General features: G+C 45.3%; 5 protein-coding genes and 1 long non-coding RNA gene across 11 annotated transcripts in view; 4 read left to right on the forward strand and 2 right to left on the reverse strand.

The window, feature by feature from the left end:
* LOC309362939 (aquaporin-6-like) overlaps window positions 1-8,233 on the forward strand; it is a 9,505-nt gene extending 1,272 nt beyond the window's left edge. The window contains exons 2-5 of one of the 2 annotated variants that reach the window (XM_081898982.1): window positions 2,055-2,490; window positions 3,256-3,414; window positions 5,754-5,834; window positions 6,371-8,233. In XM_081898982.1, the coding sequence (XP_081755108.1) occupies window positions 2,131-2,490; window positions 3,256-3,414; window positions 5,754-5,834; window positions 6,371-6,571 (801 nt within the window). In that variant the 5' untranslated portion in view covers window positions 2,055-2,130 and the 3' untranslated portion in view covers window positions 6,572-8,233. Of the gene's footprint in view, window positions 1-1,950; window positions 2,491-3,255; window positions 3,415-5,753; window positions 5,835-6,370 lie in introns of those variants that run through there. The other variant, XM_081898981.1, reaches the window with a different exon arrangement.
* Window positions 8,234-16,115: 7,882 nt separating this feature from the next.
* On the reverse strand, window positions 16,116-29,159 carry LOC309362935 (aquaporin-5-like). The gene is made up of 4 exons (XM_081898977.1): window positions 28,400-29,159; window positions 23,969-24,133; window positions 20,362-20,442; window positions 16,116-16,619 (listed from the first exon to the last, which is right to left on the reverse strand). Exons 1-4 carry the CDS (start codon window positions 28,760-28,762, stop codon window positions 16,422-16,424), a joined length of 807 nt encoding a protein of 268 aa, XP_081755103.1. The 5' UTR covers window positions 28,763-29,159; the 3' UTR covers window positions 16,116-16,421.
* Window positions 29,160-58,471: 29,312 nt separating this feature from the next.
* On the forward strand, window positions 58,472-67,282 carry LOC309362932 (aquaporin-2-like). Its single transcript, XM_081898973.1, has 4 exons — window positions 58,472-58,928; window positions 63,885-64,046; window positions 66,015-66,095; window positions 66,245-67,282. Exons 1-4 carry the CDS (start codon window positions 58,566-58,568, stop codon window positions 66,476-66,478), a joined length of 840 nt encoding a protein of 279 aa, XP_081755099.1. The 5' UTR covers window positions 58,472-58,565; the 3' UTR covers window positions 66,479-67,282.
* A 3,160-nt stretch (window positions 67,283-70,442) lies between these two features.
* On the forward strand, window positions 70,443-78,994 carry LOC309362942 (uncharacterized protein). Its single transcript, XM_081898985.1, has 5 exons — window positions 70,443-70,602; window positions 74,011-74,116; window positions 75,001-75,107; window positions 77,407-77,579; window positions 78,576-78,994. Exons 1-5 carry the CDS (start codon window positions 70,494-70,496, stop codon window positions 78,852-78,854), a joined length of 774 nt encoding a protein of 257 aa, XP_081755111.1. The 5' UTR covers window positions 70,443-70,493; the 3' UTR covers window positions 78,855-78,994.
* Window positions 78,995-83,351: 4,357 nt separating this feature from the next.
* RACGAP1 (Rac GTPase activating protein 1) overlaps window positions 83,352-142,807 on the reverse strand; it is a 59,897-nt gene continuing 441 nt past the window's right edge. For 2 of the 5 annotated variants that reach the window (XM_081898666.1, XM_081898669.1), the window contains exons 2-17: window positions 102,892-102,991; window positions 101,564-101,766; window positions 98,763-98,893; window positions 95,715-95,784; window positions 95,379-95,432; window positions 94,427-94,504; window positions 93,124-93,241; window positions 92,296-92,423; window positions 91,268-91,432; window positions 89,839-89,934; window positions 89,424-89,622; window positions 87,758-87,863; window positions 87,488-87,620; window positions 87,224-87,359; window positions 85,866-85,974; window positions 83,352-85,034 (exon numbers count right to left, since the gene is read on the reverse strand). In XM_081898666.1, coding sequence (XP_081754792.1) covers window positions 84,959-85,034; window positions 85,866-85,974; window positions 87,224-87,359; window positions 87,488-87,620; window positions 87,758-87,863; window positions 89,424-89,622; window positions 89,839-89,934; window positions 91,268-91,432; window positions 92,296-92,423; window positions 93,124-93,241; window positions 94,427-94,504; window positions 95,379-95,432; window positions 95,715-95,784; window positions 98,763-98,893; window positions 101,564-101,766; window positions 102,892-102,991 — 1,902 coding nt within the window. In that variant the 3' untranslated portion in view covers window positions 83,352-84,958. Of the gene's footprint in view, window positions 85,035-85,865; window positions 85,975-87,223; window positions 87,360-87,487; window positions 87,621-87,757; window positions 87,864-89,423; window positions 89,623-89,838; window positions 89,935-91,267; window positions 91,433-92,295; window positions 92,424-93,123; window positions 93,242-94,426; window positions 94,505-95,378; window positions 95,433-95,714; window positions 95,785-98,762; window positions 98,894-101,563; window positions 101,767-102,891; window positions 102,992-110,351; window positions 110,509-111,542; window positions 111,564-113,703; window positions 113,859-142,807 lie in introns of those variants that run through there. The other 3 variants (XM_081898667.1, XM_081898670.1, XM_081898668.1) reach the window with 3 other exon arrangements.
* Window positions 114,066-124,250, forward strand: LOC309363044. Its single transcript, XR_014165189.1, has 3 exons — window positions 114,066-114,160; window positions 115,579-115,741; window positions 123,609-124,250. It is a non-coding gene; the product is annotated as an uncharacterized lncRNA (long non-coding RNA).

Below are 142,807 nucleotides of genomic sequence, written 5' to 3' on the forward strand. Positions count from 1 at the left end.
AAATAACAAACTAAATATTGATGTATGTAATTTTTATTTCTTAATTATATTTAGTGGTAGTATGGTTGTATTGTTTTTTGTAACATAAAATCATTTAATAAAAATTATTTTTTAAAAAATAATATACCGTATTTTTCGCTCTATAGGATGCACTTTTTTCCCTCCAAAAATTGAGGGGAAATGTGTGTGCATCCTATGGAGCGAATGCAGGCTCCTTGGCTTCAGCGATAGCAATGGAAAGCCTCCAAAATGCAGAGAGAGCGCTCCCGCCGCGCTCCGGAGGCTTCGCGTTGCTTTCGCTGAAGCCTGGAGGGCGAGAAGGGACCCCTCTCGCTCTCCAGGCTTCAGGGATAGCCGCCTGAAGCCTGCGGAGAGCAGCATGAGTTCCTGCTGCAGTCCGCAGTCTTCAGGTTCCTTTCGCTGAAGCCAGGAGAACAAGACTCTCCCGGCTTCAGCAGAGAGGGAGAGTTGTGCAGCGCCCCTTCAGCCAAGCGGGAGGAGAAATGGAAGGGGCTCCGTTTCTCCTGTCGCTTCGCTGACGGGGCACTGAGCAGAGAGGGGGAGAATTTTTTTTCTTGTTCTCCCCCTCTAAAACCTGTCCTATGGTCGGGTGCATCCTATAGAGCGAAAAATACGCTCTGTGTGTGTGTGTGTGTGTGTGTGTGTGTGTGTGTGTGTATAGTACCGGTCTGACCTGCTCTTCAGACAGTGTCCAGGGACACAAGATGGCCTCTTCGGCTGACCTGAGTAGACAGGCAGACTCATCTGTGAAAGAGGTAGCAGCCACGGGTGTCTATTTTTTTGCCACAGGGCAGGGCAGGGAGACTGCCTCTCTCCCCTCTCGCACTGTGCTAATCTCTAGCAAGGGCAGGTTGCCTTGCCAGTAGCAGGTACATACTTTGCAGCTGTAAAACCTCTTCTTTATGACGCAGCCCACCAGCCATTCAATGACATGACTGTAATGGCTCTTTTATCAAAACTGGAGATGTGTGTGACCTTCAATTTTTCTTTCTATTTTTAAAAAAACCCTCTTTCGAAGAGGCGCTATCTGTTGTGCTGTCTTCAGTATCGCCAAGCATTTATTTCTGGTGCGTTGAAAGCTCCAGGGATGGGGCCACGGAGTGTGTCTGTTGGGAAATGAATCAAGAAGCAGAGGATTCTTCACAATGGCGGCTATTTTGACAAGTGTGAGAGAGACAATGTTTGCTTCGTGATTGCTCTGTGCAGCTCTTAATGTTTTCATGGTTTTATATTCCTGTATACTAGCACAGTGATATTTTATGAGACAGCAGCATATAAATCGTTTTATAATTATAAGAAAAACATATATGCTGAGGTGAGATTTGGAGACTTCCTGGTTCTCATCAACATTCTCTCTCTCTCTCTCTCTCTCTCTCTCTCTCTCTCTCTCTCTCTCTCTCTCTCTCTCACACACACACACACACACACAAAATGATGCTCACACACAGACCTTTCTGTTTAGGCGAGTCTCTCAGCAATCTCCCCTGCTGTTCCCTCTCCAGGAAAAGCTTTCTTTTCTTTATTCCGCAAAAATTATATCTGCAATAAAACCTCCCTGTGGTTTACAAGGAGAATGAATCATTTAAATTATCAATAAGCGGCAGCTGAAGACAGGGTGTTTAAAACATTAGAAGCGGAACTGAAATCGATAGTCAGCTGAAACGAAATTAAAACCCATGTGAACTTTTTAGCACGTCTGGATTGGCTTTTGCCTGAACGGAAGGATTTTAAGGAGGTGCCGAGTTCAGAAGGTGCCTACTGGCTGTCAATAGGCAGGGAGTTTCCAAGTAGGCACTGCCAGCCTAAAAGTTTGATTCCTTACGAGTACAGAATAATTATTATATGTGTTGTGTTGCTTCTCCCCATGTTTCCAAAGGAGGCGTCAGCAGCCCACAAATTTCCCATCATCTCCATCCCTTCAGGAATGTGGGCGGTGCCATACAGAGAGGTGGGAAAATAAAGGCTGCTGTGATATAAACCTGAAGTTTCCTGGTCCAGCCCAGTATGTTGCAAAGACTCGCTTGTTTTCTTAGTGCTTGAGCATCAGGAAAGGAATCAAGAGGCAAGGCAGAATCCCCACACAGAGCTGTCTTCCAACCTCTTTTCAGGATGTGGAGGGAACTGCAGATGGTGGCTTTTTACCGGGCTGTCTTTGCAGAAATCCTGGCCACAGCCATCTTTGTCTTCTTCGGCCTGGGCTCGGAGTTGAATTGGCCAGAGAAGCCCTCTGTCCTCCAGACTGCCATCACCTTCAACTTGGCCGCAGCTACCGCCGTCCAGATCGCCTGGCATGCCAGCGGATCCCACCTCAACCCAGCAGTGACTTTGGCCTTCTTGCTTGGGTCTCGCATATCGTTGGCGAGGGCAGCCTGCTATATACTTGCCCAGATGGTCGGAGGCATTGTCGGAGCAGCTGTCCTTTACGAGGTGACTCCTGAGGACATCCGAGGAAGTTTAGGCACCAGTATGGTACGTCTGTCTCCGTTTCTGTCTTCTGAATGTTTGCCGTCATCGGGAAAGGCGAGGATGAGGCAAGGCCTGTCTAAAACAGCCAGTCTGTACCTGGGGTGTTTCTGTTACTTTAAAAAAAAAATAAAAAAATTTCATTAGAAGAATGTCATTCATAAAAAGAGAAGAAAGGTAAGAAAAGGAAGGAAGGAAAAGAAAGAAAGAATATAGTTACACCACCATACCTTAATATACAGATGTGTGTATTTATGGTCCAGCTCTCACTTCCATACATCACTACTGGGAAAACTATAGCTTTAACTATATGGATCTTTGTCAGCAAGGTGATGTCTCTGCTTTTTAAGATGCTGTCTAGGTTTGTCATTGCTTTTCTCCCAAGAAGCAGGCGTCTTTTAATTTCGTGGCTGCTGTCACCATCTGCAGTGATCATGGAGCCCAAGAAAGTAAAATCTCTCACTGCCTCCATTTCTTCCCCTTCTATTTGCCAGGAGGTGATGGGACCAGTGGCCGTGATCTTTGTTTTTTTGATGTTGAGCTTCAAACCATATTTTGCACTCTCCTCTTTCACCCTGATTAAACCCTCATTAAAAGGTTCTTTAATTCCTCCTCACTTTCTGCCATCCTCCTCACTTTCTGCATATCTGAGGTTGTTGATATTTCTTCTGGCAATCTTAATTCCATAAATCTAAGAGATTGGCAGCTTTGGTGATGGTATACCGTGGTCCCACGAAAGCTCTTTCACTATTTCCTCTTCCTCCTCCCCAGGTGAGGGTCAACGTCTCATCCGGACAAGCTGTGTCCATCGAGCTCATTTTGACATTGCAGCTGGTTCTAAGCTATCTTGTGTCCACCGATAGCAGCCGAAACAAAGGTTCTCCAGCTATCATGATCGGTGTCTCCGTTGCCCTGGGACACTTGATTGGGGTAAGTGGAGGACCTGGGGCAGTTTAAAAACTACGGGGGATCTGATGAGCAAAGGAAGAAGTAGCTCTTGCTGATGACAAACTAATTTGCAGAATGCTGGAAGGAGATGCTCAAATTACACAGAGTACTACTGCCCAATGCAAAATAAAAATCAGAAGGGAAAGTTATGTTTAACTAGGTGCTCATTAAAGAGCTGAATGCTCTTTAGAAGCAAGGTGTTAGGTAAAGGTAAAGGGACCCCTGACCATTAGGTCCAGTTGTGGCCGACTCTGGGGTTGCGGCGCTCATCTCGCTTTATTGGCCGAGGGAGCTGGCGTACGGCTTCCGGGTCATGTGGCCAGCAGGACTAAGCCACTTCTGGCGAACCAGAGCAGTGCATGGAAACGCCGTTTACCTTCCCGCTGGAGCGGTACCTATTTATCTACTTACACTCTGATGTGCTTTCGAACTGCTAGGTTGGCAGGAGCAGGGACCGAGCAACGGGAGCTCACCCCGTCGCGGGGATTCGAACCGCCAACCTTCTGATCGGCAAGTCCTAGGTTCTGTGGTTTAACCCACAGCACCACCCAAGTTTAAATAGGAAATGTGTTAATTTTCTGACAAACCGCCCAGGTTTACTGGAGGGATTGGTTTATAAATTGCACACAGAGGCACTGGTAAATGGCAATTTTGTTTTGTTGTTTTGTTTTATTGGGGGAATAGTGGCAGCAGGCAGGCCCAAGGCATCTTCATACCCACCCCATGGCGCCCCTGAGTGGCAGTAAGAATGAGCCCCAAAATCCTATGATCATTAGTATTATGGGCCTTCCCGACTGAGAACTTATAGACATAATCTAGATATGGGTTAACTCTCTAATGGGTGAGATCCCGGAGAGCCCCTTACCCAAAGAGTGCAGAGAACACCACAGATTGCAGCGTGTGGTTCTTCCAGACATGTGCAGAACTAATGTGAGCCCATTGATTACAAGAGCAGGGAAGCACAGCAGCAATTCTGCCAGTAGCCTAACCTACTCCATTCTCAGAAGTCAGTCACGAGGTGGGGAACCTACAGAGGGGTCTTCTGATCAGGGCCGGATTTAGTTTTGATGAGGCCCTAAGCTACTGAAGGTAATTGGGCCCTTTATATGTCCAGCTGTCCTTCGTCAACAACAAATTGTCACTGGTTTTTGTGTTGAATATATGCTATATGGTAATTTATGGACCTAACAGGTATCTAAAGCCGTTTGCACAGGTTGCCATGCAACCAGTCCATGCAGAATGTAGGCACCCTGTACAGTGGTACCTCTGGTTGCAAACGGGATCCGTTCCGGAGGCCCGTTCGCAACCTGAAAAGAACGCAACCCGCGTCTGTGCACGTGTGGGTTGCGATTCACTGCTTCTGCGCATGGACGTGACATCATTTTGCGCATCTGCGCATGCGCGAGCGGCGAAACCCAGAAGTAACCCTTTCTGGTACTTCCGGGTCACCACGGGACGCAACCTGAAAACGCGTAAACCAGTGATATTTTATGGAGCAGGCTAGCAAGCGGAGCCCATTACTTACATCACAGGACCCTACACAACACAAAACACTGTTACTGCTTGTAGGTTTTATTTTATTTGTTTTTTATCTTATATTTTGGAAATGTACATCCAGGGTTTTTTCCCTTTACATTTTTGGGGGGCCCCAAGAAAGTGGGGCCCTAAGCTACAGCTTGTTTAGCTTGGACGTAAATCCGGCACTGCTTTTGATGACTCCAGTCCTAATGAGTAAGGGCTCATCCGGACTTCCTATTCTCCCACATTCCTAGGCACAGGTCCAAGCTTTAAAGTGTTGTGTCCAGCGTTTTCCCTGTGAACACCCACTCTTTATCTCTAAATTGGAACAAATGGTAATCCACGGGGAACCTGAACTGCTGTTTGCTCCGATTTAGCATTAAAGAATGGATTTTCATGGGGGAAAGCGCCACCGCACAAAAAGAAGCACACACCTGTGCCTAGAAAGCATAGGGCAAAACGTAATTGTGGATGAGCCCTGACTGTAGGTGACTTGTAGAAATCTGGATCCGGGGACCTGCTATAGCAGGGATGGGGAACCTATAAGACTCCAGCTCCCATCAGCCTCAGCCAGCATGGCCAGTGGTAAGGAGTGATGGGCACTGCAGTTCACCAATATCTGGAGGGCTGCAGGATCTCCATCCCTGAGCTCTTGGCATGTTTGTTTTCTCCAAAATTATTGCAGCTCTGATGTGGTGCATCTGATGCCCTTCACTTTATGGAGATTCAGAGAAGGGGGGGGGAGGATGAACCCAGAAAAATATGCTTGTCCAGACACATCTCTTCCCATTTCTCCTTCCTAGCATTACTACACCACCTGTTCCATGAATCCAGCCAAATCCTTTGGCCGTTCAGTTGTAGTCGGGAATTTTACAAAGCAATGGGTAAGTCACCTCCTTTCTGACCCTTTTGCCCCTGTTACCTTGAAGCCAGAAGGGAGCGGGGATTGTGTCCATGGGGTGGAGATTCAGCCACCACCTGGGATGGCCCAAGGCCTAAAAGAGGCCCCGATTCTCCTCACAGAACCTATATTGGAGAGCCCATATGACAGAATAATCTGGCCACAATAAGGAAATTTTATCCATGGTATGATTATTGTCCACCTAGTCATTTGACACTTCGGCACCCTATTTGCAAAATTTAACGATTCCAAAATACAGAGGTGCTTTCATTTTCGCAAGATTGAATATACAGTACTGCCTTTGGGTGTACTTGAGGGTCGATTTCAAAAAATTCTGCTGCAAAAACGGTTAAATGGGGTGAATGTGGCCTACTTTCCTTGGATCAGGGCCCCTTCCTTTCATTCGGATGCAATTCTTTTCTACCCCTATGAAATGGGAACAAGTGGTGCTTTGGATAAATGAACTGCAGCTTCCTCTAGCCTCCCCTCAGCACAAACTGTTTCTTCTCTATCCTGCAGATATTCTGGGTGGGGCCACTGGTTGGTGCAATCCTGGCCTTTGTGCTTTATTCCTTTGTCCTTCACCACGACCCAAAGACCTTTGCGGAACGACTGGCTATTCTCAGGGGCAGCTACGACGCAGAACCTTCAGAGAAGGAGAAAGACCAGCCGACAGACTCTGTATCTCTGCCCATGCCCAGCCTTGTACATAGACTCTAGACTCCTAGGAGCATGCCATGGAAGAACGTCGACGGCTCCTCCTGTTTATAGGAAGGACTAAGTGAGAAACCACTCTTCTCTCTCTGGCCACGAGAGGGCTCCAAGTGCCTTTTCTCTCAAATCTGAAGTCAGATTGCATATGCACGGTGCCAAATTTGCAACGACTCTTTTTAGCAAGAGGAATACCAGACAATAGGAATGGATCTGTGGTGTTGTATGGCCAGCAGGAGGCACTGCGTTAACATGTGTATGCAATGCAGTGGAAGGGCAGAGAGGGAGCCAGTTCAGAGGAGCATCACTTGTGGCACCCAGTGACTGTGAATGCTGCCAGCTAAGGTAGCAATGATGGTGCTCTCGAGGTTTGAGTCTGCCGTCATCTGTGCAAAACCAACTAGACCAGGCTTCCTCAACCTCGGCCCTCCAGATGTTTTTGGCCTTCAACTCCCATGATCCCTAGCTAGCAGGACCAGTGGTCAGGGATGATGGGAATTGTCGTCTCAAAACATCTGGAGGGCCGAGGTTGGAGAAGCCTGTACTAGATTGTGAGCAGTAGGGTCTCGACTCGCAGACTTTTCAAGTGTCCCAGGGACAGTCCCAGATTTACAGAAGCTATCCTGGTTTCTGATTTGATCCCAGAATGTCCCACTTTCCCTTAGGACAACCCTATTTGCATTGGAGACACGTTGGAGGGGATGCGACTTCTGATGGGGCCTCAGTTGACGAGGGTGGCGCTGTAGTCTAAACCTCTGAGCCTCTTGGGCTTGCCAATCAGGAGGTCGGCGGTTCGAATCCCTGTGAAGGGGTGAGCTCCCGTTGCTCTGTCCCAGCTCCTGCCAACCTAGCAGTTTGAAAGCACGCCAGTGCAAGTAGATAAATAGGTACCACTGTGGCGGGAAGGTAAACAACGTTTCCATGCGCTCTGGCTTCCGTCACGGTGATCCGTTGTGCCAGAAGCAGTTTAGCCATGCTAGCCACATGACCCAGAAAACTGTCTGTGGACAAACACCAGCTCCCTCGGCCTGAAAACGAGATGAGCACCGCAACCCCATAGTCGCCTTTGACTGGACTTAACCGTCCAGGGGTCCTTTACCTTTATCTTTTACCTCTACCCATGCAGTCACCCACCATATAAAGCAGCACAGGTTGTACACGGTGCAAACTCATACATTCTACTGAGCGCACCAGTCTCTTTCCTTAGCTTACTGTCAAAGAAGCATCAGGGATGCTCTTAGCTATGGACGTTTATTTCCATCATTGGTAGTCCTTCGCACCTGCTGTGCTCTTCATGACTCCATGTATGCATTGCTATTCATGCTCAGCAGAGATCCATTTAAATTAATGGCCATGATTAACTAAGGTTTACTAATTTCAGTGGGCCCACCCTGGGAAAAACTTAGCTGGGTACAACACTACATTTCCAAAGTACTTCCAGAAGGAGCATATCTTTATGGGATGCCATGACCTTATCACAGCAGCAAATGGAGTGATTTTTCTAGTCATAAGACCTTTACTGCTGGCACGGCAGAAGGACAACGATTGAAGGAGGTTCTGCTGTATACTTTGCTGTGCATAATATAAGCCAGTGAAGCCGAATATTCAGGGAAAAGAAGGGGGGAATTAAAGCACCGTGGGTTAAACCACAGAGCCTAGGACAGAAGGTCAGCGGTTGAGGTCCCGTTGCCCGGTCCCTGCTCCTGCCAACCTAGCAATTCGAAAGCACTTCAAAGTGCAAGTAGATAAATAGGTACCACTCTGGTGAGAAGGTAAACAATGTTTCTGTGTGCTGCTCTGGTTCACCAGAAATGGCTTAGTCATGCTGGCCACATGACCCAGAAGCTGTACGCCGGCTCCCTTGGCCAATAAAGCGAGATGAGCGCTGCAACCCCAGAGTTGGTCACGACTGGACCTAATGGTCAGGGGTTCCTTTACCTTTTATCACACAAAGAGACTTAATATGAAATAAAAAACCCCAGTCTAAATTAGCTAGTTGCATGTCATAAGCAAAGGCAGTGAAGTATAGGTGGGTGCCCACGAGGCAAGACACAGTGATAACAGCAAGAACCTTTGTTTAACTAACAGAACTGGGCAACAGGGGCAAAGCAACCGCTAATATACATTTCTGAAGGCCTGGGCCACTCCGACTCCCAATGTGATTCGCTACCTAAACTTCCAAGCTGCGAATCATAACTCAAGAGTTTAAGGGCCAATAGCAGAGGCCCAAATCCTGAATTGTTCTGTAATTGGATATCATGTATCGAATCAGAACACAGGGGTCAGAATCCTTAGTCCAGACTCAAGCTCAGGCAAACACAGACCACTGAATACATAACAGGTGGGTTTCAGAGCACGAACAGAGTTTCTCACAGAAAATATGGTCTGACTGAGTACCTTTTCAGAATCTTGGTTAGTTGATTTCAAGAGACCGAGTGAAGCCTCTCATTTTTATGGGAAATCTGAGAAGTAATACAAAAAGGGTCCTTTACAGAGGTAGACTATTGTTTTGTTGGTGAGTTATTCTCAGTCTCTGATGGTCTCTGTGGCCAATCAGCACTTTATTTAGAAGTTAGATCAACCACCTTATAAACCCTGCACTAGCCAGTTCTGGGCTAGCCAGTTCTGACTAGAATCAATGTAAAAAAAGGGGGGGTAGATTAACTTGAGGGTGTTTGCTGGGGAATAAAAACAAAACAAAACAGGATGTCTGTCTGCTACAGACTTCCAGAGAACTGGCCGGATTGGAGATCTTTTAGGGGACACTGCTGATCTTTATAGGAATATAGGATTTGTCATTCTGCCTTCCACCCAGTGAGAAAATAAAAGTGATGTAATTAGTGCTGTATTTGTCCATTGTCCCTCCAGAATAATAATAATACAGTAATAATAATTTATTTTTTATACTCCGCCCATCTGGCTGAGTTTCCCCAGCCACTCTGGGCGGCTTCCAATCAAGTCTTAAAAACAATACAGCATTAAATATTAAAAACTTCCCTGAACAGGGCTGCCTTCAGATGTCTTTTAAAAAGAAGATAGCTGCTTATTTTCTTCACATCTGAAGGGAGGGCGTTCCATAGGGCGGGCGCCACTACCGAGAAGACCCTCTGTCTAGTTCCCTGTAACCTCACTTCTTGCAATGAGGGAACCGCCAGAAGGCCCTCGGAGCTGGACCTCAATGTCCGGGCTGAACGATGAGGGTGGAGACGCGACTTCAGGTATACAGGACCGAGGCCGTTTAGGGCTTTAAAGGTCAGCACCAACACTTTGAATTGTGCTCGGAAACGTACTGGGAGCCAATGCAGATCTCTCAGGGCCGGTGTTATGTGGTCCCGACGGCCACTCCCAGTCACCAGTCTAGCTGCCGCATTCTGGATTAATTGCAGTTTCCAGGTCACCTTCAAAGGTAGCCCCACGTAGAGCGCATTGCAGTAGTCCAAGCGGGAGATAACTATAGCATGCACCACTCTGGCAAAACAGTCCGCAGGCAGGTGATCCAGACTCTGCTGATAGAGACCTCAAAGGTTGGGGATGATGTTTCCCTCCAAACACAGCACATAGAAATGCAAGTTCCTTCCCCACCTCTGTGCACCCAGATATCCCTGCAAGATGCTGGCAAACCCTCCATGTTATGATGGCCACCTTATTTCCATCTGTTTGCTTACAGCCATTTCCTGATACACATAATGGAGCAGGCAAAGCTTTTAATGGCACAGTGATAAGTGCTGGAAGAGGCACTTCACTGTCTTAATTTCTGTGTGTCAGGAAACTGCTAAAAACGCAGGAGTCGTGCCTGTGTTGTTAAGCTTGCGGCATTCGTCTCCTGCCAATCGCGGTGATGGGTGTTTTGCTAGAACGCAGGACTTTAAGACATTTAGAAGATGGGATCTCAAGACAATGTTGCTGTTTACATAACAGCAAGACTCACAGCCATTGGGCATTTCAACTCCTGTTGCATTTCCCCAGAATATTTGGTCTTGGCTGGGCTGGGTTTTGCCTGAGGGTAGATATATTCCTTCTAAAATGAGCAAATGCTTTGCTTTGGAATCAAAATGGCCAAGGGCTGGAGAAACCCCCATATAAGGAAATATACGAACTTTTGACGCTTTTCAGTTGAGGGACATGGTAGAGGTGTTTAAAATTATGCAAGGTGTGGGGGAAATGGAGAAATTTTGCCTCTCGTAATGCTAGAATCAACCCAGTCAGATGGGCGGGGTATAAATAATAAAATTATTATTATTATTATTATTATTATTATTATTATTATTATTATTAAGTTCCACATGGACAGTGATACTGGAGACAATGCAGCCATCATGACTACTAGGGTTAACTTCCATGAACTGGTCTTATTCTCTTTGAAAAACATCCAAGTTGGTATGATAATAGATTTGGGTGGCACGCATATTTATGGTATAATAAGACAAATGTTCATAAAGGATTTGGAAGCCATATATTTCGAAGATCTCTAATAGAAATCTGGGATAGGTATAAAAACCTATTGGAACGAAAAACACCACATTGGTTATCTCCGTTAGAAGTGATGAGTGTGAAAAAGGTCAATATGAGTGGGAAATGGATAACATATGGGAAGTTAATACAAAGGGAAGGAAGTAAATGGAAAATGAAACCATATGAAGAAATTAAAGAATATGTAAATGATTGGTTACATTACCGCCAGGTCAATGAAATGTTTAAACAGGACTCTAAAGAAAAGGGATTTGATGAAAGTGGATCAAAGTTTGAATTAGAGATATTAAGTAATGATTCTAAAATTTTGTCTAAAATGTATAAATTGCTGCTTGAATGGCATTTGAAGGACGAGGAGGTTAAGTTGGTTATGATTCATTGGGCCAAGGATTTTGGGTATAATATTCAGCTGAATGATTGGGTAAGGCTATGGAAAGAAGGCTTAAAATTTACGACATGCAATGCCCTAAAAGAAAATGTGATGAAAATGATATACAGATGGTATATTACACCTGTTAAATTAGCGAAAATGTATAAAGTTAATAATAAATGTTGGAAATGTAAAGAAAAAGAGGGAACATTTTATCATGTGTGGTGGGAATGTAAGAAGGTTAAAAGCTTCTGGGAGATGATATATTATGAGATAAAAAAATGTTGAAATATACATTTATAAAGAAACCAGAAGCATTTTTACTGGGCATTGTGGGGAGTGATATAAACAGAAAGGAATGTATGCTTTTTTTATATGCAACAACAGCAGCAGGAATATTATTGGCCCAAAAATGGAAGCAAGAAGAATTACCGACGATCAAAGAATGGAGGATGAAGTTAATGGACTATGCAGAATTAGATAAATTAACAGGAAGGACTCGAAACCGGCGGGATCAGAAATTCATGGAACACTGGAGTAAATTTACGGACTATTTGAAAAGTATTTGTGAAGATCAGATGACATTTGTAGGTTTGTAAGAAGTTATGTGAGGAGTATTATTGGAATTATTACAAAAATGGATAAAGGGGAGTATGATTTGTTAATAGATTTAAAGGTATTATAAAATTGAGAAATGCAGAAGAAGTGATTACAACGGTGGATTTTCAGAGCTGCTGATGGAAGTCTAAAAATATTGTATAAGTGATAAAATTGTGTGGTACATTTTATAATTTATATGTTAAAATCAATAAAAATTATATTTTAAAAAAAGAAAAACATCCAAGTTGGTTCTCTTCACGGCATCTTGCAGCAGTAAATTCAGCTATACAGCTGCAAAAGTAACGTGTTTAGTGTGTTTTAAGTGCATTATACAAATGTGACACTAGATGGCAGAATTATGGCAAATTCAATATATTTTTTAAAACTTTTTTTTAAAAGCATTTTCACACTTTTTTATATGCGTCTGGATTCCACCTTAGTTTAACTGGGCAATGTTATTTTGTTTATTATAAAGGGGCTTCATAGCAACTGTATAATAATTTTATTATTTGTATCCCCAGCTGCCCTGCTCCAAGTTCTTTTCACCACCAGGATATAACAGAGAAAATATGGTTAGAAAAGGATACTGGCTCCTTTACCAAAAAGAGAAATCATTCATCTTGATATGATTCAGAGCAGTTTGGAAGAATAAAGACAGCCCTTCCTAAAATCCATATCCAATTGAGGTCAATAAGGGGAAGTATGTTCGCTTTTGAGGCCGACCGAATGACAGCCTTCATTTCGCGATCCACTTACAATCTCTCGCCCCCCACTTTGTAGATTTCTCTTTTCTTACAGTGCCAGAGTCTTGATGAGACAGCTTTTGCATGGAATTGAAATTTCATTTGCCCTATTGACAGCAGGAACGGTCCGGGGGCACGAGGACATTCCGATTGCCGACAATTTATCTCTGGCTGCAAATTCACCCGCTGTCTTCTCAGCTTAGTTCATGTTACAAAAATGACAGCCCATTTCTTTGGAATGATTAAGAAAATGGACTTTTTTGTCAAGTGGCTTGCACCTCTGCCCTCCCTCCAGCGGCACGTTCCTACAAATTCCTTATGCTGTGCCATTCCAATGAAAAATTATTTTTGCTGTTAGTCCAGTTGGTCCGTTTTCGCAAAAATATGTTTCTTCTGTGTACTGGCTGTAACCATTCCCAGTCCATGCCTTTGTTTTGTTTCGGGTGCTGCTCAAAAGCCAGATACCCTGGGCGGGGTGGCAGTGTGGTGTAGTGGTTAAGAGCGGTGTACTCGTAATCTGGTGAACCGGGTTCGCGTCTCCGCTCCTCCACATGCAGCTGCTGGGTGACCTTGGGCCAGTCACACTTCTCTGAAGTCTCTCAGCCCCACTCACCTCACAGAGTGTTTGTTGTGGGGGAGGAAGGGAAAGGAGAATGTGAGCCGCTTTCAGACTCCTTCGGGTTGTGATAAAGCGGGATATCAAATCCAAACTCTTCTTCTTCACACAGTCTCTAGAAGCCAACTGAAGTCCTCGCAGATTCTTGCTGCCCCTCCAGGCCTGCTTTTCCCAATGTGGTACCCTTCAGATATCTTTTTTGTAAAAAAAGACTACAACTCCCATCATCCCTGGCATTCTGCCGCCTTGGCTAATGGGAGTTGTAGTCCAAAACATCGGTGGGGGGGCACCAGGCTGGGGAAGGCTGCTCCAAGGTGCTGGAGAGACTGAGGTTGAGTAAGTGGAAGGCCCCTTCCTCTGCATGAGGAAACAGGGCTTGAAGGCAATTCTCTGCTGGCTCGACTGCGTAGAATTGTGGCGTTGAAAGGGACCACAAGGGTCATCTAGTCCAGTGTTCTTCAACCTTGGCTTCCTAGAAGCAGTTGGACTACAACTCCCATCATCCCCAGCCATCTTAGCCAATGGCTTACAGGTGATGGGAGTTGTAGTCCAGAATCATCTGGGAGCCTAAGGTTGAAAAATGCTGATCTAGTCCAACCCCCTGCAATGCAGTAATCTTTTGCTCAAGGTGGGACTCAAACCCACGACCCTGAGATTACGAATCTCATGCTCTACCAGGTCTGATTTGCATTAGGGCTGGGTTTAGGTCTGATGAGGCCCTAAGCTACTGAAGGTAATGGGGCCCTTTATATGTCCAGCTGTCCTTTGTCGACAACCAATTGTCGCTGTTTTTTGTGTTGAATATATGCTACATGGTAATTTATGGACATAAGCCATAATGGGATCAAAATAAATAAATTATGTATTCCATGAAATCAATTGGTAGGCATAAGACTCAGACCCTTAGTCTATGCTGCCTGGTCATCAGTCTACAAGCACTCTTTAATATTAGATAACAGGTACAACAGCTTGACCTACATTCAACCGTGCTGCACTGCAGTCTGCAGCTGTGTGCTACATGATGCCATGCAACCGGTCCATGCAGAATGTAGGCACCCTACACAGTGGTACCTCGGGTTACATACGCTTCAGGTTACATACGCTTCAGGTTACAGACTCCGCTAACCCAGAAATAGTGCTTCAAGTTAAGAACTTTGCTTCAGGATGAGAACAGAAATCGTGCTCTGGCGGTGTGGCGGCAGCGGGAGGCCCCATTAGCTAAAGTGGTGCTTCAGGTTAAGAACAGTTTCAGGTTAAGTATGGACCTCCGGAACGAATTAAGTACTTAACCCAAGGTACCACTGTGTATAGAAATGAGCAAACCAGTGATATTTTAGGGAGCAGGCTAGCACTACTTACAGTACATCATAGGAGCTGAAACAACACAAAACACTGTTGCTGTATGTAGATTTTATTTTATTTGTTTTTTATCTTATATTTTGGAAATGTACATCCAGTGTTTTTTTCTTTTAATCCCCCCCCCCCCCCGAGAGTGGAGCCCTAAGCTATAGCTTGTTTCGCTTATACGTAAATCCAGCACTGCCCGGGCTTGTAGTGTCGTGGCCAGTTTGATGCTGCTGCTTTTTCTCCATTTATTATTACTGCTTTATTGTTATTACTGCTATTTAACATTTAGTTTAGCCCTAGCAGTGTGCTAGGCACTGAACAGAAGTAACAGAGTCTCTGCCTCCAAAGCGCTTACAATCTACATTCACTGAAGAACAGAGCCAGGAAGGAGAGACCTGGGAATGTCAAAAGACTAGATGCATCAGTTGAAGTTGGAGGGTGCAGTCGAGCTGTGATTTCTCATGCTCCAGGCACATGGAAGGCTATTAAACAAAGGCACCCGCTCAGTAAACAAAGGGATGCCAATGCAACACCCTAGAGCAGGGGTAGGCAACCTAAGGCCCGTGGGCCGGATGCGGCCCAATTGCCTTCTCAATCCGGCCCACGGACGTTCCGGGAATCAGCATGTTTTTACATGAGTAGAATGTGTCCTTTTCTTTAAAATGCATCTCTGGGTAATTTGTGAGGCATAGGAATTCATTCATTATTATTTTTTTCAAAATATAGTCCAGTCCCCCACATGGTCTGAGGGAAGGTAGACCGGCCCATGGCTGAAAAAGGTTGTTGATCCCTGCCCTAGGGAGATGGTAGGGAAAATCTGGAATGAGGGCGGGGGTAGGAGCTGATCTGCAGGTCTGTAAGGGATGGTGTGAGTAAAGTGATACCTTGGGTTACAGACGCTTCAGGTTACAGACTCCGCTAACACAGAAATATTACCGTGAGTTAAGAACTTTGCTTCAGGATGAGAACAGAAATCGTGCTCCGGCAGCACGGCAGCAGCAGGAGGCCCCATTAGCTAAAGTGGTGCTTCAGGTTAAGAACAGTTTCAGGTTAAGAACGGACCTCCGGAACGAATTAAGTACATAACCTAAGGTACCACTGTACTGTTTTTGTTTGGTCCTTTATCAGCCTGGAGGAGTGGTGCAGAGTAGCCCCTTCTTAACCTACTCCCTTCCACCTTAAAACTATTTAGTTTAGAGAAAAGATAAGTAAGGGGAGAAATGATGGGCGTTCATACCATTATTCGTGGTATGAAGAAAGTGGGTGGAGGAATGTTTTTCTCCCTCTCTAGTAACACTAGAATTCATGGGCATCCAGGGAAGCTGAGCATTGGGAGGTTCGGGCCAGACAAAAGTGCTTCTTTGCGCAGCGCAAAGTTACTTCCTTTCCAGATCTTGGAAAGTTAATAGTCCCTCTCTATTCTGCCTTGGTCAGACCACACCTGTGTCCAGTTCTGGGCGCCACAATTTAAGAAGCATATTGACAAGTTGGAACGTGTGCAGAAGGCGGCGACCAAGATGATCAAGGGTCTGGAAAGCAAGCCTGATGAGGAACGGTTGAAGGAGCTGGGTTCATTTAGCCAGGATGAAAGGAGATTGGAGAGTTACAAGAAAGGAGATTCTGACTAAACAGGAAGAACTTTCTGACAGTAAGCGCTGTTTGACAGTGGGTTTGGGCTGGATAACCGTCAGAGTCCCTTCCAGCTCGACCGTTCTATGATTCAATGATCCTGTGATCCACCAGTTCCGTTGAGTACTTCTGATCATTCTTCTCCACCCAGTCATCTTCAGGTTGGTAGGTCCCTTTCAGAACATCAAGCCTCTCGGATAGGCTTCTTGTGTCAGGAGCGAGGATGATGTTGTAGATCAGAGAGGCCACAATGCCGCCCGCCAGAGGTCCCACCCAAAAGATCTGAAGAAGTGCAAACAAAACATAGGTTTTTGGTGAGTCACTCCTCAATGGAATCATTCCCAATTGGAGCAGCTACAGAGCTGTTTTCCCCCTTCTCGGCCAGTAGGGGTGCTATTGAGGTATACCACACCATCATATGTTTGGAAAGAACCTTGACAAGACAGAAGTACTGTTTTGGGGGGACAGGGGGAGGGCAGGTGTGGAGGACTCCCTGGTCCTGAATGGGGTAACTGTGCCCCTGAAGGACCAGGTGCACAGCCTGGGAGTCATTTTGGACTCACAGCTGTCCATGGAGGTGCAGGTCAATTCTGTGTCCAGGGCAGCTGTCTACCAGCTCCACCTGGTATGCAGGCTGAGACCCTACCTGCCCACGGACTGTCTCGCCAGAGTAGTGCATGCTCTGGTTATCTCTCGCTTGGACTACTGCAATGCGCTCTATGTGGGGGTATCTTTGAAGGTGACCCAGAAACTACAACTACAACTATAACACCAGTCTTGAAAGACCTACATTGGCTTCTGCCCAGACGCTGAGGGCCAGCGCCGAGGGCCTTCTGGCGGTTCCCTCATTGCGAGAAGCAAAGCTACAGGGAACCAGGCAGAGGGCCTTCTCGGTAGTGGCGCCCGCCCTGTGGAACGCCCTTCCAGCAGATGTCAAAGCGATAAACAACTACCTGACATTCAGAAGACATCTTAAGGCAGCCCTGTTCAGGGAAGTTTTTAATGTGTGACATTTTAGTGTATTTTTGGTCTCTGTGGAAGCCGCCCAGAGTGGCTGGGGAAACCCAGCCAGATGGGCGGGGTACAAATAATAAATTATTATTATTATTATTATTATTATTATTATTATTATTATTATTATTATTATTTCCATCCTCTGCTCAGAATGCATAATGGGATGATGGGGCCAAGATATGCCAACCATGTTCTGCTGCCAAGTGCAGTCTTGCTAAAGGCCATCCCATTGGGACATAGCAGTTGGCCATAGCAGAGTCAAATGGCTTTGGGACTATCTCGAGGTGCTCAAAGGAAATGGTTCTGGATCCATGCACAGTGTAGCTATACTCTGAAATTCTCTTATGTTTTGTGCTCATCATTCCTGTTACTTATGGCCAACGTCAGCTCCTGACATCACACATCAACATTATCAACTGGAGCTGCTGCCAGAGATTATAGACAATTGACCAATTGGGGTGTGTGGCTTGCCTCATTTAAGGCGAGTGCGGCCCCGGGATCTCCCTCTTTTGGCCGCTCAGCTGCTGAGGTTTCCCACCCGCCCACTCTTTAAGATTCCCCTTCTGACCTTGCTATGGACTTTGGTTGGTCGCCGTTAAGGGGCCTGGTAGGAATTTTTTCCACTTGGCAAATTGGCACTGGCCATTTGGTTTTTCGCCTACCTCGTAGCAAATCGTCACAACTCTTTTGGTTTTGGTGGTTAGTCATTGGTAGGGGTATTGTTATGTAGATGTGGGGGGGAGGAGCGCCATCACCTCCCCCAAATATTGAAGGGTAGTCCGGTAAAGGATTCCGGGGGGCGTGGCCGACGCCTATGGAGACCAGAGCCTAAAGCGCGCCCCTGAGCGGTGACCCGGGGGAGTTCCTAGTTGATGTGCATCAGCAGGGCTCCCCTTGCTGGTGTTAACCCTTCCCGGTCTTCCCCCTGCTGGTGTTAACCCTTCCCAGTCGGATAGGACCAATGCCTAAGCCAATACCGCTCTTTACCTGTAACCAATAAAGTTGTGGCCAATCTTAGCTCATTAACCTAAAATAGTGGTGTCACGTGTCTTTATTTCTATTGGGGGGAGGCGGGAACTCGCTACACAATGAAATTCTTGGGGCACAACAGTACTATTTGTTCCAATTCTGTATAATCACAGGAGACTCTCAAAACAACTCTGAGCCTAACACCCTTTTGTGAAAAAGCATAGTGGAAGAAAAATCCTAGACGCGCACCATAATTTAAAGCATGTTACTTCCTCCAAGGAATCATGGGAAATGCAGTTTGTTAAGGGTACTGCAACGTGCGGCTCTGTTAGAGGTAAACTACAATTCCTAGAATTCTGGCAACTGTTGTTTACCCATTAAGGAACTCCAGTGACCCAAGATTCTTCTGTTCCTTATTCTGGGCTGAAAGAAAGGTGAGCCATGTCGAGTCCCTGATCTTGCTAGAGTTGGCTGACTTCCTTTCACATTACTCCAGCATCTAATTTATCACTTGAGCATGTAAGCAAATTAAAGGCTGAAGCAAACGGAGGAATGATTATCTCAGGATAACAGATTGTCTAAACAGGGGCCCTAAGATAAGACCCATAGCTCATCTATCAATTTCCACACCCGTATTTCATAAACAACTGATTTTAATTAAGACAGAGCCCGACAACGAATTGAGTCTTGTTTGTATACATCTAATTAATGCACCGGCCATTCATCCATGTGCCAGGGCCTGGAAGACAGAATCTTGCCCTTTCTATGCCCGTTTTCTAACACCCTCGAAATCTGCTGCTAATCGAGGATGAGGGTGGTAGAAAATCAGACCCTCCAAGTGCCCCTATTTTCCAGGGACAGTTGTGGATTTACAGAAGTTGTCCTGGTTTCTGATTTGATCCCGGAATGTCCCTCTTTTCCTCAGGATGTCCCTATTTTCATCAGAGAAATGTTGAAGGGTATGGTAGGATGTTCCTATTTTCTTTGGAGAAATGTTGGATGATATGGCATACCCCCCCCCCCCAATGTTTCTCTGATGAAAATAGAGACGTAGTCAATCACCACCATCATCATTTATATTCTGGCCATCTGTGACTGGGTTGTCTCAGCCACTCTGGGCAGTTTCCAACATATATTAAGGTAAAGGTAAAGGTACCCCTGACCATTAGGTCCAGCTGCAGACAACTCGGGGTTGCAGCGCTCATCTCGCTTTATTGGCCGAGGGAGCTGGCGTTTGTGGCTTCTGGGTCATGTGGCCAGCATGACTGAGCCTCATCTGGTGAACCAGAGCAGCACATGGAAACACCGTTTACCTTCCTGCCGGAGCGTTACCTATTTATCTACTTGCATTTTGACGTGCTTTCGAACTGCTAGGTTGGCAGGAGCAGGGACCGAGCAATGGGAGCTCACCCCGTCGCAGGGATTCGAATCGCCGACCTTCCGATCAGCAAGCCCTAGGCTCAGTGCTTTAGACCACAGTGCCACCCGCGTCCCTCCAACATATATTAAAACATAATAAAGTATTAAGCATTTTTTTATAATCTCCTAAAAAAGACCGCCTTCAGATGTCTTCTAAAGGTTGTATAGTTACTTATCTCCTTAGCTCAGGGCTTTCATGACTCCATACCCTCCAATATTTCTTCAATGAAAATAGGGACATCCTAAGAAAAATTGTGAAATAGGGACTCTTGGAGGGTTATGTGACCCCCGAGCCAAAGAGATAAGTAACTTTAGAAGACATCTGAAGGCAGCCCTGTGTTGGGAAGTTTTTTGGGGTTTTGTTTTAGTGTTTAATGTTTTGTTATGTTTTTATATATGTTGGAAGCCACCCAGAGTGACTGGGACAACCTAGTCAGATGTGCAGGGTATAAATAATAAAATTATTATGTTTATGGAATAGGACGTCCTTTATTTTCATCAGAGAAACATCAGAAAATGTGGGGGAAGGTGGGAATGTCTACTTGTGTCCTTCATCTCCTAGCAATATCAGGGCCCATCACAAGCCGGAAGTCTCAGGTGGTAGCTGGATGGAAGCACTTACCCAGTGATCTTGGAAGTTTGCCATTATGACAGCGGGGCCAAAAGACCGTGCAGGATTCATCGAGCAGCCCGTGAAATAGATCTGGAAGGTAATAATGGTGGGGAAATGTCATTGCTTGATGATGGGTAGAGCAAAAGGTCCTAACAGCTTTCCATATTTTATTGCAATGTTTTTGGAAGTAATGCGCCCTGGGGTCTAGCGGTGAAGGTAGTAGCAATCTGGTGGCCATTGGGACTGGCAGGGAAAACAGCAGGGAGGTCAACTGTAGGTGGCGCCAGAGAGCCAATGACAGGCAGAGCCAACTGATGCTGGCTTTCCTCCCATCCTTCTTCCTGCTGAGTTCTATGATGGCAGCACAAAGGAGAACGAATATGACAGCTAGCGCCACCCCTAGCCCTAGATGACACTTGGAAAACAGGCAGATGGGGGGCTGGTTAGGGGCAGACAGAGGTTGGTGGGGCAATGCCCCATTCACCCCAACAGACCAGCTTCCACTGGGTGAAGGGCAGGTACAAAAATCAAATAGCAACAACAGAAATTGTCGTTATGGGCACCCACAGAGTCAATGGAGTGCGCCTCCAGAGGTGAATTCAAACCGCTGCAATATTATCACTGACATGACCTCCCTGGGGCACAAGCCTGGGCAGTGGGTATGGAGGTCCTGGGCTGCCCAGACAATAATACTGCTTTCTCGGCCTCGCAGATGTGATACAAAGGAAAGCAGAGCAATACGTTTGACCCCAGCTTGGAGGCAGGAGTTGAAGAGACGTGCAAGATGCCATCCAACCGTCTTAGGGACTCCACTCCAGATGTGTGTTGAGTTTACCCCTTAGCCTTTTCTTCTCCTGAAGATATCCCTCAAGGCAGTGGAGGTTTGGGACCAGAGTTTTGCTTCTCCTAGATGGGCTACCTTCCCAGGTTGACTGGCCCCATCTTCTCCTCACTTCCCTTTACAGCATGTGCAGAAACAGCCTCCTTGACCGTTTCACTGGCAAAATGCTGGATAGCTTTTATACGAAGGAACCAGGCCACTGGTTCTACTCACATGGTTCCTCCATACACTTATTACTGGCTAATAGGAGCAGCAGGGACCTGTTAGGATATACCGTATTTTTTGCTCTATAAGACTCACTTTTCCCCTCCTAAAAAGTAAGGGGAAATGTCTTATGGAGCGAATGCAGGCTGCACAGCTATCCCAGAAGCCAGAACAGCAAGAGGGATTGCTGCTTTCACTGCGCAGCGATCCCTCTTGCTGTTCTGGCTTCTGAGATTCAGAATATATTTTTTTCTTGTTTTCCTCCTCCAAAAACTAGGTGTGTCTTGTGGTCTGGTGCGTCTTATAGAGCGAACAATATGGTAGTTCCATTCCACCTTAAAAGGAGCACGCGTGACTGGTGTGCCACATGCCTGATTACTTCCAGCACTTGCTGGGAACTTCCGTTTGTATATAGCTTTTGTGTTACTGCTGTTTTGCTGGAGACGAAGGGAAGCAGACATGTTTTCCTCTGTTCCTGAACTATGCTGAATAAAATGCTGTACATTATGCTTACACATTTCTCTGTCCGCCTCTTCAGCTGTGAGAAGATTTACACACTCTGCTGATAGAGCGGGCACGGGTCTCTAAACGTATCTGAGGCTTGTGTCGTTGATTTATGCTGTTCCAAGGGAGACCGACTGTCGGTCAGAGGCTGGAGCCAGCTGGGTTCCTGCCTGATGCCTGCCTGATACCCCCGTCTTCTCGGCAGTTTCCCAACACTGCCTTCCACCACCCCCACCCCAATTGCCATAGCACCCCCTGCTGGAATGCAATGGTAAATACAGTGGTGCCTCGCAAGACGAAAAGAATCCGTTCCGCGATTCTCTTCGTCTAGCGGTTTTTTCGTCTTGCGAAGCAAGCCCATTGACAGCTTAGCGGATTAGCGCTACAGCGGTCTAGCGGCTTCTAGCAATCAGCTGTTAAGCGGCTTATCAGCGTGTCAGCTGTTAAGCGGCTTAGCGGCTTAGGAAAAGAGGGGGGAGCGGAAAAAACCCGCGGGGACTCGCAAGATGTTTTCGTCTTGCGAAGCAACCCCATAGGGAAATTCATTTTGCGAAGCGCCTCCAAAACGGAAAACCCTTTCCTCTAGCGGGTTTTCCGTCTTGCAAGGCGTTCGTCTTGCGGGGCACCACTGTAATAATAATAAATAAATAATAATTGTCAGGGTTTCAGGGAGAGAAGAGCAGATGGGGGAGGAGACAGAGAGCGAGGGGGAAGAATCCCAGAGAGATGAGGAGGAGGATGACGATGACCAAAGGTCGTCCATGAGTCTGTCCAGTGAGTCAGAGGACTCCCAGAAGGGAGCCCCCCTGATCAGACCAAAGGGAGGCCAAGGGGGAAGCAGTGAGGAGCAGGGGAGCGAAGGGAGAAGCCCCAGTAGGAGTTGGACACAGGAGTCGGCTTCTCAGCCGGAACGGAGTGAAGGGGGTGGAGTTACCAGTGTGTCAGAGGGAGCAGAGCGAGAAGGAGACAGGGGGAGGAGATCGGAGCAGGACGCTCAGCCGGAGGGGGTGGAGAGTAGCACCGGGAGCAGTGTAGCGGTCGAGAGAAAGGTCAGAAGCAACGTACGCGCGCCAAGTTCAAATGTAGAGGCGCGCGGAAGTGAGGAGAGCCCTGGGGAGGAGCCCGGCCCCAAAGCGAGAAGGAGGGGGGCAGAGGCATCAGAGGATTCAGCCTCGGGCGAGTCCCGGCGAGGGGGAACCCAGGGGGGCAGAAAGACCCTGCGGAAAAGGAAGGAGAGGAAGAGGTGGTCCAGCACAAGCCTCTTAAATTGGTGCCGAGGCGGTACAGATTCAGAGGGTACTTCAGCGGTCTAACGTTACAGACGTAGAGTCACAAAGATGGAGTGCAAACGCAACCATGATCTTCAATAAAGACTTTCTGTAAATAAACCGGATTGGAGTTGGGTCTCTTGTGAGCTGGGACCAGACGGGTGGCTCTGACAATAATAATAAATTTTTATTTATATCCCGCCCTCCCCAGCCGAAGCCGGGCTCAGGGCGGCTAACAATAAAATAATACAACATTCTAAAATCATTTCATTATAAAAATTAATTAAAATCAAATTGATGGCAACCATTGGGCTAGAGTTCTGTAAAGATTGCCAAAGGAGGGAGTCAGGCTATGCCCTGGCCAAAGGCTTGGTGGAACAGCTCTGTCTTGCAGGCCCTGCGGAAAGATGTCAAGTCCCTCAGGGCCCTAGTCTCTTGTGGCAGAGCTTTCCACCAGATTGGAGCAACAGCCGAAAAAGCCCTGGCTCTGGTTGAGGCCAGCCTAACCTCTCTGTGGCCTTGGAACTCCAAGATGTTTTTGTTTGAAGATTGTAAGTTCCTCCGTGGGACATACCAGGAGAGGCAGTCCCGTAGGTATGAGGGTCCTAGGCCGTATAGGGCTTTAAAGGTTAAAACCAGCACCTTAAACCTGATCCTGTACTCCACCGGGAGCCAGTGCAGCTGGTATAGCACTGGGTGAATGTGATCTTGCAGAGAAGTAAGGAGAACTGTGGAGCCATCTCATCTGAGGAACACACCCTGCACCATTGCTCTGCCCGGCTGAGATAACAACACTCACCCCTAGGAAATGGCCGACCGTGACTGACAGTCCGATAGATAACGCCGGGGAGCCCACAGCATCAGTTCTGCGACTGTCCGTCGAGGCGAAGACACAGAGGACCAGTAGGAAGGTCAAAATCAGCTCTACTGCCACTGCCTGTCCAGCTCCTGTGTTGTTGTGCAGCTGCAAAGATTAGGGAAGTTGTGAAGGAGGCGGCGGCACGGAAAGAGGCAGCCTTTGAGCCTTGGCAAAGGCGGAGAGAGACAGCAGACACAATTACCATCCCTCTCCCCCCAGCGGCAGCATTTAGTGAACAAAAGTTAGGTGGCCCCCATGGGGTTGATTTCCAGGAACAGCTGACAATTCCAAGGGTTGGTCGGCCCATAAAACACCGACTTGCCGGCTTAGCATGGAGGGGCTGCCCTGCTGAATGACGCAGCTAATTATGTGCCCATCCGTCTGATCGTCTCGGAAGCCCTTCCAGGCCCAAATGTGTGTTTTTCCAGCAGGATCAGCACCAAAGGAGAAATCGAGAGTCTAGTAATTAAGTCGTGCTGGTGTTCGCTGGAGCCCTGCCAGCAACTAACTTCTAAAGGAAAGAGGAGTATCTGGATATAACAAGTCGGCTTGGAAGCTTCTACACTTGCTAACCTGCCGGCCAGCTTCATCATCGCAGAAGCACCCAGTGCTGGTTCTCTAGAGCATGGGATGGAGAACCCTCTATGCTCCTCTCAGGGGTTGCTGGACTACAGACCCCCATCACTCTCCTGACCGTTGGCCGTGTCAGCTAGTGCTGTTGGGAACTGGAATGCGCCAACATCAGGAGAACAGCAGGTTGCTCCCATCCCTGCTCTAGGGTGGCTGGATTCAATGGAGGACAAAGACCCCCCTGTCCCGGTTGCACAGAATTTTGGCAAGTGCTGCTTTTTCTCACTCCTCTTTGGCAAGATGCGTTGGCCCTGTTCTTTAAAGGAAAACCTGTAACTGACCTCTTTGGGCACTTTAGAGATAAAAAAGGGTGGTTTCTGGTGGTTTCGTTATGTCTCAATAATAATAATTTTATTATTTATACCCTGCCCATCAGGCTGGGTTTCCCCTGCCATTCTGGGCAGCTTCCAGCACTTATAATAAAACATGAAAAATGTCCCGATACAAGGTTGCCTTCTAAAAATCAGATAGTTGTTTATTTCCTTGACATCTGATACAAGGTTGCCTTCAGGTGGCTTCTGAAAACGAGATACAGTCATACCTCGGGTTATAGAATCTTCAGGTTGCGTTTTTTTGGGTTACAGATGCACCGAAACCCGAAAGTACCGGAACGGGTTACTTCTGGGTTTGGGCGGTCGCACATGCACAGAAGTGCTAAATCACGCTTTGCGCATGAGTAGAAGCGCCAAATTGCAACCCTCGCATGCGCAGACGTGGTGTTGCGGGTTGTGAACACTGCAGGTTGCGAACGTGCCTCCCGCACAGATCACGTTTGCAACCCAAGCTGTCGTTGTTGATTTCCTTGACATCCACAGGACAGGTGCCACCACCGAGAAGGCCCTCTGCCTGGTTCCCTGTAACCTCGCTTCTCACAGTGAGGGAACCGCCAGAAGGCCTTCGGAGCTGGACCTCAGTGTCCGGGCTGAACGATGGTGGGGTGTGGAGACAACCCTTTAGCATCTTTAAGGTGATTTGCCCTTTGCTTTAAACTGTATGCATTGCAACAACCCTATAAGTATACTGTTTTCCCTTTGCTGTGTTCTTTTGAAAAATACACCACTAATGCACTATTATTGCACTGAGAATATGCTGCAGAAGATGTCCACAATAAAACACATCAGTCTGGAGAAGCCCCTAGTCACCTCTGTGATGTTCCATTCTGATTCTGGATTTATGGCTGCAGTAGCGAGGGAAGATCCCTTCCCACTTTGTCAAACAAGGGAATGCAGTCCCTTGGGATGGTGATATTGTACCTACCTAAACATCCAAAGAGAATTGTACAGTGGTACCTCGGGTTACAGACACTTCAGGTTACAGACTCCGCTAACCCAGAAATAGTACCTTGGGTTTAGAATTTGGCTTCAGGATGAGAACAGAAATCGTGCGGTGGCGGCAGTGGGAGGCCCCATTAGCCAAAGTGAGACCTCAGGTTAAGAACAGTTTCAGGTTAAGAATGGACCTCCAGAACGAATTATCTTAACCCGAGGTACCACTGTAGTTGGAATCAAGACCATGCCGGTGTGACAAAGTTTTCATAGCACTCTGCTGGAGAGCCTGTAAATGATCTAGATTCGCCAGGCCACTGAAATAACTAGAAGCAACTTGCACTGCTCTGATTGTAGCTGAGGACAAGCACAATCCCTTGGCTGAACTCCACATCCCTTTGTATAGCTGCCAAAAACCTTCTGCAATCGAAGCTCAGGCTTTTTTGGCAGCGCCCCAGCTATCTCCTCTCCAGCCTAACCCTATTGGCTTTAGGCAAGAGGGTTGTTCACACGTTACGATGGGCACAGGTTCATCGTACTCTACACCTGCACAAGTGCTTGTCTAAAACAATGTACACTTGTGCATTTGTGCATTTGTGCAGTCCAGCTATTGTGTACACAGACTGCACACAGACTGCACACTTGTTCAATGTAAGGTGTAGACACCCCGAAGACCTGGCAATACAGTCGTACCTTGGATGTCAAATGCCTTGGCTCCTGAACATATTGGCTCCCGAGCGATTGAAACCCGGAAGTGAGTGCTCTGGTTTTCTAACATTTTTTGGAACCTGAACGTCCGACACGGGTTTTCCACGGCTTCTGATTGGCTGCAGGAGCTTCCTGCAGCCAAGCGGAAGTCGTGTTTTGGTTTCTGAATGTTTTGGAAGTTGAACAGACTTCCGGAACAGATTCCGTTTGACTTCCAAGGTACGACTGTATATGTTTTGTTGTTGTTGTAGTTGTTGTTGTGTGTAAAGAAAGCAGGAAGAAAACAAAGCACATAAAACACAACATAATATATTAAGTACAATATTAACTGTATAATTAAAAACAATGTAATTTTTTAATAAAAAAGTGGGAAATATAGAATAATTATATTAAAATGGTAGAAAACAACATAAAGTATTAATAATTTTTAAATTAAGACAGGATCCTGTGCCAACAAGCTTTTGCTGCTGCACAAAATCCTCTAATTGCTGATAATAACTGGCAGTGAGCCACCACTGGGAAGGACCATAGAGGTAATCTCCAACACTCATTATGAACCCTGATGGATTTTGAAGTCTCCACACTCACAGGACTATAAATTGGCTATAATGCCAATGGGTTTGTAGAACGGCACTTGGCCATGGTGTGCCCCACGATATGATGTTCTTCCAGCCAGGGGAGGGCATAACATGTTCCGTCCAGGTAGCATTAAGGATGGGGAATTTATGGCTTTCCAGATGTTTTTGGACTCCAACTCCCATTAGCCCCAGCCAGCATGGTCAATAGTCACAGACCCTGCAAGTGTCCCTATTTTCCAGGGACAGTCCCGGATTTACAGAAGCTGTCCCAGTTTCTGATTTGATCCTGGAATGTCCCAATTTTCCTTAGGACGTCCCTATTTTCATCAAAGAAATGTTGGAGGCCAAAGAGTTATGCGACCCCCAAACCAAGGAGATAATTAACTATACAACTTTCAACAGGCAGCCCTGTATAGGGAAGTTTTCTTAATGCTTTATAATGTTTTCATATATGTTGAAAGCCGCCTAGAGTAAGGCTGCCATATGTCCGGAATTTACCAGACGTAACCAGAACATGGCAGTCAGAAACAGTCTTTGGGCGAAAACCGGTAGAAGTCTTGATTTTGGCAAACCCCTTAAAAATAACTCCAAAAAATTTCTTTTCTTTTCTGAGATTTTGGGGGAAAAAGAAGAAGCTTAACATCTTCAGGTGGGTGGGGTGGTAATAATAATAATAATAATAATAATAATAATAATAATAATAATAATAATTCTATGGAATAGGATGTCCCTATTTTCATCGGCAAAATATTGGAGGGTATATAATCTACGGCAGAGGTCAGCAAACTTTTTCAACAAGGGGGCCGGTCCACTGTCCCTCAGACTTTGGGGGCGGGGGCGAACTATATTTTGAAAAAAGAAAAGAAAAAAAGAGCGAATTCCTATGCCCCACAAATAACCCACAGATGCATTTTAAATAAAAGGACAGTTTCTACTCATGTAAAAACACACTGATTCCCGGACTGTCCACGGGCAGTATTGAGAAGGCGATTGGGCCGGATCCGGCCCCAGGCCTTAGTTTGCCTACCCATGATCTACGGTGATGGAAGTTGTAGTTCAACAACACTGGTAGGGCCTCAGGTTCTCTAACCCTGCATTAGGTGGTTCAATCCCACGAAATTTAGCAGGACTGACCCCTTGTCATTTTCCTCAGCCAGGACAATAGGAATACATGTGTCAGCAGCACTTACCGCATTGACGGCCAGGGTCCCTCGGATATCGGCTGGAGTGAGCTGGTGGATCACCCCTGCCCCAGCTATCGCTCCCAACATCTGAGCCACAACGTAGGCCACCGATCGTACCACTGAAATCTTTTGTGCCACGAGGAAGGCCACTGTCACCGCTGGGTTGATGTGAGCCCCGCTGACATGGCCCACGGACTGGACGAGGGTGGCGATGGCCAAGCCAAAGGCCAAGGAAATCTGCACCATCGTTGGGAGTGCCGACGGCCAATTCAAGGCCGAGCCCACGCCGATAAGCACAAATATCATGGTGGCCAAGAACTCAGCAAAGACGGCTCTGAAAAAGGCCAACGAGCAAGCTTCATTCTTCATGGCAGAAGCGGCAATGGGGAAGTCAAGCCACGGTGCAGAAAGGGATTGCCACGATCTTTCCTTCTGCCAGAGGAAGGATGGGCGGAATATATATCTAGGGAAAGGATGAAAAATAGGGTGGGACTGGGAACGGGAGATGCGGTTCCTGGGAAAGCGCCCATCTCCTGCCTCTGAAACCCTGACCTTCCTTGTTAGTAATACTCAGCTGTGCCATTTTGTTGCTTGGTGATTTATGACCCTGCTTGACTTTCGGTTGCATGCAGAGAAGGATCCTCCTGAATTTTTCCAAAGAAAACTCCCGCAAAGTGTCCTTCGATTTCGATTTGTATCCTCTCGGTCCCTTTGCATAACGCAGACCTGCCCGGCCTGCGGTCCACCAAGTTAAATGCTGCCCGCCAGTTTCGAATGGCTGCTTGCCAGGGACATTAGTGCTGGTTTTGCTGCCTGCCATCAGAGTCTGTAAAACACAACACACACACACACACACACACAACAGTGGCATTGCCAAGAACCTGCCAGGCCACAGTGCACACAGCTAGCAGGCTGTGTTCTGCTTGTTGGGTCACAAGATGGGCATACTTCATAAAGCATATTCAAGGTCGCTTCCAAGCAACCTGTTTCTTGTTTTTCGAGCATTCTTCCTGATGGGTTTATGGGGGAAGTTAGATGGCATTGGACCAAGCAGACATTATGTGCACATTCCAGTTTATTTCTCCATTACTTTCCTTCCAGCAAACAGGGAGGGGAGTGGGTTTGTTGCGCAAGAGCTCCAATCCATTATAATTGCACAACTCAAATTTGCTAGGTTGAAACCCACCTGAAAATAGCAACAGTCTGTGAGTCTGGAAATAATTGTGCAAGGACTTCTGAATTTTGCATGACTATTATTATTGTTATTATGATGATGCCCAGGCCATCTGGCTGGGTATATACTCTGCATCCAGATTGATTTTGTTTGCCTGCTTTACGTTTCTTTTTCAGATAGATTCCCAAGGTTCCTGTTCCCCCCAGTTTTAAGTCTTTGTTAGGAGTCATTGATAAAATCAGAAGGAATCCTTCTAGCACAGGGGTCAGGAAACCTTTTCAGCAGGGGGCCGGTCTACTGTCCCTCAGACCGTGTGGGGGGCCAGACTATATTTTGAAAAAAGAAAAGAAAAAAGAATGAATTCCTATGCCCCACAAAAAACCCAGAGATGCATTTTAAAGAAAAGCACACATTCTGCTATTGTAAAAACATCAGGCAGGCCCCACAAAAAACATTCTACATTCTACTCATGTAAAAACACGCTGATTCCCAGACCGTCGACGGGCCGGATTGAGAAGGCAATTGGGCCTTATTTTGCCTACCCATGTTCTAGTATAACAGACCCTCCAAAATCCTGCAGAGGAAAATTGGGATGCACATTTTTGGGGGCTCCACTCTTGTGGCAGCCAGGTGACTCAAGAGAGAGAGCACAACCCCCGAAAACGGGTGTCTTTTGGGGTCATGTTCTCATGGGAATCAAAAGGGGCCATCCCAGGTTCCAATCAGGCTTGTGTAATTCCGGGATGTCCTGCTCAAAGCAGGACAGTTGAGGGGTATGCTAGCAGTTTTGTTGCTACACCTCTGGGCGGGGACTTCTGCCACCTGCCTCATCTTCAGTTGCCATGTTGCCCCATAATGCGCTTGCTAGCTCCCACCTGTGAAAGGAAGTCTAGTGTGTAGATCTGGGTGCTTGGAGGGCTCCCGCAGGTGAGCAGGAATGCTACAGGGATATAATAGCAAAATCCCATGTGTAACTGTCTGAGGGACGTGGTTGGCGCTGTGGGTTAAACCACAGAGCCTAGGGCTTGCCGATCAGAAGGTCGGCGGTTCGAATCCCCGCGACGGGGTGAGCTCCCGTTGCTCAGTCCCTGCTCCTGCCAACCTAGCAGTTCGAAAGCACGTCAGAGTGCAAGTAGATAAATAGGTACCGCTCCGGCGGGAAGTTAAACGGCGTTTCCATGCGCTGCTCTGGTTCGCCACAAGCAGCTTAGTCCTGCTGGCCACATGACCCAGAAGCTGTACGCCGGCTCCCTCGGCCAATAAAGCGAGATGAGTGCCAATAAAGCGAGATGAGTCAGTCACGAATGGACCTAATGGTCAGGGGTCCCTTTACCTTTACTTTTATTAACTTCCCAAGATCTGGAAAGGGAGTAACTTTGCGCTGCACAAAGAAGCACTTTTGTCTGGCCTGAACCTCCCAATGTTCAGCTTCCCTGGATGCCCACGAATTCTAGTGTTAATAGAGAGGGAGAAAAACATTCCTCCACCCATTTTCTTCATACCACAAATAATGGTATGAACTCCCATCATTTCTCCCTCTTACTTGCAGCCTTAAGCCTTTGGCACAGAATTCAGCTCTGCTTTTGGCACCAGCCCCTTGCGTGCTGTTTTAGAGAAAGCAACAAATCACGTCCATAAAGTCGCTCTGTGGGAACGCCCTGGCCAAATGCGTTTCGCATTGTGAAAGGCACAAATGGAGCGACCTCAATGTCCTTGCGGGTGCAAAAGGTAAAAGCAGCCATGTCAGAGTGAAGAGGAAGAAAAATATCAAGGTTTAGTATGGAGAGAGTTTGCCACAAGTAGCCAACAAAAGCATGGGTATTTTGGTTCCCAGAGATTATTAAGTTCCTCGAATGATCAAACTGAATTTAAACAGTTTGATGACAGAGATATTTCTCAGTTTAGTAAGGTGGCTGTTATTTAGGCTTAGTATTTGGAGTATGGTTACTACACAATAATGAATATCATGCCATCGAAAATTTATGTGCTCGTGGTATTCTTTTATATATTCCCCAAGTATATTTTCAAAAATTTAACACGGTATTTCAGAAGTGTATTTGAGGGACTTCTCCACCTCATTTTTTACTCTTTAAAAATGCAGCTCTCCGTATCGAAATGAGGATTAAATTTTCCCGATCTTAGTTCATACCTGGGTTACCAACCTTTTAGACCAGTGGGCACATTTGGAATTTTGAGAGAGGGCATAACACAAAATGGCTGCCATGGGGTACGGGGCATAATACAAAATTAGAGAGACGGACACCCCCAACAACATGTTTACCGTGGCAAGCCAGCTATGTCCTGCTAATCAAGCCTGTGGAGATCACAAAAATATTTATTTTACACACAGAGAGAGACACTGATGTTGTTGCTGTCAGTATCAGGAAAAATTCACAAGGTGATTACATCACACTCACTCTCATTTCACAGAAATCACTTAGATTTTGCACATTTTACCCCCAAACTTTCTCATAGGTCTATATACTTTCTTTTTATTATTGTTGTTGAAAGCAAAGAGTCTGGGCCCAGTGGCATCAGTGAAAGCCTTCAGGGTTATATTCCTTATACCATAAGGAATATATTTTTGCTCATTCAAGTGATTGGTAAGATTTTACCCCTGCAAAGTCCTCTGCATGGGTGATCACAGAAATGATGTACATCACTTTATGGATGGATGGCGCTAGAATCTATGTATATAAAAAGAAAGGATTATTTCCCCTTGCAGTTTTAGCAGCTGGAAAGGCACTGATTATATTGCTTCGTCAGTTATATTTTGACCTATGTGTTCATGCTGAATTAAGTCTATGGGGTAACCCAGATTTGAAGACAGAGAAGTAGATCTGTTTGAGAAACGGACTCAAAGTGGAATTTATGCATCAGACCAGTTAATAGGATTAGATGGAGCATTTTATTTTTAGCCATTTTCAATATCGCTATTAAGAAACCACCAATCCACAAGTGGTGAATGGCAATATCTTCAAATTTACAGCCTTTGGGTGTCTGTTTATGGACGGTCAGCTTGGAGTGCTTCAGTATCTCCTAGATTGCTAGAGGGAATAATTGGATATTTAAAGAACGGCAGATCTGTTCTTGTTTATAAATATTTATTGGAATATCGTAAAGTGGATGTTCAGGATCTTCAAGATGAGTGGAATAAGGAGTTAGAGCAGGTTGACCAGCCACTGCCTTTCCTGGACCAGGGTAGTGTTGCTACAATAATACATGCACTGGTGACTTCCCATTTAGACTGCTACAGTGTGCTCTACATGGGGCTGCCTTTGAAGACAGCGTGGTGCGAAATGTTGCCGACAGATGGTTGAGCCGCAGAACTGGGTGTGATAATGGACGGGGTGGCATTTAAGGTGCTCATTCGGGTGCATAAAACACTTGAGTACTTAAAGGAGCAGTTCTTTCTGTATCCGCCAGACAGTAATCTGAGATCCACTGGGGAAAGACTCTGCTGATAGTTCCAACCATAACTGCAGCCTGAACCCCAGTGACGACTTCTTCTTCTTCTTCTTCTTCTTCTTCTTCTTCTTCTTCTTCTTCTTCTTCTTCTTCTTCATTGAATTTATATACCGCCCTATACCTGGGGGTCTCAGGGCAGTTCACAGAATAAAATCAAGATATAAAACCACAAAATGCAAAATAAAAATAGAAAACAACAACCCAATAACCCACCCATCCACCCCCCACAAAAAACCCTCACATTTTAAAAGGGCATAGGATGTAAATCAGATCAACCAAAGGCCTGGTTAAAAAGCAACTTTGCCTGGCACCTAAAGGTGTATAATGAAGGCACCAGGTGAACTTCCCTGGGGAGAGCATTCCACAGATGGGGAGCCACTGCAGAGAAGGCCCTGTCCTCGTGTTGCCTCCCTCTGGACCTCTTGAGGAGCAGGCACACGAAGAAGGGCCTCAGAAGATGCTCTCAGGGTCCAGGTAGGTTCATATGGAAAGAGGTGGTCCTTGAGATATTGCGGTCATGAGCCATTTAAGGCTTTATAGGTCAAAACCAGCACTTTGAATTGGGCCCGGAAACTAATTGGAAGCCAGTGCAGGAGGACCAGGATTGGTGCAATATGTTCAAACAGTCTTGCTCCTGTGAGCAACCTGGCCGCTGAATTCTGCACTAGCTGGAGTTTCTGAACTGTCCTCAGAGGCAGCCCTACGTATAGCGCATTGCAGTAATCTAACCTTGAGGTTACCAGAGCATAGACAACAGTGGTTAGGCTATCCCTGCCCAGATAGGGGTGTAGCTGGGCCACCAACCGAAGCTGATGGAAGGCACTCCGGGCCACTGAGGCCACCTGAGCCTCATCATGGCGGGGTCTTCTTCTTGTGGCTCTCTGCTTGGAGATTCCCACTTCTTGGCTTCTCTTCATCATTTACTGAGGACATATTTGTTCCATCAGGACTTTGGAGGTTCATAAGAGGATTCGCGCTTCCCACTCCTATGGGATTTCATGCTCTGCCATTGCTGGTTTTAAGATAATTGCATTCCTATGCCTTCATGATAGATGTTTCAATCAGTGTTTTTTATTATGATTTGTAGCCCGCCCTGAGAACCTCAGCAGAAGGGAGGTTTAAAAATATGACAAATAAATAAATCTCCAGCCAATCTGAGCTTAATTGCATTCATATATCACTTAGATTCCGCAGCACGTTGTATGCAGGTCCTGATAATAAACATACCACGGGAGAACAAATTGCATTTGGCTCCTGTCCAAATGCAGCTAGCCAAGGCAAGATCTTGTAGAGGAACTAAGTTATAATGGGAAGGAATTGCTATTTTGTAATTCTATCTCTTAAAAAACCAAAACAAACAAGAATAAGGTAAGATCAGGTAGGATTGTTCAGTCTTGGCAGAAATGGGGGGAAAGGGAGCTGGAAACAATTAATTACCCTGAAACTTCTGCATTGTGTTGTAATAACACACCGAAATCAGATGGGTCATATAATTACAGCCGTCCAATAATTCTCTGTGCGCCCCAACTTACCGTTCCCTGTGTCTCTTGGGGAGCTGCCAGACAGCTTTTCCCATTTTGCCATTTGTTTAGTGGTTACGTGGCAATTACGTGGGGCTCTGCTTTGACTAATTATCAGTCACGAAAACCATTAGAGGAGCCAATGGATTAAGTAATAATTACAGTGATTCATTATATTTTTCTCCCCTTAGGGCTCTTATTCCCCTCGTTGCCTGCAGAAAGCAAAGTAGTCATTAGAGCGCTGAGGTTAAAAAGAGTGCAAAGGATATATATATATGAAGAACCAGATAGACCACATCTTGGCTTCAAACCTCAATGATCATCACCATCAACAACAACTACTGCATGGTGAGGTTATCAGAGCAACCTCCGCCCACCCAGGACTTGGATCAAGTTGTCCAAGCAATGCTGCCCCTGAATCAACTATGGGAGATGGATTCAACAACCACCCAATATTCCTCAACATCGCTGTGACCACATGGGCATTTGTGTCTACGTGGGTGGCTGTTTCCATGAGTGCATTTGTGCAACTTTGTCCGTGCATGAGTGCTTTCAATTTCATGGGTCGGTTTCTTTCTTTCAATGTAAAGTATTGCACTTGGGCAAAAAAAAATGAGAGACACAAATACAAGATGGGTGACACCTGGCTTGAGAGCAGTACATGTGAAAAGGATCTAGGAGTCTTGGTTGACCACAAACTTGACATGAGCCAACAGTGTGACGCGGCAGCTAAAAAAGCCAATGCAATTCTGGGCTGCATCAATAGGAGTATAGCATCTAGATCAAGGGAAGTAATAGTGCCACTGTATTCTGCTCTGGTCAGACCTCACCTGGAGTACTGTGTCTAGTTCTGGGCACCACAGTTCAAGAAGGACACTGACAAACTGGAACATGTCCAGAGGGGGGCAACCAAAATGGTCAAAGGCCTGGAAACGATGACTTATGAGGAACGGCTAAGGGAGCTGGGCATGTTTAGCCTGGAGAAGAGGAGGTTAAGGGGTGATATGATAGCCATGTTCAAATATATAAAAGGATGTCACATAGAGGAGGGAGAAAGGTTGTTTTCTCCTGCTCTAGAGAAGCGGACACGGAGCAATGGCTCCAAACTACAAGAAAGAAGATTCCACCTAAACATTAGGAAGAACTTCCTGACAGTAAGAGCTGTTTGACAGTGGAATTTGCTGCCAAGGAGTGTGGTGGAGTCTCCTTCTTTGGAGGTCTTTAAGCAGAGGTCAGGAGTGCTCTGATGGTGTTTCCTGCTTGGCAGAGGGTTGGACTCGATGGCCCTTGTGGTCTCTTCCAACTCTTCTATGATTCTATGATTCTCTTTCTTTTTGATAACATTTTATTAATTTTCCAACAACAACAACAACACAAAATCAAAACAAAACAAAACAAATTGACTTCCCCCAGTCCCTTCCTTGGTTCCATTATTAATCAACATACTGCATGTCCTTTGTTAAATTTGCAATCCATTTGTATAACCTGCTATCCATTCATAATCAAATTACAAGTATTTCTAAAACCTTGCTAATGTATTAACCTTTCTACAATGCTTCTGTATATATGCAATAAACATCTTCCATTTTCCCTTAAACTCGTTGTCATCTCTTCCTCTTAGTTTCATTGTCACTTTTGCCATTTCAGCATATTCCATTAATTTAAGTTGTCAATCTTCTTTAGCTGGGACATCTTCTTCTTTCCAAAGTTGGGCTAATAATGTCCATGCAGCCATAGTTGCATACAAAGTTCCACATTTTTTCACATGTGGCGGGGTTGTAAAATTATAAAGGAATATTGGGAAATGATTTATGATGAAATGAAGAAGATGTTTAAAATCACCTTTGTTTAAAAAACCAGAAGATTTCCTATTAGGTCTCACAGGAGTGGATTTACCATTTCCCAATATTCCTTTATAATTTTACAACCCCACCACATGTGAAAAAATGTCCCTTCTGTTGTTTTACATTTCCAACACTTGCTTTCCATGGTTTTATACATTTTTGCTAATTTAACTGGAGTTAGATACCATCATGGGTGGATTTCAATGTAGCACTCCTGTATTTTTTGCTCTATAAGATGCACCAGACCACAAGACACACCTAGTTTTTGGAGGAGGAAAACAAGAAAAAAACAATATTCTAAATCTCAGAAGCCAGAACAGCAAGAGGGATCGCTGCGCAGTGAAAGCAGCAATCCCTCTTGCTGTTCTGGCTTCTGGGATAGCTGCGCAGCCTACATTCGCTCCATAGGACGCACACACATTTCCCCTTACTTTTTAGGAGGGAAAAAGTGAGTCTTATAGAGCAAAAAATACGGTAATTTATGAAGTCCCTTAGCAGTATACTAAATCGAATGGCCTGCACAATAAATGGTGCAGGAGGAAAGCACAGGTTCTCATAGGAGGTTGCTCAACAGATTGCTGTAGCCCTGATATTTCCAGTTGCACAACCTACTTCCACCCGTGCAACTGTTGAGCTGCATTTCATATTGTGCAACCGTCATTCTTGGCTTTAGGTTAGTACAATAGTCCTTGCTCTGGTCGTCAGGAAACACCAATGCCAGACCCTCCGAGTGTCCCTCTTTTCCTCCAACCTATGGAGGCTGATCTGAAGGACAAGGTATTGGTCAATGGTGCGCTCCCAGGGAGAATTCTCCGCTAAGAGCTCCAATCCAGATTAAGGTGGCTGAATCCAGCTGAAAACAGCGGGTCTGTAACAACTCATGTCTAACTTGTTCCATTGGTTTCGGACATGTCATCATGATGAGCTGCATCAGGATCTTTGCGCAATGAACTATTGGATTGCTTGAAACTGGCTGATTGTTGCATTTCCCAGCTGCCTTCTCAGGCTTGTGTTAAGTAAGGTGGACAGGCAAACCGTGCTGTTCCTTACTCTTCCTATCCATTTCTGATTTTGTGTGATGCAGGAATGGGGAACATCTGGCCCTCCAGATGTTGCTGGATAACAAGTCCCAGCAGCTGCAGCAACCATCGCCAATGACCAGGGAAGATGGGAGTTGTAGTTGTAGCCTCCCTAAGCTGTGCAGAAGCTACCTGGGCTTTGGGAAGGTGGTGCCAGACCTCTGATAGGATGTTGGGGCCTTCCTACCTTCTTCCCAAAACTGGGTTGGCTTTGGGAAGGTGGCCGGAGGGCTCTTGGACCCCGTCCGAGAATCACACCTGCCTCCCAGAAGCTTCCTGGGCTCTGGGAAGGAGACGCCAGGGGGACATTTAGGGGACTAGTCTAGTAACCCTAGGCCACTGACCACACACCAATGATTGCAAGGGAAGATAAGCAGCAGTGGACAAGTTGCCTGTAGCATTTTCCTCATTGTGGAGCCCTCAATCAACCTGTGGAATGGCAGAGTGACTAGAACACATGTTGGAGAGCCCAGAACACATGTTGGAAAGCAAAGCGAGACCCTGACAGAGAGTCATAGCCCAGGCGGTGATAGTGATCTTGATCCTAAACCCGTTTTGGGGTAGCTTCCCTAGAAGGACAGGATGCAACAGGGAAGCCCAGCTGTTTTACTGCTCTTTTGCTGTTCCTTTGTCCTGTATGAAATGTATCTGGAACTTCCTTCCTTGCAGGGGGGTGGCACCTCCGGATGCTGCACCCCCCTGCAATCCCTACACAGATCTGGCTGACACAGGCCACAAAACCACAGCTCGCCCCTATACACGAAGCCAAGCCAGAGCACAACTAAGTGCAGTACAGCCATCTTCTCAGAAAAACTCTTCACAAAGTTCAAGAGGTCAAGACACAAAGACTTTAGCAACTAATCCACACCTAATGACCCACCTAAGTGGTACTCAGGATATCACTCAAGAAATCACTCAAGATATCCCTCAAGTAATTAAGGAACAAAAGAAGAAAAGGCACACTAGCCTGGGAACTTCCTCTCTGCCCAGAACATTGGAGGCTATACACCACACCCCCTCAACAGTATTTATAGGAACTCAAACACTGAGATCCTGCTCTGTTCCAGTAACAAGAAGCCGAAAGCACCAGCCTGAAGATGACGAGTGAGACCTCGTCGAAACGTCGCCTAGACACCCCAACTTTTACACGGGAAGACACCCGAGGACACCAAAACCTGCATTCCTGTACCCGTGAAAATCTACGAAAGCAAAAACTTCCTTCTCTATCTACACAGAGCATTGCAAAACCTGCTGGTTATATAACCAGCTTCTGCTCTGTATTATTCAGTCCCTTACTTGCCCCAGTTAGATGGCACATGGCATTCTCATTTCAGGTCATGGAGGCCTCTTTCCCCTCCAGGTTGTACAGTGTTGCCTGCATATGAATGTAGGTACAGAAAAAGAACACTAAGGATACAGCATCACATACAGGCTGCTCCCACCTTCACCAAATCCTATTCCTAATAATAATAATAATAATAATAATAATAATAATAATAATAATATTTATACCCCGCCCATCGGGCTGGGTTTCCCCAGCCACTCTGGGCGGCTCCCAACAGAATATTAAAACACGATAAAACATCAAACATTAAAAACTTCCCTATATAGGGCTGCCTTCAGATGTCTTCTAAAAGACAGATAGTTGCTTATTTCCTTGACATCTGATGGAAGGCTGTTCCACAGGGCGGGCACCACTACTGAGAAGGCCCTCTGCCTGGTTCCCTGTCACCTCACTTCTTGCAGTGAGGGAACTGCCAGAAGGCCCTTGGAGCTGGACCTCGGTGTCCAGGCTGGATGAAGGGGGTGGAGACGCTGCTTCAGGTATACTGGGCCGAGGCCATTTAGGGCTTTCAAGGTCAGCACCAACACTTTTAATTGTGTTCAGAAACGTACTGGGAACCAATGTAGGTCTTTCAGGACCGATGTTATATGGTCCTGGCAGTCGCTCCCAGTCACCAGTCTAGCCGCCACATTCTGGATTAGTTATAGTTTCTGGGTCACCTTCAAAGGTAGCCCCACGTAGAGCGCATTGCAGTAGTCCAAGCAGGAGATAACTAGAGCATGCACCACTTCTAGGCACTCAAAGCCATCTTAAACAACCCTTCCCAGTCACTAACACAGCTGGGAGTGCCTAGATAAATGATGCTTGGCCACTGGTCACCACTTTCTACCCTGTGGTTCGTGGGTTGTCCAGCCATTTGGGCAAATTGAGAGATTTTACCACACCAGTTCAATCTTCCCATTGTTCTGGCTACTAGGCAAGGTAGGAATGCATTAGGGTCTCCAGGTCAGGGGCATCTCAGACCCCGAGATTTCAAGGCTGAAACCTGATGGCTAGGGGCAGCCTCTGGTGACATCATGGCTGGCAGCCCTTGATGATGTCACGGGGCAGCCCCTGGTGATTCCTCCCATGTGCTCTCTCCCATCACCAAGCCTTGGAGACGGAGGTTAATTGGGACAAGGAAGGAGGGAGTGGAGAAGGAGAGACTCCCTAGAGAGTCTATGTAATAATTTATAGCTGGCTGCTGCTGGACTGAAGCTTGCAAACTGCATGCATAGTTTTCTGCAAGCAAGAAATTCTCACCCACCTAGTGATTCAGGCCCTCCCCTGCCACCTGGAGACACCCAGGGAGCCTGGATACTTCAGGTCAGTCCTGGAGGTCTGGCAATCCTACAGTGCAGTGGTGAACAGTTTCTTGCAGACCATCAGGATGTAGCTTATTATGACCTTAAGAATAAGCAGCAGCCGTGTGTGTGTGTGTGTGTGTGTGTGTGTGTGTGTGTGTGTGTAGGGGCCGGCCCAACCATTAGGCAAGGTGAGCCCACTGCCTCTGGCAGCAGAAGCTTCTGCGGTGGCACCCCTGCGGGTGTCCTGTCTGCCTTAACACTGCCACCAGGGAGAAAAGGTGGCACTGGCACAATTTCGAATGAGATCGCATCCATTTTGGGCGAGATCTTCCCTGAAACTGCGCGATACCTTGCTGAGCTCACACTACTTCCTGTGAGATCTCACCCTAAATCGGTCTGACCTGGCCTGAAATCGGCGGTGATGGTGGCAGCACTTTTCCACCAGCTGTAGATGTGGTTGATTGAGCAGTTCAGGTTGGGGCAACAGCAGGTTTGTGGCTTGCAGCAGCAGTGGTGAGGCAAGGCAGCATTTCTCGTTTTGCCTTAAGCCAGGGGTCAGCAAACGTTTTCTGCAGGGGGCCATTACACCATCCCTCAGACCTTGTGGTGGGGCTGGACTTTATTTTTTTGGGGGGTGTGATGCAAGAGCACCAGGCAGGCTTACCTGTGCCTTGTGAGCGGCAGGGGCTGGCAGTGGCGGCGGCGGTGGAGAGGCGAGGAGTGGCGCACGAAAGGGCTGGCTCTGGAAAGGGGCTGATTTAAATGGTGGTCGCTCAAGAGGGGCGCTCAGCCAACTGCGGCTCAACAAAGCCCAGCCCCCTTCCTCCTCTAGGCAGGGCAGGGAGAAACCAGTAGGAGGGAGGGAGGAGGCGCTACAGCCACTGCCATGTGAGGGAGAGGGAGGGAGAGGAAAAGAATGCACGTGCTGGCGACCCACGTGCTGGCGATCCCCAGACCGTCCGCAGGTCAGATCCAGAAGACAATTAGGCCTGATCTGGCCCGCAAACCTTAGTTTGCCGACCCATGCCTTAAGCGGACTCCTGTGCATACACACAGAGAGTGATAAATTTCTGTATCAGGCAGCGTTTTATTACAGTGACAGGAGACTGGTGGAAATGTAGATTGCGCGGAGCACATCGTTCAAATTTGCTTTATCGCAGCGGTGAAAAGGTTACTGCTATCCACGGAGATTCCGTTTCTTTTGTTAAATGATGGCAGCAGCCACAGCAGCCGCCAAAGAATGTGAGTGAGTTCCATCTATAATAAGCTTTTCTACCTAGTATAGACAGAGCTCCTCAAAATAGGAGCGATCCACACAAACGTTGAACAGAGTGGCAGCCTGAATAACTCTGCCTAACTCCATACCAACATAAGTAGCACAGGGGAGTGTGACTTCCAAAAATGATCGCTCTCCATATCAAATGGAGGGCGCCTTTTGCGTGCCCACGAACAGCACACCCCCATCCTACATGACTCCTGTCAGAGCCCTCCTGGACTGCCTCCCCAAGTCACAAACCTTGAGGTTCCTGCCAAACCTCAGTTCAAACAACCAATCGTGACTGAGGAGGCATAGCCAGGAGAGCGGACCAAGTAAGGCAGTGGTTCCCTGTAACCTCTCTTCTCACAGTGAGGGAACTGCCACAAGGCCCTTGGAGCTGGACCTCAGTTTCTGGGCTGAACGATGTGGGTAGAGATGCTCCTTCAGGTATACTAGGTGGCAGCCATTTAGGGCTTTCAAGATCAGCACCAACACTTTGAATTGTGCTCAGAAACATACTGTGAGCCAATGTAGGTCTTTCAGGACTGGTGTTATATGGTCTTGGCAGCCGCTCCCAACCACCAGTCTAGCTGCCGCATTCTAGATTAGTTGTAGTTTCTGGGTCACCTTCAAAGGTAGCCCCATGTAGAGCGCATGGCAGTAGGAAGAAGAAGAAGAAGAAGAAGAAGAAGAAGAAGAAGAAGAAGAAGAAGAAGAAGAAGAAGAAGAAGAAGAAGAAGAAGAAGAAGAAGAAGAAGAAGAAGAATAGTAGTAGTAGTAGTAGTTTGGATTTGATATCGCACTTTATCACTACCTGAAGGAGTCTCAAAGCGGCTAACATTCTCCTTTCCCTTCCTCCCCGACAACAAACACTCTGTGAGGTGAGTGGGGCTGAGAGACTTCAAAGACGTGTGACTAGCCCAAGGTCACCCAGCAGCTGCATGTGGAGGATTGGGGAATTGAACCTGGTTCACCAGATTACGAGACTACTGCTCTTAACCACTACACCACACTGGTAACCCAAGCCACCTTCAAAGGTAGCCCCACATAGAATGCATGGCAGTAGTCCAAGCCATCAGGTGCAATTGGTGTGCATAGAATAAAAATAAGGGGGTGGTGAAAGCATAAAGAGAAAAGAAAAGTGAAGAAAAAATTGAAAAACCATTCTACCTGTTTCATCTGTTGTGTAATGATGCTTACCGCCAGGTCGGGCGCTGTTGAAGGGAGGGCAACAACATGTCCCCTGGATCTGGCAGTTGTGCTGGCTGGACGCGAGGGGTTTTCCTGGGCTCGCGTGAACCCTTTTCAGTTTCACCCAGGCCCAGGAAGAGGGTGGCAGCTTGCCTGCCTATTTGGCCATTGGCAGGTAGGCTGCAGCGCCGGCCACGCCCCTTTGCTTGAAGAAAGTAGACTTCCAGGGGGATGCTGAGTAAGAATAAATTTCTAAAAAGAGGGCAGTAGGCCGAATAACTTTGGGAACTTCTGTGGTAAGCAGACGGAGGGGCCTGACACAGAGGACTAGGGAGCGAAGGGGCAGTTACAAGCCAGTTCAGACAACTGCTTCAGCTAGACAGCAGCAACCCTTAGATGTCTCTGTGTGTTCTCTGTTCTGCTTCCTTAATAAAGAAACAGAGTAATCAGCTACATTTTTAAAAAAGAAAAGAAAAGAAAGCATTTTAAATGTGTTATAAAGCTGCAGATGGTGACAGCAGTCACGGAATTAAAAGACGCCTGCTTCTTGGGAGAAAAGCAATGACAAACCGAGACAGCATCTTAAAAAGCAGAGACATCACCTTACCAACAAAGGTTCATATAGTTAAAGCCATGGTTTTCCCAGTACAGTGGTACCTTGGCTTCAGGTTACAGACTCCACTAACCCAGAAATAATAACTCAGGTTAAGAACTTTGCTTCAGGATGAGGACAGAAATCGTGCAGCGGTGGCGCAGCGGCAGCAGCAGGAGGCCCCATTAGCTAAAGTGGTGCTTCAGGTTAAGAACAGTTTCGGGTTAAGAACAGACCTCTGGAATGAATTAAGTTCTTAACCCGAGGTACCACTGTAGTGATGTATGGAAGTGAGAGCTGGACCATAAAGAAAGCTGATCGCTGAAGAATTGATGCTTTTGAATTATGGTGCTGGAGGAGACTCTTGAGAGTCCCATGGACTGCAAGAAGATCAAACCTATCCATTCTGAAGGAAATCAGCCCTGAGTGCTCACTGGAAGGACAGATCCTGAAGCTGAGGCTCCAATACTTTGGCCACCTCATGAGAAGAGAAGACTCCCTGGAAAAGACCCTGATGTTGGGAAAGATGGAGGGCACAAGGAGAAGGGGACGACAGAGGACAAGATGGTTAGACCGTGTTCTCGAAGCTACCAGCATGAGTTTGACCAAACTGCGGGAGGCAGTGGAGGACAGGAGTGCCTGGCGTGCTCTGGTCCATTGAATCACGAAGAGTCGGACACGACTAAACGACTAAGCTGTGACACCAGATGGCGTTATAGAGTTCCATTTTCCGGCAATGTGATTTCCCACTATGAGGTTTACAATGTATTTTTCTGAAACGTTTTTTTTTTATATGTCTAGATCCAGCCTAACTGTAAGTTAGCCAAGTGTGTTGCTCTCTTTCTTTGATCTGTGAACGACCTGTTCTCCTTGTCGACCCTTTGGCCTGCCAGTTGTTGCTGAACTACAACTCCCATTAGGACCAGCCAATGTGGCCAATCATCAGGAATGTTGGGAGATGTAGTCCAGCAACATTTGGAGGGCCAAGGATTCACCACACCTGTTCTGTGGCATTCCGGAGGATGGGACAACAAGTTTTCAAAGGTTTCCTTGCTGGATCCTACCTTGCCAGAGGTCCGCTAGTGATTCAGTGGCGACAGCATTGTTTAAGCCAAGAGATTTCACCGCTCACGTCCTGGGCTACTTCATTATACCACACCAGCCATCTATAACTGACACTTCCTTTAATTAAGAGGCAAGGGATTTGTCAATAGTTAATAGTTTGAATTCTCTCTGTGGGCTACCGAAGGGAAGATGCAAGGTGGGGTGAGACGATAACCAACGAAACAGCTCATTAAAGCGTTTCTTTGGGTGGGGTGAAGAGAGATAACTTTTGCCTTTAAAACAGTTGTCACCTGAGTGGTTTCCAAACCATTTGTTTAATCGATAAGAAGCCACCGTGTGCAAGTGGGTGAATTAATTAGCATATGCAAATCCAGCAGCTTCCTCTCATACACATCCTCCTCCTCTCGCAAGACAGCCACCATCCTTCAGTCTGTCCCACATGAGTACAAATTGCACCCCCCCATTGACTTTAGGGTCCTCTTAGATCATCACAGGAGAGATTAGACCTGTTTGCTAACCTATCGTGCCTGGTGCTGAGCAGCCCGAGCTGAGGATCGCAATGAGAAAGCAGAATTATCGAAATCCCTTCCCTCTAATAAATGGTATTGGCATTTCAATTCCATGCCGGCATTGATCACGCACGCCAGAAGAGACCTCGCGCATCTTTGCAAGCCTCACTTTCTTCCCTGCTCTGCCTTCTTTACAAATTGCAGGCCTCCCTCGGGTTTTTTAAACAAAGACTAGTATCTCCTGAAAGGTCTTCACATCAGCGTAATCTCTATCATGCCTCAATTGCGACGTTGCCAGGGAAAAAGAGAGCAGGATCGTTCTTTGCCGCTGTGAACAGGAGACAAAACAATTTCTCACTCATTGTTTCTCCCCACCCCACACCTCAGTTGTATTTCCCCCCCTTCCAAAACCTGCTTTTACATTCAGATGGGTGGCTTTGAATATAATGCTTGCTCATAATTTACTTGACTACTTAGGTAATTGTGGTTGGCCTTCAAGAGAAAAACATTGGGCCGCTACAGCCCAAGGATGTGCTTGCACCATACATTAAAGTGCATCTTTCCATAGCTGTCAACCATCCCTAATTTGGCGGGAAACTCCCTTATCCCAGCGCCGTGTCCCGCTGCTGTCCCTTATTGATGATGTCCCTTAAATTTTGTGAGTTTCAAAGGAAGCAGCTCCTCTCCCTCCCTCCCTGCCAGCCCGGGAGGAGGGAGGCTCCAACTGTGTTGCTTGGCTGCGTTGCTCACCCAATAAGGAGTCTAAGAACGACTGGGGGGTGGAGCTTGCATGCCTTGTGCCAATCAAATCAGCCGCGTTGCCTGGGGACTCATGTTTGCTCAGCGCTTCCCAGCGGAGAGGTGACGGTGGTTTTCCTTGCTGCATCCCCTTTGCCGGGTTGCTGCGCTGTGGGAACCACCGCTTGAGGCTTCGTTTGACTGCTGGCTGGGCTTTCTGCCTTTGGCTCGGAGGGGCTCAGAAGTTGAACATACCTGTGCTTGGAAAATCCCTTATTTTGGCTGCTGATCCCTTATTTTCGAGGCTGCTGGTCCCTTATTTTCAAATCTGTAAGTTGACAGCTATGCATCTCTCTCCCCCCCCCCCCGGCCAAAAAAACCCCTGGCCTCGGAACTCAAGTTCAAGAAAAGAGATTCCTACTAAATAACGGGAATGACTTTTTGACAGTAAGAGCTGTTTGAGAGTGGAATGATCTCCGTCTGGAGGTAGTGGATTCTTCTTCCTTGGAGGCTTTTAAGCAGAGATTGGATGGCCATTTGATGCTTTAGCTGAGATTCCTGCATTGCAGGGGGCTGGACTGGATGACCCTTGGGGTCCCTTCCAAGTCTATGATTCTATTATTCTCCGACAGTATTGTCTATACCACTGGTCTTCAGCTGGTGGGATGGGACCTGCTAGTAGGCTGCGTTGCAATAGGAACACTAACACCATGCAAATATATGGGGGGGGGAATTAAGAAATGGTCCCCAAATGCATGTTTAGGTTAAAAGTAGGTCCTGGGTTCAAAAAGGTTGAAGATGTCAGGAGCTCGTCCTACACTCGAGTAGGACCCTGGCAGAGACATATGCCCGACTGGCATGTTCTCTCCCTCCTGGTCGATCGTTCTGGAGCTTCAAGAGCTTTCTTCAGCCCGAACATCACAGCGACCGATGCCAACAGACATCGGCACACTTAGGGATCCGAAGAGTCTTCGCAGTTTGTGTGACAGAGCTCAGCAACTCAGCATTTTGGCTAATCTACTTTATTTACATATACAGTAAACACACACGGAGCACTGCAACATGGCTCCCTCTCTTTCTAGCATCAGACAGCAAAGAGTAAAAGAAAAAAGGACAATAGTCCCACTTCACAGAACACAGTAACACAAACATCCTGTCTCCGTCACTTTCGACACTGTTGGGTCAAAACATACACCGTCATGTGATAGACAACAATCCCATGACTGAAATCATGGAGCAGGAATTCTAACAGAAGATGCCCGGTCTACACTGACTAGCGATGGCTGTCCAGGGCTTCAGGCAGGAAATCTTCCCAGTCCTCCTTGGAGATTCCAGGGCAGGCATTCCAACTCTATGGGGCTGAGGCCTCTACAGCCTCACAATGTTTGCTGGATGGGGCTCAGCACCCCCCTCCCAGTCTTGAGGGGGCAGGATGTCGCCTCGGGCCAACCAGCACGGTTTGGTGTGCAAATGTCAATTCAGGAGATCTGGTCAGCCTCTCTCGATGTGATAGCCATTGTGCACAGTGCAATGCCATTTCCCCTGAGGAACCATTTGGTTCAAAGGGATGGTGATGGCTCCAAAGAGTGACTCCCAAACTTTGGAGCGAGACGGTGAGAAAGACAGGTCCTTATCGCAAACATCCAATGAGCTACGTTTTGAGAGAAGGGAAAGCAAAACAAAACAAGGACTGCAGAAAACGAGAGACGGGTCTATTAGGCATGTATTTCCAAGTCACTTGAGGTGAGCAACTGCAGTAAGAAGTGGAGAAAATGCAGTGTGAACATGGTCAAGTGTGCACACTTCATCCTTCTTTTGGCTGTGGGTTTTGGCTGGTGCACTTTGTCATGTTGATTTCTGGTGTAACTGCTGCACCCTTTTTGCATAACGGATGCAGGAATTTATGGAAAAGAGAAAGCACTGCCTCCCCCTTGCTTTGTTGTTTAGTCATTTAGTCGTGTCCGACTCTTCGTGACCTCATGGACCAGAGCACGCCAGGCACTCCTGTCTTCCACTGCCTCCCGCAGTTTGGTCAAACTCATGCTGGTAGCTTCGAGAACACTGTCCAACCATCTCGTCCTCTGTCGGCCCCTTCTCCTTGTGCCCTCCATCTTTCCCAACATCAGGGTCTCTAAATCTGATAGTTCTTTTGCTTCTCTGGAAGGAAAATACTACTATTAAAATGCTCCTTCTCCTCCTCCTCCACAGTCCAGCCTTATAAGCAGAACTGTGACTACAGCTGCTTTTCATAATGTCGGTCCAATCATAAAAAGCTTGATTAGCATTAGAGGAATTGTGTCCTCTTCTGCCAGGCACAACATAGGGCTCATTCAGACTTCCGCTTGTCCCGCCATTTCCCCCAGGAAACCCTGATCTTCATTGGAACAAATGTCAATTGTGTTTTCACAGACTGATGTTTGCTCCGATTGAGCACTAAAGAGTGGGGTTTCCCAGGGGAAGTGTTGAGACAGACAGAAAGCTGTTCAGACCTGTGCCCAGAAACCACTGGGACCCATGCTTTCTGGGCATGGAACAAGTGGAAGTGTGGAGGAGCCCATAGGGCGAGCGCATTCAGAGATGGGGAATGCGCCCCCCGATTGAAATGCTAGCACTTCTGCCTTGTTTTCTAATGTATTTTTCACGCTACCTCTTGCGTTATGGAAACTGATGCAGTACTTCTTGCACTATGGAACTGTGGCTTTTTGACTGGTATACTGGCATGCCAGTGGCATAGCGTGGGTTGCCAGTGCCCAGGGCGTGGCAGGTGTTGCTCTCCCCTGGTGGACTGAGCAGCTGGGATGGAGGTATGGGGGTGGGACAGAGCCTGCACAGGGGGGAGTCCTCCTAGTGGTGCAGTAATAAAACTGCTAGCATACATCTCAACTGTCCCGTTTCGAGAGGGACACCCTGGAATTACAGAAACCCTCCCTGGCTTCTGATCGGATCCTGGGGTGTCCTGTGAAAACACGGCTCAAAAAGATGCCCATTTGGGGGAGGAGGCTGTGCTCTCATGAGAGTCACCTGTCTCCCATAAGAGTGCAGCCCCGAAAGAAGCGCATCCTGATTTTCCTCTGTGGGAGGGCATGTGCTAGCACAATTGCAAAGCTAAGCAGGGTCTGGTCCGGTTTCAAATTGGATGGGGGACAATGTGTTGAGATTCCTGCATCTCAGGGGGTTGGATTAGATGACTCAGGGTCCTTTCCAGCTCTAGGAGCCTGTGAGTTCCCTGCATGGGGCTTGTGTTGCAAGGCTCACCCACAGACTGACTTTAATTAATATATAGACCTGTCTTCTCTCTTCCTCCTGCCATGATCCCTGCGTTTTGGGTCGTCTCTCAGCCTAAACAGTGGCGACACGAGCAGTTCTCATTTCAATAACTTCTCCCGCCATTCTCCCCTCCTGGCCTTCTCCTCTCATCGCAGCGTGCTAGCCTGGTTGCATTTATACTTTTTAATTATTGCCATTCTTTCAAAGGCATAATTACTGTGGAAATCATTGTTCAGCACTAAAGCGAAACTGGGCTAAACGGCACATTACAAGGCCGTCGGTGTTAATTGCGGGGATTCATGACAAAGAAAGTAGCAATAACATCCCAGCTTGTGGGGAGATAAGAAGGCCAGCAGTAGACCTTGTATTAAGGACGTAATATTCCGAGTATGGCCTCCTTGGAGAATCAATGTGGCATGATTCTCTGCGAGAAAAGCTGGCCCCATTCAGCCTCCCGGCTCATTCTCACGGCGGGGGATCTGCGTTGATGATAATGCCCCTTGCAGATCATCACCAAAGCACTTTATGAATATCTAATCTGGCCTTATGAAAGCAAGAGGGATAAAGCAGGTCGGCAGCTGCCTGCTTCTCTTTAAATTTAGAGGGAAGCACCGAGATTGTCGAGGGACACGCGCAGCGCTTTGGTTAAACCACAGAGCCTAGGACTTGCCAATCAGAAGGTCGGCAGTTCGAATCCCCACGATGGGGTGAGCTCCCGTTGCTTGGTCCCTGCTCCTGCCAACCTAGCAGTTCGAAAGCACGTCAAAGCACAAGTAGATAAGTAGGTACCACTCTGGCGGGAAGGTAAACGGCGTTTCTGTGTGCTGTTCTAGTTCGCCAGAAGCAGCTTAGTCATGCTGGCCACATGACCTGGAAGCTGTACGCCGGCTCCCTCGGCCAATAAAGCAAGATGAGTGCCGCAACCCCAGAGTCAGACTGGACCTAATGGTCAGGGGTCCCTTTACCTTTACCTTTACAGAGATTGCCAGCGTAAAGGAAGAGGTATGCTTCAGCAGTTCCTGAGGTTAGTTCTCTCTGGACGACCTGTTTGTAAAGAATTCACTCTGATTACCTTGCACATAATTGACACAGGGATTATGATTATTATGAGATTATGTCCGGTCATTGAGCTTTCGTTCCGATTCATTTACGTAGCAGTTATATGGCAAGGAACATTCATCCTGTTTGCTGGGTCTTATGCAGCTTCCAGTTAGTTCATTTGTTCCTTCCCCATTTTTAAAATGCATTTCCCTGTCAATTCCAAACTGCAAAAAGTCTGATTGTGGAGGCGGCTTTTTTATATATATAGTGGAATCATTGTGGATGGCAGAGCACTTTGATTATGCAAACCTAAAGTTGTGGGAGAAATGTGGACAGACCCACAGTGTGCTGCAGCCACCTGTATGAGATGTAAAACTTTCAGCCCAATGGCATGAGCAGGTTGTGTGTCTTTGAGTATATCCATTTCTTTTTTAGGGTCAAGCAATCTTGGGAAGCCCTAGGGAGAGTGGGAAAGAGCTGTGGGATCGCTCTGCCTTCTTCTCCGCAGTGGTTCCCCTTCTTGGAATGCTCTCCCCAGGGAAATTCGCCTAGTGCCTTCATTATACACCTTTAAGTGGCAGGCAAAAACGTTCCTTTTTAACCAGGCCTTCGGTTGATCTGTTTGACATCCTATACCAGGCATGTCCAAATTCCGTTTATTTCGGGGGCCTAATCCGGCCCACCGGTCAGTTTAATCTGGCCCCTGTGGCAGTTTACTTCCTGGGTAAAATCCTAAAAAACCTTCAACAACTTCAGCTCAACAACTTTGGTTGGCCCTTTGGTCAGCCCTCACGGTCCTTCACTTCATCAAATCTGGCCCTCTTTGAGAAAAGTTTGGACACCACTGTCCTGTATCCTTTTAAAATGTGGTTCTTTTCTGGGTCTGTGTGTATGTTATTGGGTTGTTGTTTTTATTCTGATTATATACACGACACAGGCACTGAATAATTGCTCTGGGACAACCTTACCTGCACCTGGTGGGTGTAGCAATGGATCACATTGATCTGCAATCACATGGGGGAATTGGGAATCTACAATTTGAAAGAGAACAGAACACCACAGAGCACTTGATGTGGTTGTGCATTATATCAAGCAAGTTGGACAAGTACCCAGGCAAGCAGAGTGTGGATGCCCGCCAGCTTTGCCTCTGCCCGATCCACTGCCCCCGCTGTGAACTCTTCTGTCTGCCTCATGGGCAATGAATTCCTCGCAGGGGATGGGCTGAATGGATGAGTGACAGGCAGTGATTTGCACCGATCTGAACTCCAGAAGCTACCGTTCCTCCCTGGGATGGGCTCTGGGGAACAAAGGCCAAGAATAGGAGGGAATGGATTGCGAGAGGTCAGGGGAGGAATCCTGGATCAGAGCTCTGATGTGGAGGAAAGCCAGCCCCATTGTTTTCCCAGGAGGGCACATCTGTGCAGGATGTTAACCAAAGGTCAAATGTGCATCCTCCTGGAACTAATTAACCTGCAACATCCTATCCCTTTAACCGGCATTACAACTTTCCTTTGTGTGCCTGTTTTCCCGTGAAGGGGCTGTAAAGGTAAAGGGACCCCTGACCATTAGGTCCAGTCATGACCAACTCTGGGGTTGCAGAGCTCATCTTGCTTTATTGGCCGAGAGAGCCGGTGTACAGCTTCCAGGTCATGTGGCCAGCAGGACTAAGCCGCTTCTGGCGAACCAGAGCAGCGCATGGAAACGGCGTTTATCTTCCCGCTGGAGCGATACCTATTTATCTACTTGCACTTTGATGTGCTTTCGAACTGCTAGGTTGGCAGGAGCAGGGACCGAGCAATGGGAGCTCACCCCGTAACGGGGATTTGAACCACTGATCTTCTGATCGGCAAGTCCTAGGCTCTGTGGTCTAACCCACAGCGCCACCCGCATCCTGAAGAGGCTATAGGGTTAGGAAATAGCCTGGTCCAAGGATGGTCAGCGACACTGGTCTAATCTTCTGCATCATTTGCCATGGCATCAGGGGCTTCTGCTTATAGATGATACACAGCTCTACATCTCTTTTAAATCAGAACCAGTGAAGGCGGTGAAGGTCCTGTGTGGGTGTCTGGAGGCGGTTGGAGGATGGATGGCAGCTAACAGATTGAGGTTGAATCCTGACAAGACAGAAGTACTGTTTTGGGGGGACAGGAGGCGGGCAGGTGTGGTGGACTCCTTGGTCCTGAATGGAGTAACTGTGTACCTGAAGGACCAGGTGCATAGCCTGGGAGTCATTTTGGATTCACAGCTGTCCATAGAGGTCAATTCTGTGTCCAGGGCAGCTGTTTACCAGCTCCATCTGGTACGCAGAACGAGACCCTACCTGCCCGCAGACTGTCTCGCCAGAGTGGTGCATGCTCTAGTTATCTTTCGCTTGGACTACTGCAATGTGCTCTATGTGGGGCTATCTTTGAAGGTGACCCGGAAACTACAACTAATCCAGAATGCAGCAGCTAGACTGGTGACTGGGAGTGGCCGCCAAGACCATATAACACCAGTCTTGTAAGACCTACATTGGCTCCCAGTACATTTCTGAGCACAATTTAAAGTGTTGGTGCTGCTGACCTTTAAAACCCTAAATGGCCTCAGCTCAGTATACCTGAAGGAGCATCTCCACCCCCATCGTTCAGCCTGGACACTGAGGTCCAGCTCCAAGGACCTTCTGGCGGTTCCCTCACTGTGAGAAGAGAGGTTACAGGGAACCAGGCAGAGGGCCTTCTTGGTAGTTGCACCTACCCTGTGGAATACCCTCCCATCGGATGTTAAGGAAATAAACAACTATCTGACTTTTAGAAGACATTTGAAAGCAGCCCTGTATCAGGAAGTTTTTAATGTTTGATCTTTTATCGTGTTTTTAGTATTCTGTTGGGAGCCGTCCAGAGTGGCTGATGGATGGGGTATAAATAATAAAGTATTATTATTATTATTATTATTACTATTATTACTATTATTACTATTATTATTATGCTTCTACTCAGCCCCAGATTATAATGTTGAAATTGGTATACCATCCTCTTTGTGTCTCAGCTCCAGATGGGCAGGTCTCAAATAATAGCCCCTCCCCTCTTCACAAAACCTAAGAAGGGACAACGTCCCACCAGGTACAGGTTTCCATGCAACCTTGAGGCACTTTAAAGGGGTTCAAGTTTGCGCTGAAAGCTATGATACACCAACCTCACGTCGTCACACATTTCTGCTGGGGCTTTCACCAGTGAACCCACTGCGCTGGGTAGCTACCCTCCGCTCTCATCTCCAAAGCTAGAGAAGGACACTTTGCCTGAAACCTCTCTTGGGAGCAATTGCAGCAGGAACCATGCCTGCAAGAGACCAAGCTCTAAGCTTTCTTAATAAAAAAAATAGTAAGCATCTAGTCCTGGTAGAAGGAAAGGTATAAAGCTCGTGTGCTCAAGACATCAATTCTATAAAATATATTTTGCTGCACTGTGTGAAATATGAGCAAGCCAGGGCTGGACTGATATTACCCTTGCTGGTACCTTTCCCGGGAAAATCAGAGGCTCACTATGTCAGGTTCCAATTGGAAGACCGGACAAACACTAGAACATTAGCAGTGGTGAAGTTTTTATTGGTGGTTGCAAGAACCAATGATCCCTATCTTTAAGTCTGAACAAAATGCTTGTTTAACCTGGAGGTAGGCTGTCTGAATTTTCCATTGCTTTGTAACAATTTGTTGGGTCTCTGGACCGTAATAAAGATTGATTGATTTATATAAAGCAAAATGTGCAGGCACCCTTCTAAATTATTTCTGTAAAATAAGCCAACCATTTTGTTTATTAGGGTTGCCGAAATGTTTTTCGGTTGTGTTTTGCTGAGCGTTGCAAAACTGCATGTGCTCCAAGTATTATTATTATTATTTTGTAGTGCATGAAAGTTAAGTTGGTTGGTCTTCAAAACACCTCAGTATATATTTTCTGGTCTCTTATATCATGCATTTCTTTTTTGGAGAAGGGGGTCCCTATTTTGGGAACTGCACTAGGCAGGCACACCAACTCTAGGGGCCTGAGGTGTCTTCAGCCCCCTCAATGTTTGTCGGGAGGGGACTGTGTTGAGGGGGCCTTGTTATGTACTGAAGTTCTCACCCTGGGCCAGCAGGGGGATACTGTAGATAGTTTTCACTCAGGTCCACATATGCAAATAAGGGATTGAAAGTGACGTTCAGTGATTGGATAGTTACAGAAAGTGGTTACTGTTGCGTTGTATTTGAGCTCTATATAAGCAGGCTGGCTGAACCCTTCAGTTCAGTTCTGGCGTGTGAGTAAACAAGAGCTGTTTGAAGAATCGCTGTGTCGTCTGATATGTTCACCCACAACTTAACAGTTTAGACTGCATCCCATTGGCCAGATTGCTCCCAGCTACAAGGGACCTACCAATTGGGTGTTGTGGCTGACCAATCGTACCCACCCACAACACAGGGTGTCGGTTTTCCAGATCTCACCACAATATGTGCCCTCTTTAAGGGAGGACCTGATTTGCCAGTTTCTTGATGGTCTTTATTTAGGTCTGGCCAGTTTTGTATTAGGCTCCTTGGTCTCTAGTAATTCTGACGTGTATTTGGACTTTAATATGCAGGCTAACGGGACACGGGTGGCGCTGTGGGTTAAACCACAGAGCCTAGGACTTGCTGATCAGAAGGTTGGCGGTTCGAATCCCCATGTCAAAGTGGAAGTAGATAAATAGGTACCGCTTGGGCGGCAAGGTAAATGGTGTTTTCGTGCACCGAGATGAGCGGCGCAACCCCAGAATCGGCCACGACTGGACCTAATGGTCAGGGGTCCCTTTACCTTTTAAGTGAGAGATAACTAGAGCATGCGAGACAGTCTGTGGGCCTCAGCCTGCGTACCAGATGGAGCTGGTACAGTTCAGTTCTGGCTTGTGAATAAACAAGAGATGTTTGAAGAATAGCTGTGTCGTCTGATATGCTCACCCACAACTTAACAGGCCTGACATGCACGGCACACGCATGATGTCACACGCATTGGGCATCACAGCTTCAGTGGCCGGCTCCTCCAGAACGATCGGCCTCCTCCAGATGTCACAACATTGTGTGACATCACACGCCCACAACATGTGCCCCAATCTTGGGAGTAATCTGGTGTCTCTGGCCTCAGGGCCTCCAACCACCTAGAACTGGCTTTGCTCCAACTTGGCTGTGCTATTGCCCCCAAGCTCAAGTGGAAACAAACGGCTCTGGTGCACAGAAGAGAAATGTGATAATTTCCCTTTGGGGAGACGCTTTGTTCAGTCCATCGTGGCTGTTTACAGAGTGGATATACTTGCACGGAATGGAAAGGGCAGGCTGCTATGCTGTAGATACAAATAAGCAGATGATGATGGATATACCCAACAGCAAACTGCTATGGGTTGATTCATGGATGCATACACTGGGACTGTGTTCAGTTGATAAATCAATTTATGCACTTGATTTACTAAAGAAGTCCCCAGTTAATCAGGCAGCAGATTTTTTTTAATTTTTAAAAATGTAATTATCTTAACACGCCAAAATTGTGGGTGAATACTTCAGAAAGTTCTTTAATTTCTGAATCTTATTTTTCTGTTTTATTTTTCCCTTCCTTCCTTCCTTCCTTCCTTCCTTCCTTCCTTCCTTCCTTCCTTCCTTCTTCTTTCTCTATTTCTTTCTCCCCCCGCCCCCTTTTGAGTTTTTATTGTACAGTGGAATCTCGGTTTCAAGTGTCTCGGAAGCTGAACGTTTCGGTTTCCGAACGCCGAAAACCCAGAAGTGATTACTTCCGTTTTCAAACGCACCTCAGAAGTCAAATGGCTTCTGCTGAGGTTTTTTCAATTTTCTCTATTGAAATGGCATGTTTTCTCGCACAGATTTATATTATTTCATATTATTTTTATATAGTCCAAAAAGATATCTAATACATGTCTAAAACATAGACAATATAAGCAGCATAATGAGAACGATTGGAAGTTTTACATTTTAACTTGTTATCTAATTATAATATATTGTAGTTTCCTTTCCTTTTTCTCTTTACTTTTACAGCTTTTGCTTTGTATGACTTGTTATCTATGTATATATGTGTGTGGGAAACTAATAAAGATAAAAGAAAGAAAGATAGAAATTGCAGACTGCTGTTGCACCTCGGTTTTCGAACATTTTGGAAGTTGTTGTAAACAAAATAAAGTCGAACGGTCTTCCGGAATGGATTACGTTCAAAAACCGAGGTTCCACTGTATCTAGATAACTGACCTGGTTTGGGGGGGGGAGGGGTATCAAGGTTTGTATTTTTCTCTATAAACCTGAATAAAATTTATTTTGTTTTTTTAAAGAAACCTGTGGGTAAATACAACCATCTTCAAAGAAGCACCCCCCTTCTCTCACACAATGCTTCTGAAAAAGAAACACACAGACATTTTTAGATAATAAGCAGCTTTAGCAATTGCTGTTTACATTTGCCTCATAGGGAGGGTGGAGGAAGGTAAATGCCTTCTCTCCCCAGGGCTGCTTCTCTGATCAATATCAACAGCCCCACTGCAAACACACACACACACACACACACACACACACACACACACACACACGGGGAGATCTTCTGCCATCAATCTTCTCCCAGCTCATCAGCGGCACATACAGCGAAGAGCATTGGACTGTGCTGTGCATTTGCCAATAGGTGGCGCCATACTTCTTCCCATTGTGAAGAATCCTGTGGTTACCTAAAAGGAAACAGGACCAATAGCCCTTATGGGTGGGATGGGAGAGAATGTCCTTAAAACGTTTCAGAACCCTAGGTGTTATCCCAACTACTCCCTAAAGGGAAAGGGACCCCTGACCATTAGGTCCAATCATGACCGACTCTGGGGTTGTGGCGCTCATCTCACTTTCTTGGCTGAGGGAGCCGACGTACAGCTTCCGGGTCATGTGGCCAGCATGACTAAGTCGCTTCTGGCGAACCAGAGCAGCGCACGGAAACGCCGTTTACCTTCCCGCCGGAGTGGTACCTATTTATCTACTTGCACTTTGACGTGGTTTCGAACTGCTAGGTTGGCAGGAGCAGGGACCGAGCAACGGGAGCTCACCCCGTCGCGGGGATTCGAACCGCCGACCTTCTGATCGACAAGCCCTAGGTCCCTGCTCCTGCCAACCTAGAAGTTTGAAAGCACGTCAAAGTGCAAGTAGATAAATAGGTACCACTCCAGCGGGAAAGTAAACGGCGTTTCCGTGCGCCGCTCTAGTTCGCCAGAAGCGGCTTAGTCATGCTGGCCACATGACCCGGAAGCTGTATGCCAGCTCCCTCGGCCAGTAAAGCGAGATGAGCCACGACTGGACCTAATGGTCAGGGGTCCCTTTACCTTTACCTTTTACACCATAGTTCAGGGTTCTCCTCCCTCCTGTGTGTGGGGAGTGGGGACCCTGCGGCAACAGTACTTTTCTATTGCAATAAAGATCAGGTTTATAAGTTGCTTTGCTTCTCAATATACTCTGGTTGCCCTCTGTTATTTTCTCCTACCGATAGGGAACCCACTTAAGGACTCTATATGGGCTCTTGGATACCCCGTAAGGGAAAAGGAGCAGTTTTTTTCCTTATTACGTAAGTGAGCACAGGATCATGGCCATAGGATCTCAGCCGCAAATCTCACTGATGATGACCAGAGGCAAATTGTGAATTTCTCAGCCCAGCCTACAGTGGTATCTTGGGTTAAGTACTTAATTCGTTCCGGAGATCTGTTCTTAACCTGAAACTGTTCTTAACCTGAAGCACCACTTTAGCTAATGGGGCCTCCCGCTGCCGCCGCACCGCCGGAGCACGATTTCTGTTCTCATCCTGAAGCAAAGTTCTCCCCCCCCCCCAATTTTTTTTATTGGTTTTCACAACATTATAAACAAACAAACACATAAGACAAACAAACATAAATCATAGCCTTATTGAAAATTACACTTATTAACATTGTTAAGTGACTTCCTCGCTTCCCCTTGGTTGAATTTCATTGGATATCCTTTTAACGGTTCTTATAAAATTTAACTTAAACATTAACCTTAGATCTTCACATTATGAAATTAAACATATTAATTCATCACTTAACATAAATAAAATCCTAAGCCAATTAAGTATCTGCAAGCTGTTTTCAGTTCATTTAACTTAACATATTTAACTAAGTAATCATTAAATTTAATCCACTCTTCCTTATACCCCTCCTCCTTCTGGTCGCGGACTCTTCCGGTTAGGTCGTCTAGCTCAGAAAAATCCATCATCTTCATCTGCCATTCTTCTATCGTTGGTAATTCTTGGGTTTTATCCTGAAGCAAAGTTCTTAACCTGAAGCACTATATCTGGGTTAGCGGAGTCTGTAACCTGAAGCGTATGTAACCTGAGGTACCACTGTATTTCACAAGGTTGTTGTGAAGGAGGGAAATGGGATAACTCCCTCTATAATGTTCTGGCTTCCTTAGAGGGTGGATGGGATATAATTGCATTAGAAAATGACAAATGGGACTCGGGCGCGGCACAATTACTCCCTTCGGGTTCTGGATAGCGGCTTCCCTTGGTAGGGAACATCAGTTCAGAAGCTGACAGCCCATGTTTTATAAAATCCCTGTGGATGGGAGGATCCATCACAGGCTCAGACAGGCCTCCGCCTGACTCATGGGGAGATGCTCCAAAAATTTCCCACCTGAAGCTCCGGTTCTTACAAGGCTGGGCCAGGTTCGTTCCAGCCTGGGGAAGGACACATATAAAGGCTTGCCGGGCTCTTTCCCCTGCCTGCGGGCTCAGAGCGGCCGCAGAGGCAAGCGTGGATTCCTGCGGCCTTCTGCAACGATGAAGCAGGAACTGTGTTCAAGGGCCTTGACTCGCGCCTTCCTGGCCGAATTAATTGGCACGACGGTCTTTGTGTTCGTAGGCCTGGGCTCTGCCCTGCCCTGGCCCCTGGCCTCCCCTTCGGTCCTGCAAGTCGCTCTCGCCTTTGGCCTGGCTATCGGCACCTTGGCCCAATGCTTGGGCCACGTCAGCGGCGCCCATCTCAACCCTGCAGTGACCGCCGCGTTCCTGCTGGGCTCTCGCATCTCCCTTTGCAAAGCTGCTTCCTACGTCCTCGCTCAGCTCCTCGGAGCAGTGGTGGGAGCCGCTCTTCTCTATGAGTTGACCCCCCGTGAGGTCCACGGAAGCCTGGGGGTCAATGGGGTGAGTCTGAGAATGATCACTGATGGGGAGGTCAGACCTTCCATGTGCCCCTATTTTCCAGGGACAGCCCCGGATTTACAGACGCCGTCCCGGGTTTTGATCTGATCCCGGAATGTCCCGCTTTTCCTTAGGACGTCCCTATTTTCATCAGAGAAATGTTGGAGGGTACGGAGTTATGTGACCTTTGAGCCAAGGAGATAAGTAACTCTGCAACTTTTAGAAGACATCTGAAGGCAGCTCTGTATAGGAAAACTTTTTAAAAAAAAAATTAATGTTTTATTATGTTTTTATACATGTTCAAAGCTGCCCAGAGTGGCTGGGGCAACCCCGTCAGATGGGTGGGGTATAAATAGAATAATAATAATAATAATAATAATAATAATAATAATAATAATAATAATTTGTTGTTGTTGATGATGATGATGATGATGATGAATAGGCCACAAAAGGAGATTGACAGACAGTGCGCAAAGGAAATGTGCTTTGTAGGATGAATGACAACATACAGCACCTCGGTTCTTAAACGTAATCCGTTCCAGAAGAACGTTTGAGTTTTGCAACATTCAAAAACCGAGGCACAAAGGGCTGGTTTAAAGTTCAATGGAGAAAATTGAAAAACACACAGTGGAAGCTGTTTGACTTCCAAGGTGCATTCGAAAACGGAAGCATTTACTTCCAGGTTTTCAGCGTCTGGGTTCCGAAACGTTTGGCTTCAGAGACGCTCGAAAACTGAGGTACCACTATATAACCCTGGAGTCCAAAGCACCGCTGGATTTATTTGGCTGCCCCAAATTTTCCATCTTACTTGAAAACCAAATCTTACCTTCTCCGGTCTTTTTTGAGATGTTGCCACAGCAACATCTTTAAGTTTTGCAGTTATTCATATGGGCTTGAATTTGAATTTCGTCCATCTAATGGAAAACTTCACCGAATTCTGGCATTCCTGCACAAGCCCAGGCCCATTTAATCCTGCTGTGATTTTAAAATAAAAGAAACGCGCATTTTCTTCTGTAGATTTTGGAGACTTTTGATGGGTCACTGTAAGGATGTGCGCATCCAAGTAGGGCTTTGGGTGCCTTGGAGCAGCCATATCCATGGAGAAAGGAGCTGTGTTTCTTCTTTGCTATTATTGCTTTGCCAGAATCCTTTCCCCTTGGTAGCAACAGAAGCAGCTGCCTTCATTGACTGTTTCTCATTCCCTGCACAGTAGTTTGAGACTCTGTTGGTCTGTTTCAGTAATCTAGAGTGATGAAGAGCTCGTGCATGTGCATTTATTAATATGCTTAGGAACGACGGGAGATTTTTGGACATCTGATTCTCCTACGATTGGGTCTGATGGTGATGTGCGTATACCAGGTGTATGGTTAGTGTCACATTCCCTCCAAGATTTCTCCGATGAAAATAAGGACCGTGCTATTCAATAATAATAATAATAATAATAATAATAATAATAATAATAATAATAGTTTTATTATTTATACACTATTCAACAACAATTATTATTATTATTATTATTACTATTATTATACTATTTATACCCCACCCATCTGACTGTTGCCCCAGCCACTCAGGGTTGTTTCCAACATACAGTGGTACCTCGGGTTACATACGCTTCAGGTTACAGACTCTGCTAACCCAGAAATACTGCTTCAGGTTAAGAACTTTGCTTCAGGGTGAGAACAGAAATCATGCATTGGCAGCGGGAGGCCCCATTAGCTAAAGTGGTGCTTCAGGTTAAGAACAGTTTCAGGTTAAGAACGAACCTCCGGAACGAATTAAGTACTTAACCTGAGGTACCACTGTATATAAAAACATAATAAAACATTAAACATTTCTTTAAAAACATCCCTATATAGGGCTGCCTTCAGGTGTCTTCTAAAGGTTGTATAGTTACTTATCTCCTTGGCTCGAGGGTCACATAACTCCATACCCTCCAACATTTCTCTGACGAAAATAGGGACGTCCTAAGGAAAAGCAGGACATTCCAAATTCGGGACTGTCCCTAGAAAGCAGGGGCACCTGAAAGGTCTGGTGTCAAAATCTGGAAGTTAAAAGATCTACTAAAAGATAGCCTCTCCTGCAACCTGCTGTCTCTGCCCCTGTGAAATGCGCAGTATAGTCTGGGTGACATTGCTGAATGGCAAGAGAAATGTGCTTTGCACATGTTCAGAGACACTCCTTTTACCATTGCTTTGTGTGTTGTGGGACCGCATCCTTGCATTAAACGCAGGTTTGTGTTGGGGGGCAGAGAGCCCTGGTAAAATCTGATAGACCACATTCCCTCATCCAAAGCTGCCCTGGTTGTGAGATCTTCAGAGCAGGCCCTTCTCTGAGAGGGCCAGTGTGGTGTAGTGGTTAAGAGCGGTACTCTCGTAATCTGGGGAACCGGGTTCGCTTCCCCACTCCTCCACATGCAGCTGCTGGGTGACCTTGGGCCAGTCACACTTCTCTGAAGTCTCTCAGCCTCACTCACCTCACAGAGTGTTTGTTGTGGGGGAGGAAGGGAAAGGAGATTGTTAGCCGCTTTGAGACTCCTTCGGGTAGTGATAAAGCGGGATATCAAATCCAAACTCCTCCTCCTCCTCCTCCTCCTCTTCTTCTCTCGGTCCTGCCATCCTCACAGGCACGATTGGTAGAGAAGCAGCACAGGGCCTTCTCGGTGGCAGCTCCCAGACTCTGGAACACCCTAGAGAAGTTAGACTAGCTCCCTCCTTGTCCTTCCACTGGCAGCTGAAGACTTTCTTATTGCAGCAGGCTTTTGGGAACTGACAACTTTTAACAAAAGCCTGGTTCTTCACAGTTTTTCTTGTAATTATCTTTATGTTCTTCATAGATCATAGATCGATAGTTTTAATTCTATTTTTTTTAATGGTTTCCCTATGTTTTAGCTGTTCTTATTTCATCTGTAAGTTACCTTGAATCCCTGTCAAGGAAAAAGGCCGGATATAAATAATAATAATAATAATTTATTATTTATACCCCGCCCATCTGGCTGGGCTTCCCCAGCTACTCTGGGCGGCTTCCAACAGAATATTAAAATACAATATTAAAATACTACGCCACGTCCAGTTTTTTCAGTTTCTCGTTTTCCTGTTTTAAGTTCAGCTTTCTACATTTGTTGTTGTTATTTGATATCATGCTGTCATACTACATTGTGATTTTATGATGTGAATTGCCCTGAGATAGGGCTGTATACAAATTTAATTAATTGATCATAGTAATAAACTGTGCCTCAGACTTAAGCCTTTGCAACCGATCTGATCAAACAGCAGAACTTTTAAATATTTCAAATTATGGCCCTCTCTCTCTCTCTCTCTCTCTCTCTCTCTCTCTCTCTCTTTAAAATCCCTTCGGTTAACCCCAGCCGCTGGCTTGTTTTTTCTGGAAGTGTGTTATGAGACTGAATTATCAGTCGGTCGGCAGAATCTGCCTGGAGGAGGCAATTCTAAATGCTGGGCGAAATTAAAATGAAACAGAACTCTCTCGCCTCGGCTTTGTTGTTTTGCAGAGAAGTCACAGAGGGCCCAGTCCGAAGGTTGCTTCTCTCTGTTCTTCACCGCCAGTGATCTCTGACCCCGAAATCTTTGGTATATTTTTGTCTCGGCTCTCGCTAATACCAGCTTTTGCAGAGCAGACGTCGCCTCTTGTCCTTTTGCCCAGTTATGCAAGGCAAGCCGGGCCCCTCCCATGCCCTGAACTGGATCCTTGATTTTTCCTCTCCTGTTCAATTTCCATTCACTTCAACTCAAGATTCACTTTGCTGAGAACTACCCTGTGACCATGGGCATACCCAGGATTTGGGGATGGGGGTGGGTGCAGGACACCCACCTGTCCGCATAATCTCTGTCTGGCTCTGTCTAGCAGATTCGGAATGAAACGTCTCGACAACAGTGGTTTTAAATTGCTTTCTTTTGACCCCAAGTGCTCAGAAAAATTGGTCAAAATCTCCAGTCATTTGAAAACTAGGACGTTAAATAAAAAACACCAGGGAGTACTTTTCGTGCAGTTAACGAGTATATTTTGCAAAATTACAAAGAACACACCTTTTTTCACTATGATGACAGTGGTACCTCGGGTTACATACGCCTCAGGTTACAGACTCCACTAACCCAGAAATAGTACCTCGGGTTAAGAACTTTGCTTCAGGATGGAATCGTGTCCCATTAGGGGTGGACATCGGGAACGAATTAAGTACTTAACCCCCTGAGGTACCACTGTATTATTATTTAATCTAAACTAAAACTAGTTTTCTTGGATTTGCTGAAAATCTTTTCTAAATCTTTCTCTAAAAAAAGCTCAACTTTGGTCAATCCTTTTTTTAAAATATGTATATATTTTATTAGGAATTTGAACAAAGCATATTATCTTACAACATATCATCCTTATTTTTCCCCCATTTCCCCCCTCCCTCCTCCCATAAAACAACCTCCCCCCCCCCCCGAATTCCCTCAGTTCCCATCTCTGGTTTCTCTGTAGATGCTATTCTCTGCATGTTACAAAATTGTATAAATCCTTAATTTATCTAACTGGTTATTATCAATAAAACGTTTGTGAGTGTTTATTCAAAACCTGCCAAGGAGTCCAGTTCACTTTGTTGCTTCTTTAAGTACTTTGTAAAAGGTCCCCCTTCATCTTTAAAGTCACAGTTACCCTTGTCCCATAGTTTATGTGTCAGTTTTGCCAATTCTGCACTTGCCATAATTCTTTAGTCAATCCAATGGGTAGGTAACTGCCAGTTTATTTATAGTGGGAGTAGATCGCAGTCTCTTGGAAGCTGGACACCTCTGCCATACCCCATGTCCTCACTGCAGCCGATGGTGCTACATTGTGGAAGCGGTTCACCGTGTCAACCCCTCGCAAACAATGCAGCTGGTTGGATCCACTCAAAAGTCCACCCGGACAGTCGAGTAGACCTTCAGGTAGGGACATTTCTCACCAATGTGCCTTCTTTTCCAGCCCCAGAACACCACGTCGGCAGGACAGGCTGTGACCATTGAGATGTTCATCACACTCCAGCTGGTCCTCTGCGTCTTTGCGTCCACCGACAGCCGCAGGACGGATGTTGGCTTCCCGGCATTGTCCATTGGATTGTCAGTCACTGCAGGACACCTGATAGGGGTGGGTATCAGGGAGAGAGAGAGAGATATACGGGTCCCTCTTGCGAAAATCAACTGCTTACATCAAAACGGTTAGCTCTTCCCTCAAAGATCCTCAGTTGTAAACTTGCGATTTGATCTCACATTTTAGGCTGTGTTTTGTGGCAACTCCAGTCCAGGGTCTTATCAACGCTGACCTTGGTGTGGAACAGGGTCATTCATATATGTGTGTGGTGTGTGTGTGTATGAATGGTGCCACAGACCTCCCAGGTGTGTTATGAGGGGGTCCGCAGATCACCAGATGGGAATCATCATGCTTATCGGGGAAACTGAGTGAACAGGAAAGCCTTAGCTATGGCAGGCGCCAAAGAAAACATATGACATGAATTATGTAATTTTACATGGATTTTTGAAGTAACAACAACAACAACAAAATATAATATTTTTTATACCCCACCTATCTGGCTGGGTTTCCCCAGCCACTCTGGGCGGCTCCCAACAGAAGATTAAAAACATGATAAAACAAGCATTAGAAACTTCCTGATACAGGGCTGCCTTCAGATGTCTTCTAAAAGTCAGATAGTTGTTTATTTCCTTGACATCTGATGGGAGGGCGTTCCACAGGGCGGGCGCCACTATTCAGAAGGCCCTCTGCCTGGTTCCCTGTAACCTCACTTCTCGCAGTGAGGGAACCGCCAGAAGGCCCTCGGAGCTGGACCTCAGTGTCCAGGCTGAACGATGGGGGTGGAGATGCTCCTTCAGGTATACTGGGCAGAGGCCGTTTAGGGCTTTCAAGGTCAGCACCAACACTTTGAATTGTGCTCAGAAACATACTGGGTTCCAATATAGTTCTTTCAGGACTGGTGTTATATGGTCTTGGCAGCCACTCCCAGTCACCAGTCTGGCTGCCGCATTCTGGATTAGCTGTCTTTTCCGGGCTACCTTCAAAGGTAGCCCCACCTAGAGCACATTGCAGTAGTCCATGCTTTAGTAGTTATGTTCTATTATGACTGTTTGTATTGGATCAGATTATAAGGTGTGCGTTCTTTGTTGTGTATTTTGTTGCCGTATACCGCAATATAGAAAGGCGGTGTACAAATTAAAAGTGAAATGAAATCAAATGAGAATATTACAGTTGGGAGGATGTTCTGGCAAGCTCCAAGCCTGCTTTGGGGGAGGGGCGGTGTTAGGCTGCAATGGGTATTGGATGCTGGAGGATATTTCATGTCATGAACAATAGGAAACTGAGCTGTGCCCGGTTCTCTGCACAGCTGGGGCAGAAAATCTCAAATGCAGAATCCTCACATGCAGTGAAAACTGCTTGCAGACTCTCCAAATGTCCCTGTCTTCCAGAATCAGTCCCAGATTTACAGAAGCTGTCCTGGTTTATGATTTAATCCCAGAATGTCCTGCCTTCCCTCATCCGAAAAATGTTGGGAGGGTATGGAGTTATGCGATACCCAAGCCAAGGAGATAAATAACTATACAGTCGTACCTTGGATCTCAAACGCCTTGGCTCCCAAAGAAATGGGCTCTGGATCGAAACCCGGGAGTTTCCAGTTTTTGAACATTCTTTTGGAACCCGAACGTCTGATGGGGCTTCCGCGGCTTCCGATTGGCTGTAGGTGCTTCCTGCAGCCAATCAGAAGCCGCGCTTTGGCTTCTGAACATTTTGGAAGTCGAACGGACTTCCGGAAGAGATTCTGTTCAACTTCCAAGGTACAAACTGTACAACCTTTAGAAGACATCTGAAGGTAGCCCTGTATAGGGATTTTTTAAAAATGTTTAAGGTTTTATTATGTTTTTATACATGTTGGAAGCCACCCAGAGCGGCTGGGGCAGCCCAGAGGGGTGGGGTATAAATAATAAAATTACCATTATTATTATTATTATTATGGAAGAGGAGGTCCCTATTTTCATTGGAGAAATTTTGGAGGGCATGTATTTGGTTTCCTTCCCTCCTCTCAACCACCTCTTTGTGTTTCCCTAGATCTACTACACTGGCTGCTCTATGAACCCGGCTAGATCCTTTGGCCCAGCTCTGGTCATGGGGAACTTTGCTAACCACTGGGTAAGAGAAGACTCTGCCTCTGTTCTGAAAGAGATGGGATGAGGAGCATCTCTCAAAGCGAGGCCCTTGCAGCTAGACCCACACAGCAGCTGCTGGCAAAGCCCTAGCCCTAGCTTTGACCAAAGCATCCTTTCCTTCTCTCTGCACAGATTTTCTGGATTGGACCGCTAGCTGGTGCCATCGTAGCCATGATGCTGTACGACTATCTTTTGTGCCCGCAACCCAGGAGCACGGCAGACCGAATTGCCATCCTCAGAGGAGACCGTGATCCTGAGAAAGAAGCAGAGCATGGACGTCAGAAGAAGTCCTTGAAGACCTACTCTGTCCACACCCTTCCCAAGCTCATCGACAGTGATGATAAGGCTTGTGGGTTGGTCTCTTAAAGGGGACAGGCTCAGCCTTCTTGTTTACGCGGTGGGCTGGACGCTGCAGCTAACCTTACGCTCAGGATCCAGCTCTGTGGACTAGGAATGCCTCGCCTTTGTCTCACCTCCAAACAGAGGATTGGGTGGGAGAAGGCACCTTCCTTGCCCATGTGACTTTTCAAAACGCTGCTTGCTGACAGGCTCTAGCTGTCATGCTTCAGGGAATCCCTCCCCGCACCCCCCACCCCTTGGCAGTAGATAAGCAGAACAAAGGAAAAGGAGTCTTCTTACCAGTCAGAACTTTAATGATCACAGCAAGAGAACAAAGAATTCCCAGGAATGGCGGTGCTCCCAATTAAGGGTTCCACCCACTTCCTCCCTACTCACCCACGTCACTACCGCGTCTTGTAATCTGAGCTCGTAACCACTGTGCTTTCTGTGCTGCCACCTTATCTACTCTTTTTGACCCTGGGCTGAGCGGATGGATGCTTTCCAGAGACAGTGAATCTGTTCACTCTCTCTCTCTCTCTCTCTCTCTCTCCCGGCGCATCTTCTCTTAGCTGTTCCCCATCCAGGATTTCCCAGCTTCTGCCTTCTGAACTATGCCCCTCTGCAAACCACTGTTCCAAATCTATACTGTCCTTCTGCTCCTGGGAAGATTCAGGATCGGGGGGAGGGGTGGCTCTGAACTATCCTCAGTGCAGCCCTCCTCAGCACGGTCCCCGACACTAGCATAGGAAAATCATGATCTCAGGAGGGCATACCCAGGGGGGTAGCTAGCTGCTCCAGGACCCGGAGCAGCGGGGGCGAGGTGAGCCGCCCAGGGGGGTGCCATGGCGATCCACCCAGGAGGGCAGCACGGCAAGCAGCCCATGGAGTCTCCCTGGTGGATGCAAGCCCCACGCTGCCATTTTGGGCAGCGCGGGGCCCCGAGCCACTGCGTCCCTCCCAGGAGGGACGCGTGGCTCGGGCTCACTGCAGACAAGGCCCCCCCAGTAAGTGCCGCCCCCCACGGTGTGACATTTTGTCACCCACTCAGGGATGACGCTGGGGTGGGCCACAACCCCCCGCACCTTGCTTTGTACGCCCCTGAGCACACCCACACTAAAAACCTTATTGTGGTTTTGAATTCATTTTTTAAATTGTCGTGGTTTTCATCAGCAAATTCTGGGAATGATCATCTTGGCGCCCTCCTCTGCTCCAGCTTGTCAATATCCTTCTTAAATTGTGGCACCCAGAACTGGACACAGTATTCTAGTTGTGCTCTTCAGGCACCCAGTAATTTACTAATATCATTTGTATGAAATTAATATGCCGATCAGAAGTTCGGCGGTTCGAATCCCCGCGACGGGGTGAGCTCCCGTTGCTCGGTCCCTGCTCCTGCCAACCTAGCAGTTCGAAAGGACGTCAAATTGCAAGTAGATAAATAGGTACCACTCCGGCGGGAAGGTAAACAGCGTTTCCGTGCGCTGCTCTGGTTCGCCAGAAGCGGCTTAGTCATGCTGGCCACATGACCCGGAAGCTGTACGCCGGCTCCCTCGGCCAATAAAGCGAGATGAGCGCCACAACCCCAGAGTCGGCCAAGACTGGACCTAATGGTCAGGGGTCCCTTTACCTTTAATATGTCTGATTAATTCTAATTACAGCATCCTTGGCATGCTTTTCTGCTCCCCCTTTCTCTGCATCCTGTGGGTAACTTCTCTTTGTCCCTTTGTTGTTGCTTCTGTATATCTTGATGGTGGACTTTTAAATAGCCCATAGCAGCTTCAATTGCTGGAATCTTATTGCCTTTTCTCTTTCTAAGCAGGAGAAATCTGTTCCCCTTTGTATCCTGAGGGCACTGGAGGTGCTGGGCTCTTAATAAACATCTCGCCCAAACAGTCTAGTCTCTCGCCTCTTCAACACAAGCTTCCATTGCCATAAATTCCTCTTTTCATCTCGCTTTCCACTCTTCCTGACCTTGCAATTTCTCATGATTGCCGCTGATTTGAGGCAAGCAGCATTAAATAAGATGTATTTCAGCAATAACAGACCCCTTGTATTTTTTTTCCCCCTCGGCTAGAAGATACAGAAAAGATAAAAGACAGAGAGCGAATATTTCTGTCTCAGCAATAATAACCTTGTCAATCTTGGTGTCTGCGGCTCAACAGATGGCAAAAATCCCTTCTGTTCAGAGCTAATGGGCAAGATTTTATTAAAAGCCTGATATTTGCGAGAAAGCCTGCATGCCTCTGTGTGTCTTTGTGGGCTTTTTAAAAACAACAACGACCACCCCAAACCCAGAGATTTATGTACACCGGGCTGGAGTGCAAGCAGAGGGTTTATTACAAATGGCTCGAATTTGGTGGTGCATATCCTTGCTTTATCCCCAGATCTCATTCCACTGATGGATGAGCTGCGGAGATTAAACAAGAGATTGTTGAGGCAATTATAAAGAGAGGAGAAATTGCTGTACCACTGACAGCACGGCCCCTGGCATTGATGGATTCCACATCTCCGTTTGAGTCAAAGCCTTTATCCTCAAACGTCTTTTCAACGCCAGGACTCAGTCCTGGAAAAAGTGGTGCAATAATCAAGGAGCGAGCCTCTTGCCATGTACAGAGCGTATTGCAGTCATCAATGAATAACAGCAGCTAACCACATCTGGACTTATTCATTCATTCATTCATTCATTCATACATACATACCCCGCCCATCTGGCTGTGTCCCCCCCTGCCACTCTGGGCGGCTTCCAACAAAGCACTAAAATACAATAACCTATTAAACATTAAAAGCTTCCCTAAAGAGGGCTGCCTTCAGATGTCTTCTAAAAGTTTGATAGTTATTTTTCTTTTTGACATCTGGTGGGAGGGCGTTCCACAGGGCGGGCGCCACTACTGAGAAGGCCCTCTGCCTGGTTCCCTGTAGCCTCACTTCTCGCAATGAGGGAACCCCCAGAAGGCCCTCGGCGCTGGACCTCAGTGTCCGGGTAGAACGATGGAGGTGGAGAGGCTCTGGGTTCCAATATAGTTCCAATATACTGGGTTCCAATATAGTTCTTTCAGGACTGGTGTTATATGGTCTTGGCAGCCACTCCGTCACCAGTCTGGCTGCAGCATTCTGGATTAATTGTAGTTTCTGGGTCACCTTGAAAGGTAGCCCCACACAGAGTGCATTGCAGATTTATAGTAAATGGTTGCTTATCTCAGGGTCTTTCTTAGTTGGATTTGCAGATTTTTTGGGCTGGTTTTGTGGCAGCTTTTAGTCAAACACAAGAAATGATAAATGGATCGAGTGGTACTATTAATTCCCTTGATTGGGGACGATGGACTTCTGTTGATGCAACCTAGCAGTGCCAGATGTACGTATAAGCTAAACAAGCTATAGCTTAGGGTCCCACTCTCTTGCGGGGGGGGGGGGTTAAAGAAAAACAACAACTGGATGTACATTTCCAAAAATATAAGATAAAAAACAAATAAAATAAAACCAACATACAGCAACAGTGGTTTGTGTTGTGTAGGCTCCTATGATGTAAGTAATGGGCCCTGCCTGCTAGCCTGCTCCCTAAAATATCCCTTGTTTGCTCATTTCTATATATAGGGTGCCTACATTCTGCAAGTGCAAACGGCTTTAGATACCTTTTAGGTCCATAAATGACCATATGGCATATATTCAACACACAAAAACAGTGACAATTTGTTGTTGACAAAGGGCAGCTGGACATATAAAGGGCCCCATTCCCTTAGGGCCTCATCAAACCTAAATCCGGCCCTGGGATCGACCCACTGCCTTGATCTCCTGCAAATACTAAAAGTTACCCTAGCCACAAATGCGTCTGCATTATAAAGAGGAGGAGAACGCTGCTGCTAATCTCATAAACCCCTCCGGTCAACAGAGTACAGCAATCTCAGTCGCCCACGTGCTCCTCCCCATGGGGGCGGCGCTCGACTGCCGATTGGATACGACGCGGAGCCGCCCTCCGGCGATTGGCGGCGTCCAGTTAGGATACTTCGGAGGGTTCTATCCGCGCCGCGTTCCAGGACATCCGCTCGCCATGGCGCTGGTCCCTCTCGCCTGGCTGGCGTCTGTGGACTTGGCGCTCCAGTGGGGCCTGTGGGCGGCCGCCGCCGCGCTCCGCACCGAGAAGTTCTTCGACCTGGCGGGTGAGCGGGGATTTCGGGGCTCCGGGTCCGACCTGGGATGGATCACGGCGCGGGATCTGCTGGCGGACCTCGTGGGGAGCGATCTGGGCGCTGCAGGGCGGCTCGTGCGGCCGCGCTTCCCCGTGTTTTTGGACCTGTTGCAGCGTCCCTTTCGCTGCTCTGCCCGCCTCTCGCATCTGCAGGTTTCTTCTGCGAGAAACCTTGCTTTCCAGTCCATGTAAATGCGCATTAACCTCCCTCGGGATGCGATTAATAAAATAAACGAAATAAATAGAATTAAACTGCCAGATCCCGCTCATTCCCTCCCCCCTTTCTTTTTCGGAATCAAGGCTGTGTAGCTAGTAATAATTATAATTAATTTATATGCCATCCACAGCAAGAAATCAAACATTAAGAACTTCCCTAAACAGGGTTGCCTTCAGGTGTCTTCTAAAAGTCAGATGGTTGCTTATTTCCTTGACATCTGGTGGGAGGGCGTTCCACGGGGCGGGCGCCACTACCAAGAAGACCCGTTTGGGATGGCAAGTAACACAGGCACAGTTTAAAAAAGCAAAAGGGGGAAAGGTTGTTAATAAAATCCACAGCCACCTTTATTCAGGCCAGCCCAAATGACACCAAATAGTTACAAGCTCTTCCAGGCAAAAAATGTTACTTTTTCTTTGCGGGCCCCTTCAACTCTTCCCTGTCATCAGCACCCCCAGTTTCTCTGGGGTCCCCCAAGAAGCAAAGAAGGATGCTGAGAATTGCATCCACTGACTCACATTGATTAAACCTGCGCTCCAGGCACTGTTATTTAAAGGACTCCAAGCCTGGTTAAGTCAAAGAATTTTGCTAGCCAAGGTTATAAAGCACCAGGCCCTATCGAGTGGTTTCTACAAGAACAAGCCTTCGCTGACAGATCAAAATAAGTAGGGCTGCTGGGAGGGATCATATTGTCTCATCAGCCAAGGGGGAAATTAATCCCTTTTGTCCCTGTTGCCTTTGGGCTTTTAGAGCATATGGTATACAGTGGTCTCTCGGGTTAAGAACTTAATTTGTTCTGGAGGTCCGTTCTTAACCTGAAACTGTTCTTAACCTGAAGCACCACTTTAGCTAATGGAGCTGCTGCACGATTTCTGTTCTCATCCTGCAGCAAAGTTCTTAACCTGAAGCACTATTTGTGGGTTAGCGGAGTCTGTAAGCTGAAACGTCTGTAACCTGAAGTGTCTGTAACCTGAGGTACCACTGTATAGGGTAGCATGCTGGAAGCTGATGTGGAAGGGAGCAAAGCCGGATTTAGGGCAGTGAGAGTGGTTCTGTACAGGGTGGCGAGCTGATGGGGTGAATAATAATAATAATAATATTTATATGGGTACCTACTCAAAGTTGGACCCTGGTCAGACAGGCAGTTAAGTTGCCACAACTGTGACGTAGTGCGTTGAGAGCATGCACTTCTAGCAAGAGGGCGCCAAATAAATATTTACAGTGCCAAATTTTGTCCTCACTCAGCGCACCCTTTTTCCCCCAAAACGGTTTTCCAAAACAGCGCACCATATTACCAAAGTCCCCCCCTGAAGGGAGACTTCCAATAACCAGGGGTAAACGTCACAGAGGTGAAGTTGGTGCAATGACAAGTTGCATTGCAAGGGAGTTGGGACTAGATGGCTCTTGGTACCCATGCCAGTTTCCCTCTTCCAGCTTTGACTTTAAAAGGTATGAGCAGGTGTCCTTAGAGCTGGCACCGGGAATGTATTGCCCTCCTCATGTTGCCGAACTACAGTCCCATCATCCTTGATTTCTGGCCCTGCTTGCTAGAGCTGATGGGAGATTTAGCAGACTTGGAGCCATTGTATGCGGGTGAATATGGGACACGGGTGGCGCTGTGGGTTAAACCACAGAGCCTAGGACTTGCCGATCAGAAGGTTGGCGGTTCGAATCCCCTCAACGGGGTGAGCTCCCGTTGCTCGGTCCCAGCTCCTGCCAACCTAGCAGTTCGAAAGCACAAAAGTGCAAGTCGATAAATAGGTACCGCTCCGGCGGGAAGGTAAACACCGTTTCCGTGCGGTGCTCTGGTTCGCCAGAAGCGGCTTAGTCATGCTGGCCACATGACTGTACGCCGGCTCCCTCGGCCAATAAAGCGAGATGAGCACCACAACCCCAGTGTCGGTCACGGCTGGACCTAATGGTCAGGGGTCTCTTTACCCTTTACCTTTATGGGGGTGAATATTGCCTAATCTGTATGGTATACCACTTGCACACAAATAACTAGCTTCCCAGCCGCCCCGTGGAGCGATTGGCGATGCCCCTAGGACTGGAAAGCTTTTAGCTCACAAACACAGTGTGTTCAGCTCTGTCAGAGGCCTATTGTAACTGAGGCCAGATCATAGTATTGGAAGGTTGTGGGAAGTCTGTGCAGCCCTCTCCTTAGAAACACTGAGAACCTCTGTACCCAAACACTTAAATTATGTTCATTTCTTATTATTATTTTCATCATAATCAGCTGTTGGGGTGGGGTGGGGTAGGCAGGCCGCAATATAAGAGTAGCATTCAGATTCCAAAAAGAGAAAGCACTGCCGTGTTTCTAAGACGGCAGCTCTATAGAGCAAGCACGCCAGAGATCAAGTAGAAGCTGCAAATGGCTAATATCCGTAAGATAGCGATTAGATGTAGTGGAATATGAAACAGTAGTATTTAGTCGCCGCTACTTGGGTGGAAAGAATATAGCATCCTCTTACTCATGGGTAGGCAAACTAAGGCCCGGGGGCTGGATCCAGCCCAATCAACTTCTAAATCTGGCTCGCGGACAGTCGGATTATCAGCGTGTTTTTACATGAGTAGAGTGTGTCCTTTTATTTAAAATGCATCTCTGGGTTATTTGTGGGGCCTGCCTGGTGTTTCTGCTTGAGTAGAATGTGTCCTTTTATTTAAAATGCATCTCTGGGTTCTTTGTGGGGCCTGCCTGGTGTTTTTTTACATGAGCAGAATGTGTCCTTTTATATAAAATATATCTCTGGGTTATTTGTGGGGTATAGGAATTCATTCATTTTTTCCTTCAAAACATAGTCCGGCCCCCCACAAGGTCTGAGGGGCAGTGGACCGGCCCCCTGCTGAAAAGGTTTGCTGACCCCTTCACTAAAGGAGTTTATTAATGCTTCCCTGCTACAGACCTTGAGGATAGCTCAGTACAAGAATGGAGAATCAGTAGAGCATGAGACTGTTAATCTCAGGATTGTGGGTTGGAGTCCCATGTCAGGTGAACTCTCTGTGCATTGCAGTGGGTTGGACTAGGTTCTCACGGTCCTTTCCAAGTCTACAATTCTATGATTCTATGAAATGCAAGGCCTGTATCACACCAGTGCAGCATTCAAGAGCCCCTGTGATGACTTTTGCCTGTTTTAGCTTCTGATGTTGCTCTTTCTGCCTCTCTAGGAAGCGGGACATTCATCTTGCTGGCACACCTGAGCCTCAGATGGGGCAATGCACAGCATCTTCGGCAGCAGGTCCAGACAGGGCTGGTGACTATTTGGGGCCTCAGGTGAGTTTCCAATGAGCTGTGTATTCGTTTCAGAGGCAGCGATGAGTTTGAGCCAATTCCACGATGCATCACCTCGACTCGTGTGCCTGCAGCCAGGAGAGCCTGATGGAATTGCCAATGAATGCTATTCTGGGGTTAACAGTGTTGATGGAACTGAATGTAAAAATCAAAGCACTGCGTTTTTTTTAAAGGCTTTTAAAATCCAGTCACTTGTTACCGATTGATTTCCTCTTCAGCCTATGGCTGCAGCTCCAGCTATGATCCCACACAAGTGGGCTGCATTTATGCTGTGATTTTGCACAAGTACAGAAATACAAGTAGGGGGTTGGGTTTTCCGAGAATCTTAGCTATCTTGCTGTGTTGCTTTTTTTTAAATGACAAAAAAAGGAACAAATTTCTAGCCCTTATAGTTGTCAAGATACGTTTGACAGTGTGTGGACAATGCCTATTTAAAATCAGAGTTGTTGTTCGGTGCAATTTTCAGTGGTGGCGGCAGGGCTCGAGTTTTCTTCAAAGGTTCTTATCCCTTCCAGAAGCAACATATTATTTGTAACAGTAAAAATGCCGAATAATTACGCACAATCAGATGGATTTGCTTAGTTTGTTCAGGTTGCAGCATTATTCTTTAGTACAGGTTTTTGATTTTTAAATGCATTGCACATAGCTTTCCCCATGACTTATTTCCATGCCAGAAATGGCTTTTTCTCCTATATTTGTGTTTTATTAGGCTTCTGTTGAAATAGAAGACCAGAGTCACCAAAATGTGGCAATTACAAAGCTGCAGGCACTGCCAGCTGTTATCTGAGGCCTAGGAAGGCTCTGGTTGATTCCACGTAATCATGAACACCATTTCAAATATGTTCAATTATCTCTGCTATTCTCAGGTTGGGGCTTTTCCTCTTCCTACGGATCCTGAAGGAGGGACATGACAGGCGATTCAACGGCGTCAGAGAAAACTCCGGCACTTTCTTCCTATACTGGACAATGCAAGGTGAAGGCGTAGATAGTTTGGAACTGAAACCTATATCCCCTCGCCAGTGAAATTTGGCCAGAAGCATTGAACAAGTTAACTTACACATGCTTAATGTGCCATGTGATTTATTTCTGGGCTCAAAGAGATGGTTCTACTAACCTTGAAAGCCCTAAAGACTACAGCAATGTGCTCTATGTGGGGCTACCTTTGAAGGCGAGTCAGAAACTACAACTAATCCAGAATGTTGCTGCCAGACTGGTGACTGGGAGCAACTGCCAGGACCATAAAACACGGGTCCTAAAGGATCTACATTGGCTCCCAGAACGTTTCTGAGCACAATTCAAAGAGTTGGTGCTGTCCCATATACCCGAGGGAGTTTCTCCACCTCCATCTTTCAGCCCGGACGAAGATCTAGCTCTGAAGACCTTCTGGCTGTTAACCTCATTGCAAGAAGTGAGGTTACAGGGAACCAGGCAGAGGGCCTTTTCAACAGTCACACCCACCTTATGGAAACCCTCCCATCAGATGTCAAGGAAATAAACAACTACAGTGGACGCTCGGGTTGCGACCGTGATCCGTGCGGGATGCACGTTCGCAACCCGCAGCATCCGCAACCCACAGTGGCGCGTCTGCGCACATGCAGGTTGCAGTTCAGCGCTTCTGCACATGCGCGACTGCCAAAACCCAGAAGTAACCCGTTCCGGTACTTCTGGGTTTCGGCGGTCCGCAACCCAAAAAAATGCAACCTGAAGCGTCTGTAACCCAAGGTATGTCTGTATCTGACTTTTAGAAGTCGTCTGGAGGCAGCTTTGTATAGGGAAGTTTTAAAAAATGCTTGACGTTTTACTGTGCTTAATGTTTTTAATTCGTTGGAAGCCACCCAAAGTGGCTGGGGCAACCCAGGCAGATAGGCAGCATGTAAATAAATAAATAAATAAATAAATAAATAAATAATAATTACTATGAATGGGTTAGGTCCAGTAACCCTTGTTAGGAGCTGCCTGCTGTAATATGGACCTTTCTGGGAATTCAGATCAAATTCCGAGGCCACCTCAGGATAGCCACTGGGTGAATGCAAGATGGTTTTTATTTAGCTCTGGAATGCTCTTCTCATCAAGATCCATCAGGCTCCCTCTGTGCCTTTTCCTTAAGCAGTGGAAGTCACTGTTGCTTTGATGGGCTTTTAATGTACAATGTCTTTTCGTTCCCCTGCTGCTGGCTTTCAGTGCTTCACATCTTTTAGCTTCACCCTAGTTGTTGTTTCTCTTAGTGGTGCTTGTCTTTAACAATCAGAAGCCAGAACTGAGCAGGACTTGCGTCAATCGATGGGTCCAGTGTGCCTTAACGTTCTGGGGAGCACCTTCCAGTTGGTTAGCAGAAGAGGGGTGGGGGGAACCTGTGCCCAAGCAGTCACATTTATTCAGATTGCTAAATTTAGCTTACAGAATATATCAGAAGACATAAAAAGGTAAAGGTACCCCTGCCCGTACGGGCCAGTCGTATCTGACTCTGGGATTGCGTGCTCATCCCGCTTAAGAGGCCGGGGGCCAGCGCTGTCCGGAGACCCTTCTGGGTCACGTGGCCAGCGTAACGAAGCTGCTCTGGCGAGCCAGCACCAGCGCAACACACGGAAACGTTACCTTCCCACTATAAAGCGGTACCTATTTATCTACTTGCACTTGGGGGTGCTTTCGAACTGCTAGGTGGGCAGGGGCTGGGACCGAACGACGGGAGCTCACCCCACTGCGGGGATTCGAACCGCCGACCATGCGATCGGCAAGTCCTAGGCACTGAGGTTTTACCCACAGCGCCACCCGCATCCCTGTGATCAGAAGACATAGGATGCACTTGAACATATACAAACCAGGCCTTTGCTAACATAATGGGACTTTGGACTTTAAGGTAGAATGTGGTGACATTTTAAGAGGAAGAAAAGATTATACATTTTTAGGTGCCGGGCAAAAACGTTCCATTTTAACCAGCCCCTTTAGTTGATTTGATTGACATTCTATGCCCTTTTAAAATGTGGTGTTTTTTTGGGGGGGGGATGTTATTGGGTTGTTGTTTTATATTTTGTGGTTTTATATTTTGATTATTTTTGGGGGGTGAACCGCCCTGAGATCTCTGGGTATAGGATGGTAGATAAATTCAATAAATAATAATATTTCTGGGTGCAGCTGCTAAGTTACAGGCCTACAGCACAATTCTACTCAGGAGTAAGACGGAACTTGCTCCCAAGTAAGTGCGCAGTCTTGTCTGCCCTGTTGTTTTTGCAAATGTATACAGCCTAATCTATCCTGGCTTCATGTTTTGACAGGTATATGGGTGTTTGTAACATTGCTTCCCACTCTGTTGCTGAACCTGGAGAAACACCAGAAGCCCCTTGGATTCTGGGACTATTTTGGATGGAGCATTTGGGCCGTGGGGTTTGTTACAGAGGCTATAGCTGACCAACAGAAGTGGCATTTCAGAAGCAACCCTGACAACGCTGTGAGTAATGGCTATGAGGTTCTCTGCTACATGATAGTTGGCTTTAGGGAGCCCTTGGCTATAGGGGAAGATGCAATAGGACACAGGATCTCAGTGCTCATAGGCAGGAGGAGTTTGTACACTAGGACCAGACCATGTCATTACCAAGGAGGCATGTTTAGTCGTTCTCTGAAGATCATCCCTGTCTGCTACTCTGGTCCTGACCAGAAGGATACAGGTCTCAACAAGGGTGCCCCACATGACCTTAAGGTGCTGTTGTGCAATGCCAGGTCAATGACTCGTAAGACCGCTGCCATCCATGACTTGATTGTGGATGGAGGAATTGACCTCACATGCATAACAGAGACTAGATGTACAACTCAACTGGTGATGTAACATGATTTGCTAGTTTACCTAGATGTAACATGGTTTTATCCGTTTGAAGCATTTAAACCAATCAAAAGCTAGCTTTTCTGGCAAAGCAAGAATCAAAGACACAGACCAAACAAGAGGAAAATAAATCTAAAGGTAGACATGGTTCCAACTTCTTTACTGTTCTTACATTAATAATAGCTTGCAGAGCCACCCAAATAAAGCTTGGGCTAAGAGACAACATACTCGCATCTCTGTACTGAAATACCTTTTCCTTAATGTAGGATGTCTAAGAGTCCAATTAGGAAAAGCTATGTTCTCACAAAAAAGGGACGCTTCATTAGGCAGAATCTTGCTTTGGAAATCTTAGCCAGTCAAGTATGGGGAGATTGGCTCTTTGTGATAACAGCAATCCTGCTAATAGGGATGCTAGCTTTGGAATTGGCAATGCATATTCGTTGCTGAAGGTAGCTAGGCAGGAAAAGAGATCCTGCTTAGTATGTGGGTATTCACCGGTATTGATTTGGATAAGCCGACTGAATTCTGCACATATATTCAACTAGTGAATTTCTTTCGTAATTGGAACCAGCTATGGAGTTAGGCTGCACAATAAAACTGACACTTCTTATTTTAAAATCTCCCTAGGGGAAGTTTATCCAGAGTGGCCTATGGGCTTACAGCCGTCACCCCAACTACCTGGGCGAGATCTTGCTGTGGACAGGACTTTTTGTGTCGGCCACCCCAGTACTACGTGGCTGGCAATACTTCAGCGTCACCTCACCGCTGCTGGTGTGGTTCTTGCTCAATTTTATCAGTGGGATTCCAATCCTCGAAAAAGCAGCCATGAAGAGGTGGGGAAAAGAGGCGGCGTTTCAGGCTTACTTGCAGAAGACTCCCGTGCTGTGGCCTATCAGCTTGAAGTGATCAGAGAAACGCTCTTTGGGATATTGAACACAAAAAAGCTGTAGCACGGGGACCATTTTAAATTGTACACAGCCGTGGCGTTTGCATTTAGCTCCCAGGCTGTTCTCATGCAATGGCTTAAACCAGAAGTTTTCAACCTTTCTGAGTCCACGGCTCCCTTGACAAACTGCATTCTTTCTAAGGCTCCCCTGTGGGGAAACGTACTCCGAGCTGCGGGAGCCCAGTTGTGTCACCCCTTGCCCGCAGAGCTGGCAGCCCCCCACCCCTTTCAAACACTCTCCCTTCTGGTCTCTGAGCCGCCCCAAAGAGAGGTGTCTCCTCATGCCCAGGGGCCTGGGAAGAGGATGCTTCCAGCCTTAGCAGCCTGATTGACTTGCCAAAGGTGAACATGAGGCAGACAACTTAACTCACCTTGAGAGGTAGCTGTGGGCCTGCATGGAGGAAAGGCTCCCCTTCGGTGCTGGGCACTTGGCTCGCAGGCAGGCATTGCACACTAGGGTGGTTCATAAAAAACTTTTTAAAAAATGCCTGCTCCAAAGGTCTTATTTTACCACACTAGGGACGCGGGTGGCACTGTGGGTTAAACCACAGAGCCTAGGGCTTGCCGATCAGAAGGTCGGCGGTTCGAATCCCTGCGACGGGGTGAGTTCCCATTGCTCCGTCCCAGCTCCTGCCAACCTAGCAGTTCGAAAGCACATGGCATTTCCGTGCGCTGCTCTGGTTCACCAGAAGCGGTTTAGTCATGCTGGCCACATGACCCGGAAGCTGTATGCCGGCTCCCTTGGCCAATAAAGTGAGATGAGCGCCGCAACCCCAGAGTTGTCCGTGACTGGACTGAACGGTCAGGGGTCCCTTTACCTTTACCTAGGGATTATATAGCTATATCTGAAATTTCATGCACATCAGTTAATATCTTGACCCTGCTCCACTGAAAAGCATTGGGTGTTCAGTAGGGCAGTTCATAAAAAACTTTTTTTTTGGAAAAAATGCCTCACTAGGGATTATATAGCTGTATCTGAAATTTCATGCATATCAGTTAATATATCGACCCTCCTCCACGAAAATAGCTGTTTACTTGGCTGTTTTCCTATGTCGTGAAGGCTGAAATTTCAATTCAGTGGAGCAGGGTTAAAGGTATTAACTGATATGCCGCGCAAGCCTTTGGGAGGCAGAGATGCAAGAGGGCATCAGAGGAAGGAGGGAAAGAGGAACAAAGGCCCACGTTGCCCACGACTATCATTCTAGACACCCCAGGATGCCACAGCATACTGGTTGAAAACCACTGGCTTAACAAAAGCCTGTGCTTTATGTGGTGAAAGCTCCACAACTTGTGCTGTAAGGTGGTGTCAGAGCCACCCGTCTGGTCCCAGCTCACAAGAGACCCAAATCCGATCCAGTTTATTTACAAAAAGTCTTTATTGAAGATCATTGCTCCGTTTACATTCCATCTTTGTGACTCTACGTCTGTAACGTTAGACCGCTGAAGTACCCTCTGAATCCGTCCCGCCTCTACACCAATTTAAGAGGCTTGTGCTGGACCACCTCTTCCTCTCCTTCCTTTTCCGCAGGGTCTTTCTGCCCCCCTGGGTTCCCCCTCGCCGGGACTCGCCCGAGGCTGAATCCTCTGACGCCTCCGCCCCCCTCCTTCTCGCTTTGGGGCCGGGCTCCTCCCCAGGGCTCTCCTCACTTCCGCGCGCCTCTACATTTGAACTTGGCGCGCGTACGTTGCTTCTGACCTTTCTCTCGACCGCTACACTGCTCCCGGTGCTGCTCTCCACCCCTTCCGGCTGAGCGCCCTGCTCCGATCTCCTTCCCCTGTCTCCTTCTTGCTCTGCTCCCTCTGACCTACTGGTAACTCCACCCCCTTCACACCGTTCCGGCTGAGAAGCCGGCTCCGGTGTCCAACTCCCACTGGGGCTTCTCCCTTCGCTCCCCTGCTCCTCACTGTTTCCCCCTTGGCCTCCCTTTGGTCTGACCAGGGGGGCCCCCTTTTGGGAGTCCTCTGACTCACTGGACAGACTCATGGACGACCTTTGGTCATCGTCATCCTCCTCCTCATCTCTCTGGGATTCTTCCCCCTCGCTCTCTGTCTCCTCCCCCATCTGCTCTTCTCTCCCTGAAACCCTGACAGGTGGTATACGCAAATCGCTTGTCATGCAGAGGCAGCCACTGACCTGGGTGGCTTAACATCTGGCCTTCCAGATGTTGGAGTCCCAGTTCCCACCAACATGGTCTGTAGTCGGGGATGATGGGAACTGTAATCCAATAATTTAGAGGGCCGAAATTGCTAAGGGGGGCACTGTGAACGCTACCCCTTGGAGCAGTTATTTCATATGCGTCCTTCCTCAGGGAATAAGTGCCAGTGTTTCAGCACGCAGAGTAGTCAGTTAGTTATCGTTACATCAGTAGCATTTCCCTCGTTGCCCTGGAACAGCAATGTCTGGCATAAAACACTTAATCTGAGATTAGAAGGCAGTGCTGGTCTTTTAGCTTCAATTACATAAAGTAGCTGGAAGGCTTTGCTCTCTTCTTGGTAAGTGGGTGCCCCTTGCCTAGCTGCCTGAGGCGTTAATCCCAATAATCCAGTGTACGGAGAAAAGAGGAGATCATAGCCAGTAAGTTCACCTTTTGTAGAAAGAAGTATGAATATAACCTGCCAAAGCTGGGTTAGCAGCAGATAACACACCAGCTATGGCAGAGCCATTCTGCCCGTGTCCAAATTTGTAGAAAAGTCAATATTCCCTTTTGTATTTTTATTTAAAGCCACCCTTATAAAACCTCTGGCTTTGATAAAGCTGTACTGCTGGTATTTAGAGTTTGTTTCAACAACTACAGAGTATTAGGTATTGCCCTCTACCCCTTGAAATCTGTATTCTGACAGGCAGGGCATGCTTTTAGAGGGAGATTCTTTTGCAGCAGTCTCTTTACACTGAAAATTTTAAGTAAAGACTTGTTGCTTCTCAGTCAGCCTTACTACATTTTAGTATACATTCCTTACTGTATTATTATTTAGTGGATTTATATACCGCCCTATAACTTGAGGTCTCAAGGCAGTTCACAGAACAAAATAAAAATACAAAACCACAAAATATATAATCAAAATAAAAACAACTACCCAATACCCCCCCCAAAAAAACACACACATTTTAAAAGGGCTGTAAAGTAGTGTAATTAACTGAAGAAGGAATCTTCAGCTGTGAGGGCAAAATACATTCTGAGAAAGTAGGATTGAAAGAAACTGGATTTGTTTTCATTGCTGCTGGGTTTTGGTTCTGTGTAACATTCTTCCCAAAATATGCTATCTGCTCTTACTGTACACAAGGTGGAGTTAAAAAGCAGGACCACCAGCAATAAAAAATTAGACCAGGCCAAATTTCTATTGAGTCTAGCATCATTAAGTCTCCAACCATAGCCATATAAGACTGTGAAATTCAAGCAGCGACATGATAAGCATGGGCAGTTTATTTCCTTTGATCAAGACTGAATTTATCAATAGGAACCTACAGCACTTGATAATTCTTCCCTTCACAAACCTATTTTTAAAAAGTTACTGGCTATCTCCATATTTTGTGGCAATAAATTCCATAAGCTACATCTATGAAGTAAACTATGATTGACCTGAAACTGTAATTCAAGCCCATTTGAAGTGCCAGAAGTTCTTATTTAACAGATAACTCTTTGCTGTCTCTTCTATCTTGTTTGTACTCAAGAGATCTGAGCTTCATTGCAAAAGTGGCTTGAACCCCAAAGTCATTTTAGTTGCACTTTTCTACCTCCCAGGATACAGTGTTTGTATGGGAGATGAATACTCCTAGTTATTTTTAACCGTGGTTGCAACATGCTCTTTCTTTACTTTTTTCCCCTATCACCTTTTCCCTGCTACAGCATAGTTGTTTTCTACCGTTAACCTCAAAATAACTATAACTACCAAGGAGAATGCATTTGTATGAGAAGTTCAAGGTTTCTGGCCATACATGCATTACTTTGCATTTCTACTGAATGTGATCTCCCCTTCTGTTGCCCTTGTGCCTAGTTTCAAGGGATCAATTTTGGGGGTTCTTTAGTCTAATTTGGAGTTAACCTGCAAACTAGGATCTCTCACCCACCCAAACTCTAGGCAATATTTGAGCAAATTAGTAAGTATCCAACAGCAGATCCTATGGGGACTATCCCCCCCCCATTACAAAAACAGGCCATTTATTTCTGCCAGCTTCCTGTTGATCCTTGTTCTTTGGTTTAAATGTCGAGGACTTAAAAATGGGTTCCACTTCCATTAACATTCTGAGCAACAGAACACAGAGCAGATATCCATCTGTTATAGGAAGCAGAGAACACTTCGAAGTAAAGATAGGGGAATGTAGCTTATAAGTTAACCTTAGTTCAACATGTCATTCCAGAAACAGAGCAAGACGATCTAAGAGTTTTAATATTTTTAGTTGTCGTTAAAAAGTGATTGAGAAGGTTCCATATAACAAAAAATAACTGCATTAACTCAAGTGACTTGTCTACAGTTGTTTTAATGATAAAGGACAGTTTGCACTGAACAGCAACAAACATAGGCGGAAAAACGTGGTTTTCCTAATCAAGCCTTTTTCAATGAGATACAGGAATTGCAGGTGTTAGTTCCATTTATTCCCATCTTCCATTGCTCTGAGCATGGTACGACGACAATGGCCATTGAAAATCTTTGGGTTGGTTGACATAATTCTAAACCAGTTTAGTGCTTATGTCATAAAACCAGAAGGACTTTGATGGTGTTTACATTTACTTTTAAAAAACCATGGCTTGTTACATACAAGGCAGAGATTGTGGTTCAAAACAAACTGGTTAGTTAAACTAGCCAGCTTCAAAACCCATGGCTTGAAGTTTATTTGTTTAGAAACTGAACAGTTTGTTTTCTGCTACAATCTCTGGTTCGTATGCAATAAGCCATGATTCTGGAAAATGAAAGTAAATGCGAGTGAAGTCTTTCTTCTGCCCACCCAGGAGGAGGAGCCCAGGAGCTCTGTTTTTCTTGGGCACTTTGTTTGTGCTAAACCATGGTTAAAATGTTATGCGCAAACAGGGAAGTACAAAACTATTAATCTGATGGACGGGCAACGCTGCTGCATTTGGGGGAGACACTGAGCATTGCAAACATTAACCTGAAATACTTTATGGAAACACTTTATGGAAATACAATTCAATACTCCACAAAATAATATGGGTCATGTTAAGATACAATTAAACTTTTTTTTGATGGGCCACAACACAAAATAAGACACTCTTGCAAAATCAGTGGTGTGTTTACAAGTGTTGGTAAGACAAACCTTTGTGGGAAAAACTAAACTGGTTGAGTCTTCCATTGCATCTCACAAACAAACAACATGTTCATCTTCTATCCATTAAGTATCCTGCTAAAAGCCCAGGATTTTATAGAAAATAAATACAAGGGTAAAACCAAACTGGCTACAACATGACTAAAACGTTTCCACACTTAACACATGCTTTTATCAGCAATCTAGGCAGTTAAAATAACCCAAGCCAGGTTTCTGAAAGGTTGCAGGTGAAGATTATGCTCAATTCAGTATCCTATTGTTTACTCTGTGCCCTCCTCTGGTGCACAAGGAAGAAGCTCAAGAATGCACTATGGAACACTGGGTTTCCATTTTTCACATAACCAACTTCTGAGTTTACTCACTTAAAAGTCATTGGTTTTAATGAAAAGAAACTAACCAGGAAAGTTCAACATGCACAGCAGTTCTTTGAAACAAGGAAGATTACTGCTGGTGCAAAAATGTATCATTTCCAACAACAATGCACAACTGAAACAAGAATGGGGTGCTTTGAACAGGTGGAGATAATATCTGAGCTACAGAAAACATTTAAAAAAGAACTTTTTGCAGTTTCCCTATTTATATAGGGGTTTGCCAGTTATTTCTCATAAACGTAATATGGCAATAGATACTAAACACTGGAGAATAAAAATAAAGTCTCTTAACTGAAAATGGTATAGTTGATCCTAGTACGCAATGTTGCTGGGAACAAGCGAAGGAACAATTTCAGATTTTATTGCAGCTGTTCATAATCGGACTGCAGGATGATGTTCAGTATGAAACCATGCTTCATTTCAGCATTGGAGAGGCAAAGAAATTACCCTGGCGTCCAATGCTGGTTGCAGATTTGCTTTTGCTGGCAAATCTAGGGAAAAAGAAAGGGAGAGACTTGGCATGAAATGGTTTTCAGTGTCCTAGTATTTGCTTTGGTGGATGAACATGTTTGAGCAAACAATGACTGTTTCTGCACCCACATTTTCACTTTTGTTGAGCACTTAACAAATAACTCAGATGCCATTAATGCTGAAAATGCCCAATGGAAATTCCGCAGATTTTCAAAGTACTTGAGCAGATACAGCCCAAGACAAGATTAGTACAAGTAAAAATCTTCTTTACATATATTGCTTTCTCGCCCCAACCCCACCCAAGTGATGTTGCCAACATTTCAGGGTATGCAGCAGTCTCCAGGAGTCATGATTACCTCCAGGCTGGCCACTTTGATGAAGTTGGAACAAATGGGATTGTGAATTGCAGTTTCCTAGCAACGGAGCTATTTTGCCTTTTCCTAGCTACAGCAAAACTAGCTAGAGGCAGATGCACGGGAGAGCAGCTGTGGTACCCCACCTCATGTTCAAGACCCGTACCCAAGCCAAATACCATCGCTCCCTTATGAGCAGCCTGAAGCACTGCAGTCAACTTTGCTTGAAGGCAAGTTGTGGTTCTTTCAGAACATTACACTCTAGACATGGATCACCTGTTCACTTTGTTTTACTCCTTGCCAGCTTGTTTTGCCTGATTCCAGACCACCCCGTCATCCGCTTGAAACAAGCCACAGAACTCCTCAGCAACAATACTTTCTGCCTATTGCCGAGCTAAACTGACGGCTACAGTGACGCTGCTAGAGTTCTGGAGCCCTTTCTAACTTGGGAGGAAAATGCTTTGTCTGCTAGGTCAAGGAAGCAACGGCCCAACTTACTTGGGTGTGTTTTTGCTGAATGTAGACCTGACCCTCTGGGAGAGCGAACTGCTTGAAGGGGTCTTAACCATTTGTTGCTCTGGAGTGGTGAGTGGTCCCAACATGCTCACTTTGAAGCAAGAAGACACAAGCATGGCACCGTAGTTAGCATTCTTAATCAGCAGCATCTTATCTCAGATAAAGTAGTTTCAGTCTTAGAGATGTATTTGTGAACAGTCTGAAGGAACTAATAATAAACAATTTTAAGAGGCAGCATTTCTCATTCTGGTTGCTATTGCCGATTTCTTCAGGGGTGAAGTCACCCTCTTCTGGGTTGAAAAGAATAAGGCACAAGTATACACATCCTACTGTTCAGGCTGCCACTAAGAAATACTGTGCGTTCCCAACAGCCCACCAATGCTATGCGTTTTTCTGCTGAAGAATTTCAGCTCTTGCAACAACGAAGCACAGTTTAAGCGGAAGTAGCGTAACCAGTTCTCCTAATCAAACACAGTCCCAGAATGTAAAAGAAGAGTGTTGTCTCTGGAAATGGCAACCCCATGTCAAACCCTGCTCTGTTTAATGCACGGCCAGTCTTTCATATATTGGACTCCAACTCACATCCGTATGGCCAACTGTCAGGGATGAGAGCTGTAGCCAAACGACATCTGGAAAGCACCACGTTGGCCACCCCTACAATGCACTGCAACAGAAATGCACAATGTGATAGTGTTGGGATCTGCTTCTCAGCACTGGTTGCCAGCAAAGAGGGAAAAGCACAATATGATGCTGCTATGAATTTCCCTTACAGTAAGGTATAAAAGGTAAGGTAAAGGACTCCTGGACAGTTAAGTCCAGTTAAAGGCAACTATGGGGTGCGGCGCTTATCTCGCTTTTCAGGCCAAGGGAGCCGGCGTATGTCCACAGCTAGCTTTCTGCATCACGTGGCCAGCAGGACTAAACTGCTTCTGGCGCAACAGGACACTGTGACGGAAGCCAGAATGCACGGAAATGCCGTTTTCCCTTACAGAATGTTGCAGGCAAGAGGAGAGTGAATTCAACAGGAAGTTGCCATTTCTGACAGGAGCACCACATTCTGAGGCATATCTAATCACACACTGTAGCTTTTTGCTCCAGGAATATGCATTTAGGATGATGCAGCCTCAAGTTTTAGCACTGCAGGGATGACCCAAGAATGAATTGAAGAAAAGGGATTGTCGGCAGGAGTTAAATGGACAAAAGGTAACATTAGAGCAACAGCCTGAATAATTATTAAAACCAATATCTGGCACTAAGAAATGAAAAGGCTAGGTTGTTTGTTGAAAGGGCCACTTTTCTTTTAATTCCCATTAGGTAGCCAATAAATAGGGTATGATTACCTTTAACATCTGGTGTGCAGGGTGTGGAGTAGGCATTTGTGTTTTCAATGATATGTGATGGTTCAATGTTTTCCTGTTCCACCATCATGAACTGACTCCAATATTCCACAGGCAAGCAGATCAGCCGCTCCACCACCTACAGGAGCACACTGGCATGAGACTTACTCCTCTTTCAGAACACCATAGACAAATACCAGCAATGCAATCGATACATTTTGGCTGCCAAAAGTTCACATTCTGCCTCAATTTACACTGCTGGCCTACCTTGGGTTGCCTTTTTGTATCCTGGAGTAGTGTCATGGGTTCAGGATCTGGCACAGCATGACCAACAATTGTAGGTCCAAAGACCTTGGACAAGTTGGAGACATCCATTTTTGTATCTGGACTTTGGGCCACTCTGGACAAAGAGACAGAGCATTTGTGTAAAGCAAGCCTGCCATTCTTCTTGGTTCATAATCATTCCCCCATGCCAACAGAATTATATCATTTTTTCCACACTAACTCTTCCAGAATCTATATCCCAACTGGACTCACCTCTGGAGGTGTATCATAAGGAAAGCCAGAGTGTCTCGGTTAGCCTGCGGGAGCTCCCCAACTGTTTGATACATGGCTGCCACACTATTGTCTTCATCAACTATTTCTTTAAACAAAACAAAACAAATAGCATTTCTATGACTGCTTTCAACATATCTATAGGTTTTCATTAAGAGACAGGACACAAGTTGTGTTGTGTCTCATGTGTTATTAAATACAAAGCAACAGGAGTTACCATCACTATCAAATCAGTAGAATGTCCCATCTCAATATTGGGAAAGGGAAGATTTATTGAAATAGGCAACTCAATTGGAATTTTCCCGACTACTGTAACATCTACAGAACAAAGACAAATGAGACAGAAAAACCTATCTGCTGTGTGTCGCCTAGTGCTCAACATGATGCATGGGAAAATTATTAGGGGAGTCAAACTACTCTATGACACTATCCCAACGAGGGCAGCATGCATAGGTCCAGCCTAGTTTATGTGCGCTGAACTGTGCTAGGAGTCAAATGAGCCCATCAACTTATATTTGAAGACTTGCTGCAATACCGGGGTTTCTGTTGTGGGATTTTTAAAAAAGGTAGTTTGCAACAGAGCAGATATAAAAGTGCTCCTTGCAACATAGTCTATTGCTTTCCTATTAGTATTGTATTAAGGTTTTTCATTACACACAATAAAGAGTGAAACAAATGGAGAAGAATTAGCACACTAAAATGAGAGGGAAAAGCTTCTTTGAAAAATGGGTATCATCCCTTTGGGTGACATAACACCGTTGGTAAGAAAAGAGGCTTCTAATAATGTAATTATGTCCTTATTGTTATAGTCTTAAGGGCCTGTTATTTAAAATAGATTTTCAGTCAGACAAGTAGGAGGTTTTCTTACTGGATTTTCAGTCAGACAAGTAGGAGGTTATCAAAAAACAGGAGGCAAGTGAAACAAGAGAGGGAAAGTGGTGTGTAGGAGGATGTTTGTGTCAGCTAGGCTAGGAGTGAAAAGTACCAGGTCATAGCAGTTGCTGTTTGGGGGAAATAATGTAATCAAATAAGTCTAGAATGGCATTACATTTAGGCAAATAATTCATTTGTGCCTGTTAGTAAAGGTAAAGGGACCCCTGACCATTAGGTCCAGTCGTGACCGACTCTGGGGTTGCGGCGCTCATCTCGCTTTCTTGGCTGGGAGAGCCGACGTACAGCTTCAGGGTCATGTGGCCAGCAGGACTAAGCCGCTTCTGGCGAACCAGAGCAGCTCATGGTTCCCTTCGGACCTATTTGTCTACTTGCACTTTGATGTGCTTTCGAACTGCTAGGTTGGCAGGAGCAGGGACCAAGCAATGGGAGCTCACCCCGTCGCGGGAATTCGAACCGCCAACCTTCTGATTAGCAAGTCCTAGGCTCTGTGGTTTAACCCACAGTGCCACCCACGTCCCTTGTGCCTGTTACTCACTCTCAAAAAGCCAGTTCTAAGAGTTCCACTATCCAACCATCAATATCAGCTATAAAATATATTTCTGTTTCTCCCCGGTGCAACAGCAACAGAGAATCAAATAGTTATCTTCCTTGTGATAGGTGATGACTCCATATGATGAAAGACAGGGAGCCAGTGTTTTGTAAGCTTTCGCATTGAAGAAATGCCCATATCACTTGGGACAGCCATAATTCTTACCTGCTGCCTCCATAAAAGCCCTGTTGAGACGGAAGGTGAGGAGAGGCTCCTTCAGGTTGCGGAGGAAGTCTTTAAGGAGACCACACACAGCATGGATATCTTCCACCTTGCTAAGCAGGGGCACAGTCTTCCCTCGAAGGAACTTTTCCTTCAAATCTTTCACTGTACGATCACAACCAGAAATTCGGTAGAGGCCTGTCTGTTGAAAGAACAGTATGTCAACCTATGTTCAAAGTTTTTAGCTTTGGTGGACCCCATCTCCCAGTGCATAAGGTTATGATCTTAATAACAGCACAAACATTTTTTTTATTTCAATGGCTGCAAACTCTCATAGGGCCCCAAAAGGTAGACAGTATATAATTCTCTTCATTCCAAATAGCATAAACAAGATGATGCACACTTTTCAAGTTCTTACCTCATGCAGCCCTCGCTGCTCAATCTCATTCACACAGTGAACTATGATGGAGGGGATCATGGGAGGCGTCAGAGATACAAAATCCATTAGCACTCCCTGAAAAAGAGGAACACGGTGATTTTCCATCCATACCCGACTCCCTAGAAGTCTCACAGAAGAAAGATTCTTTAAGAGGACAAAGGCACAGGTTTCAGGTCTTCCAACAGACAACTTGACCATAACCTACCTACAGAATCCTTGATGGAAAACAGCTCATAACTGCACTCCAGGAAAATAGGGAGCAAAATCGCTTTAAACTGATTTTTGCAACCAAGTGCTACAATCAAAATCTCAAGTGTAAATCCTACTATCGAATTCTGTTATAGATCATAGTACAAATATGAAGAGATATGAGTATAAACCTGTCAAATCATTAGTGGTGGAGACACTAGAAATGCTTGCAGAAACATCATACATTTTCTGGCTGGTGTGAAGGATATGTGCTTGTTAATAGCACAGGTGTAACAAAGATTCTACCACAGAGACATCACATTCTTTTTTCCACATTACTTAAAACTGCATAATCTAAAGATAACATCCCCAAGACCTTTCTGAAAAACCTTAGGCATGGACAAAAAATGATAAGATCTAACTGAGCAGCTGTTAACTCCTGGTTCCCTTAGGAAAAAGGTGGCAGACATTGTTAGCAGTTATTTTGTTCTGCTCATCTTTCACTTTACATCTGGCCAGGTACAAGCACCCCTAAGCAGCATGGAAACCTTATGTTTGTACATAATCCTAAAGTTACTAATAGGAAGCATACAGCTTAAGACTTTCTTTAAATTACTGGCCCTCTAGCTGTTCTAGCTTCATGTGAAGCCTCCACAGGGCACAGCAAGCCTTCATCCCCGTGCCCTGAAAAGGCTTCGCGGGGCTATCCCTGGCTTTTGCGGGAGGTGGGGCACAGCTCTGTCCCTTCCCCCACCTCCCAGAAAAAAACCCCAAAGGCCACGCTCCCTTTAAAGAGCCGTGTGGAGTGTGTGCGGCTCTTGGGGAAAAGCCTGCAAGCGCTGCACACAAGCTCCTCGCGGCTCGTGAAAGGGAGTGCTGAACAGAGCCTGGGATGCATACAGGCTCTGCTCAGCGCTCCCTTTAAATTTTTTTCCCCTTGCATTCCCCCTCTAAAAACTAGGTGTGTCTTATGGTCAGGTGTGAAAAATACGGTATGTATTCTTTCAATAGGTCGAGTAAGATTTGTAAGTTTAAAAATGTTCCTGGAGAAGCATGTTTAAGTATTTTGCTTTAATATGCTGCAAGACACTTTGGGATACTCTTTGTGTAAGAAGTGACAAATAAGTATAATTTTTTAAAAAACCATTTTGTTCTTTAGATCCAACAGAAAACTTTTCAGTTGTAGGCCACTGAAGATGCTGCACATACGGAAGCATACCTCTCCAATTCTGACAGGGGTTCCTGCCAAGGTAGGGATGCAGGGCAAAGGGCAGCGATCTCGACATTCTGGGTGTGTCACTACCCGACAGTCTCGGCACTTCAAGGCCACTTTCCCAAACTTTATCCGCTTGCCACATGGAACACACGACTCGGGTTTAATAACCTGGAGAGAGACTACATGTGTAAGGAACAGCTTGATCTGAAATAAGCACTGAAATATATTTAGTCCAGATAAGGACCCTTATCCAAATCAGTAGTTTATTCATTTGAATATTTCCATCCCACCAGTCAGCTAGAGAGGCTCTCAAAACTGCTAATCACTAAAACTGACATAAAAGTCAATCTAGAAAAACATAATATCATTCTGGTTAAGAACAGCAAGTGCAAACCACAGCAGCAACGTGAGTCAGTCAGTCAAATGCCTTCATGAGCAAGAAGGCTTTGAATGCAACTTCTGACTCAATGAGCTTGACATATGAGCCACTCTGGGCAGGTAAGTGGGTACACTGGCAGTTATGATGCAGCAGCTAGGGAGCTACTTTGCACAACACAATAGTCTCATTGCAATTGCAGGCTTCGTGGGCAAGCCAGATTTAAAACAGTTTCTCCACTCTGCTTACAAGATGTCAGACAGAATTTGCTAATGTCTCCCTAAACATGCATCCCTGGGCTGGGCTCAGTAAGCTAAGCCATGATTTCATTGTATGCTTGGTATCTTAAAAGATTACAGCAACATTTGATTAAATATATTTGCATTGTGCTAAAGGGTACCAACGCAGATGTCCTGCTTATCTCAAAAGATTATGGTACTCAGGTTCCAAGGAACCCCAGGGAGAAGGGGAGAGGTTCACATCTAAAGAGGTGTTTTGTCAAGTATTCTGGGCTCAAAATATTTAGGGCTTTGGAAAAGACAAAGCCAACACTTTGAAAAAGGTCCACAAACTGGTACCCTGCCCAGCACTAATAAACCTGCTCAAAATAACAAAAGAGGAATTCACACAGGCTGCTCATTGCCTGCTTGCTCACCGTTTTTGATACAAATTCATGTAGCCTCATCCCAGTGTTCCCAGGCGTGCTAGATCCATCTGTTTCAGATTTGTTTTCTTGCTTCCTGCTTCCCAGGCTTGAATCACTGCTCCAAGGTTGTAGAATGGCTTGGGAGGAGACAAGTCACAGTCATTTTACAGATTCTGCCTTTGAAATAGGTTTCAGGGGGAGAATAGGGACACCCAATTTAGAAGCGAGTGAATATACCATTTCTCACAAAAGCTACCACTACTCTAGTTGCAAGCTAATGCAACTAGAAAGAAGCTTCAAGATACCCAATTTTGTCTCATTTTTCCTATTTTTCATATTAAAATAATGACAATTTCACTTTAAACACACACAAGGGTTACATTTAGATCCTTTTCCCATCACAGCAGCTCAGGCTTGAGAGGGAGGGATATTTGGCGGTCAGCTTTCAGTGTACCTCCTTAATCCTTCTTACAGTAGAAATAGAAACAGATGTGTGGGATGGATTTAAGCAGAACAGATAAAATGTTTCAGGAGTGTTTTCCCCTCCTCTATATTATAAAATACGAAATGGAATAAAACTATGCAGTATAAGAGTGACAGAGGAAAGTATGCTCTTAGTTCATCCATAACAGATTTGAAACATAATTCAAATATGTGCTGCCATTTCCTGTTGAACTTCGGCAGCCAACAGTATCCTCTGCAGTGCTTAGTCACAGAAAATGACTCTCACTTGTATCAGCAACCTTCTGGCTGCAAAATGGATTAACGGCTGTGGTTACAGAGAAGTCACAGTATTAAATTTGAAATGCAAGTAATAATCTGAAAGCAGGCACTTACCTGCCTTTCTACGGTCTGCAATATAGCAAGGTACAGTTTCAATAGTGGCGATTGCTTCAATTGGGCCTCCATCATTAGGCACTGTGAGAGTCGTTTTTGCAACTATTGATTCATTTCCCTGAAATGAGACAGCCAAGAGATTAACAGGTGCAAGATGTACCTAAGGGTCATATATAAGAGTCTCTCTCTGCCCGAGCATATGCAACCTGTTATCCATGTTAATGGTGCAGCCTTGAGCACCTACTCAGCATATGAAAATCTTGGCTTCAAAATAAAGGCATCCACAGTGAAAGTGAGGAGCTGGCCGCTAGGTTGTAGTTGGACACTTTATATTACTGCTATATCCTGCTCCAACCAGATAAAATGAAAATATGCCCAGGCATGGTAGTGCATGGATGACGCCTACATATGACTGGCATCTTGATGAGCAACCTTCTTACATCAGATGTTTTATCATTTACAGTGGTACCTCGTAAGACAAATGCCTCGTAAGACAAAAAACTCGCAAGACGAAAGAGTTTTTCGTTTTTTGAGTTGCTTCGCAAGACGAATTTCCCTATGGGCTTGCATTGCAAGACGAAAATGTCTTGCAAGTTTGATTTTCAATGCATTCCTATGGGAATCCGTGCTTCGCAAGACGAAAAATTCGCAAGACGAAAAAACTCACAGAACGAATTAATTTCATCTTGCAAGGTACCACTGTACAGGATTTTCTAAGAACAGAATACATAAGTCATTCACAAAGTGTGCCATCGAAAGGTAGATCCACTGAATGATGTATCTGGGAGCACACAATGCAGCACTATTTTGATGTTAAGCGAATGTGGACTATTGTCTGGGAAACTATTCAGAGCACCACATAAGCCACTCAGAGCTTTTCTGCAGGGAAAACACAATACAAGACAATAAATGACAATGTAAATAGCCAAATGGCTGCAATATCAGATAGGGCTCTATATTAATACTTGAACCGTGAGTTCATAAGAAGTAGATGTTGACCCACACAATATTTGATACACTCTGTATAGATGTTGAGGTGCCAATTGTGCTGATCATTCCCACTGTGCAATGAATTTGTACGATAGCACAGAGTTGGAGATTTGCCACCTGATCAGGGTCAACAGCATTTCTCCACCTTTCATTTTGGGTATGGAGAAGCAGTCATATCATCTACATTGCACTCTGGGTGGTACATGTTATGTCGTAAAGTAATGTATAATACTAAGCACCGCTCCACCTATCCCAAAATCCACAGGCACTTCTGTCAAAAGGAAGGTTGTATAAACCATGCAAAGTTGCATACCTGGTCCACGGTAGAGCCAATGGAACGGGTTTTCTTTAAACAACCTGGTGGGCCTTCTATAAATTGTCTGGACGAGCGCTGTAAAGAAAAAATTGCAATACCATGTTTGGGTCAAAACACTACAGAATTTTTGAGAAAGCAGAAAATGCATTCTATTGGAATACTCAAGACACTAAATGATGTTACACATCTGTATTTACAAGAGATGCGATATTCTTGAAATGATCTGCGTAGAATTTTAAGTAAACCTTTCTGAAGTGCCCTTTCCCACTTGAGATATGCCGAGAAGATACACTTCTCACCTAGCACTGTAACCAGACGAAAGTGAAGAGAATTGAATGGGAAGGCAGGAAGAAAAGACACACTCTGCTTTAGGATTCCACCCCCACCCCCACTAGTATATATGAAACAGAACTCAAAGTTTCAGCTGTGCTATCCTGCAAGCCAAAATGAGACGGAAATTGTAACTTCTATCTTTGATGTCATGAAACTGTCTTCAGATCTGTCCTACTTCATCTCAAAGCCCTTGTACAAGGCATTAAAGCATTTCAAAAGAAAATTCCAGGTTTGAAACAAGCAGCTCAGAGGAATACATCTTGAAATTTAAGTGGCTCTCTAGATTATGCCAGCCTGGAAAGGGTTTTGTATTGCTGACATAAGGGAAGCACACACTTGACTAGGAAATCTATCCATCATGTGTGTTAAAAAAGAGGACAAATTATTGCATATGTATATTGGTGTACACTTTAAAAGTTCACACTCAAGGAGTTTAGAAAATATTTGCCAGTTTGACCATTTGTAACTATTGCCACTTGATACCAAGACACCTAAGTGAAGTAGTGAATATGCATATGGATAACAATGGAGAATTGAAACCTGTGTGAACGAACACACACACACAACTCATTTTTGCATTAGACCATTACAAGTCAGTAAAGGGAAAAGTACATACCCTTTTCTCTCTTTTCTTCAGTTTGACAGTCTTTACCACTGTGGAATCCCATTCCTGAAGATACAAGAAAAATCTGGTTGGCATTATGAAGGCAGCAAATTTCTGTGTTGTTTGTTTGGTTTTATCCTCAATTTATGTTACTAAATCTATGACTCTTATGACCTGCTAGACCGCAAAACTATTTGGTATAGCACTGAATGGAATCTAGGAGCAAAAGGTTAATACAGAAGTACAGACAAAGATAGTTCACATGATCACCACACTTCTCTTTACACATGGTCCTATTTCTACATCATTCAAGGAGAGAACAAGAAAGGCAGATCATGGTAACATTACCAGCGATTCATCGGTCTTGTCAAAACTGATGTCTGATAAAATTGAACCAGATTCATCTATTGTAGATAATCTAAATACAAGAAGAAAAAAAATGTAAAAATCACACATATGCATGTAACATTCTTCCAGATAACACCCTTGTCAAGGCCTTATGATTACTAGCTCAAATACTTAGTATTTGAAGGCAGGCAGACTCTGAAAGAAGTCTAGCTCGGCACATTCCTAATTATATGTAATCAATACATATGCAACTTCGCTACACAAACACAGATAAAGGGTAAAGGACCCCCTGGACAGTTAAGTCCAGGCAAAGGTGACTATAGGGTCGTGGCACTCATCTCGCTTTTCAGGCTGAGGGAGCTGGTGTTTGTCCACAGACAGCTTTCCGAGTCATGTGGCCATCATGACTAAACCACTTCTTGTGCAACGGGACATTGTGATGGAAGCCAGAGCGCACAGAAACGCCATTTACCTTCCTGCCACATCAGTACCTATTTATTTACTTGCACTGGCATGCTTTTGAACTGCTAGGTTGGCAGGAGCTGGGACAGAGCAACGGGAGCTCACCCCATTGCGTGGTTTTGAATCACCGATCTTACGATCAGCAAACCCAAGAGGCTCAGTGGTTTAGACCACAACGCCACCTGCATCCCTATATAATAAAAACATAGGGTATAATATCTGGTATATAAGAAATTTGTATACTAAGAGGTGCACATTTTTTTATATAATATAAACAGCTAGAGTTAAGCACATCTAAATCTCATTGGTTTCAATGGAGAAAGTTAAGCTTGTCTCTTAATACTCTCCTGTACAATCAGTGGGGCTTAGAAGTGCTTAACAGCACAGGGGTCTCTAATTGCCATATCCTTTCTTCCCCTCCAGTCCCGTAATCTTTGCGAAAGAATAATAATAATAAAAAAAAAAACAGGCTCCTGAAAGGAGATTGCAATAGTAAGAGGAATGTGGTTATTGGTATAATCCATTCTATTTGAAGAATTTGGATTCTTTTAGCATGAAGAGCTATGGAACCCATGCTCATACATGAAACTGATGCATCTGGTGCATAATTTTCAATTCTGAGAATGCCAGCTTACAGTTAAAAAAGGAAAAGAAAATACGATTCTAATTCGCCCAAATCAGAGATAAATTCTCTTAGCAACTTGTGGATCTCTACTGAAAGTTCAGAAATTAAACCAGAGCTTTGGAATGGTTATATTGATGTTCTACATGGCTGCCAATTATTGGTATTACCCATCCCCTTGCCCATTTTTCCATGCTTATGCCTTTCCCTCTCCACCACTCTGCTTCGTTTATGACCCCTATCACTCCAACCCTTGACCAGAAGAGCAAGTTATTTAAAAACCTGTATCTTCAAGGCATCATTTGCTCTGGTCAGAAATGTGTCTTTATCTGCTGCAGAAGACTAATAATAACGGTGGCATCTATCAAAGAATGCACATAGTGCATAAGTTTATAAACACAGATAAGTAGGGAAGCTTAATACAAGTAGTATCGACATTCAGGATTTTTTCTAATCTAGACTATCGTTTGAGTTTGCGTAATGAGGAATGTTCAAATTACATTACATTATTTGATCATTCTATAATTAAGGTAAGTATGTCTGATGTCTTCTACCTTTTCCTATATAGTCCTTTTCTGTTTAGACATGAGGGCCTAATTGGCTGCATCTCAACATTCTCAGCAAAATCATACAACTTTAATATATAAATATTGGTTCAAGTACTGTTATAAATCAGAGTCTTCCTCTGCAATTCTTTGCAGTTCTGAAGTATTAAATTTCATTTACTGATGCACAGAGCAGAAATATATGCTTAATAGTACCAAAAAGAAATAAGAACCCTTTCAATATCTACTGGATTCGGATAAATAACCTTTGCCAGACAAGAAATATGACTGCTGTTTAGAACTAGGTCAGTTGCTGAAAGAAGTATTGCTGAACTGTCCCTACCTTTAGGTTAATTACTTATGTAGAGACAGAATTATTGACATTCAGCTTAGCATTGCTACATCACAGAAAAAAACCTTTAAACAAGTAGGATTATAGCTACAACCTGAAACAATACTACACACGCCCCACCCCCATATTCTCTGCCAAGAAACAGTGTTTCCTGGAACAATTTGCAGAGACCTGGTATTCTAAAGAGTAGCTTCTAAGCCAAGGATAGGGAAACACTTTAAAGTTCAAGGGCCGAATTCCTTTTTCGGCAACCTACCGAGGGCCACATGCCAGTGGTAGCCGAGACAAGAGGCAAAAGTGGATGAAACAACAGGTGTGGTTCTTACCTTTTCAGAGACTTCTATACAGATGTTTTAGATGCAATTAAGTTAGGATTTGGCTTTAGACTTGTTTAGACAGAAGATGGTCATTTTAAGATAACATCTGTTTAGTCCTCCTAACACAATTTGTGGGTGCACTGAACAAATTGTGTTAGGACTAAACAAGGGAGGTCTTAAAATTATTTTCTTCTGTGTGAACAAGTCTAAGGCCAAATCCTAACTCCCAGCTGGCAGCCAGAGCCACACTCCCAGTTCCACTGCCCACAAAGGCCACGGCAAAAGGAATGGCTCTTTACTGTGCCTACTCCCAGGCCGGCACAATGAGGCTTGGACGAGGGCCACTACTGCCATGTGACGGCAGCAGGGTCTACGCAGGATCAAGCAATTCCTGTGCCAGCACTGCCACTACTGGGATTTCCTCTGCCTGCTGTTGGAAGAGACAGTGGCCTCCAACCAATGTTTGGGTGGGCACACATTGAGTTGCTCTATTCTGGCGCGGTTTTCCTGCTAACAGTGGAGCTCCCGTGGGGCTTGCATAGAAACACTTCCACTCCATCCAAGTTCCCTTGAGGGGTCGAGGGTTTGGATTGTTCTGTACATTTTCTGGCCCCATACAAGGTTTCCAGGGGTCTGGAAAACATGTTCCTAGCCCCAGCGAAATAAAATCAGGTTGTCACATCTACCTTCTTTACAACCCAGCCCACCAAAGGGGCACCCTCCAGCAAAGGTAATATCTCAGCAGCTGACCTTTTATTCCCTCCCATAGAAGTATGAGGCTTGTTTAGGAAGGCCAGTGCTGATTTCTGTTCTTCACTCAGCTGAATACTCCCCGATGAATCACACATAAGCAGCTCTTTGATCAGCTGGATCTGTCGCTCCTGCAAGTTAGGAAACATCAAAAATAGTCTTGCTTTGCATTTACATGACAGTCCATAATACACAAAGCCTCCTGAAGAAGGCTGCTACACTACCAACATATTAATATCTATAAAGAGATCTGCACCTGTCTCTCAAATCAGCTTAGTTTAAAGCAGCAGCACAAAGATTTAGCTAGATCAAATTGCTACCCAGTGTAAAAAGATAAGGTGCTCCAAATAGATTTCTTTGAGCCATAAAGCAATTTGCCCAATTCTATTTGCAAGTAACAATAGTTTCTACCATATTGAGCTTCTTTTTGCAAGCAGAGGAAGGGACTTCTGCAAGAGGCCAAGAATGAACAATTCTGATCTGCCAAGGAGTAAATAATCATAATCATAATAAATTATTTTATTACTGTTTTGGGGGGACAGGAGGCGGGCAGGTGTGGAGCACTCTTGAATGGGGTAACTGTGCCCCTGAAGGACCAGGTGCGCAGCCTGGGAGTCATTTTGGACTCACAGCTGTCCATAGAGGTCAATTCTGTGTCCAGGGCAGCTGTTTACCAGCTCCATCTGGTACGGAGGCTGAGACCCTACCTGCCCATGGACTGTCTCACCAGAGTGGTGCATGCTCTAGTTATCTCTCGCTGGGACTACTGCAATGTGCTCTATGTGGGGCTACCTTTGAAGGTGACCCGGAAACTACAACTAATCCAGAATGCGGCAGCTAGACTGGTGACTGGGAGTGGCTGCCGAGACCACATAACACCAGTCTTGAAAGTCCTACACTGGCTCCTAGTACGTTTCCGTACGCCCTCCCACCAGATGTCAAAGAGAAAAACAACTACCAGATTTTAGAAGACATCTGAAGGCAGCCCTGTTTAGGGAGGTTTTTAATGTTTAACAGACTATTGTATTTTAACAAGGCCCTCTGCCTGGTTCCTTGTAACTTGGCTTCTCACAGTGAGGGAACCGCCAGAAGGCCCTCGGCACTGGACCTCAGTGTCCTGGCAGAATGATGGGGGTGGAGACGCTCCTTCAGGTATACTGGGCCAAGGCCGTTTAGGGCTTCAAAAGTCAGCAATAACACTTTGAATTGTGCTCGGAAACATACTGGGAGCCAATGTATGTCTTTCAAGACTGTGTTATGTGGTCTTGGCGGCCACTCCCAGTCACCAGTCTAGCTGCCACATTCTGGATTTGTAGTTTCCGGGTCACCTTCAAAGGTAGACCCATGTAGAGCAGTAGTCCAACCCGGAGATAACCAGAGCATGCACCACTCTTGCAAGACAGTCCTAAACTCACCATGATGGATTTAACAGGAGGTTAAAAAACTGCTGACTTGGGTTAGAAGGCTGATAAAGAGATTTGCATGTAGCCTTTATAATGCAGCCCTGTGTAAATGAAGGACAACAATAAGGCAGCTAAGAACAGGGCCCTCTCTTCCCCCTTTCTAGAGTTGTAGTATTGGATGATGCCTCTGTCACAGTGCATACATTCTCCAGCAGTAAACCAAGCAGGCAAATCCAGTTACTCTAGGCTGGGGCAAACACTTTCTCACTTCCCACTCTGTAGATGTCCTCCACACAAGACAGTAAAGATAAGTGAGGAACCAGTGGCTTGTTCCCTCTTCCCAAACTTCAAGAGCTCGTGCCCTCTGAGCCCTGGAGTACCTAAAATGCTCAAGTACTTAGGTAGAACTAGAATTCATGGGGAATTGGCTTCTTCCTGCCTGCCTGAGCCATGTGAAGGCTTGGCTAAATTTTGCCTAATACAAGACAGTGTTTAGCCAAGTGCACAGAGGACTGAAAACATGGAGCGACAGGGAGTTGCAAGTGACCACATCCAAGTAATGACTCGCCTGTCTGCCCTATCATATGTTTGCTGTTGCTGTCTAGTTTTACAAGCTCCAATCCAAAGACTGTATGGATGAGAGCCCATCCACAAGTGACACTCAAGTTTCAGTACCACCTACGTAGGTTCACTTGACCATAGTGAAGCTGGCAAGTGGCTTGTTTTCTTGAAATTAGTCACATTTCAGCTGCCATAGTAGCCCACTCTTTACAGGCTGAGCACTGGATCACAATATGGCATATACAATGGGAAGTTGCATCTGTAATATTTGGAGTTCTAACAAATAGCAACCTGTAGTACCCAAGCCACCCCATCACTCCAAACTGAATGACAAGCAGAGAACGCAATCGTATTTTCACAAGCTGTGTTGGCATGCTGGAAAAAACCTGCAATATCCTGGAAGCAGAAGTACTTCCTTGGAACAAGCTATCACAGAGGTGACCAGCAACTGGGCATTTGTTGTACTATACACCGTGTCTAGAAAACCCCTATGCTTTTCTCCCGGAAATAAATTCGTGTTCAGTGGAAGTATGTATCTGAACACTCTGTGCTTGGAACACATAAAAAGGGAGGGCTGCTGTCTTCTTTATGTACTGATAGTTTTTTCAGAGGTAATCCGTTAGTCACTATTGAAAACAGGGTGCTGGACTAGATGACCCCCCCCCCCCAGTCAAGGCTTTTATGTTTTGTTCGATGGTTACAATCCTAATCTTGCTCACCTGGGGGGAAGCCCCACTGAATTCCATAGGACTTACTTCTAAGTAGACTTGGATAGGATTGCACTCTAAGCCTGTCACTCTACTTCATTAAGACTAAATGAGGAAATGTTATATGCACCAGTTTTTCACATTCGGCTTCAGCTCGCTGTCTTCGCTTAATCTCCACATCCACTTGATTTCGGGCGTGTTTCAGCTTCACATCCAGGGCACTACGTTCAGTTTCTGTTTTCATCAGCAGATCTTTGTACCTGGCCAACTCAAGATCCATTTTCTGCCACTTTCTTCTGTGCTCTTCAAAGTTCTTGGCTAGCTGGATAAACTCTGTGAAGGGCATACACATCGGAATTCATTTATAAAGGACTATTTTATTGCATTTCCTCAAATATCCCTGCAACAGAAGTCTAATCATTTCTATTTTACAATACAGAGGTGCTGGTATTATTCGGAACAGAGAGACTGTAGGCACAGGATCTCACAACTTACACACACTGAGACTTCCTTTTGAGTAAACATCCAAATTATGGTGCCACAAGAGTTATAATCACAAATCAAGCTAGTTTCCCCCTTTATCAAGATTAAAAGATTTATATTGGGCTACTCAGTCAGATAACTTGCTAAGAACAACTGAAGACATAGTGTCTTAGAAGATACACGTGGCTAAGGCAACTTAAATAAATATATGAACTTGCTGACGGTTGTCATACCCAAGGATAGAACTGCAGCTATAATTAACTTGAGAACAGATTATTTTATGGTCACAGATTAGCACACCAGAAAGACGTTCAAAAGCAAAATTTAAATGTAACTGCTGTAATATGCTTCAGTAGATGTAGATTGGTATTATAGATGTCTGGGCCAGAAACTCTATTCAGCTAGATAATTATACAAATATTGATTTAAAAGGAAAAAGCCAATTTCCTTTAGCTGCTTAACACTGCCCTAAGGGGAATATAAACGTTCCATCCTGCAAAGCTACAATCTTCTATAGAAGATTGGACAAACCTGCCTCCAGCCAATGCCCCCTCCACCACTATTATTTACGGATGTCATTGCTCTGTGACACAGCACTAGACTTCCCTTGGGCTCTTTGAGACCTGCAATAGTACATGGCAATGTAACATCACATCCCTAAGGCAACAGATAAAATAAGGTAACTATTGGAACTGTAATGTTTTAACCACATGTTCTGCCTGGTTGCCTAGAAACCACATTCTACAAAACCCACTAGCTGGTATGCAGATCAGTTTTCTACAGAAGCAAGGCATTATCCCAATCATCAAGCTTCCAGTGTAATTTAACATATTAACTGGCTGCTCTAAGAAATTTAAAAAATCTCACTCCAACCAAGTCATCTAAGAGACTCCTTGAATAACAGGGCAGGAAAAAGCCTACGAATAGGTTATAGATTTCTGCACTTACACAACATCTACAAAGATGACAACTTACGTAATTCATTGCCTTCACTTAGAATTTCTGCTTGGCGTATCAGTTGGTCAAAGATATTCCGTAAATTCAGCATTGGGGTCTCCATCTTTGTGCCTAGAAACTGAAATAATTCAGAAATTAGCAATTCTTACCAGCAAGGTTAAGTCTGCAATTTAAGAATCAACACAATATAGATGCTGTCTTTTGCTGAAAGACATCAACATCCCTTCTCATCTGCAACCTCAATGTGAGACACCATGCAGCGCTGTTTTATTAACACAATGAATAAAGTGCTTTACAAAACTTTATAGGCACAAAATAGGTCCTGGAGCACAACGTATTTACACTGTAGAACAGACAATAAGGAAGGCACAAAGATGCAAATACTTTCAGACCCTCTGAATGTCCCTATTTTCCAGGGATAGAACCAGATTTATAGAAGCCACCCCAGTTTCTGATTTAATCCCAGGAAGTCCAGCTTTTCCTTAGGATGTGTCAATTTTATTCAAAGAAATGTTGGAGATTCTGTACTTGGATTGTGTTAGTTGGAAATTAATAGTATAATTCAAGGTTGGGCTAAATGGGGTCTGCATGTACAAAGTGAGGTCCACTCAAGAAACATGCCTCCCTCCGACAATGCCCCCCAAACTTGCTCTTTGGATTCTCTCAACCCTCTGCAGCAGATTTAGGGGAGGGGCTGTTCCACTGCACAAGCAGACCTCATTCTGTGTACTCAACAATTTAGCTGAATATCGCTCTTTGTTTAATAACCAAGTCAAAGGCATCAAGAAAATGTAAGTTTAGAGGAAGGATCTGAAGGAAGAGAACTCGGGTTTGGGCACAGTTTTTAAAAATTAAGTATCACTGGTTTAAAGTGGAACACAAATACAAACATTTAAGGAAGTTTAACTTTCAATGGGCCATATCCAGCACCGCAGCTCTGCTGGCACTACAGGCTTCCATGCATGCAAGGAATTTCACAATCAGCTCCAGGGGGTTGAGGTACCCCCTGGAGCAGATTTGGGGGTGCTTGCAGGGTGAAGAGATAAAATGAAAGTCCCATTACATCAGCGGAACCCCAACCTAATATCTTATAACTGAATTCACGAAACTCTAAGAGTCACATTAAAAACAGCCTTTAATTTAACATTGGAGATAATATCCGAAATTACCATATTTTTCCGTATATAAAACTAGGGTTGGGTTTTTTTTACTAAAAATGTTTTAAAAGGGGAGGTAGTCTTAAACACAAGGGCAATCTCCCCCCATTTTCTTAATTTTGAGTCCCCCAAAATAGGGGGCATCTTCTACATGGAAAAATACGGTAAATTAAGCATGACAACAAATTATGTGTGTTAATCTTATGGAAAGCTACAAATATATATTACTTTTACAAATCTACACAGTATAGAAAATGTGCTTTACCACAGGATCCTGGCCTTAATCTTTAAATAGTTGGTTGGCATGAGTCCAGAGGGAGCTAAACAGAAATCCACTGCTAAGAGAAATGGGATAATTGTGAAAGCAGCTGAGTCTATATGCAAAATGCATTTTTGCTGCGTATCCATATTTTTCCAAGTATATTCCTAGCTAGTATTGAATGACTGCTTAGCTGAAGTGCAATGTTTTCACTGTTTAAACAACTAGTTAACAAAAGTGCTTGTTCAGAAAATATATGAATTACAAAATAGAAAATCTGACTTAAATTAATAATTTAAACTGGATGCTTCAAAATTCACAATGGGCTGGAAAAACAATTCAGGATATTTCTGTCAAAACCATCTCGAGGATTAGAGATGTTTCAAGTGAAGCCTAAAATTAGTGCAATGTTTAACACATATAAAAGGTGTATTTTGGTGAGATCTCTGAAGAGGCTTGGGGTTAAAAAATTATTTTTGCAAGCTACTGTTCCTGTTTCAAGTTGCTTTTAAAATCCATGACATGGTCAGCTCATTTTTCAAGCAGCAGAGCCTGTGACATCATAGCAGTGATTAAAGGAGAAATTGCTAGTTCAGCAGTGCGGAAATTGCTTCTTCAATCCATGTAGCTGCTGGAAATGTGTATGGGAACTATGGCTAATAAATTATCACCAAGTAGAGGCCAACACATGCATTGTACCATACTGCTGGCATCTGCTGCAGACAAAACACCACCTTCACAGCAAGAAGGCCACAGAAAAATGTTTTAAGTGCAAATTACAAAAAGCATCCCGGCTGAGCAAGCATGCTACAGTAGCTGTTCAGCTTGTAAGATTTTAGATGTTCTAAAAGGCTGAATGGAATGAGGTTTCTATAGAATTTCTGGCCATGCCCCTGCCCCCACACTTTCACTCCCCACATGCTTCAAGCAATACTCTTAAAAGCAGAGTTAAAAACTCAGATATTTAAGCTGGGTGCCAGATGACACCTTAAATCTAGGTTACATTCGCCTCAACAAAATATCTATTCGCCAGGGGGTCAGATTAGATGACCCTTGAGGGCCAGATCCAATGCTACAATTCTACGATCTCAACTACATTGCTTGACTGTAGCTTGCTCTTACAACAACTCACTTGTCCCTGTATGCAAGAAGAAGAAACACGCACAGGGGAAATGGTATTACAGTGGTACCTCAGGTTAAGAACTTAATTTGTTCCAGAGATCTGTTCCTAACCTGAAACTGTTCTTAACCCGAGGTACCACTTTAGCTAATGGGGCCTCCCGCTGCCGCCGCACGATTTCTGTTCTCATCCTGAAGCAAAGTTCTTAACCCGAGGTACTATTTCTGGGTTAGCGGAGTCTGTAACTTGAAGCGTCTGTAACTCGAGGTACCACTGTAATTATGAACTATGACAGAGGTTTTAAAATTGTGGTCGCCAACCTGGCACTCAGAAATCTCCACGTAGTCACAATTGGACCTATGCCAGTAGCAAAACGCACCTGGCTAATATCTAACACTGCTTAAAAGAAAACCATTGAATTTACAGTACAGTGGTAACTCGGTTTACGAACAGTCTGGTTTAAGAATGATTTGGTTTACGAACTCCACAAAACTGGAAGTAGTGTTTGCGAACTTTACCCAGGTCTAAGAATGGAATCCGAACAGTGGAAGGGCACTGGTGGTGGGAGGCCTCATTAGGGAAAGCATGTTTCGGTTTAAGACTTCTGGAACGGATTATGTTCGTAAACCGAGATACCACTGTATATGCTGTAGACTGTTAGACTGCAGAACAAGTTGTGATTTCTGACAGCTCCAGAGTTCAATAAATAAGCCAGAGCAGCGGGTGTTAGACTAGAATTGAGGAGATCCAGATCTCAGCTATGAAGCTAACTAGCTGAACTTGGGTCAGTCACTGCGCTAGATTCAGACATAATCAGGACGGATAAAAATCAATGATTAAATATATATATATATATATATATAAAAAAAAATCAGATTTTTAAAAAAATTTAATCGGATTTTTAAAATAAAAAGCTTTTGGAGGAAAAATCTTTCTAAAGATAATTTTCTATTTAAATTACATTCTAGCCAAAGGCTATTCATCAGGAAATAAGGATTTGTTTTAAGTTTTTATGTGTGCTAAAACTCAGTCTATGGTGTTTTTTTTATTTAAAAAATCGTTTAACCACATTGGTTAACAAACTTGGATCCATAGGCTATAATGCCATTGTTTTAGTGAAATAAATTTTTTAAATTTTTATTAAGAAAATGGTTATTTTTCTCCTTCCAATAAAGTATAGTAGAAAAGTTGTCCAAATATAGTTAACTTATTAAACCTCACAATAATTTCATAATTATCTATGTATTTCAAATAGTATAACCGAATCAGTAATTTTTGATATAACTGTAAAAATTTATTATTTCAAAAATGAAACCTTCCTCCGGTTGTCAATATTAAGAGGATGCCAGCAAGGTTGAACCTTTCTGTAAAAAAAGGGATTTAAATCAAGTCTTACTGACTACTGATTTAAATTGATTTAATTTAAATCAAATCCACCCTGGACATAATGTCACATCACAGTTTACTGTTATAAAACGAGCCTAGTATCCCCCTGGGTTTACATGCTCTCTCTCTGTCAGAGCCACAAGAAATGCCAAAGCTTTTGCTTCCATTATTTATTAACCACAACTTGCTGCATCACCCAAACCTAGACAATCTGTACTTAATCTTAACTAGGGTTTGTTGAAACAAGCCAATTTCAGACTACTCTACTACTTAACACGTTACATTAACTTCTCTGCATGATGGTCAGAATCAACGGCCACACCTAACCAAAGAGCTTCTGTTTCAACTTAATAAAAGTAAAACTTCAAGCTACAAACTTGGGATATTTAGCACTAGCAGCTGGAATCTTTTCTGCGTGGAGACTGGGGTGATGTGCAACAACATAATACTACAGGTACAGTGGTACCTCTGGATGCGAACGGGATCCGTTCCGGAGTCCCGTTTGCATTCTGAGTAGAACGCAACTCGCGTCAGCGCCTCTCGCGATTTGCTGCTTCTGCGCATGACATCATTTTGAGTGTCTGCAGCAAAACCCATAAGTAATGTGTTCCATTACTTCTGGGTCGCCGCGGAGCGCAACCTGAAAACGTTCAACGTGAAGCAACTTTAACCCGAGGTATGACTGTACTGGTTCATATATCACTTATTTCTCAATGTAGCTGCAGCCACCCCACATGGAGTATTTTAGCACATATGAACCAGGCCCAAGAACCTTTCAACTGTTACAATGGGGAAAAGTTTAAGTCTGTTATTCAAAATCACATGTAACAGATTCCACTTCAGCCTCTTGAACCATCAGAAAAGGCTAGCCTCTCTAGTAGGCTGCATACAGGAATGCCAACTATTTTATCAAGAGTCTAAATATTGGTATCTTAGCAATTTATGCCAGCAGCTGAAATATAAATTATGGAAAGCACAAAAAGGAAAGTAGAAACAGCCCTGTTTTCATCTCTGCAGGAAGAACAGGTTTTTGAAAGAATGTTGCCTCTCTGCCCCACTCAAACAAAATGCCACAATTATTTTTTTTCCATTATAGATGAATGCTTCCAAGTCTCTAATCACATACCACATAGCTAGTGCTATGCAATAAGAAAAACTCTCAGACTTACAGTTGATGCCTATACATTACCCTTCTATATACCTCACCATTAGGAAATAAATTGTAAGATCTGCCCAAGGATTAGATGGGGGTTTTAAGGTGTCTCGAGAACTTAATTCTGGGGTCACCTTGAGGGCAAAACCCAAGTAAATACATAGAATTGATGCAAGTTGGAGAAGCAGCGTTCCTTCTCATTTCGTTTCAGCTCTTTGTGCTTTTGATATTCAGCTTAGCAGCTAAGTAGCTGAACAGAAAACTGAGTGACTAAGAAGGAAGAAGAGAAAGGGGTGTGATTTGGAAGACTGGAAGGATGAACATGGAATGACCAGGTAGATTGAAGAAAGGGGGATGTCACAGGAATCAGAGAGCAGAGAGGGCACATCCCAGGGTTCGAAATTAGCAGGGCTCTAGGCGCATTTTGTGCCTAAAGATTCTCCATTTGCAAGGACCTCAAGAGGTCTGGGTGCCATTTTCTGCACCTGATAGACACTCAAGGATTACAGAAATGTATGTGCTTAGAAGCTTTTAAGTATATGTTAAGGAAGGACAATACATTAAGGAGTTTAACAATAAAGAGTAGAGCAGAGCTTTCCAAACTGTGTGTCGCAATACGTTAATGCTCCCCAAGGGGCTGGAAAGGGGTTAGTTTAGCCTCCGGTTTGCTAGTAAAACTAAATCACTGTGTCACAAAGTGTTGCATGTCTAAAGTGTCACCAACGTGAAATGTTTAGAAAGCTCTGGAGTACAGTGTTTTGAAAAATGAAGTTTGGTACCAATATTTTTATTATAAACACCAAATTAAACATGTATTAACAATTTCTGTTAACAATGCGATGTTAACAATGTGTCATGTGAATTGCGTATTAGTTCATGCTTTTCAAAATAATAAAAAGTGTTGCCGACCCCTCCCCCCCCCCCCCCGCAGTGGCACCCACAATTCAGGTCCCAGAAGCCACTTGTCTCCTAGTTTACCCCTCTCAGAGCTACAATTCTGAGCACCCTTAACAAACTACACTTCACATGATGCAAATTCAAGCATATTTATTCTAATTCTGCTGAAAACTGACTTTTACCCAGATCCCTTGGATGGGTGCTTTCTGCCTCACTCCCTTTATTCGGTCTTTCCAAGACAGAAGGGGAGACTGATCCAGGAGAGGGGCAAAAAGAAACAACTAGCATGAGTATGTGATCATGGGGCAAAAAGGCTGGCAATCTCTATGCCCATGTCACATTTTTTCCCCTGGAAGAAATTGCCTGTTGTCTTTTTATCACCTTATTCCTTTCTCTCTTCCATTTTTGCCACTCCAGACAAAATTACCACCATTAATGGCTCTCCAAATCTGCAGGCTGAAGTAACCCTGCACTCCTTATATCATTGTAAGTCTGACTATGGTGGATGTAATGCTGATAAAGAACTACTCAAAACGCCAGACCAAGAAAATCCAGATATGACCTTCTCTCTCCCAGCTATAAATCTGGACCAATGAGAGAAATGCATCTGTACAACTGGCTGAAGCTTTCAGTATTACAGCATGCAAACAGGAACAAAAATGTGATTATTGTGTCAAGTGAGAAATTAGTTGTATGAAAACCCAGAGTAAAGGCAATAGCTAAAGATATTCATTTAAATGGGCACTGATGACTACAAGAGGTTTGCTCAAATGAGCATTTGTGGTATTTGATGGCTACTAGCTTGGATGAGGACTGGTGTGGAAATAGCAGGAATGTAAACAAAATTCTTGCAATAAGCCCAGCTGACAAGGAGCCATAGCTGTTGCCCTGGGGTAAATGCAAGCTGCTTTAACAATCAAAACTTGCCAGTATCTACTTGTATATTTTAATACAAGTAGATACTGCAGAAAGTGCCATGTCTGAATATTCTGCAAAAGGCTACTACTTGCGCTTGGGGAAGCACAAAACAATTCTTTTCCCCTGCCCCAAATACTTACGTTAAAATATTACCCATTATTACCAACAACACAATCATATACCTGTCTATTCAGAAGTAAGATTTGCTGAACTCACGGGTCTAAGTAAATACATACTGGATAACAGCAAAGTAGTACTGTCATTTTCAATCCAATTATATTGGATTTCATCCACATGGGAAACATTGTGGGCCTATAGTCTTATTTCCTTTTTAAAATTATTAATACATTGAAGGAAGAAACCTATTTTAAATACTGCAAATTTAGAAAAACCAGGGATAAAAACTTTTGCAGAGAAATGAGAATGGAAAGGTATTTTTGACAGGCACCATACATATGTGTTAGCCAAGGTTACTCAACAGAACATCTTTCTTCTGCAAATCCATGAAAGCTTTGTAAATGCCATGTTTTCAGAAAGGTCACAGATAAGGCACAAGAAAAAGCAGCAAATCATAGGTGTTCTTCTTACCGTGGGTCAAAGCTAGCTGCTCAGTCTTGTACAGGATTAGTTATAGGCAATTTCCATATGTTGAGTGGCTGACTCCATTTCAACCTCTTCCAAGTCACAGGCATCTTCAGGAATGCCCAGATTCAGAAATTCTACAGCTCAGTGAGGTCACATAGACCAATGAGTTTAAATTAGAATTTGGTCATAAACAGACAACAATCTGAGCTCTGCAGAAATAAGGGAGAAAATCTCTTAACACCCCCTAAACCAGGGGGGGGGGGGCACCAAGATAACCCAGTGGAAGCTAAGCATGCTCAGTGGCCATGGAATCCTGAAAGACCATTGGTGGGATAGGGGTGGAGACAGGTGGGAGGGGGAACACCGTAGAGTATTGCGAAGGAGAGTATTCTGAATTTTAGGTTGTAAAGAGTGGTTGCTGAAGGCTGCTGAAGAGTGGTTCAATTTAATAATAACAATAACGGAATTTTAGCTGGTAAACCACATCAGTTTTTTTTAATACAAAACTGCCTATAAATTATTTTAATTCATTAGCCTGTAGCCAAATGTTGTCAGTTGAGTATCAATAAGATCTATTCCAGACAGTAATATAGATACCCATATAGCAAAGAGATGCTGTATGGCAGGCATTACTACAGGGGACACAGTGCCTTGCCCCGCCCCACCCGGGACCCCCATAAAGCAAAGATGCTGCTTAAGTATTTTTGCCTGCTCTTAACATGTTTGTAAGGAATGTTATTTGCCTTTTGGGCAGGAACATGGATGTGTTTGCTTTTTAACACTGTTGAAATGTTTTGAAGCTATTTTATTGTTTGTATTTGGATTATTGTCTTTGTAGGTATCTTTTGGCTGAAAGGTGGCATATAAACAGCAACGTAACAGTAACATTACAATGGCCAGTTTCAGATCCAACATAAGCAAATCAGCTTAATTGACCATGACCAGGAACCAAAGAACACACCTAAGTTCCCAAATGTGATATGTGTGGGGAAAACAGCCACAAGTGCTAGTTTGGATGCAAACGTTAAGCCAATACTTCATAGTTTGCTGCTCCTGGACTGGGGAGAAATTGCTCAAGCTGCTTTCGCCAACAAGGAGCTCGTGCACAAACTAATAACACTAGCTATAAACCATACTTAAGCTTAAGCCTAAGCGTGGACACTGTCATAAAGTTTCACAATCATACAAGAGGACCTATTAGAAGGCAATATGATACCCGCGCTCCTCGATTCCTGCACCCTGGAGGCTCAGACAGCAGCATGAGAAGGCCTTAAAGAATGAATTTCCTAAGACACAGAAAAGAAGCAGGTGTTATCAGATTATTGAAGGAATAATTGCAAGCAGGACTGCTGTCCTCAGGGCAAGGACTTTAGCAAAAAGAGGAAGGGAAGGAGAAGTTCTTATCATGCAGGAACGAGATGCATTCCAGCCCATATTTGGCAAACTGACAAGCCTTGATCCTATCCCATTTCAACTTCTGGTTGTCACTGCCTTGTCATTATCCCTCCTCTCCACCATCTAATCAACTTATAATTCTCCACTGGCTCCTTCTGTGCTGCATTCAAACATGCCACTATTTTCTGGGGGGAAAGAAAGAAACAACAACAAAAGAGAGCTCAGCTGGATCAGGCCAAAGGACCAGCTAGAAATCGGTATTCCAAGCCATAATGTCTCTATTAGTGGAGGAAGAACATTGCCAGTGTAGCTAGTAGCCACTGACAGACAGCCTTACGCTTCATGAATTTATCTAATCGTCTTTTAAAGTCATCCAACCTGGCAGCCATTAGTACATCTTGTGGTAAAGAATCCCTTGACCCATGTTGCCATCCCCAACCAGTGCCTGGTTTCTCTTCTGTGCTTTCCTCAGAACTCCTGAAAGCGCACCACTTATTCCTGCTGACTCAGCCTTCCTACTCTTATTTTAACACACACATACAATCTGACTTCTGCCCTCACCAAAATGGCCAGTGATTATTCTGCTGCCAAATAAAAATGATTCTACAGTACTTCTCTTTCTCCTAGAGTGCACTGCTACATTTTATATAGTTGATCTTTCTCAATAACCTTTACGCTCTTGGTTCTTGCAACTCTGTCCTGACCTTATTGCTCACTCAACCTTTTCACAGAGGGAAGTTGTTCCTCAGCTTTCCTCTACTCCACTGGGGTCCATCAGAAATTTTGTTCTCTGCCCTCAGCTATTCTTTCTATCAAGGTCATTTCTCCAAAGACAATTTTGCAAAAATCTGGCCCTCCACTGTCAGCAAAATTTTAATTCATGCACTTCCAGCTGTGGCTATAACAATCTCCTCTTTGAATGCCCATTCTCACTCTGGAACCAAATCCACTTCTCTCATTACTCAAGATTCACATGATGCCTCTCCTTACACTGACCTCCTGTTTACTCTTGTATCCAGCAAATACTCACTTGTCTGTCTATACCTTTGATATGATAATCTTTATTGTCATTGTCCCATACAGGACAACAAAATTTTAAAAAAATCTACATAAGACATTCAAAAACCTATGGGTGGCCTGCCCACGCTATCTTTCTGTTTTCAGGTCCTAAAACATACCTGCCTGTGATCTTTGCTCATCCATTGCCACACTCTGAAGGTACTGAATGTGTTCTGTTTCCTATATGGATTCTGTCCTTTCTCCCTATCTGTTCCCAACGCCTGCAGATTCCTCCCATAATATCTTATTAATGTTTATTTCGTACATTTCTTTCCTTTGTTTCATCATGGAACTCAAGATGGATAACACAGGGGTGTTCGTGTTTCCAAGAATCAAAATAAACGTTATTTGCATCAGCCACCAGCCAATAAAATGTACAGAAGAGAAAGGTAAAAACTTAACTATATAAAATAAATTTTGGGGATTTAGATCAAGATGCGCAAGCTTTCAGGAGCTTTAGAAATCACCAAGCTAGAAACCTTCATCAAGCCTCGCCTCCCATCACCGTTCCTCAGAAGTGTATATTTTTTTCCCAAAAACAAGCCTTTGGCAATACTTTCTGCGGCGGGAAGGTTTCATGGAGTGGGGGGCAGAATAAATAAAATAAATAAGTAAAATATATGACACAAGTACACTTGAAGGGAGAAATTTGGAAACTTCCACATTCTCGCCCCACAATAGCTAGTTATCTTCGTAACTACGCAGATTTTTTATTATTATTAATTGATAATAATAATAATAATAATGCTATTTCAATTATTTACAGGACGCCCGCCCTGCTCTTTCCAACCACTTCACTCTTTTTCTGTCAGATGTTCGCTCCACGCCAAGCGTCCTCTAAGAGCCCCGACGGCCTGGGACCAGAGAGACCCCCACCGACCCACCCACCCCCGTTACCTACCGGCGTCGGCGTGAGAGGAAATGCCCTTCTGCCGTCGCGGAACCGTTGTTCCCTCAGCCCGCAGAGACAGGCGCTCTCCAGTCACCCAACGGCTTCGCACGGCCGTTGGCAACCGCCTCCCAGTTTGAATCGCGCCAGCCTGACGCCTCTCCAGATCCCGATTGGCTGCGCCGTACTGGCACCGCGAAGCTGAGCGTGACGACACCGCGCGCGCTCCCTGACGCGCCGCGCGTTTGGCCTATCAGCCCGGAGCGGGACGCTCGCGGCGCCGTCTTTCTCAAGGGCAAGGGCTTCTTTCCTCCCGGCCCCGCCCCGCTCCCCTCTATTAAGTGCCCACGCGGCCCAATTAGGTAGGCGGTGTTCTTGTGATAGCCGTCTCACCTCAGGCCAATTCCCACCTTCTGTAGTTCCTATTCCATTCATGCAGGACAAATCAAGCCCATGAGGCGGGAAAAGGGTAGGAGGTTAACATTAAAGGCAAGCGACAAGGAGTCTCTTTCTTGTGGTTCGCATAGCACTGCTTTTCTAGTGGACATTTTTTAAATTCCTCATTGCTGAAAAGGCTGAGTTTTCTCTTCTATTCTGTATTAGAGGAGGGCAGGGACGGCGACCAATCCCCCCACACTCCTAAATTAAAAGAAAAATAGGGTTTCCCAGCTTGGACTCGTGTGCATTTAATAACTGCGGGGGGGGGCGTGGATTAACAATATTATATATATATATACACACACACAGTGCTTTTTTCTGGGGGGATGCAGGGGTACACATACCCCTAAACATTTTGTGAATTTAACTGCCTCATTGAGGAGCAGTATTTCAATATGAGTAGGAAAATGAGAGTACCCCTAAATGTTTTTTAAGAAAAAAAAAAGCTCTCTGTGTGTGTTTCAAAATCCACATTACCTTTAGAGGGCCAGCCAAAATGTCCCCAAATAGTGAGCAAGCTCCAGAACTCTTCATCATACTGGATGTTAATCAAAATGGGGCAGGGTGGTTTAATGTTGAAGCCGCATAAACCCGGTTCACAAGTAATGGTAAGCCAAACATTTACTGTGGACACGGCACTCCTGCTGCACTGCTGTGAGCTAAGCCATTATTATTATTATTATTATTATTATTATTATTATTATTATACTGCCTCTGCGCGGCAGTCTGTACAGTCGCTGTGCAAGCGGCAGCCTGTATGGCCACCACGTGCAAGCGGCAGCCCATACAGACTGCGCATGTCCGGCATTCCGTTCAGACTGCGCCGCCCCGGGTGCCAGTATGGGTTCCTCCGCCACTGGGGAGGAAGACCCAAAGTAGTTGAGCTTTTTTTTTTTGCTTCTTGCTTTTCTTTTAATCAACCAGGGACACCCCGCAATCGACTGGTAGATCGCAATCGACGGGTTGGATATGCCTGCTCTAAAGATCTCAGGGTGGTTCACAAGAAAATAATAATTTTGTTGATCAATGTGGGCTATAAAAAAATAAAAGATGCCCAATTGCCTAACAATTTGAGCAACTTATAGGGATGTGGAATTCTAGTGCAAACTAATAGAAAATAAACTATCCATATATAGATTTTCATTTTCAAAAACAACCCATAATTCTTTTTTAAAAGCAAAATATAGCACATACAAACAAAGCACACATGGTTTGGGCTTAGCATGTCATCTGAAGCTGGGCTCGTGGTTGTACCCAAGGTTTGTTCTTGGGTTTAGGGCTCATGGTTTGTCTGGCAGAGACAATTCACAAGCCGAGGTTTGGATAACACACTTAGCCAGCAGCACAGCAACAGGACTGAGGAAGAGCTTCTCAGTGTGAGTTAAAAAATGACCTATCCAAATAGTGAGATGGTTCTCATTATCCCTTTTGTTTCAATCTTCTCAACAGTGAATCCTCATTTTGTGGCTACTCAGCACCTCATTGGGATGTGTTTGAGTTCCCACCCACCAGCAAGAGTTTTTTGTACTTCTGGAACGTGTGCAGAGGAGGGCAACCAAGATGATCAAGGGTCTGGAAACCAAGCCTTATGAGAAGTGGCTGAAGGAGCTGGGTATGTTTAGCCTGGAAGAAAGCAGACTGAGAGGAGATATTATTTTTATTAGTCCATAGTTCCATGATTTAAAAAGAAAGGAAAGAAAAAAAGATATAAGTTCCTTATCAAGAAAAGAGTGGTTATGACAGCTTTTTCCCACTCCCTGCTGCTCACAGTAATGAGCTAATCATAGTCCTAGAGCTCAGTAATGTTAGTGTCTGTAAAACTGCCTGCTTTAATTTTACCTTTTGTTCTACCCATCTGCTTTCATTCATTTCTTAATCCATTGAAATTTTGAAACGTTTTGCGTAGTTGAAACTGCAGCGCGCAGTACCTCCTAACTACACACACCACCCCACGCAAACCTATGTATAGTCCCAAAATATTCCGGTTAAACATGTCTGGCATTCATTGCAGATATGCTCACAAAACACCAGGTGCATAAAAATAAATAAGGGGGATGTTAACGGCAATAATTGGTGTTTAATAACCAATAGGGCGCTGTGGGTTAAAGCCTCAGCGCCTAGGACTTGCCGATCGAAAGGTCGGCGGTTCGAATCCCTGCGGCGGGGTGTGCTCCCGCTGCTCGGTCCCAGCGCCTGCCAACCTAGCAGTTCGAAAGCACCTCCGGGTGCAAGTAGATAAATAGGGACCGCTTACCAGCGGGAAGGTAAACGGCGTTTCCGTGTGCGGCTCTGGCTCGCCAGAGCAGCGATGTCACGCTGGCCACGTGACCCGGAAGTGTCTCCGGACAGCGCTGGCCCCTGGCCTCTTAAGTGAGATGGGCGCACAACCCCAGAGTCTGTCAAGACTAGCCCGTACGGGCAGGGGTACCTTTACCTTTAGGAGTGGGAAAAGGCTTTGTAGTAGCATAACTGGGGCAAAGATGGAATGAGTACATAGCTGTCAACTTACAGATTTGAAAATAAGGGACCAGCAGCCAAAATAAGGGATTTTGCTGTTGTAAAGAGTTGCATACATTGGTAGGATTCACAGATGCTGTCAATCCAGCATGAGGCGGTTGCGTCTCGGCAGCAGCCGCTGAAGCACCGCCCTTCTGCGTCCCTCCCCATCCCCTCCTCTTCCTCCTCCCTCAGGCCGCCTCCTCAGCTGCCACCACCGCTGCCACCTCCAGGCTCATGGGCAGCGTGGGCGAGAGTCTCCCTCCCCCCCCTCTCGGGCGGGGAAGGGCCAATGGAACTCCTAGCGCCAGGACGACGGTGCCAGCGTGCGCTGTCTCTCGCAGCAAAGGACCCTGAGCCGCTGCTTCCCTCCTAAGCTGGGCGAGCATGAAACTTGGGACATCATCAATAAGGGACAGCAGCGGGACACGACGCTGGGATAAGGGCGTTTCCCGCCAAATAAGGGACAGTTGACAGCTATGAATGAGTATATACCCAAGATTTATAATGGGCACGCCCCCCCCCCCGTGACACATTGCCATTGACAAGCAGTACACGCCAACTGAGAAGAAAAGAGGGGCCTGGAATTTGCATCCAGCCCTTGGGCCTTTTCTTACGAAGGTACTACATGGATAGGGGCAGGGATGCAAACATTCTTTGTCTCGTATAGGAATTATTACAATAATATTATATATTTAGTACAATAATATTATATTACATATGTTTTCAGAGTTGTAGGTAGAAGTCCAGACATAACGGTTGCTTAGGAAAACTTAGTGAGCGCAATAGGCCAAGCGGTTTTGGTAGGGGAAGGAGAGAATCGGAAGCAAATGGCATTGGTAAGCATTTTGTGATAGACCAACAGCACCCTGCAGGGGTTTTGTACCGTAGCCTCTGAGCTGAATTAAGGTGCTTCCAGATGGAGGTTTATTATGGAATTGGTGCTGCTCTTGCACACACGTTTTTGCACCATCTGCAGGGGGCTGTCGTCATCAAAATGGGAGCCTCTACTTTTGACATTAAATCCGGATTTTCTCTTACCCTGGAAAATCCATTAAGTGAACATAATCCTTTATGCATCTGCAGTGGAAACTTGTTAGCACTTTTATTTTATTTTGGGGGGTGAACAGTTTGCCATGTGTGTCATTTGTATGCACACAGTGCAATTTCAGGTGAGAGGAGCCATTTATTCAAAGCCTCAACGCATGCAGAGTACATACTTTGGTACTTTATATGGGTCTTGTGCAAGTCTCTGTATGATAATTTCAGTATCTTAAAAATATAAATCAGTATTGCAAAAGAACTCTGTATTAGTATTAAAAAACAAATGGAAATGGATGTTGCCTCCTCTGCCCCCACCCCCAAAACATAAGTCTCCATTGGGCCTGTTGTGAAACTTCATAACTAAGGACAGCTAAGATTTGCTGACTTTAAATATTATTATTATTATGCTTTATGTAGGATTTTTTTAAGGTTAAATGTCTATAAATACCTATGCAGCTGCTCAGAGTAGGAAGAGGTGTGTGTATATATATATATATATATATATATATATATATATATATATATATAACCATCATAAGATCTCAGGGCATTTCAAATAATAAAATACATGCTAGAAACAAGTACAGTGGTACCTTGGGTTACATACGCTTCAGGTTACATACGTTTCAGGTTACAGACTCCGCTAACGCAGAAATATTACCTCGGGTTAAGAACTTTGCTTCAGGATGAGAACAGAAATCATGCTCCGGCAGCAGCAGGAGGCCCCATTAGCTACAGTGGTGTTTCAGATTAAGAACAGCTTCAGGTTAAGAACGGACCTCCGGAACGAATAAGAAAACCTCTTCCTACTCTGAGCAGGTGCATATATATATATCTCACCATCATAAGATCTCAGGGCATTTCAAATAATAAAATACATGCTAGAAACAAGTACAGTGGTACCTCGGGTTACATACGCTTCAGGTTACATACTCTTCAGGTTACAGACTCCGCTAAACCAGAAATATTACCTCGGGTTAAGAACTTTGCTTCAGGATAAGAACAGAAATCGTGCCCTGGTGGTGCGGCAGCAGCAGGAGGCCCCATTAGCTAAAGTGGTGCTTCAGGTTAAGAACAGTTTCAGGATAAGAGCGGACCTCCAGAACGAATTATGTACTTAACGTGAGGTACCACTGTACTGGATATAATTAAAACAGAACAGCAAAACAATACCCCCCTTTCCACAGACACATTTAAAAGACGTAGAATCTTAATAAGCCCAAGGCCTGGTAGAAGAAGAACATTTTTGCTCGGCACCTAAAAATACATAAAGAAGGCACCAGGTGAACCTCCCTGGGAAGAGCATGCCACAAATGGGGAGCCACTACAGAAAAGGCCCGTTTTCGTGTTGCCACCCTCCAGAGGAGACACACAGAAAAGGGCCTCAGAGGATGAATGCAGAGTTTGGGAAGGTTTATACAGGGAGAGCCAGTCCTTGAGTTAGAATCATAGAATCATAGAGTTGGAAGAGACCACAAGGGCCGAGTCCAACCCCCTGCCAAGCAGGAAACACCATCAGAGCACTCCTGACATATGGTTGTCAAGCCTCTGCTTAAAGACCTCCAAAGAAGGAGACTCCACCACACTCCTTGGCAGCAAATTCCACTGTCAAACAGCTCTTACTGTCAGGAAGTTCTTCCTAATGTTTAGGTGGAATCTTCTTTCTTGTAGTTTGGATCCATTGCTCCGTGTCCGCTTCTCTGGAGCAGCAGAAAACCACCTTTCTCCCTCCTCTATGTGACATCCTTTTATATATTTGAACATGGCTATCATATCACCCCTTAACCTCCTCTTCTCCAGGCTAAACATGCCCAGCTCCCTTAGCCATTCCTCATAAGGCATCGTTTCCAGGCCTTTGACCATTTTGGTTGCCCTCCTCTGGACACGTTCCAGTTTGTCAGTGTCCTTCTTGAACTGTGGTGCCCAGAACTGGACACAGTACTCCAGGTGAGGTCTGACCAGAGCAGAATACAGTGGCACTATTACTTCCCTTGATCTAGATGCTATACTCCTATTGATGCAGCCCAGAATTGCATTGGCTTTTTTAGCTGCCGCGTCATACTGTTGGCTCATGTCTAGTTTGTGGTCAACCAAGACTTCTAGATCCTTTTCACATGTACTGCTCTCAAGCCAGTTATTGCGGTCCTGAGCCTTTTAAGGCATTATGGGTCAAAACCAACACTTTGAATTGGGTCCAGTAGCTAATTAGGTAGTAGAGACTGGGGGAAGGTCTAGAACACACAGCACCGAAACATGTCACAAAGGACTGAGATATGGGTGAGAATCAGTGGTATAGCTATGAAAAACATTAGGTTTAATCTGCATGCACAGAAAAGTCAGATCCAGATGACACATTTGTGAGATAGCACCACCATCTGAAACAACCCTTACTACAGAACAATGAGAAATTCAAATTCTGCAGCAGTACCATTAAAGGAACACGAGCATTCTTGATCCACCCCAAAGTAGCAACTCATGCTTTGCATATGTACAGTGGTACCTCAGGTTAAGTACTTAACAAACAATCTTTATTACGGTCCAGAGACCCAACAAAACATTACAAATCAATACACAGTTCATACAGCCTACCTCCAGGTTAATCAAGCATTTTGTTTAGAATATAGGGCTCATTTGTTCTTGCAACCACCGATAAAAACTTTGCCACTGCCAACGTTCTAGCTTTTGTCCGGTCTTCCAGTACTTAATTCGTTCTGGAGGTCCGTTCTTAACCTGAAACTGTTCTTAACCTGAAGCACCACTTTAACTAATGGGGCCTCCTGCTACCACTGCGCCGCCGGAGCACGATTTCTGTTCTTATCCTGAAGCAAAGTTCTTAACCCGAGGTACTATTTCTGGATTAGTGGAGTCTGTAGCGTATATAACATGAAGTGTATGTAACCCGAGGTACCACTGTATTATACTTCCTTACCTATCACATGTGTATGATCAGGCACATGTAATACGTAAACCGGTGAGAAATTTGCTAATGAGAACCTAGAAATAACTCTGGTCCTGGAGCTGCGGGGCATTGGAACCATTTATTTTGCCCATTGTGTTCAAGGCTAATCATTGCTACTAGAAATTGGACTCTTAAAGCTTATTTCAGCAGTTGCTCTGGTTTCTTGCACGATGCTATAAGGAGAACACCCCAACAAGCATGTCACAAAACAGCAATATAAAAGAAAGCACTGTGGGTTTGCATTAAATCCAAAAAGCCATGTTGTTCCCGAATAGGAAAAAGCCGGAATTGAATACATCCTAGTTCTATTTTAAGTTTCACTACTAGTGCTTTTGCCCTGTAGCCCTCATTGTAGAGCATCTCCAGGTCTGTGTCATGACGTCAGAGATGACAATTGATGGAGATTGGTGTCAAGGCCACTTTTCTCTATTGCATCTTTCTAGCCAAGTACAATCACTGAAGAGTGGGGCGGGGGGCGGGAATTGTATTGTGATAGCAATACAGCTACGCTCTTTGTGAGGCCTTCCAGGGTAAAAACATAGGATGAAGACTGAATGATGGAAAACAAGTTTCCACCATCCTTTCACTGTAGGGAGTTTTTTTTGGGGGGGGGGAGTGATGAGCGGATCAAGTACCGTATTTTTCGCTCTATAAGACGCACTTTTTCCCTCCTAAAAAGTAAGGGGAAATGTGTGTGCGTCTTATGGAGCAAATGCAGGCTGCGCGGCTAAGCCAGAAGCCAGAACAGGGGGAGGGAGTGCTGCGCAGTGCTCCAGCTTGCTGTTCTAGCTTCAGGCTTAGCTGCGCAAACCCTCCGGAGGCTTCGCGGGCTGTCCCAGAAGCCTCCGCAGGGCACGGGGATGAAGATTCCCCGTACCCTGTGGAGGCTTTGCGCAAAGCTAGATCAGCTAGAGGGAGCGCTGCGCAGCGCTCCCTCTAGCTATTCTGGCTTTTGGATAGCCCCTGCGAAGCCTCCATAGGGCAGCGAGACAAAGGCTCCCCGCTGTCCTGCTGAGGCTTCGCGCGGCTCTTGTGGGAAGTGGGGGGAAGGGACAGAGCGCGTGACTCTGTCCCTTCCCCCACCTCCCAGAAAAGCCCCCAAGAGCCACGCTCCCTTTAAAGAGCACGCGGTTCTTGCGGGAGACGGGGGAAGGTACAGAGCGCAGCCTCTTCCGGGCAGGGGGAGCCTTCATCCCACAGCCCGGGAGAGGCTTCAGCGGCTATCCCATAAACCAGGGCAGCAAGAGGCTATCCCAGATCCCTCTTGCTGTTCTGGCTTCTGGGATTCAGATTTTTTTTTTTCTTGTTTCCTCCCCCCCTCCCCAACTAGGTGCGTCTTATCGTCTGGTGCGTCCTATAGAGCGAAAAATACAGTAGGCATTCTTCGCAACAAAGGATTTTCCCAGTTCCACCTTACCTACGTACTCCACAATCCTTGGGTTGCAAGTTTAGGATGGCCAAGTGTCTGCTGTCCACATGAATGTGACCTTCCTGTTGCAACAGGATGTTATTTGGATTGCACCACTGTAGTCAGAGAACAGTGTCTTGCTCCCTTTTCTAGAGAAAACCCCCCCACATTTATGCAGTTTTCCACTATTTTTCTCCAGAGCCTTGAGATATGTTTCGCACTTTTTAACTAAGCTCATATATGCAAGTGTCTTACAGATCTCACAAGAAGCATAGCAGGAAAATAGAAACAGAGCAGTGAGCTTTGAGGGCAGGATTCTAAAATACATGCCGGCGCTTAAATTATGAGTTGGCAGAACAACACTGAGGCGGATTGTGGAGGGTGCTCAAGTGCTCTAGCACGTACAACCCACATGGAGATTGCATCCAGGAGTTAGCATAAAGGAAGACGCTTATTTACGCGCCATACAGGGCTTGGGAGGAGGAGAAGTCACAGCATGAAGCAGGATGTATTTGAACAAGCAATGAAATGTGTTGTAGCAGTCAGTCCTCCATCAGCAGCAGCCTGAAATGTACAGTCTAGGTGTGAGTGCAAGATGTAAGGCTAAAGACATTGTTCAAAACCACAGTTACCTAGCTGAGGGTGCAGTGGGAATCTTAAACTAAGTTAATATTAATCTACAAAGATGAATGTACAAGACAGACAAGCCCCACTGCCAAATGAGGCCCCAGGGCTTGCTCAAACCTTTAATTATTTTTTTAGGAAGTTTATTACTTTTAACTCCACCTTTCTACAGATTCCCAGGGAAGCTAACGAAAAGTTACAATGCCAATAAAAATGAAATCTCGTAAGACTGACAAATACTGGCCTGCATATGATTACTCAAAACTGACAATTACGTGGGTCTTAAGACAGAACCTAAGAAGAACTTGCTGGATGAAGCTAATGGTACATTTGACTGGCATTCTGTTCTCACAGAGACCAACCAGTGTTATGACTCATTTAGGTACAGTATAAGCTAAACAAGCTTATATTAATTAAAAAAAATTAAAGGGGAAAAACTGGATGTACATTTCCAAAATATAAGATAAATAACAAATGAAATAAAACCTACATACAGCAACAGTGTTTTGTGTTGTGTAGGCTCCTATGGTGTAAGTAATGGGCCCCACCTGCTAGCCTGCCCCCTAAAATATCACTGGTTTGCTCATTTCTATATATAGGGTGCCTACATTCTGCATGTGCAGATGGCTTTAGATACCTATTAGGTCCATAAATTACCATATAGCATATATTCAACACAGAAAACAGTGACAATTTGTTGCTGACAAAGGACAGCTGGACATATAAAGGGCACCATTTATGGCCTCATCAAACCTAAATCCGGCCCTGGCCAGGATAGCCCTTTCTTTAGCTCAGCTGATTTGAGTGTGCTACTAATAATGTCAAGGTCGCAGGTTCGATCCCTGTATACGGGACAACTGCATATTCCTGCATTTCAGGGGGTTGGACTAGATGATCCTTGGAGTCCCTTCCAACTATAGAATTCTATGTTTCTCTGCTTCTTATTAGCTGCCTGCAAGTGTTGTCCTCTATGCCACCATCATCCTGTGAAGGAAGAGATCAAGGCATGCCTGATGACACAATCCTGTGAGGGCCTGTACCTCCCGAACCACCCATATTTTGAGAGCCTGCTCTGTACTTACAGGCTGTGTCCCTAGCCCATGATTTAGAAACCTGGATCATGCAGTTTTGAAAGATAGCAACTAGGGAGAACAGTGCTGACCTAATGACTTAATTAAACAAACGAACGCAGCACAAAAATGGAAGCAAGAAAGAATTACCGACGAAAGAAGAATGGCAAATGAAATTAGTGGACTATGCAGAATTAGATAAATTAACAGGAAGGATTCGAAACCTGCGGGATCAGAGATTCTTAGAGGACTGGAGTAAATATTTGAACTATTTGAAAAGCAATTGTAATAAACAGATTACGCTAGTAGGACTGCAAGAAGTTCTGTAAGAAGGATTTTGTGAAATATTGCAGGGAAGACTTTGAAAAGTATTATTAGTTAAGGGCAAATAAAAGTAACAGAGAAATTAAGAAATGCAGAACAAGTGATAAAGAACGGAAAATCTTCAGAGGTTGTTGATGGAAGTCTAAAATATTGTATAAGATAATAAGTTATGTTAAATTATTGTTGGAACTGATATATTAAAAATTCTATCTATCTATCTATATAACAAACGAATGCTTCCATCTATGACTCAAAATAACGATGGCCAATGCAGTTTAAATACGCCTTCCGATTGCCTAGGGCAGAAAGTGGGCAACTATTTCTCTATCATTGGACTGCTGTGTGAGTAATAAACATATTTTAAAAGCCCCTGAAATCTACAGAGTTTTTCTCGTCGTGAAATTTCAGCCCTGGGATCTGGCATTGTTGCGCTGAGTAGGTTCAGAACCACTCCTAACAGCATCTATGCTTTGCAGACGGATTTGATCTTGAGGACTCACAGAGTGAAGAGAGATGTAAAAAAGCTGTTGTTGCTGCTGCTTTAGAGAGAGTTCTGAGCACGCGCACACCCAGTCATGGGTTGAACCCACTTTTAGGAGTAAGTACATATTTAGCAACTCAGGCTGCCTTGACTTCCCCTTTTCTCCCATGCTCCAGGGCGGAAAATATAACTGGCTGTTAGCCTTTTCTTAAAAAAAAAAACGAATCAACAACAACAACTTCACAATCAGACCAAGAAATGTTGGTGCCTAAGGCAGAAAAGCCACATGGTGTCTCCCACCCAAGGCAGAGAATGTAATAATAAACTAAATAATTGACAGCTGGCTGTGCTTGAATGGTACCTCACTATTGCTGTAGCCTCAGGCACCCTGCATCCTCCAGCCTAATGGCAGCGTCCAGCCTTGACATTACTAGTGCAAATACCTCATTAAAATATAACAGCATGCATTTCTTCAAACTTCACGCGTTTCAAAAAAAAGGCTTATTTTTTTAAAAAAAAGATCTCTGAAGCTTCTTCTGTTTAGTACTGCAGTTTAACTCAAATGAATATCTGAGCGCCTTTGCCGTGCGGTTTTCAAATACAGTGGTACCTTGGTTCTCAAACGTAATCCGTTCCGAAAGTCCGTTTTACTATCTAAAGAGCCCTTGATCCATAAAATGAAAGCAATAATCAATGTACTGTACTATAAAATAAATAAGACGGTATTGTAGAGGATAAAAATTAAAATTATTTTTCCCCCTTACCTGCACTGATGATAGTCATTGTTTGTATGGGGGGCTCTTATCCATTTCCACAGTCACACAGTCAATCAGTAGCTGAATTAGGTTCCACACAGTCACAAAAACAAATTAACCAAAAATGCCACAAAAATGCAAAATAAATAGCAAAAACAAAAGCACTAAACTTAATCCGTTCCAGAAGTCCATTTGACTTCTGAAATGTTCAAAAACCAAGGCGCAGTTTCTGACTGATGCAGGCGCCCTGGAAACAATAGCCGACAGCCGAATCGGACGTTTGGCTTCCAAAAAACGTTTGAAAACCGGAACGTTTACTTCCGGATTTTTGGCGTTTGGGAAACAAAGTGTTTGAGTACCAAGGCGTTTGAGAACCAAAGTACCACTGTATCCACCATTTTACTGTATTTTTAAATATATATATATATACACACACACACACACACAGTGGAGAGACGCGGGTGGCACTGTGGGTTAAACCACAGAGCCTAGGACTTGCCAATCAGAAGGTTGGTGACAGGGTGAGCTCCCGTTGTTCGGTCCCTGCTCCTGCCAACCTAGCAGTTCGAAAGCACGTCAAAGTGCAAGTAGATAAATAGGCACCGCTCCGGCGGGAAGGTAAACGGCGTTTCCATGCGCTGCTCTGGTTCACCAGAAGCGGCTTAGTCATGCTCGCCACATGACCCGGAAGCTGTACGCCGGCTCCCTCAGCCAGTAAAGCGAGATGAACGCCGCAACCCCAGAGTCGGTCACGACTGGACCTATTGGTCAGGGGTTCCTTTACCCTTTACCTTATGTACAGTGGTACCTTGGGTTAAGTACTTAATTCGTTCCGGAGGTCTGTTCTTAACCTGAAACTGTTCTTAACCTGAAGCACCACTTTAGCTAATGGGGCCTCCTGCTGCTGCTGCGCCGCCGGAGCACGATTTCTGTTCTTATCCTGAAGCAAAGTTCTTAACCTGAAGCACTATTTCTGGGTTAGCGGAGTCTGTAACCTGAAGCGTATGTAACCTGAAGTGTATGTAACTCAAGGTACCACTGTACTGCTGCTAAATGGCACGCCTTTATATTCTTTGGCTTTAGAGGACTGTTCAAAACATGTGCAAAGAACCTAAGCGTCCCTAATCATTACTTGGACAGAACGAGGAAAATGCCACGTGGAACAAATAGCCCCAGCAAAACTGATTGATTAATCCAGGTTAAAAAGGATTAGAATAGACAGACTGGCAGACATTTAGATTAGGACAGAGTGGATTAGCGCCATGTTGCAGATGGGAGCTGTCAGAGCGACAGGGAGAGAGATATGGATAAAGCCACTTGCGAAAGGTCAGTCAGCCAATCTGTTGGTTAGTCCAAAACTCCACGCTTTTACAGGCATTGCGGGGGTGGGTATTTAGGTAACATTTATGATTTCCCTCCTCTGCGGTATTGGTGCTCCTTGCCAACACTTTAAACCAGAAATAAATATGCAAATACCTCTTTGTAGTTTGTAAAGGAAACAGCTTGATTAGTTTATGGGTTTTTCTTTATGGACACATTCTACGTCTTTGTCTTAAAAGCAACTTTATTGGGAAAAAACTAATTAGAAAGGGACACAGTCAACAACTGAGGCACAGAAGCTCAAAGCTCGGGGGGCTTTTCGAAAGAGGGTGGGGGGGGAGAGAGAAGGAAAATGAGCAAACAGCTGGATAATTTGATGCATTATTTTCCATCACTATATACTGTTATTTTATCCACTCAATAAAACGGCTCCCTGGAAACCCTTTAGAATGTAAATGAAACCATTTATTAAAGAGATGCACTTCAGAAGAAAGATCCTCCTGGGGTTTCCTTTTTCCCTGCCCCACCCCCTTTGATTTGGGTGGGGCGCAATTTTGAATAAATGCCCCATCCAATCCATTCTTGAATCCCAAATCTAGGGCTCCCTCCTCTGTTTAGGGGTTCCCATCAGAGACGTGGAACAGTCTCAGTGAGTACAATGCCAATGAAACAAACACATTCCAAAAAATACTCCAAGAAGGCTCACATAACCGTAAAATGAGGATGTGTTTTAATCTATTAAGTCTGGAGCACAAATTGAAGGACAGACATTGCCAACCATAAAGGGGAGAGCACCGCTTGAATGACTAAGTCAAGTCGTTTGCGTGTCGAGACCCCGCAGCCACCCCCTCGTTGGAAATAACTCACACCAGGACACGGATATTAGGTTGATGTTATTGGGCAAATTTTGGCCACAACTTTATTGAATTACAGAATGTGAGCGGTATTGGCTTAGGCATTGATTGGACCTGAATATATCTGACTCCTGCCCATTGTGCAGGAAGTCCGGTAAGGGTAAGCCACCAGTAGGGGGATCCCTGTCGATGCGAACCAACTCAAGCTCCCCCTGGTGTTCCCATTGGGGTCGTGTCAAGGCACTGGCCCCCAGCTGGGCTTCAGACAAGATCAACACCTCCAGATTCCTTTAATAGAATACCCTTAAGCATGGAGGGGCAGGTGATCGCCACACCTCCCCTCCCTCACACAAGGTCAAACAATGCCTAACCGCAACCCTAGCAAAGTTGTGACGATTGCTACGAGGTAGGCGGAAACCAAGTGGCCAGTGCCAGTTTGCCAAGTGGAAAAATTCCTACCAGGCCTCTCGGACAACCAAGGCAACCAACCGAGGTCCATAGCAAGTCCATTGCCTAACCTGCAAAATAGGGAGGGATTGAGGAAGCGAGCCAAAGTGGAAGTCCTCTGGCTCGCTCCTCAGTTTAAACGGCCCCAGCCACACACCCCCAGACAGCGGATTGGCAGGCTGGGCTCTGATGTGGCCAGGATCCCCCAGGCAACAGGGGACAAAGTCCCCCGCCCCCCGGTGGGGAATGGGTGGCCACGCAGTCCACCACAACTCCTTCCCACTGGGAATTGGAGCGGATTTATGTGCAATTTCCACTGTGGTCAATGGGGCCTCCTCACAGGTAAGCGAGCATAGGATTTAGTTGCCCCAACACAATTGTTTCTTTACCACGACAGAGACCTTGCTTTTCTTCAACCAGCGGGAAACAGAATGAAAATAGAGATTTTAGACAATCACTTATACAGCACTATCCATCAATGCCTTTTCCCGTTATCACGATCCTCTTATAATATTTATTCACATGTAAATCCTGTTCAGTGAAGGCTCTCAGCAGTGATAGCTGAGAATTTCCTACTTGCAGTTTCACTTAGCTTTATTGCTTCTTGAGAAATGTGGGTACGGTAGGTGATTTGTGATTAATAGCCTATTGGTTGTCCCCTGAACAGGCCTGAATATCAGTATCGCTTCCTATTGCGAAGGGGCTTTTAAATATTGATTTCCTCACTTTTTTTGTTTTTATAGTAAAATAGTGCAATTCTACTTTTATTTTTAGAAAATGAAAGTAAAACCAGTAAATAAAACCTCCTCCCGTGAAACAGGAACTGAAATTGGAGCAACTAAGAGAGTCTATTCAAGGGTCAATTAATTTCTTACAAGTCCTCCCCCCCCCCCCGTGCTTATCGAGCAATAACATGGATTGTCCCTGTAAACAGAAAGTCTTTAATGATCGGCAGCCCTTAAAAACCTCAACAGCACTTTCCCTGTTTATATCGGTGCTGCAGTTGCATTTTATTAAGGAAAAAAAAAACATCACCAATTAGGTTTGAAAAGTCACAGAGGATGTTATACAAAACACTGGAATACAATGGGCTGGTGACACTGGATGCACCATGTTAAGTGAGTGGGGGAAAGACTGACTAAAGGGGGCAAAATATGTGCAAAAGGGATTTCATATAGTTACTTTGTCAGCATCCAACTGACTCAGGGCTGCTTCTACTTAGAGCATTTACAGAGGAACAGCCACACACTGGTTTGCTCACTCCTTCAAGGCATCTGCATAACGTCATGATTAAAATATCTTCTTCCCATGTTTTCCCTGTTCAGCTTCTGCCCGTTTGCTTTTTGTTTTCCATTTTTCAGAGCTCAGAAAATCTAACTTTTTTGACACAGTGGAACAATCACCTCTGTTGTGGACAGTGGCATAGCGGGGGGTGGGGGGTGGCACAGGGTAGTTGCCCCGGGCACAAAATTGTTAGGGGCACAAAATTTCAAAACCCGGTGCTGTCTCAATACAGCTGTGCGTTTCTGTCACTGGGCTCCGTTGAAAACGGCTTATCCATGCAAACCAGGAAGTGACCCCTCCAGACAACAGAACGGCTCTTCTTTTCTTATCTTTGTGGCTTTGATCTCCTGGGTGGCACAGATGCTGTTATGAATGTGCATGCGTACTCTGTCCATGCCCCTCTTTCCCATCGCACCCCTCTGTATGGTCCCGGGCTCTACCAACCCATGTTATGCCACTGGGTGTGGAACTGTGCAACTGTTCTGTCGGGTTTGCAGCATCTCCTTCTCTATGGTCCTTCACTCCACTCTAGGAATTAACACGATAATTTCCAAATAACATTGCCTTAAATCAATTCCTCTCTTTCCCACATTGCTGTGGGGAGGGGGGAAGCTCATGATCAGGATTTCAATGGTGGCGGCGGGGCGGAGGATATATTTAACGCTATCCTTACATACCAAGGTCCCAATGAAAATTGCCTCCAACAGTATATGGGACTGAAGAAAAGTGGACCATCTCCTTGGCTGCAGAATGGCATTTGAATTCCAGAAGTTGGGAATCAGAGTTGCTATTCTCCTTCCAGCTTAGAACAATGAGTTGTTGTTGTTTAGTCGTTTAGTCATGTCCGACTCTTCGTGACTCCATGGACCAAAGCACGCCAGGCACTCCTGTCTTCCACTGCCTCCCGCAGTTTGGTCAAACTGATGCTGGTAGCTTCGAGAACACGGCCCAGCTATCTCATCCTCTGCCGTCCCCTTCTCCTTGTGCCCTCCATCTTTCCCAACATCAGGGTCTATTCCAGGGAGTCTTCTCTTCTCGTGAGGTGGCCAAAGTATTGGAGCCTCAGCTTCACGATCTGTCCTTCCAGTGAGCACTCAGGGCTGATTTCCTTCAGAATGGAGAGGTTTGATCTTCTTGCAGTCCATGGGACTCTCAAGAGTCTCCTCCAGCACCATAATTCAAAAACAACAATGAGTGGCTGTTGCTAATTCTTCATGTCTGGAAGCATACTAATAGTTTCCTGGTTTTACCTTCAGTAATTTCTTGCTGAGAAAATTTGCAGCAGTTTGAGAGGTGGATGCTGTCCATGAGAATAGAGAACATGTGCAGTTATTTGGCTCAAGGTCCTTACAAGTGGAGTGGTTGCATATCTCCTGCTTACATTTCTCCCCATTTTATAAAGCTTTCTTTGTCTCTCAAAGATTCCACCTCTTCATAGCTGACCCCCCTCAAGTGCCCTAGCTTAGAAAATAGAACGGTATTTTGTCAATTGTTGATCACAGCAAAGGATTTTTGAATGGCATAGTCACCGGATGGAGAAAATACAGACGCAACAAAGGATTCTTGTGTGATCCAGCAGCTCTTGGAACCAGTTAATTTAATTTTGATTAGAGGCATTTAGCAGAAGTAGACAAAGAGGAGGAAGAAATGTCCACTGGATTTCAGTGCAATTTTGCTTTACGGAAAATAAAGCACATGAATCTTAAATCACAAGGTCATCTCTTCAGCCTCATAGTTTGATAGTTAGTTGTGCCATGCTGGAAAGTGCTGGATTTGCCCATCAAAATGGCAGTTTCCCCCTGTATTTTCCTACCATTTAGTGTGGTACTATTTTTAATGGGTTAGGCGGAATGCCTAGAAGCCTTCCCAGATTAATTTTTTTAAACCCATATAGCATTTTTGCCTGATGATGCTCACGCTAGTGAGCTAGTTCTGATCGAGCAATGATAATGTGCTATTCTATTCCTACATAGGGATGCGGGTGGTGCTATAGGTTAAACCACATAGCCTAGGACTTGCCGATCAGAAGGTCAGCGGGTCGAATCCCCACGACAGGGTGAGCTCCTGTTGCTCAGTCCCTGCTCCTGCCAACCTAGCAGTTCGAAAGCACGTCAAAGTGCAAGTAGATAAATAGGTACCGCTCTGGCAGGAAGGTAAACGGCGTTTCCGTGCGCTGCTCTGGTTCGCCAGAAGCGGCTTAGTCATGCTGGCCACATGACCCAGAAGCTGTACGCCGGCTCCCTCAGCCAGTAAAGCGAGATGAGCACCGCAAACCCAGAGCTGTCCGCGACTGGACCTAATGGTCAGGGGTCCCTTTACCTTTACCTTACTGATCATTTCCCAAAGAACCTATGGGAAGGCTGCCTGGGACAAAGACGGCCGGCCAGCCCATGCAATATGGTTCTCCAGGAACCTTCCCTTTCAAAGGAAATTTCCGTTTCAAGTATGAATGCCAATCATTTTAGGTATTTTTCACTCCCCCCACCCGAGAAGCACTTTGAGTTATTACCATAATAACATTCCAGAACAATATCCAGGCAGCTGCCTAAGCAGAGCATTTTACCAGCGCGGTTCTGAAATGATTCTGCTTCCAAATTGCTGTTGTGCATAGGTAGCAGCTATGTGAAGGAAACCAGGGGAAAATAGAAGCAGGCTGGCAGATGTATGAGGGGAGCCTGAAGATGCAGGACGGAGATGTTAAAGCATTTGAAGTGATCCCTTTGCACCATCAAGCAGTGGTATGGAGGTAAATTCCGAAGTGAAGGTGCTGTTTGTGACATGCCCCCATTATCATGAAAGATGGACTTTTGACCAATATGCCCATTTGGTCCATTCCCTCCTCCCCCAGTGGATTGCTCACAATTTTGTGACATTATGGGTCGATCCCTCTGGAATTGTTCAAAACAGAAGGAGTCCCTCCTAGTGGTGCAGCAATAAAACTGCTAACACATTTGCACAGCTAAGCAGGGTCCAATATGGTTGGATGGGAGACCGTGTGTTGGGATTCCTGGATTTCAGGGGACTGGATTTGATGACCCTCTATTATTCTAAACAAAATAAAAAAATTCCTTCCAGTGGCACTTTAGAGACCAACTAAGCTTGTTATTGGTATGAGCTTTCATGTGCATGCACACTTATTCTATTATTTTAACCTTTAGCATTCTTAACCATGCTAAGGTAATCTGTCTCTTCCTCTGCTTAGCCGATTTGGGTGGGTCTACGACAAGGCTGTATATTGTCTCCCTGCTTATTTAGCTCATATGCAGAATTCATCATGCGAAAGGCTGGGCTGGATGAATTCCTAGCCGGAATTAAGATTGCTGGAAGAAATATCAACAACCTCAGATATGCAGATGATATAACATTGATGGCAGAAAGTGAGGAGGAATTAAAGAACCTTTTAATGAGGGTGAAAGATGAGAGCGCAAAATATGGTTTGAAGCTCAACATCAAAAAAACGAAGATCATGGCCACTGGTCCCATCACCTCCTGCCAAATAGAAGGGGAAGAAATGGAGGCAATGACAGATTTTACTTTCTTGGGCTCCATGATCACTGCAGATGGTGACAGCAGCCACGAAATTAAAAGACGCCTGCTTCTTGGGAGAAAAGCAATGACAAACCTAGACAGCATCTTAAAAAGCAGAGACATCACCTTGCCAACAAAGGTCCGTATAGTTAAAGCTATAGTTTTCCCAGTAGTGATGTATGGAAGTGAGAGCTGGACTATAAAGAAGGCTGATCACCGAAGAATTGATGCTTTTGAATTATGGTGCTGGAGGAGACTCTTGAGAGTCCCATGGACTGCAAGAAGATCAAACCTCTCCACTAAACAACAACAACTCACTGGCAAGGAGAGACTGGCCAGTAGCATCCCCAGGAGATGATGTCTTTGCCCCAGCTTTGTAACAAGTGGTCCTTCTTCATCCCTGCCTCTCTCTCCTCCACTGCTCTCAGGAAGAACTTGAGGGATGCAAAGGGTCATGACCTTGACTTAAAAGAAGCCCTCTTGGGCCTCATAAAGTACCAGAGTTAGGGTACAAGGTAAAAAAAAAAAAGGGGAACAAAAGGAGAGAGAAAAAGACGTTTGTCAAATGGCACCAACAGCTTTCTATAGTGATCAAAGGTCACTTCACAGAAAGATAGCAATGAATGATGAGCTGCTCGCAGCTTCGAAAAAGAACAGGGAATTTGTTCAGCACCGAGAGCCACAGAAAACGTTGCGAGTCCGTCTTCAACCGTATCTCTGCAACCATGCAGGGATGGAAATAGGCATTCTGATGCTAATGACGGTTTAACCTAGGTCTTTTAGGATTCATGCTAGGAAAGGGAGAAATTCTGCAAAATATATCCTCCCAGAACATCTTCCTGTCCTCTAGCACGGTAAGCAGGGATCAAAGGTTCTCTCTGGGCTGTTTCTGTTCCTATTACTCTGGTTCCCTCAACGCACATTTCCTCCCACTGCTCCACAAAGGCTTTGTTAAAATAATAAAAAAAAGGGGGCCTGCCGTCTAATGGCCGGCGGCAGCGCAATTGATTTCACACGACAAGAACAGAGGGAATCAGAAGGTCCTTTCATGCACAATGTGATTTCAAAGAAGGAAAGAATTAAACAGCAAGTTCAGATCACTGGCCCTTTTGCCATTCCTTTTATTGTAAAGCAATTATCTTCCCTTTTGTTTGCGTCAAGGGGACCAGGCCTCCGAAAGTCTCGTCTGGGAAACTGTTAATAGAATTTATGCTAATTTGATGATTCCGGCGATTACCAGAGGGAGTGCCTTGCTCATATTTTGCAAGCCGTAAAATGTTTGACTGCGTCTCCGCAGCCCCATTAAAGGCCAATTGCTGGCTTCATCCAACACCCACGGCTGCTTCTGTGCCCATTCCTGGAGGGTGTCGAGGAAGTATCTACCCTTGCCATTTTGAATGGTCTGCAACGCCTTGCTTCATAAGCATGCAAGGAAGCAGTGAGTCAGACCCATCGGCCTGTCTTGCTCAATGCTGATTTTGACCTTTCTTCATGGCCTAGGACCCTTGTACCTATGGGACCGCCTCTCCCGGTATGCCCCACGGAGAGCCTCAAGGTCCATAAATAGCAACACCCCAGTGGTCCCAGGCCCTAAGGAAGTTAGATTAGCCTCAACCAGAGCCAGGGCCTTTTCAACACTGGCTCCAGCCTGGTGGAACGCTCTGTCTCATGAGACCAGGGCCCTGCAGGATCTGATTTCTTTCCGCAGGGCCTGTAAGACAAAGTTGTTCCACCTGGCCTTTGGCTTGGAGCCAATTTGATTCCCTCCCCCTCTTTCTTTTTCCTTTCTCCTGTGATGAGGCTGCATTTTAATGTTTCAATATTTTAATGTTGTATTTTAATCTTGTTTTTAAGTTGTATTCATTCAACTTGTTTTTATTATTGCTTGTTAGCTGCCCTGAGCCTGGCCTTGGCTGGGGAGGGCGGGGTATAAATAAAAATTATTATTATTATTATTATTATTATTATTATTATTATTGACAGGGTTCTCCCCCAACCCCACTGGAAGTTGCTGGGGACAGAACCTGGGACATTCTTCATGCAAAGCACATGCTTTGCCCCTGAGTGAGTTGCAGGAAAACAATGGCCGGTGGCACATGTAGACCTTGGGGCTTGATCTGTAACCTGTAGCCTGAGAGGAGTCTTGAAGGACTGCCATTGAGTGGATGATGATGTGGGAGGCCAGCATGTAAGCAAACAGGCCTGGTGTCATCTTGACACCAGTTGTCACAACATCCCCCTTTCTTTAAAACCACGGTGTTATAGACTTGGGGGGGGGAAACTTTCCTAAACCCTAGAAATTAATAAACAGTATGCCTGCTTCTTGGGAGAAAAGCAATGACAACCCTAGACAGCATCTTAAAAAGCAGAGACATCACCTTGCCAACAAAGGTCCGTATAGTAAAAGCTATGGTTTTCCCAGTAGTGATGTATGGAAGTGAGAGCTGGACCATAAAGAAGGCTGATCGCCGAAAAATTGATGCTTTAAAATTATGGTGCTGGAGGAGACTCTTGAGAGTCCCATGGACTGCAAGAAGATCAAACCTAGCCATTCTGAAGGAAATCAGCCCTGAGTGCTCACTGGAAGGACAGATCCTGAAGCTGAGGCTCCAATACTTTGGCCACCTCATGAGAAGAGAAGACTCCCTGGAAAAGACCCTGATGTTGGGAAAGATGGAGGGCACAAGGAGAAGGGGACGACAGAGGACGAGATGGTTGGACAGTGTTCTCGAAGCTACCAGCATGAGTCTGACCAAACTGCGGGAGGCAGTGGAAGACAGGAGTGCCTGGTGTGCTCTGGTCCATGGGGTCACGAAGAGTCGGACACGACTAAATGACTAAACAACAACAACAATTATCCAAAAGGACCTGGCCAGGCTAGGGCCATGAAGAAATAATACAGGGCCAGCTCTCACTTTCATTGGCAGTGCAAGAGAACTGGCCTCCCCCCTTGCCTTGAGGTGTGAACAGAGATTTTTTTTGGGGGGGAGGTGAATTTGGAAGGTTGCCAGTGTACCTGGGTGTGAGGTGACAAGAAAAAAGAGCCTTGGGCAAGATGTGCTGGGAAGAAGAAGGAAGGGTAAAGACTCAGAAAGGAACTTTGTGAAGGAATTCAACTGGACTGTCCTGGATGGCTCATGCATTTTACACAGTCACATCTTGGTTCTTGAACGGAATCCGTTCTGGAAGTCCGTTCGACTTCCAAAAACGTTTGAATACCAAGGCGCGGCTTCTGATTGGCTGCAGGAACTTCCTGTACTTAATTGGAAGCTGTGGAAGCCCTGTCGGACATTTGGGTTCCAAAGAACCTTCGCAAACCAGAACACTCACTTCCGGGTTTGTGGCCTTTGGGAGCCAAAACATTCAAGAACTAAGCTGTTCGAAAACCAAGGTACGACTGTACATATCTTTCCAGGCTTTGTTTAAATGGACTGCTTGTATTATTTGGGATACATATTTTGACCAGTTTATTCACTGGGGATTATAGGGTTAACTAGCTGTAACCTGAGGCTCAAATATTTAAGATTTCATAGGTATGTGCTGTAGGGCAAATCCCTCCTCTCAGGATGGGAAAATTAAATGCTCCGAACCACCTTGAACCTGTAACCTGACGGTAGAATCGTATTAATGACAAAGGGAAATTATATCAAGAGGTAGTCCAGGAAGAGTGGATGCATTTTAATTTATTTTGTTTTCTCGGTTTTGTTCCACATGGAACATAAAGGGTGTTGGGGTTTTTTGCACATATTGCTCTCAAGCTCCATTCTTTCTCTTTTTAGTAAACTGAAAGTGAGAGTCAACTAAGTTGTTGCACACATGGAACGAAGTCTGCTCTCTCTACTAGACTTTCTCTTATCTCCTCCCCTCATGGCTCCCCTGTTAAGGACAAAATCTTGGGGTACACTACTTAAAGCGTTTCCCAAATTCACCAGCAACTCTAGCCCTTAGGGTTCAAGGATCAGTTAGGTGCAAGCAAAAGACCGCAGCCAAGAAAACTGAAGCAAAACAGCAGCTAGGAAGCCTGATCGTTTATCCTTGTTGCAACAACCTCCATGAAAAACAAAGAAGCTCAGAACAAAGCTTTTGTGTATTTTTAAAAGTTTCCATGACTTCCCACAATACATTTCACATAGCAGCATCAAGACATTGCAGGTATGTCATAGAAAAGGTGTGGTGTCTGGCAGAAATCTGAGATCCAGACATACCCTCTTCAATCATAAGGTAAAGGTAAAGGTACAATTAAGTCAAGTTGCAGATGACTCTGGGGTTGCAGCGCTCATCTCGCTTTGCAGGCCGAGGGAGCCGGTGTTTGTCTGCAGACAGTTTTTCTGGGTCATGTGGCCGGCATGACTAAGCTGCTTCTGGCGAAACCAGAGCAGCGCACGGAAACACCATTTACCTTCCCACCGGAGCGGTACCTATTTACCTACTTGCAATTTTTTTGGTGTGCTTTTGAACTGCTAGGTTGGCAGGAGCTGAGATCGAGCAATGGGAGCTCACCACGTCGCGGGGATTCAAACTGCCGACCTTCCGATTGGCAAGCCCAAGAGGCTCAGTGGTTTAACCAACAGTGCCACTCGTGTCCCTTCAATCATAGGTAAAGGTAAAGGGACCCCTGACCGTTAGGTCCAGTCGTGGCCGACTCTGGGGTTGCGGCACTCATCTCGCTTTATTGGCCGAGGGAGCCGGCGTACAGCTTCCGGGTCATGTGGCCAGCATGACTAAGCCACTTCTGGTGAACCAGAGCAACACACGGCAACGGAAACACCATTTACCTTCCCACCGGAGCGGTACCTATTTATCTACTTGCACTTTGACGTGCTTTCAAACTGCTAGGTTAGCAGGAACAGGGACCAAACAATGGGAGCTCACCCCGTTGTGGGAATTCGAACTGCTGATCTTCCGATTGGCAAGCCCAAGAGGCTCAGTGGTTTAGACCACAGCACTACCCGTGTCCCTTCAATCATACCTCACCCTTAAATCTGCTCTGGATGGTGGGTGGAGCCCCCAAACAGGTTTAGGGGGCACAGGGGAGGGGAACGTCTCACTACAAGAGTGGACCCTCATTCCATTCATTCATACTCTGCTTAGCACTATGTCAAATTCCACTTTCCAGAACTTGTTTCAAAAACTTGGTATCGTTTCTCTTATTTTAGCACCCTCACACCCAAAAGCTTGCACTGTCTTGGGGAGCTTCCAGACATCCCAGGAAGGTTATTTATAAAGGAGGAGCTTTGTAGGGGGGAATCTTTCCCTTTATCTGGCGGTGGCAAGTTGTTTTAAGGGAGAAGGTGGGGACTGAGCATTCTGTCATTGAAGCCAAATAAAGATGGGTTGCCTCTTCACAGCGGAAGTGAACTAGGGGGCAAAGTAATAAGTTGGAAGCTCAAGCAGATACCTTTAGCTCAGTGGGTAGAGCATGTTACAGATAGGTAGCCGTGTTGGTCTGCCATAGTCAAAAAACAAAAAACAAACAAAAAAAGGTGCTACTGGAAGGAATTTTTTTTGTTTTGGGTAGAGCATGAGACTCTTAACCTCAGGGTCTTTAGTTCAAGCCCCATGTTGGGCAAAAGATTCCCGCATTGCAAGGGGTTGGACTAGATGACTCTTGTGGTCCCCTCCAACACTACAATCAGGGGCAAGCATATGTGGCGCCAGGGTGCAAAGATCTGCCTGGAAAAGAAAAGATCTGCTCAGGAAAAGAAAACAGGTAACATAAGGAGCCCGAGGCATCAGCGACTGAGCGAAGCTGGGCGCCTCGTGGTGTCAGCAGCGTGCGCTATGGCCCTATGCCAATCCCAGGTGCGCAGGAGGGTGGAGTCAGCCGGCCACCTCAGCGCTTCACTGCCTTGCTCACCTCTGAACTCGCGGCACAGAGCCGCCCGCAGCAGAATAGCCCGCCATGGCGCTCCAACCGATGGATGGGCTCTTCCTGGGACTCCAACTCTTGGGCCCCAGACTCACGACCTGGCGCACCTGAAAGCCTGGCGCCCAGGTGCCCCACACCCCTGGCGCCTATGGTTAAGACGGCCCTGACTACAATTCTATTATCATGCAGTCTGTTCAGTTATCATAAATTTTAGGAAGTAGCTACACATGCCTGAGGAGTTTAATCACGAAGAAACAAGATTGAGGGCCTGCAACTCTTTCTTAATGCAGTATTTTAAAAGAAAGTTGTACATAGTGATTCAAGAGAATTCAGTCCATATGAGCTTCAGAGTTTTCCTAGTCTTTTTCTTGCGAGTATTCGCTCATTCCACTGTACTCCATCAGGTGGCGCTGTAAGCCTTTGGGATGAATAAGCGGAGCGTTTCTGGAGTAGAGATCGTGCGGGCATCATCTCTCTGCCAAGATTGTACCCCGCAGCATGTTTTGTTAGGGTCTTGACCAGCCTAGCATTAAACAATCCTGCCCAAGGAGGGAATTTTGCTGTTTAAAGAACTCACGGCCTTATTCCGAGCTCGGAATCTGGAATCGTTCCTGTGGCGCTAAGCTGGCGTGCACACACTGCGAGGGAAACCAGGGGTGGGGTGGGGGTGGCGGGGAGCATGAAATGTGAAATATGGTGTCTCATTTCAAAGAGCAAAAGGATTTACCAACAGTGGAGAGGAGAGATTTTGAGCCAGGAGAGAAGGGAAGCTTTCTGCAAAGAAGACAATGGGAGGTTTTTTCCCCCATTGATCTCAAAACAAGCCTTTTGACAGACAGTTCTGTGCTTTTCATTTCTGAATGTGGCCAACGAAGCAATAATGGGGCTTCTTGCCATTTAAATGTGTGGCTTTAAAATCAAACCGAGTCCACAGGTCTCTCTGCATTTGAAACGAAACTATTATTGGGCAAATAATCTGTTTAATAGTGAGTCCCTAGTCCTCGCCCCCCATCCCTTTCCAGTCCCTGTGCCAGCTATTTTGGAGTTTTACAGCCACTGAGGATCTGGCTTATGTAAGTCGGGCAAAGCCTGCGTTTGGGAAAGGGAGACATTCAGCGAAAGAAGAAGTGCTGCCACGATGCAGGAGAATGCATCAGGGAGCAGTTCTTCCATACAAGATATTGAAAATCCTAAAGCCCAGGGCAGTGATGGTGCTCCAGAGAAAATTGCCGGTGACTCAGACTGTGCAGATAATTATTTTCATGCAGCAATGGGAGCAAGTTGCTTCCTTGCGGCTGCAATAGGCTGTGTCGGTGCTTAAGACTTGGGCCGCATCCGCACCATATACCCAAAGCACTCTTACTCCACTTTTAACAGCCATGGCTCCCCCAGCCCACCCCCACAAAGAATCCTAGGAATTGAAATTTGTGCCGAGAGAGCCTCTGCAGATTTGCAATTCCCAAAACCCTTAACAAACTAGAATTATCTTGGGGAAGCCATGACCGTTCAAGTGGTATGAATGTTGCGGAGACATCGTATCTTCAAAACACATTTAAAGCTTCCCCTCCACCAAGAATCCTGGAAACTGTAGCTCTCCCCTTGCCATAGCTAACAGTCCAGGAACAGCACCTTCAACATTGGAAAGGAAGCCTCGTGTGCCTTCTACCACAACTTCCATCAATGTCCACTCTTGGCATAGTCATATACAGTGGTACCTCGGGTTACAGACGCTTCAGTTTACAAACACTTCAGGTTACAGACTCTGCTAACCCAGAAATAGTACCTCGGGTTAAGAACTTTGCTTCAGGATGAGAACAGAAATTGTGTGATGGCGGCATGGCGGCAGCAGGAGGCCCCATTAGCTAAAGTGGTGCTTCAGGTTAAGAACAGTTTCAGGTTAAGAACAGACCTCCAGAAGGAATTACGTTCTTAACCCGAGGTACCACTGCACATCTATAATCAGAGATCAGCGGTTGCACTAGGGAGATATGGAAGAGCCTAAGCTAATGTGGTCAATTGGCAGCAGCACCTATCCATGCTGCATTTCGTAGAGAGTTCACACATGTGTGTGTGCGCGCGCATGCACACACCGCAGGTTGCGAGATGAGCGCCGCAACCCCATAGCTGCACTTGACTGGACTTAACCATCCAGGGGTCCTTAAATGTGCTTTAGAGGTATTCTGTGCACGCAAGTAACTTTAATTTGTACTGTGTGGGAATGACTGGAGAATACAATGGGGTGTGCGCGCACACACACACACATTCATGCACACATGTTCCATGAATTAGCATGGGGTGCAAATCCCTGGGTCATTCTCCGCCAATACCAACAAATAGGCATGGAAGGGCTACTTTCTCATTCATTTCAGGTGGGGATGTGCTCCTAGGCCACATCTGCCCATTGCCTAGTCTGCTGCCCACTTAAGGTTACCAGATTTTTTTCAATGAATCCGGGGACACTTTTCAACTTCCTAGTAAATAGATGGATTTGTAAATCCGGGATCTGTCCCCAGGAAACGGGGACATCTGGTAACCTTACCTTAACACCACTCTGTATCTGCTGCCTGAGGCAGCCTCTTCCTCTTGCCTCATAAGAGGGACGTTTCAGTCCCACGTTGACACTAACAAAAGTTAGGGATGCCGGGTCAGGAGCATCCCAGATCTGGAGATTTCAGTGACATCACAAGGGGAGGGCCTTTTTCTCTGCAGCCACCACGTCCTTTTGTGACATCACTGGCAGCCGGCAGCCAGCGGCAACAGCTGGAGAGCCATCAGCACAGACTCCCCAAGCCTGACTGGATGGCTTCCAACATATATAAAAACATAATAAAACATTGTACATTTAAAAGCTTCCCCATACAGGGATGCCTTCAGATGCCTCCCAAAAGTTATATAGTTGCTCATCTTCTTGACATCTGATGGGAGGGTGTTCCACAGGGTGGGCGCCACTACCGAGAAGGCCCTCTGCCTCGTTCTCTGTAACTTCAATTCTTGCAGTGAGGGAACTGCCAGAAGGCCCTCGGAGGTGGACCTCAGTTTCTGAGCTGAACGCTCCTTCAGGTATACAGTGGTGCCTCGCAAGACGAAATTAATCCGTTCCGTGAGGCTCTTCGTCTAGCGTTTTTTTGGTCTTGCGACGCAAGCCCATTGACAGCTTAGTGGATTAGCGCTATTAGCGGCTTAGCGGCTTTTAGCGGCTTATCAGCTTAGCGGATCAGCTGATAAGCGGCTTAGCTGCTTAGAAAAAGGAGGGGGAAAGGGGAAAAAACCCGCAGGAACTCGCAAGACATTTTCGTCTTGCGAAGCAAGCCCATAGGGAAATTTGTTTTGCGAAGCGCCGCCAAAACGGAAAACCCTTTCGTCTAGCGGGTTTTCCGTCTTGCGAGGCATTCGTCTTGCGGGGCACCACTGTACTGGGCCGAGGCCATCAGGGCTTTAAAAGTCAGCACCAACACTTTGAATTGTGCTTGGAAACATACTGAGAGCTAATGTAGGTCTTTCAGGACCAGTGTTATGTGGTCTGTGGTCCCTGTGGCCGCTCCCAGTGACCAGCCTACCTGCCGCAAGGGTACGCCACACAAGCATATACTAGCCAACATCTGTAAAGAACACCAACATCGTCATTCATTCCATATATATATATATATATATATATATATATATATATATATATAATCTTAATTAAATTTTCTGTTTTACAATTTAAAATACTCATTTAAAACAACCTTAAAATATCAATGACTTCCCTTCTTCTCTTTCTATGGTTCATTTTGCACATCATATATCCCTGCATATTTTACAAAAGCTAAACTGTTCAGTATTCCATTACTACGTCTTTCAAAACTTTACACTGTTGAATCTATCTTAATGCTGCCAACATTTTCAGGTGTACACAGTCCCCCCTCCATATATTCAATAAACATTTTCCAATCTTCTCTAAATGTATGTTCTTCTTGTTACCTTATTCTATATGTCAAGTCTGCACGCTGCACATATTCTGTCAGCTTAAGCTGCCATTCTTCTTTAGTTGGGACCTCGCTTGTTTTCCATTTTTGGACTGTCAAAACACGGGCCACAGTAGTAGCAGCCATAAACAACCTTTTTTGACACCGGGGAATTTCAGTCTGAATTATCCCCAACGAAAAGGACTCTCTTGTGTTTTTTGGGGAAAGTACTTTTAAACATTTTTTTCAATTCATTATGGATTATTTCCCA

This window comes from Podarcis melisellensis (genome assembly GCF_964234715.1).
Source record: "Podarcis melisellensis genome assembly, chromosome: 2".
Lineage (NCBI taxonomy): Eukaryota > Metazoa > Chordata > Lepidosauria > Squamata > Lacertidae > Podarcis > Podarcis melisellensis.

What these genes read in the sequence shown, in the direction of transcription:
- LOC309362935 (XM_081898977.1), bottom strand. Translation starts at nt 28,762, where the DNA reads ATGAAGAATGAAGCTTGCTCGTTGGCCTTTTTCAGAGCCGTCTTTGCT. An exon ending in CGGTCGGCCATTTCCTAGGG is followed by an intron (nt 20,443 to 23,968) that starts GTGAGTGTTGTT and finishes ATTACCTTCCAG; the next exon opens with ATCTATTTCACGGGCTGCTC. An exon ending in CAAACTTCCAAGATCACTGG is followed by an intron (nt 16,620 to 20,361) that starts GTAAGTGCTTCC and finishes GCACTTCTTCAG; the next exon opens with ATCTTTTGGGTGGGACCTCT.
- LOC309362932 (XM_081898973.1), top strand. Translation starts at nt 58,566, where the DNA reads ATGAAGCAGGAACTGTGTTCAAGGGCCTTGACTCGCGCCTTCCTGGCC. An exon ending in GAAGCCTGGGGGTCAATGGG is followed by an intron (nt 58,929 to 63,884) that starts GTGAGTCTGAGA and finishes CTTCTTTTCCAG; the next exon opens with CCCCAGAACACCACGTCGGC. An exon ending in CTGCAGGACACCTGATAGGG is followed by an intron (nt 64,047 to 66,014) that starts GTGGGTATCAGG and finishes GTGTTTCCCTAG; the next exon opens with ATCTACTACACTGGCTGCTC.
- LOC309362942 (XM_081898985.1), top strand. Translation starts at nt 70,494, where the DNA reads ATGGCGCTGGTCCCTCTCGCCTGGCTGGCGTCTGTGGACTTGGCGCTC. An exon ending in GTGACTATTTGGGGCCTCAG is followed by an intron (nt 74,117 to 75,000) that starts GTGAGTTTCCAA and finishes TGCTATTCTCAG; the next exon opens with GTTGGGGCTTTTCCTCTTCC. An exon ending in GAAGCAACCCTGACAACGCT is followed by an intron (nt 77,580 to 78,575) that starts GTGAGTAATGGC and finishes AAATCTCCCTAG; the next exon opens with GGGAAGTTTATCCAGAGTGG.